At 50.8% G+C, this 137,890-nt stretch overlaps 8 protein-coding genes across 18 annotated transcripts in view; 1 reads left to right on the top strand and 7 right to left on the bottom strand.

The window, feature by feature from the left end:
* Positions 1–21,512, bottom strand: part of EPHA10 (EPH receptor A10) — a 23,139-nt gene extending 1,627 nt beyond the window's left edge. For 2 of the 5 annotated variants that reach the window (XM_058856381.1, XM_058856384.1), the window contains exons 1-12: positions 21,448–21,509; positions 19,525–20,194; positions 12,574–12,729; positions 11,559–11,900; positions 7,002–7,126; positions 4,963–5,125; positions 3,464–3,572; positions 3,318–3,373; positions 2,450–2,575; positions 1,171–1,356; positions 444–505; positions 153–356 (exon numbers count right to left, since the gene is read on the bottom strand). In XM_058856381.1, coding sequence (XP_058712364.1) covers positions 153–356; positions 444–505; positions 1,171–1,356; positions 2,450–2,575; positions 3,318–3,373; positions 3,464–3,572; positions 4,963–5,125; positions 7,002–7,126; positions 11,559–11,900; positions 12,574–12,729; positions 19,525–20,128 — 2,133 coding nt within the window. In that variant the 5' untranslated portion in view covers positions 20,129–20,194; positions 21,448–21,509. Of the gene's footprint in view, positions 1–152; positions 357–443; positions 506–1,170; positions 1,357–2,449; positions 2,576–3,313; positions 3,374–3,463; positions 3,573–4,956; positions 5,126–7,001; positions 7,127–11,558; positions 11,901–12,573; positions 12,730–19,524; positions 20,195–21,447 lie in introns of all 5 variants that reach the window. The other 3 variants (XM_058856383.1, XM_058856385.1, XM_058856382.1) reach the window with 3 other exon arrangements.
* Positions 21,513–44,398: 22,886 nt separating this feature from the next.
* YRDC (yrdC N6-threonylcarbamoyltransferase domain containing) lies at positions 44,399–46,488 on the bottom strand. Its single transcript, XM_058856399.1, has 5 exons — positions 45,893–46,488; positions 45,645–45,759; positions 45,257–45,376; positions 44,945–45,087; positions 44,399–44,609 (listed from the first exon to the last, which is right to left on the bottom strand). Exons 1-5 carry the CDS (start codon positions 46,363–46,365, stop codon positions 44,546–44,548), a joined length of 915 nt encoding a protein of 304 aa, XP_058712382.1. The 5' UTR covers positions 46,366–46,488; the 3' UTR covers positions 44,399–44,545.
* A 6,658-nt stretch (positions 46,489–53,146) lies between these two features.
* Positions 53,147–65,787, bottom strand: MTF1 (metal regulatory transcription factor 1). Of its 2 annotated transcripts, none has more exons than XM_058856367.1 (11): positions 65,686–65,787; positions 64,963–65,427; positions 60,418–60,656; positions 58,439–58,570; positions 57,831–57,904; positions 57,165–57,298; positions 56,558–56,635; positions 55,812–55,914; positions 54,708–55,267; positions 53,848–53,911; positions 53,147–53,747 (listed from the first exon to the last, which is right to left on the bottom strand). In XM_058856367.1, exons 2-11 carry the CDS (start codon positions 65,374–65,376, stop codon positions 53,353–53,355), a joined length of 2,193 nt encoding a protein of 730 aa, XP_058712350.1. In that variant the 5' UTR covers positions 65,377–65,427; positions 65,686–65,787; the 3' UTR covers positions 53,147–53,352. The 2 variants fall into 2 exon arrangements, with proteins under 2 accessions (XP_058712350.1, XP_058712351.1); XM_058856368.1 differs by having other exon boundaries at positions 54,708–55,264.
* Positions 65,788–65,878: 91 nt separating this feature from the next.
* Positions 65,879–80,806, bottom strand: INPP5B (inositol polyphosphate-5-phosphatase B). 3 transcript variants are annotated; one of them, XM_058856578.1, is made up of 22 exons: positions 80,327–80,806; positions 79,518–79,597; positions 79,083–79,180; positions 78,678–78,707; positions 78,081–78,191; positions 75,330–75,423; positions 74,228–74,398; positions 73,434–73,535; positions 72,936–73,050; positions 72,233–72,349; positions 71,734–71,921; positions 71,133–71,244; positions 70,862–70,971; positions 69,864–69,999; positions 69,271–69,381; positions 68,476–68,638; positions 68,092–68,327; positions 67,797–67,910; positions 67,356–67,440; positions 66,929–67,056; positions 66,568–66,679; positions 65,879–66,309 (listed from the first exon to the last, which is right to left on the bottom strand). In XM_058856578.1, the coding sequence occupies exons 1-22, from the start codon at positions 80,381–80,383 to the stop codon at positions 66,185–66,187; spliced, it is 2,595 nt and encodes an 864-aa protein (XP_058712561.1). In that variant the 5' UTR covers positions 80,384–80,806; the 3' UTR covers positions 65,879–66,184. The 3 variants fall into 3 exon arrangements, with proteins under 3 accessions (XP_058712561.1, XP_058712562.1, XP_058712563.1); XM_058856579.1 differs by lacking the exons at positions 78,081–78,191; positions 78,678–78,707; positions 79,083–79,180; positions 79,518–79,597; positions 80,327–80,806 and adding an exon at positions 77,758–77,810; XM_058856580.1 differs by lacking the exons at positions 78,081–78,191; positions 78,678–78,707; positions 79,083–79,180; positions 79,518–79,597; positions 80,327–80,806 and adding an exon at positions 77,758–77,785 and having other exon boundaries at positions 75,330–75,420.
* A 6,771-nt stretch (positions 80,807–87,577) lies between these two features.
* On the bottom strand, positions 87,578–94,147 carry SF3A3 (splicing factor 3a subunit 3). Its single transcript, XM_058856559.1, has 17 exons — positions 93,983–94,147; positions 93,861–93,908; positions 93,690–93,742; positions 93,029–93,134; positions 92,563–92,635; positions 92,111–92,202; positions 91,903–91,985; positions 91,415–91,553; positions 91,020–91,088; positions 90,598–90,665; positions 90,149–90,256; positions 89,876–89,945; positions 89,266–89,430; positions 89,043–89,153; positions 88,558–88,648; positions 88,192–88,247; positions 87,578–87,858 (listed from the first exon to the last, which is right to left on the bottom strand). Exons 1-17 carry the CDS (start codon positions 94,076–94,078, stop codon positions 87,781–87,783), a joined length of 1,506 nt encoding a protein of 501 aa, XP_058712542.1. The 5' UTR covers positions 94,079–94,147; the 3' UTR covers positions 87,578–87,780.
* Positions 94,148–96,839: 2,692 nt separating this feature from the next.
* Positions 96,840–121,948, bottom strand: FHL3 (four and a half LIM domains 3). Of its 4 annotated transcripts, none has more exons than XM_058856427.1 (6): positions 121,795–121,948; positions 101,107–101,291; positions 100,855–101,029; positions 100,049–100,218; positions 99,701–99,887; positions 96,840–98,771 (listed from the first exon to the last, which is right to left on the bottom strand). In XM_058856427.1, the coding sequence occupies exons 2-6, from the start codon at positions 101,260–101,262 to the stop codon at positions 98,620–98,622; spliced, it is 840 nt and encodes a 279-aa protein (XP_058712410.1). In that variant the 5' UTR covers positions 101,263–101,291; positions 121,795–121,948; the 3' UTR covers positions 96,840–98,619. The 4 variants fall into 4 exon arrangements, with proteins under 4 accessions (XP_058712410.1, XP_058712411.1, XP_058712409.1 ...); XM_058856428.1 differs by having other exon boundaries at positions 101,107–101,288; positions 121,795–121,941; XM_058856426.1 differs by lacking the exon at positions 121,795–121,948 and adding an exon at positions 109,960–110,117 and having other exon boundaries at positions 101,107–101,288.
* Positions 121,949–122,278: 330 nt separating this feature from the next.
* UTP11 (UTP11 small subunit processome component) lies at positions 122,279–127,445 on the top strand. The gene is made up of 8 exons (XM_058856429.1): positions 122,279–122,433; positions 122,547–122,608; positions 122,752–122,854; positions 123,099–123,212; positions 124,747–124,840; positions 125,075–125,205; positions 126,492–126,602; positions 127,170–127,445. Exons 1-8 carry the CDS (start codon positions 122,371–122,373, stop codon positions 127,251–127,253), a joined length of 762 nt encoding a protein of 253 aa, XP_058712412.1. The 5' UTR covers positions 122,279–122,370; the 3' UTR covers positions 127,254–127,445.
* A 1,583-nt stretch (positions 127,446–129,028) lies between these two features.
* On the bottom strand, positions 129,029–130,004 carry LOC131588167 (uncharacterized protein DKFZp434B061-like). Its single transcript, XM_058856808.1, has 3 exons — positions 129,999–130,004; positions 129,553–129,940; positions 129,029–129,414 (listed from the first exon to the last, which is right to left on the bottom strand). Exons 1-3 carry the CDS (start codon positions 130,002–130,004, stop codon positions 129,029–129,031), a joined length of 780 nt encoding a protein of 259 aa, XP_058712791.1.
* Positions 130,005–137,890: the final 7,886 nt, after the last annotated feature.

Here is a 137,890-nt window from a genome sequence, read left to right as displayed (position 1 = left end):
GTGCCAGGCCACTGCTCTGCAGCTCCCTGACCAAGAACATTGGATTTCTACCTGAGAAAGAAGTTCAAGGTGCAGAGTCCTTGTTCATACTTGAAGACGGAAATGGGAGCCTAGCAAAAGTGTTGAGAACAGCATGTGGAAATGCAGCTCACCATGGTGGAGAAGATGGTTTCCATCTTGTCTTCCTGTGGCTGTCTGAAGCCTGTGATCTTGCATGCCAGGCTGCTGCTCACCAGGACCTTGTGGGCAGCAAGGCTTTTGTGTACATAGCCCATCTCTGCCAAGTACACCATGCCAGAGGCGATGCCCTGCAGCATGCAGATGAGCTGGGTGCCTGTGAATTGCCCCTCATGTTTCTGTGAAGGCAGAGCAGGAAAAGCCAAAGGTCAGCGATGGGAACATGGCCAGGAGTGCCCAAGCTGGGCAGACACCCCAGTACTCACTCTGAGAAAGGAGTCCAGCAGGCCATTCCCCATGTACTCCATCACGATCATCATGGTGCTCCCTGCACAGACAGACAAGCAGCACAGTGAGTGCCACCATCACTCAGGCAGTTCAGACTCTGCAGGGGTTAAAAATCCAGGTGCCAACCCCTGCACTGCCTGGCTTTTGGGGGAGATAAGGACATTATCTCAGCCAGGCTGTAATGAGCACTAGGTCCAAGGCTTCTCTCTCATTCCTATCTAGGAATGGATTCCAGTATCAGAAGTTCCTTTCATCAGAGCCCTGAAGCACATCACAAAGGACAGCACAGCCCAGTGAAAGCAAAAGCAACCAGCTCAGGCAGAATACTTCCTTTCCTAATAAAAAGCCTAGGTAGAATCAGCTCACATACTCTGGTTTCTTTGGATTTACATGAATATCCATTTAACCATTGCATCCATAGCCTGGTTCCACACACACGCTTATGGGGGATAGCTGGAGCAGTCAGTCTCATCTGTTTTACTGACAGAATATTGCTTCAATTTACTTTTATGAAGAGCCACGTGCTTGGCTGCTAAGCCAGTCCCACTACCTGCATGTATTAATCTAGCTGGAAGCTTTTTATTAATCACCAGCATTCAAACGCAGCCGATGCATGTGGGAACAGCTGCTCCCAGGGAGCCAGCTGCACCTCTAGCACCAATGCAGCAGCTCAAGCCCATTCCTGCAGAGGAGGAACTCACATACCCCTGGTGATGACCCCCTCGAGGCGGATGACATTGGAGTGGTCGAACTGGCCCATGGTGCAGGCCTCGGCCAGGAAGGAGCGCTGCTGCTTCTCGGAGCAGCCGGCCCGCAGCGTCTGGATGGCCACGGGCAGCTCACGCTTGCTGGGCAGCTTCAGGCACCCCCGGCACATCTCCCCAAACTCTCCTGCACAGCAGACAAATGGGTTAAACACATCCCTGGCTGCCACTCACACCAGGCCATCCTGAGCATCATGCCACTCCTCTGACCCTCAGCCATCTCCAGAGCCTCTCAGCTGCTCTCTCCCTGCTCTGCTCCAGTGCATATTGTGTTTTATCCCATGAGAGGAGGATTAACCCCCTGTCACCAAGGTTGTGCTCCGGGCCTGGCTAGTTCTGCCTCCTGGTCTGCTTTCCACAGAGCTGGACAGAGCAGGGCTGGAGGTTTCCTGAAATCCTTGAGTAAGAACATCCCACCGCACAGCCATGCGCTCCACAACATGAGCTACGAAATTCCCAACATAAAAAAACAATATTGGCTTTACAGCAAAAAGTGTGTAGCTATGAACAGCTTTATTGATTTGAAAATCAGGTTCTTGTTAGGTTATTAGTGAGACAATCACACTCCCAAATTCCTTAGATTTAAATGTCTTCCCTTAGTAATTTCTTTCTTGATTTTTCAAACACCAGTTTGCTTATGAAAGGTACATGGGGCTCCTCTGAGCTGCTCCACACTGCAGTTCAGAGACAACCTCATCCCCTCCTCAGTGTCCTCTCCCATTCAACACCGTCCTTCAGCTGCAGGCAAAGCCCTTCCCTCCTCCCTTCCTCCACCTCTGATGCTGCTACAGCTGAATTTATCTTTAGGAAAAGAAATGACAAAGAATGATCACGTTTCCCACGTTCTGGCACACAGTAGCCATTAAGGTTGTAGGGTCCAGTCAGGGGATTTTAATTTGCTTTTAAGTTTTAGGCAGTGAAGTTGATGAAAATCGATAAATCATTAGGTTCACGTGTTTATAAATAGTTTTCATGCTGCTGTCAAACTGCCCAGATGCAGATAATTGCTGATGCTTTCTGGTCCACAAGCACATTTCCTTGGCTGTGCTCAGTGCCTCGGGAAAACACCAGGAATGTGGAACAAAGCTTCTGGATAAGATCCTCACCAGCCCTGCTCCCATCCTCTGCTGTAGGCAGGTTCTCCCAAGACTGGAGCGATGTCATGGCACTGCCATGGCCCAGCCAAAGGGGAGCACACCAACACAGCCCCTGGAACTCACCTGTCCTGATAATCCTCTCAATTTTGATGCTGGCATTATCCAGTTCCTTGGCAAAGAGGTGCACAGCCTGCATGGGGTCTTCGCAGGTGCTGGGGTCAATGTATGTCCTCCTGGTCGGTATTTTAACTGCAGGAAAGGCAGAAAGGGCAGGTGAGAGGGCAGAACTTCCACCATCCTGGGAAACACTATGCCAGTTTATCCCTCTCCTGGTCTGTGGGCAGAACCTACGTGCCACCTTTCTATAAGCAAAGCAAAAGACTCAGTTCTAAGGTTTCTAAGAAGTTCTTTTTTAGAATTAAGTGAATACAACTGCTCTGCTCCACTGCCACAACCCCTGGATAAAGGAGAGAAGCCCTTTGCTCCAGTGAAGCTCCCACCCTCCAAAGCCAAGTGAAATGGTCAAGGCAGGCTCTTCTACTTCTGAGGTGCTTTGGGGAACAGAAATAGACCAGCGTGTGTCCACTCCATGGGCATGTGCCAGGAATCAAATAAACTTATCAGTCCCAACATCTGAATTCCCTCTGACAACTGTTGTCTGTAAAAATATTGCTGCTCAATAATCCAGAGTACCCCTGGAAAACAAGGCTGTTTGCTCATGCTCATGAAAAGCTGGCAGAATAATTTCTACACCCCCTGTAAGCTGCAAGTACCCCCATTTCCTTGGGCAGGCAGAGACCCACACAGACACTGGGACATGGAGCTGTCGAGCCCACAGTCCTCAGAGAGCCCTGCTGTTCCAGCCCCTGCTCTGGGATAACACAGGATGCCATCACCTCAAAAGTGAGGGCTCAGGGCTGCTTTGGTGGGTTGTTAACAATGATAAATCTGGGGATCCCCACAGTCGCGGCGTGGGCTGGGTGCCACTTACAGTGGAAGTACAGCTCTTCATCCCCGTCCTGGCTGGCTTTGCTGTACCCACACTGCCTGCAAAGAGAATGAAGATGCACACCAGCACTCGAGCAGTACCCCTTACCCCAGCTCAAACACCCCTGGAGCGTGGCTGGCCCTGCTCACCTCCTCCAGACCATCAGGCCGACCACCACGGACACCAGCACTGTCAGCCCCACGATGGCCCCCACTGCGATGATGAGGACGGGGCTCTGCTCGCTGGAGGCCACTGTCACTGAGGGAGGAAGCAGAGCCAGTCACCAACGTGCTCTGGGGCAGCTTTGAGGAGAGGAGCTGCTCCCATGGCCAGCCTGTGTCCTCCAGAAGAGCTGTGGGAGTAACCACCTGGCTGCTCTTCATCATCCTCACAAGAATTCATGTTCTGGTTCAGCTTTAAGAGCCCAAGCTGGTGGGATCTGTTGCTATATTTTATATATTAGTAAAGGCCTGTATGCACAAACCAGCCTTTGAACTAAGTCGTGATATTAAGGGCTAAAGTCCTTGAAACCTTCATGCAGAAGAGAGAGTAAAGCAAAACAATATCCCTGTGTGTAAGAGAAAAAATGTAAACTGTGTGTGTTAGCCAATAGTTGCTTGCTCTGCCTGCAGACCCTGTAGAACCCTATAAAAGTGTGCTAAAGATAGAAATAAACTGGCATTCACGATTACTTCTGTGAAGACTGGTGAACAGCTCGGGGGTCGTTCAATAGGGATCAGTCCAACGTGCTGCAGGCAGCACAGACAGAACAACCCAGCACTGCTGCACCAGCTCCTGGTTTTGTTAATCTGAGCTGAGGAAGAATCCTGTTTATCAGAGGAGCATATCAAAATTTATGGCCTTACAAATAGTTTTCTTTCATCACATTAATCCCTTTTCCTCCTGCTTTTGCAAACAAGGGTATTAGATAGCTACATTCTCTATAAAATTTTTATTGGCTTCAATTAATTCTGAAATGTCTTCTGTGTGGCAAATGAAGGCAATTTAAAGCCCTGTTAAACACAATCTGTGGGAGCTGTTCTGAGCCAGCCAGCTCAGCCTTGCACTTCCAGCCAGCGTGGGGGATTGTGCCGAAGCCCAACATCCCTCCAGCCCTCTTTTAGTGAAATAAGATGCTTTTGGACCACAGTTATGAATGGGAATTTAAAAGGAGAAGTCTCAGCAGATAACACTGATGCTGGCTGCCCTGAGCCAGCCAAGGAGTAGACAAGCCAAGTGGCTCCTGAGCCAGGACAGCAGGCGAGGCAGGGAGCAGTCATGAGCTAAGCACATTTTTGGGCAATCTCAGCCAAAGAGCAGAGACTGTCCCAGCCTCCTCAGGAGAAAGCAGCCAGAGAGCAACTGCCCTCACTGACTCTTCACTGAGAAGAGACAGGACAGGCTCCCCCAGGACAGGCAGGGCAGCAGCACCAACCCCATCAAAATCTAATGGGAAAATGCAAGGAAAAGCAAATTCCTGGACAGTAGTGGGACAGAGTGGGTCCCTCCCTTAGACCTGGAGAAGCAGAACCAGAGGAACGGGTGCTGCTCCATGAAACCAGGAGCAGCTGGGGCACGAGCTGTGAGCTCAGCATCCCCAGGGCACAGCTCAGAGCCCTGGCAGGGACACGAGCCCTGCTGCACTTACACTCTGCCAATGTCTCCACTTCAATGCCAGGGTTGTAGTTCCCGTAGTCTGGAGAGGAAGATGTTCGGATTTGGAAAATATAGAGGGTACCAGGCTTCAGGTTATTGACCGTCACGGCTGTTGATGTGGTTTTCACAGTCGAGTAACTCTGATCTCTCTGATCCTGTGAAATAATGAGATAGCTGAGATGGAGCTGGACTGACAGCTGCGCCACAGAGCCGGCATGGCACAGTCGTACCCCGAGCTCTGGGCCCCGTCAGGACAGCCTGCCCAAAGAGCCAGCCTCCAAAAGAAACAAAACATTCACTGGGTGTCTCACGAGCAGAAATGACACGGGAAGGTCACAGGGAATGGCAGATGGGGCTGGATGGCGCTATGAAGACACAAAGGCAGAAGATGGGGTGGTGGGGAGCAGCTGAACCATGAGTTCAGCTCATGAACCTGAACCATGGAGTACCAGAGCAAATCTGTGGGGATTGGGAAACGGCAGGTGGAGCCCCGAGGGGCACCCCAGCCCCACAGTCTGGCATTGTCCCAGCCCCACAGACTGGCACTGTCCCAGCCCCACAGCCTGGCACAGGCACTGTCCCAGCCCCACAGACTGGCACTGGCACTGTCCCAGCCCCACAGACTGGCACTGTCCCAGCCCCACAGACTGGCACTGTCCCAGCCCCACAGACTGGCACTGGCACTGTCCCAGCCCCACAGACTGGCACTGGCACTGTCCCAGCCCCACAGACTGGCACAGGCACTGTCCCAGCCCCACAGACTGGCACTGTCCCAGCCCCACAGCCTGGCACTGGCACTGTCCCAGCCCCACAGCCTGGCACAGGCACTGTCCCAGCCCCACAGACTGGCACAGGCACTGTCCCAGCCCCACAGCCTGGCACAGGCACTGTCCCAGCCCCACAGACTGGCACTGGCACTGTCCCAGCCCCACAGCCTGGCACAGGCACTGTCCCAGCCCCACAGACTGGCACAGGCACTGTCCCAGCCCCACAGACTGGCACTGGCACTGTCCCAGCCCCACAGACTGGCACTGGCACTGTCCCAGCCCCACAGACTGGCACAGGCACTGTCCCAGCCCCACAGACTGGCACTGGCACTGTCCCAGCCCCACAGTCCAGCATGGGCAGCAGCTCTCGCTGCCCTGCTCACATCACTACCCAATGGGTTTTGTTGTGTACCCATTCAACACATTTTCCCCTTTGAATTTCACGGTTAAAACAAAAGCTTTAAAAGCAAAGATTAGGAACTAAGCTGATACTCATGTCAGCATCAAGTGCCTCATTTCAGTGAATAACTGCTAAACTGAATTGAAATTTTCTAGCCAAGGAGGAAGGTTCCTCATTTCATACCCCAAGTATCAGGCTGGTGCAGCCCATTTGCACAGGAATTAACATCTTGGGCTCCCGCATTTGCCCTCCCCCACAGATCCCTCCTCTCAAATCTATCGGATGCTGAAAATCACATTAATATGAATCAGCTTCACGGTGGCTTGTTTCTAAATACAGAACACTGACATGTCACCTGCACAGTGTGCCTGACATGCCGTCAGCTCCATAACGAGCCTGAGCACATGCAGATAAGGTAATTTGCAGAACGGTGTCATAAACTGCATTTATTTTGATTTAGAGCCTTGTCCCTGCTCTGCCCACTGGTATTTCTCCTAAAATTCCCAACCTACTGCACCTGTCAAACAGCAAGAATTTTTAAAATCAAGAAACTAAAAATATTTGCTGGGTCCCCTGCCAGGTAGAAGGGCCACTCACAGCTCACCACAGTCACAGGTTTGTGGCTCTCAGTCCTGAACCAGTGCAGAGCACAAGGTCCAACACTCTCCTAGAGAACAGGCTGGGAATGCAGAGACCCTCTCCTCCAGGATGTAGGAACCCACTGTGGTGTCTCAGCCCCTGGCCAGCTGGAGTCACACAGGGGTTGGGCACACACAGTGCCTGGCACTGCCCCCGAGGGGAGCCAGGGAAGGACAGCAGTCAGCTGGGGCACAAGCAGAGCTCGTGGAGGTGCCCAGAGCCTACCTTCTCAAAGTACTTGACCTCGTACTCGGTGCCATTGGCAGTCAGGAAGCCTGGCTCCTGCCAGGACAAGGAGACGCTCTTCTGCTCCACCTTATCCGTGCGGATGTCAGTGACAGGAGTTGGCGCTGAAAATGCAGAGAGGAAATGGGCAATGAAGGGTGCTGCTTCAGGAAAACTTCAAACAGCTGCAGAGTGTGTGGCTTCTGCAGACACCAGTCCCCTCTCTCTGAATCAGGACTGGAAGAGCTCCCAGCTGGGGAGCATCCAATGGGAGAAGATAGCAGTGAAACAGCTTTGTAATCCATGGCCAGCCTGGAACACACCAATGGAAAACTGGCAAAAATCCTAGGGGCACCCTCACCCTTAGTGCTGCTGGGGGCTCTGAGGATGGGCCCTGGGCTCTGAAACCCTGCTGAGGATGTCTGGGAAAGGCAAAACACAGTGTTTGATCAGGAGGGCTGGTGGGACATACCAAGGCCTCCTGAAGCACCTCACACCAGGTCTACCCCATGTTACTGGAGTGCTGGGAGGATGTGCCCTGCTCTGAGAGCAGTCTGTGCCTCAGGAGCTGCCTGTGTGTTTCTGGTCAGCACAAACTCCCTCCCTGACATGAGTGCATCCATTTAGTTCATCCACTGCAAGATGCACTTGCCAGTATTCCCATTTTAACCAGGTTTGGCTCCAAACAAGTCTCCAGCCTATGTAGGCAGCAGTTCAGAGCCCTCAGGCACAGCAAAAGCTACATGGGGACGTTATTTACAGCTTGCCCTACTTCCCATGAAATCAGGACATTCCCTGGACCCACCTCTGTCCCACCAAGCCTCCTGTGGAGAGGAACAAGTCCCTAGAAAATAAACTTAAGTATCTGTGAAATTTTGTATTTATTACTTAGCTCATTAATCTTTGCTGAAATAAAAGGCCCTCATGATGTTTTATTCATGAGGATTTGCTCCTTGATTCCAAGTCCCTTCCTGTGAGAGGAGTCAGAGGGGCTCCTGTGCAGCTCCCCCTGCTGTGACCCACCCCATGGTGTGGGACACAGTCAAACATTATCCCCCAACACTTGCCATGGGTCCTGCTCCTGTAAGATAGGCTAAGTGCTCCTTACTGTGTATTCCCATCAATAAAATATCACACAGCTGCCCTCCTGTATCTCTGAATCCAGGAAATGGACTGGAGAGACCTGAACGCGTGGTCTTGACTGTTAACAATGTCACCAGGAAAAATCCTGCTCTCTCACAGATGTGCTTTAGAGCAGAGCCCATGGTACACGACAGAAAAGTAGGTGCCAGCCTCAAACATGTTTAAAAAACATTAAAGAAAATCACACAGGCTATAAAGCATTTCACACTGTGAAAAAAAATGTGTTTCCCATCAATATTTTAAGCTCTCCTATCATTGCCTCCATTCGAAAAAGCAAACATTAAATTATTCACCACTCTGCCTGATTTTATAAACTCCATTCTCCTCTACGTGGGTTTTCTCCTCTTGATTAACCAGCATAGCAGCAGAACAGGCATAAAACTACATGTGGCACCTGGTCCCTCCCCAGAACAACTTGCTGCATCCAACAGCTGCACTCAGCAAGGGATGCCCCTGCACCCTGCCCTGCCTGAGCCAGCTCTCCCCTCCCTCACATCCCAACACAGAACATGCCCTGGCCACCATCCCAGGCAGCTCCTGCCTCAAAGATCTCCAATTTGCAGCAGAGAAGCTGCCTCACCAGTCAAAACACATTGGATTTCTACCTAAGAAGTTCAAGGTGCAGAGTCCTTGTTCATACTTGAAGAAGGAAATGGGAGCCTAAGAAAAGCGTTGACAACAGAATGTGGAAATGCTACATGTGGCAGGCAGCCTGTTCAGGGCAAAGACCCCAGGAGCTCAGACATGTGCCCCAGAGCCAGCTCATCCTGTGGCCCCTCTGCCCCGTGCTCACTGAATCAGCCCTGGGCATACACAGGCAAATCTACTTTGGAGGACCAAATCCAGCTCCAACCCCTTCTCCAGCCTCAGGAAGGAGGATGCATTCTGGCACTGGTTGCATTATTAATCAGCAGCAGATTTAAAAGCTCTTTAAGGCAGGAGCCTTGTATTCCTGCCGGGAATACAAATGACATGGGCCTGGAGTGCACATTTACATGGCTAATGCAGCTCCACTCCTGCAGGTGAACAGTTCTGCTCGCTCCTCAAACACTTTTATTTAGTCCCATGCTGGGGACAGATTAGAAAAAACACAGTATTAATTTTGCCACCTGCAGACTAAACTGCATCTCTTCTTTTCACTGCAATTACAAGGAACGACAGACAATTCCCTCTGGTGACTGCTGGAGGGGAAGGACAGCATGGAGCTGCACTTGGAGCTGGATTAGAGGAGCAGGATCTGACAGCTAAATAGGGTCTTGTTTCTTGTTTAATTCTTCCTCTGAACCCGCTTATCAGCAGACAGAGCTCCCCTGCTGCTGCAAACAACTTCGGAGACCACAGCATGACAGCCACCACAGAAGTCACCACTGCCCAGGCATCCCTGGAGTCTCCTTCCTCCTGACCTCTGGCCCCATCCAGCCCTTCTCTGGTGAGCTCTAGTGACAGGGGGCTGCAGAGTCAGGACTCCAAGAAGCGATGTGCTCAGAGGAGAAGCTCTCCACACTGTCCCTGCCAGCTGTGGCTCTGTGTCCTGCCCATGCAGGGTCCCCTCCTCGCAGTGGGGTCTTACAGACAAACTCAGCTGTGAGTTTGTGACCACCTTCTCCCCACCTTCTCCCCTTCTTAGCTGATAGGCATGGGTTAACCATGTTAACCCTGTTAGCCAGTGGTGCAAAAGCAAGAGAACCAGGGCACTGTTGCCTTCTGACAAGGCAGCCCCAGCCTGGCACTGCCCAGGAGGAGACACCCTCAGCAATAAAAACAAACTGTCATTGTTCCAGAAAACTTCCGAGCCTCAGCTGCTTGGGTAATTCTGAGCCACCATCTGCATCTGGAGACTTGACAGCTCAGCAAGAGACATTGATTTTGAACAGATTACAGGATTAATTGTCCACATTCTTTAGGTGCATTTCAGGTCCCTCAGAAGTGCACAGTATCGAGTAAAGGGGAAAAGCTGTTTTCAGCAGCCAAGGCATGGGCTGGCATCACTGGCTTGCTGCTTTGCTCCCTAAGAGAATGGGGCACTCACTGCCCACACCTGGCCTCTTTTGCCCTGGTGGGAGCTCCAGAGCACCAGTCCGTCTGTCTGACCTCTCCGAGCTCACCACACCCCAGACTGTTCTCTGTCCCCCTGGCCTGAGCTCAGGAGGCAAAAGATCTTCCCAGAGCTAAATCCATCCTTGAACAGCAAAGATCCTAACGAGGAATGACACTTCTGCTGAGGAGCAGTCTGCAGCACAGCATCCCCCAATGGAGCCACAGGGATTATGGCATGAGGCAAGAGAAAGCAACAACCTGCACAAAACCATTTGATCAAGCGGTGGGAAAATTATTTATAACAAGATCAAAGTTTAATCTCTTCAGATGAAATTGTTGGCCAATTCCTGCCAAGAGGTACCTGAGGATCATCTGTCTCCATTAACTGTGGCTTGGGAAAGGGTTTTCATGCAAATTAATAATGTAACCGCAGAGAAACGGACAAGGACACAACAAGCCAGAGCCGACTGTCCTTCAGCACAGCAGACAACAGAGGAGGGACCTGACTGTCCTTTGGCACAGACAACAGCTGAGGAGGGACTCCTCAGCCAGCCCCTCTGCTCAGGAACCTGTCCACAGGCATGAGCACTCACTTCCCCCTACCTGAGGGAACAGAAATGCCAAACTGGAAATGGAAGGGGACAATTACAGTAAGAATTGTGTCACAGACCAGCGCAGGATAGAGAGAGGAAATCAATTTTTTTGGTTCTGAAGGATAGCCAACATTTGAATTATCTGTTTTAAAGAGCTTTTTAATGATGAATGGGCTGAAAATGTTGCTTCATCAAAGGGGTTTCCTTTTATGATTTGTAAATTCAAACTGCAGCCAGATCACAGAGCAGACTTGTCCCTTCATGTCACCCTGAAAACTCAGCTTCTGAGCTTGCTGACATGGTTTTCTAAAGACTTTCCCAGGACAGTAACTGTAAACATAGATATGTGTACATTCTTTCTGTTACACGTCTTGTGATGGACATCTCTCATAGCCAGTGCAGTGAGAAAGTGTTATCCTGACCACCCAATCCCTGGCTGTGGTCAGGAGCCTGTAAATCCTGGGGGGAAAAATAAACCTCTCTCTTTCCTTCACCACACCTCGACCTGTGTCCGTGTGATCTATTCATCTTCAGTGGCAACACCTTCACAGCCCAGGCTGTCACCACACTCACTCCTGGATCAAATGGAACCCCCTGAGATTACCACGGGCCAGTCTTCATCAGCCCCTCTGCCACACCTAAGCACCACATCTGTGCCAGCAGCACAAACCCAGCAGAAACGGGGCGCTGCCACGGCACGGGCGTGACCACACCACCCACACACTCTGTGTCCTCCCAGCAGCAAAGCCACCAAAATCCCGGCAGCAGAGCAGAGCTGACCCACCTGCGCGGCCGGTGGACACGGTGACCTCGGCGTACTGCTGGCCGGCCAGCGGGCTCACGGCCGACACGCCATTGAGGGCCACCACGCGGATGGTGTAGTTGACGTGGGGCAGCAGGTTCACCAGGGTGACCGTGCGCTCCACCAGCCCCGTCTGCTGCGGCACGAAGCCCACGCTGCTGCCGCACTGCTCGCAGCGGCCCGCTGGCACCGTGGGACAGCGGCCACACCACAGGCTGTAGGTCAGGTCACTGCGGCCACCCGCGTCCGCTGGGGCGCTCCACTCCAGCACCAGGGATGACTGCCGCAGGCTGTACACCAGGTTCCTCGGGGCAGAGGGTGGACCTGGAAGCAAAAGAGGGGCTGTGAGCAGGTGTTGGGACAAAGAGAAAGGTCTGGGAGCAGCGGCGCGGGCACTGGGGGTGGAGCACAAGAGCACGGTCCCGGGCAGCCAGAGCACAGGGGTGGCACGGGGGGACACGGAGGCACTGGTGCAGCACGCTGGGATGTGGGACAGGGGATCCCAGCTGGAGGGATGCGTGTGCACCACAGGGCACAGCTCACAGTGTGCACGAGAAGCACCTGGCTGGAGCCAGAACTTCCCTGAGCACCAGCGGGGGCCAGGAGCCCGCTCCTGGTCAGACACTGCCCAGCCGTGCTCAGCAGAGACGGAGGGTTCCTCGTGGCTGTGCTGGCAGCTGGACAGCATCCATCACCAGAGCAGCTGGAGTCCAGTCCAGTTAACAAGAGGCCATTTAATTAAAGCCTGTGAACTCCAGTGAGTAAATGACTGTGCCCCAGTTTTACCAGGGAGTCTGCGAGCCTGACTGCGCATCTGTCTCATCAGCCTGCAGCCTGTGAGCTCTGGCTTGTAGGGACAGCCCCTCCATGCCCTCCCCACTGCAGCATCACCCTCAGGACCCCGAGGGGAGCACACAGTGGCAGGGGGAGCTCGGGACAGCCCTGGCTCTGAGCTGCAGGACAAAGTGCAAGGAGCAGCCGTTCCAGCGAGACGTACGTGTGCAGGAGGCAGATGGTGGGTCTGAAGGAGACCTGGAGTAATTGGTCTGGCACAAACAGAACGTGGAGGCTTCCTCATGTGTGAAGCTGTGCTCAGGGCATGGAGAACAGAGAGGGAGACGGAGGGAGAGCTTGTAAAACCCTGGAAGGCAAGCTGAAAGAGAGAAGAGAGGGTGTTAAGGGGAGAGCAGCATAGGACAAATGGGGACACGCCTGATGACTGCATTTCCCTGTTTCCTTGGATCTCCTTTGCTGCCACTGGCCAGCAGACACCACCCTCTAAGCTGCCTTCCCTGAGCACCTGCATGATCCTGGCACCAAGAGAGATGTCCCTTAGTTTTACCCAGAAGAGACATGTGGGTTCTGCAGCTCTGCACTGACTTTCATTGTAAATGCCATTCCCTATCTAGGGTGCTAGATAAACCAGGAAAAAATAGCAAATGTTAAAATTACTCCCAAAACTTCCAGTTCCCTCTTTAGAGCTGAGGAACCAAATCAAAACTAGCAGTATATTCATAGACTGGAGACACGGTTTGCTTTTTCCTTTAGTTAGGCAGCACTGACCACCATACAGGGCAGAAATATCACTGCATCAGACAGGACAGGAAAATCAATCCTGTTTACAAACATGAAGGGATCCAAGCACTAAGCCCAGAGCCCCCATCCCCTGGATGTGCCTGTCACACAAATCTGACATCTCATCGTAGGAAACTGAACATTTCCAATTAGAGGTGTCTTTCAGACTAGTCCACCCTGTTTTCTAACAGCCAGAAGTAAGTTTACAGACGTGCCTGTCATTAATAATGGCACAAAATGCCCCAATCTGCACATCCCAGGAGCAGGCACCACAACCCTGGGTGGTCCCACAAGGAGCCATGGGCTTTACTTGCTAATTTTTTCCCTTAGCTGTCCCAAACTTACCCTTGAGAAGAACAAAAGTGCCCAGCACATGTGATGCATCATATGTGTGTCTCTGTTTCTTTTTTCAGAGAAACTCCCACCTTCTTCTACCTCATCCTACGAGTGTTTTTCTTGGTTTCCAGCTGGTTTAGGTGTCCCTGTGATTTCACAGTGCTTATTTCTGCAGTGGGTATGTGACAGCTCTCAGGAGATCAGGTCTTCAATTTATAGAATGAAATTCTCTTTTTTGTCCATTGCTTTCTATCCTGTTCCTGGTCTTCTGGTGCTACCACAGCTAAATTATTAAACAATAAAATTAAATAATTTATTGCCCCAGAGCCAAAGAGAAGCAGCCAGATGGGTCAGACGGATCAACTGCCTCTCTCCAGCTCCAGCACTGCTGACCACAGAAGCTCCTCAAGCAGGTCTGATCCATGTCACTGACAGAGAGAGCACAGTCCCCTCTCAATGTAACACTGCACACTGCCAAGCCAGCAGCAGAACCAGCTACACTGATTTGTGCAGCAGGCTGGCCCATTACCCAGCATGAATAACCACGGGAAAGGCTTCTCTTACCACCTCATCTGACATGGCTCCTCAGACAGGAGCCGGTGTCTCTGCTCAGAGAGAGCAACGTCCTCTCTCATTCCCAGCCTGTGCCACAGGGAAAGCAGGGGCAATTGAGGATGCAGAGCTAGAAAACGCATGGTTTCCTACTCCAGTGGCACAGGACAGCTTTCAATTTCCCTCCCCAGTGAAGTCCTACCAGCAGCAGTGCCGTGTGTGCCAGCATGAATTAATAACAGCTGCAGCCTCCCTCAGAATGCCTATACAGGCATTTATAATTAGCACTACAACTCAGCTGTCTTCCAAAATCAATTCCTTTCCAGTTTTGGTCATGGAATTGTATTTGACAAAGTTCCTCTGCTTTAATGTGTGTTAATTTTCTCTGTTGAAGCAGACATTCATGAAAATGCTCTTTAGGAAAGCCACAGCTGGGAAAACAGGCAGCCAGCACTGGGGGTGCCACAGAAAGAACCAGGACAGCACCACAGGTTGAGGCACCCCAGCAGCCTGACAGTCCCCCCCAGCAAAGGACAGACTGGAAGCACTGGGCCCCCCCAGCCCTCAGACTTGCATCCAGCCCTCCCTGAGCAACACTCCAACCTGCAATCTCAGCACTGTTCACAATCATCCAGCCTGTTCACAATGCATCCTTTGCACAGCTCCTGCTTGTCCCTCTCTGGACCAGGCTGGCACAGCTGTACTCCAGCTATCTTAATCCCATTATTGAGCTGAGCAAGCCACTGTTTATTATGTTCCAAACATTTCAGCAGTGCTTCAGAGGCCAAGTGCCTCAGGCCAGTGGGAAGGAGGGGGCAGCAGCCCCAAGGAGGGACAGATGCTGCCAGCTGTGCCCATGGACAAGGACATGCAGCCCAAACCAGACAGGGCAACTTGTGTAAATCACTGACAGAACAGAGTTTCAGTGGTGTACTGAGGTGGCCAAAGAGCCTTGCTGACAAACGTTCTCGGGCAGCAGAGAGGCTCCTGCCCCCTCCATGCTGAGTTTGAGATCTCACCTTGTCTTTCCACACCAGCTGTGATCAATAGTGCAGGCAGAGGGAAGGGACAGCAGCTGTGTCCAATCCCTGCGCCAGTGTGAGAGGGACAAAGTCAGCATGAGGAGCAATCAATGCAAGGACTGAGTCAGGCTCCTCTCACCTCGGTTCCATGTCTGCCAGGATGGGAACTTTGGGCTGCAGCACCCCAGAGAATCCAAAAGCACCTTGCCTTCCACACAGTTCAGAGGTTTTAAACAACTGGTTTTCAACAAGCAGCCTATGATCCAACACATTGCCAGTAATTCCGACACCTCTCGACAATGCTACTCTGTAATTTTTGTCCTTGTTAAATAATCTGTGGAGTACTAAGACAAAAACTTGTGTCCAAGGGCAAGATCTTTGCTCATCCCCAACAATGAGCTCTTAACAGCCGAAATTAAATTTACTGATTTACAGAAGAACGACGGTCTTGAAATATCTAACAGAGTGCATTTGATGAATCCAGCCAGGACTGACAGAACCTCATTGCTATTTATGCCAGAATGTTCCTCAAGGACACACTGAAGCAGGCACATCCGCTGAGCCAACTGCAATTCACTCTTGTCTCTCTCAGCTCCTAATGGATCCACCCAAGGGCTCCCGGTGAAGGACTGGCTGACCGGCCTCTCCAGCACCCTGCAGAGCACCTCAGCTCACACAAACCCCCTCAGCTGTGGGCAAAACACATCCCCCTCTGTATTTCAACAGCCCATCCAACACGTTCATCCAGCAGCCAGATATCCGTGACCTTAACCTCACAGGAATTCTGCAAACAACTTGTGGTGCTTGTAATTGTCAGAGTAGTTTGCTCTGAAATTAAAGGTCACGGAGCGATTTGTGTCTGAATCTGTCACGACTTCCATAGCTGTAATTATTTCAGACACACTGTGAAGCAGCAATGTAACGTGCAATCCCGAATGATGAATGTCTCCAAGCCTGGCCATTACTCCAGAGAGGCTGAAATGAGAGCTCGTTTTACACGGCTGTTCCATGTGCGTGGCTGGTGGGCAGCAGTATCCACCACCCAGCTGATCCCACCTCCAGAATTCCTGTGGGATTCCCTCCAATTTCACAGGCACAGGGCCTGGCTGTGGGAAACCTGTGGCTGCATCAGTGATGAAAGCAAAACCTGGTGCTTTGTGCAACTTACAGAGCCCCAGGAAGAAAAATAAACATATGCATAATCCTCCAGCATCAGTCAGCAGATAAAATACACTCCAGGAGCACTTACAGGTTTGTAAGCTAATGTATAAAAGATGAAACAAATCAAAAGCTCCAAGTGCTGTACATTTGGATCCATTTTTTTGGATTTAAACAGAAAGCAGACCTCGAGCTTGAGGAGGTGTCTTTGCAGTAAATGACAAAATATTGTAACTTACTATTTTAAATTTCTCTAACTTTCAACTGAACTGTTTCTTTTCCAGCTAAGGACCCTGCAGTGACACAATGCTGTGGTGGGACATACCCAATGGACAGAAGATCATCTTACTCACCCCACATCCCACTCCCACCCTAAATCTTTGCTTTCTCCCTGAGGTACAATAAATCTTCCTTGTGTCTTGTCCATAGCAGGATGAATTCAACAAGCTGCTCAAAAATCCATCCAGAAATGCAGACAGAGAGGGGGAATTTCTGTTATTCCCCATTCCAAACAGCACCTGTGGACAAGGCTGTTACTGAAGCCACCTCCTGTGCAAGGTTTCCCTCCCCAGAAAAGCAGCAACACTCATCTCTTTAAAAGATCATTTAAAAATCCTGACAAAGCACTAGTAACTCTTTCAACTCTAAAACTCTTTCCAGTGATGTCATTCCCATGTAGACAAGGGACACAGCCACTAATCAGAGCATCACTGAGCAGACTAAGCAGGGCTCCAGGTGCTGGTGAGGGGGAGCAGAGCATGGGACACAGCAGCAGTGCAGAGCTGGCTCCTGCCAGTGCTGTCAGAAGTGGAGGAAAATGAATTGAGGAGGAAACTTCGCCAAGGCACAAATTTACGTTTCTGTCAAAGAAGAGTAGCTATTTTTGGTAACTGGTCTCCATCATATTAATTCAATGTCTGGTTTAAGTTGTCTCATTTGCAGCAAATCTGGCTGGTAAATATTAACCTTGAGCTTTGTTGAAATTCTCCTTGCAGATATTACTAGGGATTGGATAGGAAAGATGAAGCAGGAGACAACTTTGAATGAAAATGTCAGGCAGATCCCCCACATCATGGCTTCATTTACACAAAAGCTATTGCTACACACCACAAAACAAATGACACAAAGGGCTGCAGCTCACACCTGACAAAATTAATGGCAAAAAGATATCAAAGCTGAGAAGCCAAGTGAAAACAAAACAGGGATCATCCACAGAGCACAGGACTGCCCACTTGCCTGCCAGGCATCTTCTGGGAATGGGTTTTATGGCCAGAGTAAGCACAGAGCAGCATCTGGCTACAGAGATACATCAGACAAGACAAGCGGTCTGAATGTATTTTCAGTGACAAACTCTCCTCTCCTTCGTGGGTGGATGTTAAACAGACACTAAAGTTGTGCAGTCCCACCCCAGAGACGGCTGCACTCCACCAAATGCCAAAATGATTCATCAGAAACATGCAAACTTGTCAGGAGTGCTGGGGTGCCTCTGGAGCAGTGGTGCAGGACAGGAGGATGGACATGGAAAGACTCAGCTCTGCTGCAGTCAGAATTAGGAGAGTCATAAGTCCTACTGGCCTTTTTTTCATCTCTCCTAATTTCTGAGCGAGGACACAAAGCTTCTCTTGGTACAGGATGCTTTCAGTAGTTAAATCAGGGTTACAGGGACACCAGCTCTGCCACCAAGTTTTAAACACCTTCACCAGCTCATCTCCTGCATCCTCCACTGTCACCAGCACCACAGTCCTGCTGTCACCACCCCCCTCAAGCACCACCCTGGCCCCCATGCCACCCCACAGGCACCAGCAAAGCTCCCACTACCCCCAGTCCCTTCAGGCCCACAAGAGCTGCAACAGAACCAACAAGTTTTGTAGGCCGGCAGGATTCACACCCTCTGAGCCCTCCAAAGCCACCACCACAGGCTCAGAGTGGTGGAGCCAGGTGTGTTGTGCCATCCCCTGGCTGGTTTAGCACCCCCAAACTCCCAAAGCGTCCACCTGCCTCCAGCTCAAGGGATTTTGTCCACATTGAAGAATTTCCACAGCCTTGGCTGCTTTCATCAGAAATCTTTTAAAGCTATTCATTTAGCACTATGCTAATGCAGGGCTGCAAACAAACCCAAAACTTTCAACCCTTAAAAACTATTTTCTGATATTTGACCAGACATCAGACACTGCTCCACAGAGAATGACTAATGACCTGCTTTCTGTGAGAGGGGAGAGAAACTTAATTACGTCCATTAAATTACTTCAAATATTTTTCCTCAGAGAATATGAATTATTTAAACTCAACACAGAGAAACCTGAAACATTAGCAAAAGCCTTCTGGGACTCACTATGTAAATCCCCACTCCAAACAGATGTGGAAAGCATGGCAAACTGCCACACAGCCACTGAAGCAATCAACAGCACTGAGATTTCAATTTGATAGCTTTAATAAGGTCTTCTTAAGGAGAAGCCACTGCCCAGAGCACTGGGAAGGGCATCCCACCACCTGGAGGCAGGCGGCACCATCAGCACACTGAAAAGCCTGGAGGTGCTCCTGAAGGGCAGATCCAGTTCCACGGAATCTCCTACTGCACCACCTGCCTCCAGCGTGGGGGAACTCTCCCTGCCTGGGACTGTTTAGCTGTGCTCCTCTCAGTCTGGTTTTGAGGGGAAAACGAAGACATCCAAGGTATCATCTGGACACCAGGCATGGGTAGCAAAGGGTCTTTTCAGACGAAGAATGCACCCCCTTGAGGGATTGCCAGCCTGGCAAGAAGGTGCTGGGGTGGCATTAGCCCAGCAATTCTCTCTGTTCAGAGGCTCCCACACTGTGAGGAAGAGCATGACAGCCAGCATCCCACACCTGGCTCTCAGCTGCCTTTGAAAGAGAGATGAAGTGGTCACAGGTTTGTTAGTGGGATGCTTTCTTAAGGCAGAGGGTATGTCCATTTTTGCAGCTGTCCTTAACCATAACCTTGTGAGCTGTAAAGCCACCAAATTATTAAACCGTGTCCAAAGCATATAAATAGGGATATTAATGTTCTAGAGTAATTTTAACATTACAGATAAAGCTGTGGGAAATGCCTGACAGCATCCAGAGCTCTGACACATCTGCCCAACCATGAACAGCAGAGCAGCCCCATGCCCTCCAAATGCCACCCTCCAAACAAACATCTGGGTGTTCACTAGGAAGCTGCCATGATCTAAAGAAACATATTGCTGATAAAAGACAATTCCACTTGTCCAAACTGTGCTCAGGCACCAGACAGATCTGGCAGCAGCATGGACTGACACAGACACTGCCAGGACACCAACTTTTACCTCTGCATCCCCCATCCTTCTCCTCAAAGCCAGGGCTGCACATGCACTTCCCTACAGGGACCAGCCACTCGCCCTCTGCGCTGCAGTGCATCCGAGGGGGATTATCCACATCCAGTTCAGCATGGGACACACAAGTGCCCTTAACTTCCACCAAGGTCACAAAGGCCGTCTCTGCCACCGTGTCGGGGAACATGGCCAAGTTCTGCACGGTGGTGAGACACTTCTTGTAATAGACCCGCACAGAGACCAGCGCCACACAGGCGCCCACGTCCTGGAAGCCCAGGTGGAAGCCTCTCTTGCTCAGGTGCCCAATCTCCCTCAGCTCGGTGTTCAGCTTCATCTTGCGCTCGCCCAGGTCTCCCTGTGTGAAGCTCTCATCAGCAGCAATGGTGTCGATCTTGGTGTGCTTGCTCTCATGGACACTCCGGCCCAGGTCAGAGTCAGACTCGACATAGTACAAGTTGAAAGTCTCCTTGCAAGTGCTGGTCACACCAGGGATGCTGTTGCAGTCCCGCAGGGTGAACTTTAGCTCAATGAAGATCCTCTGGCCGTCACGCCTGGCGATCCACCCTGTCTGCAGCCAGTTGTTCTGGTTCGGTTCCATGACATTGCACACCTGGTACGTGCGTATTGGCTTGTAGGTCTCATCCACGCCACTGATCTCTTCCCACTGGGGACAGAACACAAAGGGCTGTAACACACCAACCTGGATAAATGTCGCTAGCACAAGCCTCCCCACCACAGGCTATTATGTTCTAGGTACTGGAAGTCCTCAGCCCATCAAACCCACCAGCTGCAGTAACCCTGCTCCTGGAGCACCCAACACCTGATCTCTCTGCAGAGGTGCAAATGTGAAGATGCAACCAGTAAGGCAGCACTGGCAGCAGATCTCTGAAAACGAGCCCTGATTCTGGATACATCCTCTGCTGAGGAATCAGAGCCTTCATCTCCCACACACTCCTCAGATTTTCTGTCCCTGGGAAGGTGCATGCACACAGTGTTACCACATGGTGTAATGCTGGATGGAGTTGAGCCACCCAAAGAAATCCAAGATGTCTAAGGAGATGTGACACCAGACACACCATCACACAAGGACATCAAACGCCTTCATGAACAGCAGCAGCTTCTCTGCCAGGAGAAGTTTTAGCTGCAACAGGACAAATCCTCCAACTGCAAGTGAAACAGTGTTTCCCCAAAGCTATCAGCAGAGATTCTGATCAGTGAAATGATGATTCAACCCTCACAGCCTGAATGACAACCTGGCAGTTTCCCAAAGCAATTCCTTCTGGGGGTAAACTTATGCAAAAAAGTCAAAACATACACAGAACAGAGTTTCTTCTGCAAACAAACAGCTGTGTCACACAGGTGACTCCAGGACCTAGCGCTCTTCCCTCTGAGCACTTTGTTTCCACTCAGAAAAATGAACCCAAAGCTCCAAGGAACACAGCTCCAAGCTTACTGAAAGTGGCTTTAGATGGACACCAGCAGCAAAGCGAGGGGCTGATGGAACAAAGGTTACATGACACAGCTCCCAGTGACTTCCCCAGCCACAGCCCTCGGATTCTAAGGGCTTGACTGACCCTTGGTGCGAACCTGTGGTGTGCGAACCACAACACAAAGCCTTACCTAGCCAGTGTTTATTGGCTTGTTTTAGTAGTGTAAAATCCATTTTGAGGAGGGACTCCACGCCAGTTGTGGCGCTCACACAACCTCACCCCTCGCTCTCCTCCCAGGGGCTCCTGGCACTGATCATGCCAAGCTACCCATCGACATTGAACGAGGAGGCTGCCAGCCCCCAGCCCCACTCTGTGGTAAGCAAAGCGCTCATACCACAGGATGTCAGACACTGCTGAGCACCGAGAGGCTGATGGAGCCTTTCACCCTCTCCGGTGGTGCAGAGGGACAGTCCCACCCCGTGCTTACCCCATTCGATGGGTGTGAGGTCCAGCCCAGCTCTGCCTGCGATTCCTTTGAGTCCAGCAGGACAACTGCAGGGAAGACAGCATGTTAGGAAAACCACTGACACAGGAAATGCTGGTAAAACCCACCCAGCCCATGCTCTGGGAAGCTTAGTGCCATGCTGTGCCAGGTCCCAGGGTGTGGGAGCAGCTCCCACCCCGGCTCCACCAGCCATGGCATCGCCGTGTGAGCACCAAGAGCCACCGAGCTCTCGCTGCACACCCAGAACAACCTCACAGATACCTGATCAATGCCCTAACGACTGTGCCAACCCAGGGACGATTCCTCGGACACCACAGACAAACAACACTGCCACTGAACCATGCCAACAGCGTGAGGATGCTGGAACTGAAAGGTACCAACAGCTGCTTTGAAAAAGGGATTTCCCTGGCAAACGACAGCCTTTTCCCACAAACAGCCAATTCTATCTTTGACAGGAAGAGCTATTTCCCTCAGTTCACGATCCTTCCACAACCAGCAAACAGCCACTGCCCCGATCGGCAGGTTGAGCCTCGGGCTCAGACACCGGGAACAAGGGGCGCGGCGGCGCATCCCCGGCGGGCACAGCCCTGACTGTCGTTCTGTCGTTCTGCTCCGGGATCAGCGGGGTCCGTCCGTGACAGCGAACCCTCCGCGAGCACGGACCCCAGGGCTCGAACCGCTCCCTGTCACGGTACGGGCAGCGCGCTGCCCTGCGCCTCCGGTGATCGCGGGGACCGGGACACCCCGGGCTGACCCGGGCACTCCACGGGGACCCGTCTGTCCTCTCCCGCTCCTCCGGCAGGTCTCCGCGCCCCGGAGAGCGGCGGCACACCCGCCCCACAACCCGTCCGGCCAGCCGCGGAGCGACCCCACCGCCGAGCCGAGCCGGCCGCTCCCGGTACCGCAACGCGGGCAACCAAAGTCGGGGTCGATGCGGCGACACCGCGCGCCGAGGCAGCCGGGCACGGGGGACACGGCGGTGCCGGAGCACCGGGGACACGGCGCGGCCGGGGGCGCGGGAGCGCTGAAGAACCGGGAGGCGCCGCCGCCCCGGCCGGCTCACCCTGCTCGGCGGCGGCGCGGGGCAGCACCGGCAGCAGCACCGGTGGCAGCAGCGGCGGCAGCAGCAGCAGCACCGGCAGCAGCAGCAGCAGCAGCGGCAGCGCCGTCTCCATGGCGCCGCGACTCCGCGCCCCGCGCCGCCGCCGCGCTCCCGCGCCGCGCCCCGCCCCCGCCACCGCGCGCCAACCGCCGCCAGCGGGGCGGGGCCTCGGCCCGCGCGGCCAATGGGCGGCAGGGGCGGGGCCAAGGGGGCGGGGCCAGCGCGCGCGGGCGGTCGCTCCACAGCCGGCTGAGGGAGGGCGGCTCCGCTGAGGGCAGCGGGCACCGGGCCGGGATTTGGGCCGCTGGAACTTCTGCCCAGGGCACGGGCAACCCTCGCTGATGCCGAGATGTTGCGGCCGTAATCAGCAGTGCTTTGCCACCCCCGTGCCCAGCTGATGTTTGCTGTTGATAGCAGTGTTGGGTTGGAGCGCTTAGAGCCTCCTTAGCGGGGCAGGTCTCATCCCTGCCCTGGCCTGGCAGCGATGCCCAGGAATGTTGGTTTTGTCGAGCCCCATGTCCTGCCTTTCTGGGTTGAAATTTTACTCCCGGCTTCATGTCGAGGTCCTCCAAGCCCAGCAGCTGCTGTGAAAGCAAAAATGCCCAGACAGAAAGGCCAGGCAAAGGCAGCCCCGGGCAGGGTGAGTCCTGCCAGGCCCGCACCCAGGACAGTGTTGTGGCTTTGGGGGCTGCCTGTGCTGGGGGAAGCAATTCTTCAATTCTTGCCTCATCAAAGCCGAGGTATTTGCCACCAGGCCCACAGCCTTCTGCATCGGGGGAGGAACTCAACAAGGTTTGATTATTACTAATTGTAGGTGTTGCAGGTTGCTGCAAAGTTTAGTCAGGCTGAATGCCCGCCGGTTTCCCCCCCAGTGGCAGATACCGTGATACCAAAGCAAACATTTGTTCCTGTGGGATGTTCCTTTTGCTTTGATTATGTGTCAAATGTAAAATATTGCAGGTGTGAAGTAAAATCATTGAGCCTCCTTCTGGCGAGGCTATGGTAGCCCATGCCAAACCCTTGCTCACAGGAGCTGGTGCTCGGACCTCAGGCCGAGCCCAGCTGGACATTTGGAGCAAGAAAATGTTTCCAGCTCTCCATTTCTCAATTCTTTTGCAAACATGGTCATTTCCTTTCCTCTCTGTGTTAACTGGTGAGGAAGCTCCAATCCATTTATTAATGTTCTTCCCATCTAGGAAAGCTCAGCATGGATCAGTGCTTTGTGTGCTGCTGCATCAGCACTGGAGCCCCTCCTGCCATGCACCTGCAGCCCAGGAGCTCCCGGTGAGACCAGGAACAGCCATGCTGACTGGGGGCATGAGTTCATACAGTCAAAACCCTCCTCCCATCATGTTACAGAGCAGGGAAGCAAAAGACAGGGTTTATTTATAATCTTCCTCAAGTGGAAACCAAAAGAAGTGACCCGTTATTACTTAAGATTTCTCAAGCCACCCAGGAAGAAAAGTGATATTTAGTTGTCGTTAAAGGCTCAGAACTGTATAACAATTTCATGCTATGTTAACTTCTAGGTTTTCTTTCGCATATAAATTTTTAAGGAGCAAAATAGAAAAACCCAGGCACTTGACCTTTAATCACAGTTATTTGTGTGATCAGTCAGGTGTGAGAAAAAGCTAGTTTGTGCTTGAAAGATGCCCTTTAAAGCCAGATTGCTCTAACATGACACACAACTCTCACAGTGTAATATATGGGATCTTCCTTGCCTGCCTCCAGGCACAGCAGCCTCCTTTTCATACTCATGCACTGGGTCTCGCTGCTGGGACAGTGGAAGGTATCAATGTCATGAAGCAAATCAATCCAGACCCCTGGGACAGCTCCATTCACCATCAAGCTCCACAGGCGTGTGCACTTTCCTGTCACAGAGGAGCCAAGCAGGGAAGAGGACTTCGGAAGTATGTGGAGGATTTGATGTTAGATATGTTTTACTAGAAGAAAAGTCTGTCATGTTAAAAGCACACAGCTTTTCCATTTACCTGAAATATTATTCCAAACACTTATAAAATCTTGGTATTAGAAGAGCCAGAGGTATTTTAATTAAGATTTTAAGTATCATGCTTTGGGAAAATGATCTCATGAATTTTGTTTCAGCAACAGCAGATGAAAAGTTACTGCTGGTGTGAAGAAAACGGAGAAACAGAGCAGCCTTTAATGGACGCTAGGATTTCTTCAGGAGCCCAAAGCCATGCCAGGGACAGGCTGGAGGGATGCTGTCCCCAGGATGGCACTGCCCACCGGCTCCTTGAGTGGCACAACAAGGTGCCAGTATCTGCAGGTGAAGGAAGAGGAGTATGCAGGCTGTCTGCTCACCTCTGCTGCTCACATCCAGCTCTGGGGCTGCTGCCCTTCCCCACTCCTGACTGGAACCTCCAGAGACAAGATCAAAGGGAAAGAAAGCAAAGACATCGGGTCAGCCAGGCTCCAGATTGTCAGGGGAACTTGTGCAAAGAGTGGGGCTAGCCCAGAAAAACATGTAATTGGCCAAGCTGAGCTATTACCTGCTGTAAGTGGAGACAGAAAGATAGTTTTGACACCACAGTGAAAATAACCCTCCTGGAAAAAAAAAAAAAAATCAATACAAACACCAAGGAAAGAGAATCAGAAACTGAGACCATCAATTCCTGAGATAAAGAGTTGAAAGTCTCAGTGGGAGGACAGCCAGGTCTGTACTGAAAAACAAAACTTACTTCTTTTGCTGACAAATTACTTTTTATGCTAAAGGACAAAGGAGCCATGAGGATGCAGGCCTTGATGTACAACTGAAAGAGCAATCCTTGACAAAAGATGGAGCGGGCAAAAACTTCGTGGAAGCTTTTGCACTTCTCCTTTCTCTTCCACACTTGCAAGTATTTTTGTACAATGAAAACCAAAGGATTTCTGCAATTTTGTACTGTTTTTGGCATGTTACACAAATGCTCCAGGATTTCTATGTCTTCTGCTGTGACAAGGGCAGAGCCAGAGCAGAGGAAGCAGCAGCAATACAGCACAAGTATTCCTGGCATTAGGGAATATCCCACAGAGGAAAGTGGCTCAGACAATCCAGTCCCAAGGGCACCTCCCCAGTCTGCCACGCCCAGCTGATCCCAGGCCTCAGACACTGCTTCCCATGGGCACAATGCTCCATCACAGCCAGTGCTGGCCCACCCCTATTCATCCCCTCCTGCTAGCTGGCAGAAATCACAGTGAAAATGAAAGTTAATGTAAAGCTCCCCCATAAATTTCATGCTCAAAGCTGCACAGCCCAGCATCTGGGCTGCAAAGGGAAAACCCTTCTGCCTTCTGGGTTGTTTGTCTGCAAATACAAAGCAACCAGAGCTGTGCACTTGTTTTAACAGCTCTGTCTTTCTGTCAGATCTATATTCTTTGCCTCATGATGTCTGCACTGTAAGTGTTCTTTAGCTTTTAAGGTAATCACATAAAAGACCCTTGACTCCATAAACACAGCTAATCTGGGTAAATGCCTTTAAGCATCTTTACATTTCTTGCTAATGGATTTCCAGACAACCCACAGATATCCACGCTCTAGAAAATAATGTAAAATAGAGTGTCTAATTTTTTTAAATGCCTCACATTCATCATATACTGAGAAAATCCAGAGCTCCAGGCAGCATAATACCATCACACTTATGTAAGTCATCCCTCGTTCTGTCATCATCAGCATGAACCCCACCTTTGGCTGGGGCACAGATCCACTCGGTGTCAAGTTCCAATTCAACCAGAGACAAATTACCACACACTGTTAATTAGAGCTAGACAGGAGGGATCCAAGTGTCACAGTCTGGTGTCAGAGACTGAAGGGCACATGGAGGCTCTGAGCACTGAGCTCAGGAGTTGTGTGTGGGATCTGCTGCCCCTGGGAGCAGTGGGAAGGCTCATGGAGGAGGCAGGTCCTGCCCCTGAGACATGCTTTGCTGGTGGTGCTGAGCACAGGGCAGGATGCCAGCACCCCACAGGCTTCTTGCCCCTCAGTCTGCCCCTGTGGCTTCACTTGCTCTGCTTGAAAGGCTGAGGTGCAGAGTGAGAGCTCAAGTGGGTGAACCTCTCAGAACTGAGGGAGAAATGAGGATGTACCTAAAGTATAATGGTGCAAACAACCACTAATGTGATTTTGATACCAATCACAGTAATTTGAACAAAGGAGTTGTCCTACCTTTGATTTGCTCTCCTTCTCCTGGCTGGTTTCATTAAAGCCATTTATAGAGATTTGCAGCAGTCCTGTTTGAAGTGCTGTCGTCAGGATTTTTATTTTCAGTCACATCAGAAATGGTCTTACAGCAGGCTGGTTATGTTTCACAAAAAGATCTGTAACATGTGGCCATCACTCACTGTCAGAGGTGTTTTAGACAGGCTGGTCCTGCTGGTCGTGTGGCTTCTGAACTGAATGTCCAGCACTGAGTGCCAGGGAAGAAGCTCCAGAGTGGCCCCAGCAAGGGCCAGTGCCTGCCCTGGTGCCAGGCTTCCTCCACAGCTTGAGCGCCTCCCAGGCCTCCCTCAGCAGCTCCCAAGCTGCACTGCACTGAATCTGCAACCCAAGTCTTGGTAAATTTGAAGTGTGTGCCAGTCTGGTTCACACTGCTCCTGAGGAGAGCATCCCTGTTCACCCTAAAGGGGACCACAAAGTGCCAGTGCACCTTGAACCCGGATTCCCCAGTTTTATGGTGTTTCCTCTATCAAGAGCTTTTTCATGTTTATATCTATGTGCTGATCACCATTTAAAATGCATTCCCAAGATTTCTAATTTTCCTGGCCCCTCAATAACGTGTCAGTAAATGCCCCTTAACAACAAGGGCACTGAATTGCTGTGGATTTCCATGGAGTGATGCTGCTCTGGCTGTTTCTCATCAGGCAAATCAGAAGTGCAACTTGTATGACACACAGATGAGGACAGACACTTCAGGACTCACTTGGTAACTCAATCACCACAAGACATTCATCAATTATCTCCCGTCACGGGGTGAGGGTGGCAGGGAGGTCATGCCGAGTGAGTCTTTTTCATTTGTCCATGACAGAAGAAGGGAATACACTTTGCAAATTATAATTAGCAATTTAATCCAGCTGTGGCTAATTCATAGCTGCATTTTACACTCCAGGACTCAGCACTTGGGCAGACTCTAAATAAGGCACCAGCATAGTGTGTCCAGCTCCCTGAAAGCTCTCCAGTAATTACAGATTGCTCACTGCTCAGCAGAGAGCAGGACAGCCTTCCATGCCTGCAGGTGCCTCTGCTCCTCCTGCCACCCTGTCAGGGTGAGAAGCAGCCCTAGAGAGAGAGAGAGAAGAGAGAGAAAGAGATTGCCAGCCAGCTGCCAGCCACACCATCCCCCAAGATACCTGCCACAGAGATCCTGCCAGCCCCAGCCTGAGGATGGAGAGAGGGATCCTCACATCCCAGCCCTGCTTCCATCCCGGCTCAGTGGTAGAAGGGGACTGGGGAAAGGGCTCAGGGCAGCAATAAATTCTGCTCCATTCTGATGGGCCACTCTGAGCCCGGAAAAGAAATTGGCATATAGGTTCACAAAAATCCTGCTTGAATAAACAGAAAGGGAGGGAATGCTGGAGAGAGCATCCAATCTGCATCATAATTAGGGAAAAAAATAACAAATGGCAGAAACAACCTGTTCCCATCTGCAGCTGCAGTTTGTTCCTGCTGTATTGAACAGGCAGGCACCAAGCCTACCAGGAACCTTCTCTGGAAATGTATGAGTGTTTCATGCAATAAGAATGGGAAAAGAGCCTCTTTTTATGTGTACTGCAGAATCTGCTGTAATGAAGCATCAGAGAGGATTTTGTTGACCAGACACTTACTGCTGCCTCCAGCCTGGTACCAGAAGTGTGGGGCTCACCCCTGGAAGAGTCTCCTTGAAGAGAGCCCATATGGGGACAACAATTAGGTCACATCAGAAATGGTCTTACAGCAGGCTGGTTATGTTTCACAAAAGGATCTGTAACATGTGGCCATCACTCACTGTCAGAGGTGTTTTAGACAGGCTGGTCCTGCTGGTCGTGTGGCTTCTGAGCTGAGTGTCCAGCACTGAGTGCCAGGGAAGAAGCTCCAGAGTGGCCCCAGCAAGGGCCAGTGCCTGCCCTGGTGCCAGGCTTCCTCCACAGCTTGAGCGCCTCCCAGGCCTCCCTCAGCAGCTCCCAAGCTGCACTGCACTGAATCTGCAACCCAAATCTTGGTAAATTTGAAGTGTGTGCCAGTCTGGTTCACACTGCTCCTGAGGAGAGCATCCCTGTTCACCCTAAAGGGGACCACAAAGTGCCAGTGCACCAGATCTGGGGGTCACCCTGGTGTGGGGCTGGGCTTCTGCCCCGTGCAGTGGCTCAGATCACTGTCACATTTGGCTACCCAGAACAGGAAGGTGCACTTCTCAGTGCATGTATTTCAGGCATTATTCAATCCCAGACTGACTAATTTATCCATAAACCTTCCTAATGAGTCTGATAGTGTAGGAATGAGAGAAAGCAGCATTGTTATCTGTAAACAGCAGCAGCTGACAGCATGTTTAATCACAGGCTGCATAACAGTGACATGGGTGGAGAAGAGGATTAGACACTTCTCCAATTAGTCACACAGCAAAGGCACAGACACCAAGCCTGAGGGTCACTGAACCCAAAATGAAGAGCAACAAATACCGGAGCTGGGGAGTCCCAGTGAAGGCACTTGGAGCCAGGGGTGGGCTGTGCTGGAGCCCTCCCCAAAACCCTGAGGGCAGCCAGCATTCGAGGAGAGCCCTGGCACCGCTGCAGAGCCAAAGCCACCACTAATACCACAGGCTCTGCACTGCCTCGAGATCTGCAGGCTGCCTGTGCCTAACAGGATTTTGCAATCCATGGCGAACATGCTAATGGGATAGAGAGGTAAAGAGTTCATCCTACTCACTTTTCTCTGCTTCTTTTCTTTTTTTCTGAGCATCTCTCTCCTAGTTTTCTCTGGCTCATCTCTTTCTGAGGTCTGCAGATTAAAAGCATTAATATGAGCCAGAAGTTATTATGTGAATCCTACTTATCACAAAGTAAATGGGATCTAGTGGGCTGCAGCCCTGGAAGCCACAGCCATTGGTTAACAAGGAGTGTTGTCAAGGCCTTCAGGATTTTCTTTCCCCAGCCCCCAAGTCTGGAGGATGCGGCTCACAGGACTGGGGGGAGCACAGGGAGAAGGGAGCAGAGCTGTGGGAGCTGCTGCTGATGTGCATGAAAGGGAGCAGTGATGATGTGAAAAGTACACTGGTGGGGACCAGAGGCTCTGCACAAGCTGTGGGGAGGTGCTGGTTGTTCCAGGCACAGGCAGGAGGGAACAGCTCTGGCACCAGCATAGCAGGAGCTACAGCATTGCTGCTGCTGCCACCTCTGCTTCCACAGCAGGCAGGGTTTAGTATGTGCCCTCTGTTCTTCCCGAGTCCAAATCTTGGGTTAAACCCAAGCAGCTGCTCCGTGGTGAAGTCCAGGTGTTTTGATTTATCTCTGAGAGATCTCATTATCAGCCACAGCAGCAGACTCTGACCTTTCATGGCAGGGCCCCTTTGAATTTACTTTCTGCCCCAAGGTACAAGAGGAACCACGAGAAATCAATTTTCTTTCCTCCAAGACCCCCTAGTTTTCAAGAACTTTTAAAGGGCAGATAAACCATAACTGGGACATCTTCTACCTTTAAAAAGGTCCTTCATCATATTAGATTTTGATTAATCAGCCTCCTACTCTCCTGTCACTTTCACAGTGGAGAGCGCTGGAGACCTCCCACCAGCCCCTCTCTGCAGAAGGAGAGGGAGGAAGAGAAAGAGAGGGAAAGGGAGAAGGAGAGGAAGACAGAAACTTCCACAGCCACTTGTGGGGAAGGCTCAGTCCCTGTGCTCAGCTGCCCTTCTGCTCCAGCTCCGTTAGCAGGGAGATGCAGCACTGTGCCGGGTGCTGGACCCTCCCTGGGCACTGCCTGTTGCCAGTTCCTGCTCAGCTGGTGTCACTGGCTGCCCTGTGGCTGCCTCCAAGCTTTGAGATGTTTCCTGGGGCTGCAAACCCTGAGACTACCTGACTTGCCCAACCAGTTGCCAGGCCCTTGGCACAATCACCAGACCCACAGAGGAGCCTGACACTGAAGGAGACAAGGTGCTCATCCCAGCCCAGGCCTCATTCAGCAGGTGTGGGGGCTCTGCAGGCTCTGAGTGGCAGCAGGCAGCCTCCTCTGCCTGCCAGATAACATACATAATTCAGGTGAAATATTCATTTAAGACTGTCTGAGCCATGGCAATAACCTAGACATTATGACAATACAGATCAATAAGCCCAGAGAGGATCCTTCACTGAAACATGCTGCAATTGTTCAAACCAAGTCTTAATTGTGACAAGAATTGATTTCGCTTTTCTAATATTCCTGACTTTTAATTAAAAAGTAGTTAAGTAGACAATGCATTTCCAGGATCATTTAGAGGCAGGGCAATATCAAGGAGCACACACTTAAAATGCAGAAGTGGTGCTTTGTTAATACAATGGGACCAACCACAGCCTGGGGAGTTGCTCTGTGCAAGTCAGAGATGCCCATGGCTGAGTAGGGTCAGGGACACCAGGACCCCCAGACCAGCAACCACAGCCAGTGTTTCATCCTGGCCTCAGCAGAGACATGGGCACGTCCCCACTTGTTCTCTCCTGCTCCCCAGGGTCCTCCAGCCATCTGCATTTCACATCCTCTTGCACACACCAGTGCATCTAATAGCTCTGATTATCCAGCAGACTCCAACGCTTTGCTTTGCCCTTGTTCACAGCACATAGCAGAGGCTGGCAGGGAGGGCAGGTCCAGGCAGGGAGGGCAGGTCCAGGCAGGGAGGGCAGGTCCAGGCAGGGAGGGCAGGGCCAGCCAGGGAGGGCAGGTCCAGGCAGGGATGGCAGGGCCAGGCAGGGATGGCAGGGCCAGGCAGGGAGGGCAGGGCCAGGCAGGGAGGGCAGGGCCAGGCAGGGAGGGCAGGAGCAGGCAGGGAGGGCAGGGCCAGGCAGGGAGGGCAGGGCCAGGCAGGGAGGGCAGGAGCAGGCAGGGAGAGCAGGAGCAGGCAGGGAGGGCAGGAGCAGGCAGGGAGGGCAGGGCCAGGCAGGGAGGGCAGGTCCAGGCAGGGAGGGCAGGTCCAGGCAGGAGAGCAGCACAGCTCCCACTGCATGGGGGGAGGGTGGTCACTGCAGCTCCAGCTGCCCCAGGAGCTCAGTGGGGTGAGCACAGCCCTGGCACAGCCTTCCCCTACTCTCTGTGTGCTTCTTGGGATGGTCCCAGGATGTGCCCAGAGCCCAAAAGGGGCTGGTAACAGGGAGTGCTGAAGCCCCTGTGAAGGGAGGGGGTGAAGTCCTCCAGCCTTTATTTTTTATTTCCTGGCAGTGTCTCAGTGGTAGCAGCACAGCACAATGAGAGTGCAAGGAGCCAGCTGTGAACCAGATATTTCTCAATCATCCTCCATTAGAGTAAAATAGGCCAAAACACCTTAATCTGATTGGAGGGAGACCATTAACATCAGAGACTCCATTAAAAGAAGAAATGGCCTTTTATCTACTAATCAAGAATCATAAAGGAAAACACTTTGGAAGACACCCATAAATGCTCATGAGAAGGAAGGGGCTGCACACCCCCTGGTCTGAGTTGCCCACATACAGCTCCTCCTCTGTATTGATGAACCCACCTGCAGAGTCTTGCCAAAGGCCAGCAGTGGTGGAATTTGGAGCAGCAGCCCCGAGCAGGGAGAGGTCCAAGTTCCAGAGATCTTGTCTCTGCACTGAAAGGGGCTGGAATAGCTTTTGGCCATTCTCACAGAACATGTCTGGTATTTACTCTGCTGGTGGGTATCTAAGTGGTCAGACACTGCGGCAAATCCTGTTTCCCTGGGTCTGATTAGATTAGGGAGCAGCGGTGCTGGAGTGCTTGCTGATATTGCCAGGAAAGGAGAGCAAAGACTGGAGAAGATTCTCAGAAACATCCCTACCCACTGTCCCCCCCACCCCAGCCCTTGCTCATGCCAATCAGAGATGCAGAAGCATCACCCTTGCAAACACAGCCCATTTATTTATATCCCTTGACTCATCAAATAAAAGTCAAACCACAAACAGTGAGAAATGGTATCCTGGCTCTTTGAGCCCCCCAGCAGCCACACAATGCTGCATCCCTGTCAAAAGCCACCATCTGCCTGCCCCTAAAACCCCTTTTCTAGGAAGGGTAAATCCAGCAATCAAGTGCTGAGCAGCCCCAGAGGGAAGGACAGGGCTGGCTGGCAGTGCCACTGTCTCAAGGAGGAGTAGGATAGCCCAGACAAATTCTTTGAAGAATCTGTGGGGCTATAATACCTTTTCATGCTGTTAAGCTTTCAATTCATCCAGCTTTGTTACCTTGGGTTATTTTATTCTCTAAATCAAACAGCCCCCATAATGATAAAACCCTTCATTAACACTGCTGGGTTCTTGCCTAAAACAACAGCCCTTGATCTCCTGCCTGTTAGTTTGATTTTGCTGTCACTTGGGACAGGATTAAAGAGAAATAGCCCTACTAATTCTTCCAATATCCTTCAGCAAACATCAGCTTGGACCAAAGAGGACACAGGATGCCACTGTTAGTAATTCTAAAGCGGCTCTTCCCTTGCAGATGGCTGGGGACCCTTGATGCCCCCCCAGGCTTTGAGATACCACAGGCCTGGAACAGCTGCCAGCTAGCACCACACTCAGGCACTTAAGCAGCCTCTCTTCTTCACAGGGGGTTTTCATCCCTGTTCAAGCCCTTTGCAGAGGTGCTGCATGGAGCACACACAGAGGGGCTGATGTACAATTTGTAACTCTTCTTGCTCAGACAGAAATTAGCATTTTGCCTTTGAAGGGAGGAGGCAGTGCTACCTTGTGCTGCAGGACCTGTCCCCACCACATCAGCAGATGGTCTCTCCTGCCACAATCCCTCCCAGCACCTCTCTCAGCCATGGCCATGGCAGGGAACAGGACTGAGCCCTCGCCACAGCGAGCCTGAAGGCCCTTGAGCTGCCATCCTCACTCTCAGCTCAGCTCACTGTGTTTTGTTTTGGCCAGCTTGTCTCACCTCTGCCTGCCACAGGTGCAGTTCAGATCAATCCTCTCAGAGCTGGCCTGTCTGGATCACTTGCTGAGGAACCCGTGGGACATCTTATCCCACTTCCCTTGCTGGCTTTTTGGAGCTGTTCATCATCCAGCTAGCTCAAGTGTTGAAGCATCACAGTGACCTTTCCCAAACAAGCCAGAATTTTCCAGCCAGACACCTCTGGCTTTGTGTCAAGTTCCAGTTCCCCAGCCAGCAAGTCCCAGTGCCTGGCAGTCAGTACATTCACATCCAGTCATTAAGCTCACATCAGCTGTCAGGCCATTGTTGCAGTGCCAGGATGGCTGTGGGCAGTGCTGACAGCTCCCCAGGGTTACTCCTAGCCTGCAGAAAGGTTTACTTCACCAGACATCTCCAGAAGGGAATGTGCCAGTTGGTGTGCGATGATTTCCCATCCATTCCCGTCTGATAGGAAGGTATGAGGAGCATTGCCTCTGTTTTTGCTGGCACAGACATAACTAACATGGGCCACGTGGAGCCCTGTAGCACCATGACCAGAGCTGAGGAAGCAGCCTGACCCCTGCACTCCCTCTAGGGCTGTGGTCTGGGTTTTTTTCCTCCTGTAACTCTGTTCCTGACCTCACAACTGTTAACTCTCAGAATCCGACCTTAAGCCTTGCTAAATGAATTTCCCCTCTGTGTTACTGTAAGGGCTGTGCAATGCCAGGAATGACGCTCAGTCCAGGCGTGCTGGAGGAGCACGGGGTCTCAGCAGGGCACAGCTACACAGGGCTGGAGACTCTGCCAGCAGCACAGACCCACACCACCTTACACTTCTGCCTCCCTGCAGAACAGAGCCACAGCAGAAACCTCAACGAGTTCTGCGGGCTGGGAAGCAGCGAGGTCCAAAGCTGGAGCCCAGTACTGTGCAGAGGCCACAGGAAGGAGCTGGGCAGAGCTGGGCCACCAGCATGTTCCACAGGCTGTGGCTGGGCCAAGGTGGGCAGGGCAGGCACAGCACAGCACAGCAGCCTCATGAGACTGTTCTGTGGCCCTGGCACATCACAGTACTCATGATGTCACTGGAGGGAAGCATGAGCCTTCAGGTGCCACACACACTTCAGAGAGCAGTGAAGTAATAGAGTATTGACTGAGATGTCCCAGGTGAGCCCTGGATGCACATTACATTCTGCTTAACTCAATAATTACAATTTAGATTATCCCTTCCCACACTCTGTTAAGCTAAAAGTCTGTAATTAGCTACTTGGTTTAAGTGTAAGGTCTTAATTAATTTATATTATGAAGTACAGTTGCTTCTTAAAGATAACGCAACACGTTCTATCACACTGTAATGCTTTAACCAAAATACAAGCTGGTCCCAGTGAGTGAGCAAAGGTCTTACAAATCAGGCACTGGGATGCAAAAATTCCTCTGCAAAGCCAAAAGGAAGCAACAAATGCACAAATGATTCAGTACAACCCCTCTTAGAGCTGTTCCTGCTCTGAGCCCCAGGAGGACATGCCAGGCTGCAGCTTCTACACCATTCCAAGTCCACCAGTAGCACCTCAAATGCACTTAACTGCTGATTTATCTTTGATTCCATTTAATTTAGTTGTTAGAAGAGTTTCAATTTAGGATTTGATGTATTTATGAAAAAGTTTCTGCACAGCACATCAGCCCAGGGTGGTTTCAGACCAGACAAGTTCTCTCACCGTATTATAACAACTCTGAGACACTCACACAAATGCAAAATCCCTAAAGCTTCCCAAACAAACACCAGCCAGACAGAGACTTAGAGAAAAACCTTGCAAAAGGCACAATAAATTACTGAACTTTTGGCATTGGGCTGAATTAAAATGATGAACTGAAGTTTTTGCTTGCCGAAAGCTGTTTCCATGCTGCTGCAGCAGCAGATGGTCTTTCCTGGAGGTGAAGGATTTTGAGGATTTGCCAGTGCAGAGAGAACCAGAATCTTAACATATGTATTGTAAGATGTAAGAGGAGACTGCCTGGAGGTGCTGCTCAGAGGGTAGACTGACCCAATGACCTGCTTATTTGGGATCCTTCTTAATTCCTCAGGAGGAAAACCCCAATAACCACAGCCTTCCCTTCATTCACACCAACAGCCTGTTCTGCCTCTGTTCTATGAGTCATTAATTCCTAATAAGTAGAAAACTGCCTGATGGGCTTTGGACAAGATTATTTACTGTATCAGAGACAAAAAAACAATGTAAATTTCCAGCTATAAACCAGAGTTTGAATGTTGACATATCTTTAATAATGATAAATGAAGAATTTATGGATGCAGCTGAAGTTCATGTGAGAATTTGAGCTCAGGTGGAGCCATCAAGCTCAGACCCAGCATCTTGTGCCAGATTTAGACATCATCACATCCCTTACCTGCACCTTGGTGATGGCCAGCTCCCCTTTCCCTCCCGTGCTGTGGGGCCTGATCCCCTTCCCTGCCAGCCCTAGGAAGCTGTGCCACAGGAAACACTGAGCTTTGTGTCACAGCCAGGGCTGTGACAGCTCCCCAGCCAGCCAGAGAAATGCTAATTGCAAAGCAAGTAATTAGTGGCTATAAAATATGACCAATACAATTACACTGAGGATTTTTTTCCTCTGTCTGTCCAGAGTCTTGGCACGGAACAGTCTTATAATTAGGTGACAAAACTGACAGGCAGCTCCAGTGAAACAGCCTGTCCTCACCCTCTGCAGAGACTCCCAAAGTGTTCTGCACCAATAATTACTAATCAAGTTATTTCTCTCAAGATTAAAAAAGCATTCTGCAGGTAATTTCCCCATAATAGCACAGGCCTGGTGCTGGCAAAGAGCCCCACACCTGCAGAGCCCAGCAGGTCTGGGATGGTTCCAGCATCACAGCCCCTTCCTGAGGGACACCCACCCCAGCTTGGGACCCCCTTTGTTTCCCCACGGGCTGTGAACTGCTGCTCCAACCCTCAAAATTGCCACACAAGGGCACTCAGTGCATCCCACCACCACCCAGGACCTCCTTCATGTGACACCTTCAGGTGTCATGAGGGATTGTTCTGAGGTGACTTAAAGAATCACCAGCAAAGGTGATCCCACCACAGCCAGGATCCCAACACAGCGGGCAACAGGCAGGACAGAGTAAGGAGGCCTCAGTGATCCTGAAATGTTCTGCTCCCTCCAGACTGTCAGTGGGCACAAGGATAAACAATCTGGAGAAGATGAAGGCACACAAGGGCAGCAGTGTGTCTGAGCCACATCTCTGGAGCTCCAGCCTGCTGCCCCACACCAGACTCACCTGGTGACCACCTGCATGGGGACATGGCCTCCTCAACCCTGCTTCATCCCAGGTGTTGCTACTGGTGTGCTCAGTGGCACTGTGATGATGCCATCCAGCTGCATTTTCTAAAACTGTTTGGAAAAAAAGCCCATGAGCCTGTAATTTGTCATTACCATACCGACCTGGAGAGCAGCTGAGCAAACCACTAATATGGAACAAACAATCAAACAAAACCCGTCATGGCTTCTGTCAGGCAGAGACCAATGCTGATGAATCACCTGTAGCAGCATGGGAGAATAATTTGTGAATTACATTGATTTCCAAAATCAAAGCATAAATTTTGCTTCACAATTGAAGTATCATGGGAAGTTTTGTTTTTAGTAGGTGTTTTGTCTCCTTGTGATTTTTGGGGGGGAAATAACACTCACTCCAGCCAAACCCACAGAGTCCTTGTGACACAAACTTGCTAGTTAAACTCAGGCACCTGCTTCTGGGTCTGGCCTGGATCATTGCAGGGAGCCCTCAGAATTCTCTTCAGTGCTGGTGTGGCTCCTGAGTCAACCCTGTGAGCACCACTGGCCACTCACACCAGTGTGGCAGGACGGGTCCCAGTACTTCAGTGTATTTCAGTGCATCAGTATCTCCTGCAGGACTGCCTGCCCGAGGAGAAGCACTGAAAGCTGTCATTTGGACCAACAAGGTGCCCACTGATGCTTTTGGAGAGCCCAACAGCCTCTCTTCCACCACAGCCCCATACGCAGTTCCAACCCACAGCTCCCACCACCTTCTAACTTGGCCCCACTTCGAGGCAGGAGCTCAGCACATCACAGGGAAACCCAAATCCCCAGCACCTGCATTGAGCTGCTCCATCTCTCTACCAGAATATCTGTGAGCCCTCTGTGCTTCTCCTGCCGCTGCCACCACAGCATTGGTCCTGCTGCCACCACAGCATCCAAACCATCAGTCCTGCTGCCACCAATGGAGAGCAGCAGGACTAAGCCTGCAGTCTGCAAGCCTGAGAAGGCACCTCTCTCTGTCCCAGCACACCAGGGCCTCTGAGCAGCCCTGCAGACCCAGCAGCTGGGGACTGCTCTTCCCACAGCAGAAAACACCCTCCATGTTCATGCTCTGCTCTGCTTCCAGCAGCTCCACATCTGCGTTCTCCTTTTGTCATTACCTACCCCATGACAAACCCATTATGATAGTCAAGACTGGAATCATTGTGATCCCAGGCAGATGCCCAGGACTGGCCCAGAGGAGCAGCAGTGTTGTGCACAAGGCAGTAACAAATTACTGAGTGTCACCTCTGATTTATCACTGCCTTGGTTTCCAGACAGTGGTACTGTTCCCCCCAGGGAAGCAGCCTTGTGGGTGCCAGCACATCTGCTCTGATTGAGCCTCTAACAGGGATGATTTTGCTTATTTTATTGGATTGGAAGCATCCCCAATAAGCATCTTGTCTCCTTGTCTGAGTGATGCCTTTGCTATATGACACTGAATTTACATCCCATCCACTGCACACAACTGCTCTGACAGCTGGAAAAGCACCATATGGGGTGGGGACACACTCCAGGAACTCAGTCCCAGCAGGGACGAGTCTTTGCCGTGCTCATGAAGATGCCAGAAACGTCTGCAGGTGACAGGCCCTGCCAGAGATAAGACTACGCAGCACTGTGCCGTGCTTTCATCTTCAAAGGTGTTTTAAAATGCAAAGAAATTAACAGCAGCTTCTCCTGGGCACGGCTCAGACTGCACAGGGGTCTGAGACACCGCAGAGATTGCTGGAGCCTGTCTGCAAGCCTGAGCTGTTCTGATGTTCTGATGAGGAGCAGACAAGAGGACAGAGACACCCCAGAGGGCACAGCTATCGTGGGCACGGGCTCCCACTGCAGCTGCCAGCAGGAATGGCTGAAGTGGCATTTGTGCCAGCGCAGTTCTGCTACTGAGACCTCACCTCACTACACAGAAATGAGGACAGACCCCTCTGAGCCAGCCCTCCCTCATCAGCACTCCCAAAATGGGCTGGGGTACACCAGCAGGGGCAGGGCCACAGTCAGCCAGGGTTTGAAACACACAGCAAACAGCCCTCAGCTCCCTGGCATGACCCCTCCAGCTGCTGAGCCAGGAGCCAGGGCCCTTAGCCACAGCAGCCACCTGGCCTGTGCCTGGCCTCACAGGCACAACAGCCTGGCCTCAGCACCAGCGCCTGGCTTGTCCGTGCCACTGGCTGGTACTGGGGATTGTGGCTTCAGATATCCCTTTCATCTCATCAGAGGCTGCTGGATTTAATTCCCTGCACTTTGGGATAAAGTGAGGGTCCCATCCAGAAAGCAATTTGTGTTTCTCAGAGCAGGCAGTCAGAACATTTCCCATTAAAATGTAAATTTAACCATGTTTTCTGGCATCTCTTTTCCTTCCTTAAGGTAAGAAGAATATGAACTTGTATTATTTTTTCCATCAACGATATCTTCCCCTCTGTTTTCATTTAAGGAAAAAAGCTGCCTGATATACACCTTTAGCAAATTAAATTTGAATTGAGTCTGACAGCACAACAGGGATCCAGATTACAGGGAGATGTCCTGCCCTAATTGGAGTCATTGCCAAGAAGTTATTTGCAGATTTAACCACGGAGGGCACAAGTAGAGCAAACGTGGTCTCTGCACTAAGTGCTCATCCCACCAGCACTCCCAGCTGGCTGCAGGACCAGCCTGGTCCCAACACAAGCAGCACCTTGATGGTGTCCCTCAGGAACATCCTGGATGCTGAGTTTAGTTTCACTGCAATCCCAGCCATCCTCAGCCACGGCTGAGCCCCACTGGCTGTCCCTCTGCCAGCTCTGGGGCTCCCACATCAGCCAGGTGTGGTGGTTCCTGCCCTGCCAGCAATCCCTGTCCCACCACAGATCCCTGCCCCATCACAGATCCCTGCCCCACCACTGTCCCTGACCCTCCATCCATCCCTGCCCCACCACTGTCCCTGACCCTCCATCCATCCCTGCCCCACCACTGTCCCTGACCCTCCATCCATCCCTGTCCCACCACTGATCCCTGTCCCACCACACATCCCTGTCCCACCACTGATCCCTGTCCCACCACTGTCCCTGACCCTCCATCCATCCTTGTCCCACCACTGATCCCTGTCCCACCACACATCCCTATCCCACCACTGTCCCTGACCATCCATCCCTGCCCTGCCTCCATCCCTGCCCCAGCACAGATCCCTGCCCCAGCACAGATCCCTGTCCCACCACTGATCCCTGTCCCACCTCCATCCCTGCCCCACCACTGATCCCTGTCCCAGCACAGATCCCTGCCCCACCACTGATCCCTGTCCCAGCACAGATCCCTGTCCCAGCACTGATCCCTGTCCCAGCACAGATCCCTGTCCCAGCACTCCTCTCACCACACAGCAGAGGGCAATGGCTGTCTGGTAACCAGCAGAGGATTTTGGCCAAACATGCTCCGAATAATGAAACCAACTGTCCCCCTCACTGCAGGTTTTAATAAAACCCCAAATCCGTGTGAACTCACCATTTCTTTCGCTTTCTTACACCTGGAGGCAGGGAGGGCTCCCTCCATACCTGGGGAAGCCTGTCAGCATTTGAAGGGTGTTTAGAGGATACAACTGGATACAAGGAGCAAAACCTGAAAATTCCCCTCTGCCCACATTGGGCAGGTAATTGCCACAAGCTTGGGAGCTCCTTGTTCCCCAGAAATCTCATCCAGTCAAGCTGTGGCTGATGACAACTTGCACCTGACAGAGCTGCAGCCAGGCCACCCCTGGCCCCTGTGGGCAGAGTTAATGTGGAGCCTCACTCCAGAGCCCAGGGAGAGTGGGCTTATCAATAAAAATGAATGGTTTCATTGCAAGGGGGATCTGATCCAGTGCTTTCCCTGTCCTGGGGACCAAAGTGCTCCTTCCCAGGGCCATGCATGGCTTTCCTACAGGACTGGCCCTGGAATCCAGCACATGTTGGGCTGCAATGGAATGTTCTGGCCCACAGCAGCAAGTGAATCAGCAATCTCAGCCAGCATTAATTATGCAGAGAATCGTTTGCTGGTAAGAAAAGAAAAAAAACCAGAAAAAGTTCTAATTTAATCAAAATTAAATTAATAGTTAATTTAACAATTCCACAGCGAAAAGCCCTTGACCTCTGGACTTTTGCCCCCTGCAGGCAGGGACTGCTCCTGGCTCCTGCAGTGGTAGCACCCCATGGCACCCCAGCACTTCCCCACCTCACAGCCTCCTCCCCAGGGACTCCCTGCAGCCATCCCTGGGGTCTCAACACCAGGGTGGATAAACCACAGCATTCTGAAAAAGGGAAAACATGGACAAGAGGTGGATGAACACAGACCATGTTACTTGTAAGCCCCTGAAAAATTCCAGCACAAATATATATATATTTTTTAAGGAACTGGGAAGAAGAGCAGCCAGACAGAAAATCCTCCAGAAAAGGGAGCTGAGAGCAAATCTGGCAAATGAACCTGGGGTGACCTGGAAGAGGGAATGCTATCTGAGGAAACAGATTCTCTAGATGACCTCAAGGTCCCCTCTGTCTATATCATCTACACTTCTACAGACTAATTCCTTAAATCAGTATCCTGTGAAAAACCCTCACTCTGAGCTCCCAGCATCTGGCAGGGCAGGCTGGGCTTCATCTGGAAGCATCTCCCCAAGCAGTGCACTACCTTGTACTCAAGGCATTACAAGAAAATAAATCAGAAGAAGATTAAGAGAAATATTGTTTGAAAGACTTAATCAGCTGCAAATTGCAATTTTGTGTTTCCAGCTTAATTAGCCCGAGTCTGTTTTTCATTGTGTCAGGAAGCAGAACCAGGGCAGTAGCAGCAGCATCACAGATCTCTGGTTGCAGTGATGGAGGAAAACTTCTCCCTGCTTAGGGCTCTTGGATGCCTCAGCCAGCAGCATTCCCAACAGCTCCAACAGGGCTGGAAAGGGTCAGACACCAAGCAGCTTCACCTCCAAAACCAGCCCTGACCTAGGCAGCCTGGCCTGGTGTTGCTCAGTTGAACCATTGCTCCACAAGTTTGAACTGGCTCTGCTGGTGAGGTTCTACGGTTGCATTTTTGTTTGCAGGGCAAGTGCTGATTAAAATGCAAACCATGCATCTCCTGCTCTGACGGCTCATGCCAAAGTGGTTTCCACAAGGGCTGCAAACACAAGGGTCACCCTGGTCTGTGAGTAGGTTTATGGAGGTGTTTATGGAGCAGCAGCATCACAGATCTCTGCTTGCAGTGATGGAGGAAAACCTCTCCCTGCTCAGGGACTCTTTATAATAAATAATAAAATAAATATATATAAGGAATAATAATTTTATAAATACTTAGATAATAAATTTAAAATCATAATTAGAACATCTGCCTCCCATATTTCCAGGGGCACCTCCCCAGCAGAAGCTGTGTCTGATCCCCCTGTCCCAGCTGGGCTGGGGGTGTATTTTCACCATGTCCCAGCAGACAGGTCACCGTGTCCTGGTGACTCCCTGCAGGTCCCATCCCTGCTCACAGGACTCTGCAGTCACTCGGTGGAGCAGCAGGGTCCTGCTCTGGGAGGCACCAAGGACACCTGAACAAGCAACAAATCCCGACTTTGCTCTGTGCTGGATTCGAGGCGCTGACAGCGCCCTGACACTGATACACAGCCCCATCACCTCAGCTGGTGCCAAGCACATCATGCTGACAGCACAGTGCCCCACAGCCAGCCAGGAGCCAGAGGAACAGGGAATTTATAGTGCCTGCAGTCTCTGCACTACCCTTGCACCCCTGCCTGATGCACTGCTCATCCTCTTGGTGCTGGTGGTACAAATCTGTCACTTGCAGGGACACTGAATGCTGCCAGCAGGGAATGAGCCATGAGCAGAGGCACCAGCTGAGATGGTGACACATTTCTCCATTTTCTGCCCACCTGGGCTGTTCACAAATGCCACTCCAGGTTGTGGCCAAGATGAGACTCTGGGCACTCCAGAGCCAGCCCCGTTCAGGGGAGGCAGCTCCTCCTTAGGGCTGTGCCTCACCTGGGGGAGCATCCCTCCCCACGCAGCTGTAGGAAAGGAGCCCTCACCTGCATGTTTCAGAGGCCCCAAGGGAAGGAGGAGGAAGAGCTGCTGCAGCAGAGCTCCCACAGCCAGGGCAGCAGCTCCTGGAGCCCCTCAGGGGCACGGCTCAGTCGGTGACCATGGCTCAGCTGCTCCACTGGTGCAGGGCACAGCCACGTGCCTCTGCCAGCACAGGGCAGGGCCACAGCTGCACCTGGTGCACCATGGCACAAGATCAGCTTGTCTGAGCAGGGAAATACATCACTGGGAAAACAGGAAACATTTGGAAAGTGGATGGCAGGTGTGAGTGATGGATGAGCACTGGAGAAGCCCAGCAAGGATCGATGAACAGCTGATGAGCTGAGGAGAGGCAGGGGCTGCTCACTGTGCAAATCCAGCAGGGAAATTGCTCCCTGTGCTGGGAGGTTACAGTGAGGCCCCAAACAGCCCTGACACCCACAGGTATGGGGCACCACTTCTGGCTCTGGTGTGAGCTGGGGGATGAGGAGAGTCACACAAATATTGTTTGAAAGACTTAATCAGCTGCAAATTGCAATTTTGTGTTTCCAGCTTAATTAGCCTGAGGCTGGTTTTCATTGTATCAGGAAGCAGAACCAGGGCAGAAGCAGCAGCATCAATACAAATTAACGGTTTCATTGCAAGGGGACGCCCAGTGCCCCACTCTGCCCCCTCTAATACAGCAGAGCCTCTGCTCAGAGCAGTTCCTGCCAGCACTGGGGACAGGCAGGCAGGACAAGGGGTCCTGTGCAGGCAAAGGGAAGGGATCCCTCTGATTTCCCTCAGCCCCTCCATCCCCCAGGATACCTGACTGAGAAAGGCAAGAGCAGATATCACACACCCACTCTGCAAATGACAGTAACTCACCCAGCCTGGTGCTTTGGGAATTTTATAGCAGCAGCTCCAGGCAGGCAGTGACTCTGGGGTCAGCTGTGTGTGCAGTGCAATCCATCAGCAGTGCCTGAGACAGCTGCTTGTGAGCAGTAACAACAGAAAACAGCTCCCTGGCCCTCAAGACATCGGGAAAAACCCTCCCAGTGCAGGCTGAATTCTACATTTAAATGAAGGAAGATCATCACACCAAGAGCTTATTTCATTCTCTGCACTAGGAGGAAGCAGGTTGCTCTGAGCAGCTCTAGCCTGGGTTATCTGAATACTGAATTTTCAGAAGCATGGGCTCTTTCAGCTCAGTAGGAGGCTTTGATCACATTTAGAACAAAGAGCAGCCAGAGAGCAGCACAGCTGTGACACCCTCAAAGCCCCTCTGCTCCATGTCCTCTTTCCTTCCAGTGCAGGTGGCACAGGATGAGCACCCAGAAGTGGGTGGGGCACACTGGGCCTTCCCCACACCATCCTGACAACAGTTTAACTTTCATAATCACATAATTCATAATTATTTCAGGATAACAGAACAGACATTTGGGAACAGTACAGCAGCACAGAGAGGTCAGAAAGGGTTTTCCAGTCTTTCTTTTTTAAATCTTTTTTTATTTACCTTGTCATAACCCATCGACCTTATTAAACAAGGCCATGATCACCCACTCCTGAGTGCACAGGCACACAGTGCCCAGCTCCAACAGCTCCCAGTCCCAAGCATTAGGAAGGTTCTGGTACCAAGCCATACTTCTCCTTCAGGATTTCAACTGTGGGCGTTAGTGCACTGCAGGGACAAACAGAGCCATCAGAACAAAGGGTTTGGAGCATTAAAACTGCATTTTCTGGAGAAGAACAATCAGTGAGACACAGGATTGCACTTAGAGCCAAGGAGAGCGTGAACTCCAGACACAACAGCTTCACACAGAAGCTGTGAGAAAGGGGAATCTGAGAGCTCCTGAGGATTTCTGGAAGTGCTCATAATTAAGTTAACATTAATGGGAAGGTGGAAGTGCTGTGGGAAGCGAAGCAGAGCAAAACAAAGCAAAGTAATGGATGAGCCACCCCTACCCAAAAGCTTTGTTTCATTTAAAGCAAAGGAAAAGCCCCAGCTACACTCACCAGCCAGGCCGGATGATGGAGAATTTCCCTGACACAGATAAGTCAACCACAGTTGATCCCAAGCGACACTCTGGGCTCTGGATGTCTCCTATGGGACCTCCATCAATGACCAAGGACAACTGAGGCCACAAATCCTGGAATTCCTGCAAGAGAGCTGTTGGTAACAGTCCTGACAGCCGTTTGTGAGCCTCATTTAAATAAAGTAAAAATATATCAGCAGAGCAGCCCCTGGTTTATTGCTAAAGCTGAGCTCAACTGAGAGAGCCTGGGGCTGTGCCAAAGTGACATCCCTGAGGGATGAAAGAAGCTCACCAGCACGGTCAGGGTGCTGCCCTGGGAGCTGATGTTGGCGCTTGTCAAAGCCAGCGGTCCCGGGCAGGCGCGAGCCAGGTCCCTCATGAAGGGGTGGTTTGGAATGCGAACACCAACCAGCTGCAGGGAAGGAAAGGAGGGCTTTACACACAGGAATTGGTTTTAATCTTGTGTTGTCTAAAGCTCTGAAAGAGCTGTCAGATCTACATCTGCTGAACCAGCAGTAACACAAGACTTAAGTCAGGCCCTAACGCTGGTTTGTGCCATGTCCAGGTCGGTCAGAGGGAGCAGGAGAACACAGGGACCATTTCTGGGGACAGGTAAGGACAAATGTTACAGCAGCCCCTGCCCTCGAAGCCCCGAGATCAATCCTGTAGCCATGACCTACCGATGTGAACGGATTCAGGTCTTTATTCAGCTCTTCTGAACGCTGTAACACCAGGGTCACCGGTCCCGGGAGCAAGTCCCGCAGCAGCTCGTCGGGAACATTGACTCGGCAGTACCTGCAGGGCCGGAGACAGCTGGGTCAGGGGAGCACACGGTGTCACCGGGGCCACGGGAGCTCGGGCAGCTCCGGCACGGCCCGCACGGCCCTTCCTTCCCTGGGGCTCCGCGTCCGCCGGGATCCGCGCTGACCTGTAGAGCCGCTCCACGTCCCCGAGGCAGATGGCGAGCGGCTTGGCTCCGTTCCGCCCCTTCAGGCTGTAGATGCTGCGCACGGCGGCCGAGTCCTGGGCCAGGCAGGCCACGCCGTACACCGTGTCCGTGGGCACCGCCACCAGCCCGCCCGCCTGCAGAGCGCCGGCCGCGGCCGCCACCGCCTCCCTCCAGCCTGCGCCACACCGGGCGTCAGCGGGGCGGCCCGGCTCCTGCCGCCACCGCCCGGGGCCTCCAACCTCCGGTGCGGCCCAGCCCAGCTCCACCGGGGCGCTCCCGCCGCCGGCACAGCCTCCCCCCTCCGCTGGCTCCCCGCGCGCACATCGAGGGCCGGGCCGGGCCCCGCTGCCGGGCGGCAGCAGCACCAGGCGGCCGCGGCCCAGCCCCGGGCCCGGGCCCGCCGCTCCCTCCGCCGCCCGCGCCAGCGCCAGCACCCGCGCCGCCCGCCCCATGCGGCGCCACTTCCGGCGCGGGGGAAGTGACGCAACATCCGGGGCCGGGCCGCCTGAGCCGTTGCCATGGCGACCGGGGGCGCGCAGGAGCCGCGCGTGGGCCGGACGGAGCCGGCGGGAGAGCGGCGGGTGCGGAGAGGGCACCGGGGAACGGGAGGGACATCGGGGAACGGGAGGGGCAGCGGGGAAATGAACAGGGCACGGGGAACGGGAGGGGCACGGGGGAACGGGAGGGGCACGGAGGAATGGACAGGGCACCGGGGAAGGGGAGGGGCACGGAGGAATGGACAGGGCACGGGGAACGGGAGGGTCCAGGGGCATCGGGGGCTCCGGGGGTGCCCCCGGTGGCGGCCGTGACCGCTGTCCCCGCCGTGTCCCCGCAGGTTCCGGAGGAGCCGCGGAGGCTGCGGGAGCTGCTGGAGCTCCGGCAGCGGCAGCTGCGGTCCCGCATCGCCGCCTGTGAGCAGCTGAAGGCGGCGATGGTCGCGTTGCGGGCGGCGCTGAGCCCCGGCCCGGCGGGCGGCGCGGGGCCCTGAGGAGCCCCGGGGGAGGGGATGGAAGCCGCGGAACGCAGCGAGGGCTTTGGGGCTCCGGGGGAACACGGGGAGCGGGGCCCTGCCGGGCTCCCCCGCCCTGGCCTTGGAGCTCGCTCGGTCTCGCCGCGCTCGTGCCTTATCGCATTAAACTGAGTTGACAATAAAGCCAGATGCGCTCGGTGTGTTTCTCCCCAGCCCCCGTGTGTTCCCCGCTGCTCTGCCATGGAGAGACTGCACAGGCAGAGCCCGGCGCCCAGAGCAGCACCCGGGCAGCAGCAGCGGATGGAGCTCTGCCATGCGAGATCCCCCGGCTCTGCCGTGCCAGATCCTCCGGCTCTGCCGTGCCACATCCCCCGGCTCTGCCGTGCCACATCCCCCGGCTCTGCCGTGCCACATCCCCCGGCTCTGCCGTGCCACATCCCCCGGCTCTGCCGTGCGAGATCCCCCGGCTCTGCCGTGCCAGATCCCCCGGCTCTGCCGTGCCAGATCCCCCGGCTCTGCCGTGCCACATCCCCCGGCTCTGCCGTGCCACATCCCCCGGCTCTGCCGTGCCACATCCCCCGGCTCTGCCGTGCCACATCCCCCGGCTCTGCCGTGCCACATCCCCCGGCTCTGCCGTGCCACATCCCCCGGCTCTGCCGTGCCAGATCCCCCGGCTCTGCCGTGCCACATCCCCCGGCTCTGCCGTGCCAGATCCCCCGGCTCTGCCGTGCCACATCCCCCGGCTCTGCCGTGCCACATCCCCCGGCTCTGCCGTGCCACATCCCCCGGCTCTGCCGTGCCACATCCCCCGGCTCTGCCGTGCCACATCCCCCAGCTCTGCCTTCCACCTCCCACCCGCACCGGAGGCACCGGAGTGGCCAAGCTGGGCCAGTGCTGGGACAAGGGTGAAAAGGCAAACGCTGCCTTTCAGGGCTGGAATTCCTCTTCCTAAGGAGATTGTAAGCATCCTGCCCTCTCCTGTCCCACAGAATACTCTCAGGAAAAACTATTATAACACAATGTTTAAATAAGCATTTAATTAGGATTCCATTAGTATTAATATTGCTTTCAATTCCAAAAAGGTAAATTTCCACTTCTTTGCAGATATTTCAAAGTACAATATTAACTTCATACAAAATGAGCAATTAAGCAAACACCATTATTTCACATTCTTCAAAAAATACAAATTCATATTTACTCTTTTGGGTTTTGGAGATGCTCTTCCTTTGGAAGTACTGTACCTGTAACTAACATCTTCACATTGCTCAATGTAAGCACATTTGTTCCCATGTTTCAGAGTTAAATAAATTCCTTTATTACCATACACACATTCTTGAGAAACTGGGGTTTAGTTCAGCTGTCTCCAAAGCCCCAGGCAGTGCAGCCCCCAGCCCCAACAGCTCATCTGGAGCTGGAGCTGCCCCCGGTGTGGAGCCAGGCTGGGGTTTGGGCTGGGTGAGGCAAAACAGAGCAGGGTCAGCCCGAGCAGCGGGAGGACAAGAGTCACAAACCAGGAACACCAGCGACTGCAACTACAGCACTGCAAACACACCCTCCAGTCTGCTGGAAAAGGTCATGTGAAAAAAACCTTTTTTTTAAGAAAAAGTAGAAACTGCATTTATTTGAGAAAGTGTACACTGCATAATGAACCAAATTTTGGCCAGCTTGCACACCACTGCAGCATGGTGTGGGGTTTCACCTAGTCCCAAAAACACACACTTAGACTATGTACACTACTACATAAATATCCAGTTTAATTTGCATTTCTCAGTGCAGACACAGAATCCAACTTCTAGAACATGTGATAGGTATCAAGACAAGACACAAAAAAGTTAAAAGTTCAGCCCTGTCCATGAGAATTGACTACAGGTAACATTTATAAAAACTTGACATTGCTTCCAAAATATGTTACGGAAAAAAATAGTATACAATTAAAAACTCTGCAGTCAGAAATTCATAGGGTTTATTAAAGACGTGCTCCTCTTTTTTGCCTTACAGTCCAAACTGACTCCAACAGCTCTACCCAGCTAGCTCAGCTAACTCCTGCCAAGAACTTTTCACCCACAGATCTCAAATCATTTCACAGCCAACACCCCGTCCTCGTTCCGCGGGGAGGATCCGAGGCAGCGCCAGGTTCTGTGCCTTGCCCGGTGTCTCCCGGCCAGCGGTGGAAGCGAGGACGTGACACCAGAGCTCGCCTGCTCTGTCCCACTGACCCAGCTGCCTCACCTCAGGAACAACCCAGCAACAGCTGCTCATCTCCAGTCCCCTCCAAGGACAGCTACCCTGGGCTCAGCTGCCCCTGTGGCTCCGTGCCAAGGCCGGCTCCAGCTCTGAGCCCAGCCTGTCTCGGAGTAGGAGTGCTGTAAACAGTTCACAGCAGTGATGCACATCAAGGACAACCTTGTGGATGGCTACGGCCATGCCACCCCCAAGAAATAAGGCAGTAACAGGACATCAGAAACCATCTTGACAAATTTCAAAGGTGCAACATGCCTGTTTGAAAGCAGCTTGTCACTTGTGTTCCCACGTGGGTGACAGGATGAGGACAGGGGAAGAAGGACACACATCAAGGGACACAGCAGGTCCAACAGGAGCGACAAGCAGCCCCCAGAAAGCAAGAGAGAAAAGGCTGCTGAAGCACAGTGCTCTCAGAGGGTTATTTGCATAGATTGGACATTTGCTAATGATGCATAATTTGTCTGGGGCACGGGGGAAGGGCAGCACAGCACCCACCACACCTGTTCTGTCAGACAGACACACACGGACCACACGGGACAAGGATCTTTAGCTACAGGTATTGCACCAAGTTAAGTGCTCATCTTTGCACACCCCTGTTAACTTTTACTCAGAGCAAAAATAAACTTTGTGAAAGTATATACAAAAGAAATTGCAGCAATTGGGTTAAAGATAAAATAACCTAAAGTGCATTTTAGATACCAGTATGAGGTTCTGCGAACTTGTCTTCCTGGGCACACGCAGCATTACACAAGTGTCCAATTCGTACTTTATTCCATGTAATTCAGTACCAGCATTCAATCACTGCTGATTTTCCACCCCACCCCCCCCACCCCCCACCCACAAGCACAAAAAGCAATTTCTCCAACCTTTAGTTGCACACCAAGTCTACTCACTTGGCTCCTTGCTTGGTGACCAAAGCTACCAAAGTCAGTAACTTGACCCCCTCTACATATTTAAGCTTCTGCACCCATCTAGAAACTATGAGTGGCCAAGGAAACCCCCACTAGCACAAAACAGGTGACCTAGAGCAGTGCAGTTTTGCTCTGTGATAATTAAAGGGGTTCATGCAGGCTTTGTAGAGGCAGGCACGCTGTTCCCAGAAGCTCCAGTACATCAACCCTTTTCTGGGAATCCAATGTCTCATCTATAAGGGCAGAAACTCTCCCTTTCATTAACCATGTAATAGTGAATATGCTAAATGCTGGGGCAGAAAGGAGAGGACAGGAAAAATCTCTGGCCTTGCAGAATCTCAGGGCTTTGCTGCAGCTGCCCTTGGATCTCCTCCCACCCCAGCATGGCATAGCCTGCCCTGGAGCACAGTCTGATCACACAGTACTGGGGATGATGCAAATGTGAAAACATCTCAGACACACGCAGCACAAACACTCTGGAAAGCAGATGGACAGCAAACAACAAAAGCACACACCTGTAAAACGCAGTGGATGCACAGCTCCTGTGCTCACAGAATCACATGCTCCTGCCTCACTACAAGCTCTTAACCAGTTCCACCTGAATTGCAGCCTGCCCAATGCACATATAAGAGGGCAAACACAATGCACCAAAGAATCAGCAGGACATAGTGTTTTTCCTGGAACACAACAAAAAAACCCAGTAGCTGTGAAGAGAAACAGCAGAGATTGACCCTGGGCACTGCTGCCCATCACTGCAGCTCCACATTGAGCTTCCCAGTTCAGAGACTTTGGTAGCTTCTTCTACTCACTTCAGTCACAGAAGAGTTTCTGAAGATGCTCTCTGGTCCAACCAGAAGCATGTTTTAGGTTGACTAAGTCATAAGTAATAAAAGTAAAAAAAAGCCTCCCTGAAGGCTGCAAAGGCTCAGAAGTGGTTGCTAAATTGCCCAGCTGTCACAGTGCAGGCCACATCTGGGACCCCTGTCCCTCATCAGAGGTAACCCCCACAACGCCAGGGGAATCTTCACACTCCTGCATCAGCAGTCTCCCACAGGCACACATCCACACCCACTCACCCTCAAACACCACAGCTGGCCAAAGGAAATGCCTGAGGCCACAGTGAGAGGCACCAGAGGCACCCCCAGGCAGCACTCACCCCCCTCCCAAGTGGAGTTCTGTGCAGAGTAGCTGGCAGGAGACTCCTCTGCAAGGACACTCCCAACCATGCAGGCTTGGGAATGTTTTTTGTGTTCAAAGCAGTTCTTGCTTCCATGCAACCCAACTGCAGCACAAAATGAAGCTGTAGGAGAAAAGCACAGGGGCCACCACCTCGCTGCCCTCCAAGGATTGCCATTACAGGAACAAAACAAGAAATGCTTTGTTAACCCCCTTTGTGGATGCCAAACCTTGTCACTGCAGGACTCGTAGCCCCACTGCAACAGTCCTGCCACACCCCCAGAGGAAACACCAGCAGCATGATGTGTGATGCCCTGGAGCTTATCCCTGCAACTGCCAACACCGAGCTCTGTGCCCTGGCGCAGGCACACAGCGCGCCCCAGGCACACCCGTCTGCCCTCACGGACACAGCGCCTTCCCTTCTCACCTCACCACAAACAAGCTGTCCAGGAGGGGAAGGCCAGCTCCCTTCAGTCCCTTTCCACCCAAGCTGGGCAGTGCATTCCCAGGGGAACAGCACGAGAGGCTGCTGAAGGCAGTCCCAGCGTGGGTCAGGCCACACTGGGCATGTCACAGGAGGGTTGAACACCTGCTGATCACCAGGCAGCATTCACAGGGTTCTCCCCTCCCTGGAGGTACAGAGAGCAGCTCTGATCAAACACAGAGAGTGAAAGATCTCTATCCACTACAGTTTGCATTCCTAAACTGAGTGCAGGGACACTCCCCACTAATTGGCTTACAGTCATTATCTTTGTATCTCACTAATGACAACACTGTAAACTGAATAAAGACTATTTAATATTCTTTCTTTTAACACAAGAAGACTGACAGCCAAAGCCAGAAAGATGGATTAAAACTATAAAATTACATATTTTAAAATAATGCAGCATAAATAAACCATTTAGAATGAGACTGCATTTATTGCAACATTACAGGCTTTTTGGTGGAAGGGGGGTTTGGATTTGATTTACCCTGAGTAGGTTAGAATATAGACTCTCAGTTTGATATGAAAAACTATTCTGTTGTGTAACATCTTTTAGTCAAGAAATAGCCCCGTGCACAAAAAGCTGGCATTGCAGTAGGCTGGAGGCAGAGTCAGGCAGAAATTATATAGCTCACTGGAAAAAAAAAGAAGCATGTATGGACAACTGAAGAACAGACTCACTGAACTGAAACTGAATTTATGTTGAATCTTTCTCAGAATTTTCTTAAGGGTTGTTCCTCACAAAAGATGAGAGTAACCAGCAAAGGCACCGTGCTCCTGATTCAACAGTCCCAGGGTTAGGATGATGATTTGTTGCTGAACAGAGCCTAAGAAATCAAAAGAGCAGCAGGCACCAACCTGAGCACACCTGGGACTCACTGTACCCTTCGGAGAGGCCAAGAAAACAGACTCAGGAGCCGGAGCCAGCAGCGGCTCCGACTGTGCTTCCATGTTGTGACACAGTGTCTGCAACACACTTGAGTCCTAGTGGAATTAAATGAACAGATCTCTTAGGGGCACAAGATACTTGTGCCCTGATGAAATAAACTTCCCCAAAGCTCCTGGAGGCTTTAGTAAGAGCAAAACCAGGCACCAGCTCCTCATCAGGTATGTGACAATCGCATTCAAATCACACTGCAGATAAATCCTCTCCCCCAGCTATGCCATTTCCTCCCCCCGCAGCCTCCCTTCCTGGGCTCCCCTTTAGTGCATGGTTAGTAGAGACAAGAGAGACAGGAGAAAATTAGAAACCCAAGAAGTTGTAACAAAGACCCACTTGCTGCCCGTACCTTAATCCCAAACCTAAGTGATGTGCAACTGGAGACAAAGTAACCCCCCCTTTTCCTTTTAGAAATCTTTTTGCACACGAGTAACCTTAACTTCTGTGTTCACATATGACAAGCAAAAGTGACAGACAGTGCAGCCAAAACAGTTCATATATAACTTAGCTATTTCTTTTTTTTTTTTTTTACCTTTTCTTTTTTTTAGATAGAATCTCAAAGGTGGATGTACCTGGGACGTGACTAAGATGACATCCGTGAAGCAGAAATAAGCCACAAAACTTCCAAAGAGGAAGAAATAGGAATCGATCCTTCAGTTTCTGCTTCTAAGGAGAAGGGTTTTACCCTCCAGGTGCAAAGGAAAATCTGGAACATCTTCACTTAGAGAAGTTGCTATTCATACCAATTTCTTCCTCACCCTGCAGTAGTGCTTCAATTGGAATTATATTAGATGGGGTTTCAGGGCTTTGGAGGGACAGGAAGTCCGATACATCCATGGCACTTAACGTTTCAGTCTGGGAGTCTGAAGGGTTAACTATCTGACTGCTCTGCCCACAAGAAGGAGGAGCAGAGGAGGAAGGAAAGGTCTTAGGCTGCAGCTGGGAAGCTGGCTGCTCCAAAGCTTTTGAATCCGGTGAGGAACATTCCTTCTTAACGGTGGAGGTGGCTTTGTCCTTGGCAGAGTCTCGGCAGGCACACTGGCACTGGCAGGCCTCCTCCTGCTTTATAATAATAACAGGAACGCTGAGACCAATCTGCTGAACAGGGTTTCCTGAAGGTGAAACAAAGACAAAACACAATGGAACTACAAAATTTCACAGCAGGGAGAGAGAAATCAGCTTTGTTATAAATTAGCTCAGTGTCACGCTTACCTGTGTTACTAGCTACTGGTAATGCAGTGGTAAAAAACACCTTTTCTACTTTTGGAACTTGTGGCTTTAAAGGAAAAAAAAAACAAGAAAAAAGTGTTAATTGACTCAAATCAAATTTCTATTGTTCAAATTCTAAACAGCTATATACATATTCCAAAGAGACACAGGAAAACTGGGCTCCAAGTCTTGTTTCAGTGGTCCTAAAGACTGGGCATAACATCCCCCCCATTATTTGCTGGCAAACTCAGCTTTAGGGTTTTGAGAATTTAATGACTGAATTCTTAAACACTGTTCTGTGTGTTCCCACTGCCTGTACCTGCAGCCACTCACTCATGTCCACCTACAGCTGAGAGCCCAAAGTGGCACCAATATTGTCAGAGAGAAAACTCCTGAAGTCTCAGCTACCCAGATTTACTGGAAAACCACAAACACTCTCTTTTCAGAAGAATTCTTTTCATTGTCAATCAAAATTAGGTAGAGACAGAGATTACAAAATGCCTAAACACAACCTTTACAGAGTCTTTTGTGCTTCTATGCATTAAAAGTAATACATTAAGGCTCATGTATATCCTCAGGCCTGGTGGTGCCGTGTCCTGGATAAACACACTGATACCTGCTGGAAGAAGTCCACCACGAGGAGAAAGAGGAAAGCAAGACCTTTCTGAACCATGGATTTTTCTGTCTATTTTCTCTGTCTGTTCTAGGGGTTGCATTGGTGACATGTATACACATTAACATGACAAGCATTATACACTGCATCCTAGGGTTTATCTTACAGGCTTGACCCTCTCCCTTTTCAAAAGTAAAGGCTCTGGTAGGAATGGCTGAAGCTGTTCCAAAGCCCTGCTGGATGTACTAACCATTTGTTCTTGGCTTTGTGGGGAACCAGTGGCACCATTTAAGATCCATTGTAAGTTCTGCTCTCCCATGACAATGCTGGACTGCAGAATGGCGGTGCTTGGAGAAGGAGTAATGGTTATAGTGGGGTTACTGGTCAAAACAGGGTTTGCACCAACAGGCACAGTCTGAACTACAGCTGGCAGGGGCTCAGTGGCACTCGGGGCTGGAGGGGCAGGAGCCCCAGCAACCACTGACAGTCCCTGCACCATGGGCTGCGGCGGAGGCTGGGTGCGCTGCAGGAAGTCTTGGTGACTGGCTGCAAACGGTGTGCTGTGAGGAACAGGCACTTCTGGGGATTGTAAAACAGTTGCAGGATTCCCAAACGCAGCTGGCTGTGAGCTGGGTGCTATGGAGGAGGGAGCAGAGGGCGCTGCCGAGGCTTGCAGCGCTGCCTGTGCGGGCTCAGGGAGGCCGAGCTGCAGGACCAGCGGGAGGGACAACGAGGCTGCGTCTCCTGCTGGGGGCGGCACCGCAGCGGCCGACTCTGAGTCACCGTTAAACCTTTCAATCAAGGACGCTGCTGAAAGAGAAACAGAAAAAATATAAATACATCCCTCCTCATTACGTCTGAATGACATGCTTTTTTAATGAACTTATCAGCTAGCTGATGGATTTTTTCCAAGTGAAGCATTACCACGTTCCTAACTTCACACTAGTGCTCAGAAACAACCCTAGACAGTGAAATCTAAAAGTAGTTGCAAATTCAGGAAGTTGGTAACTTTGGGCCTACACTGAGCCTGCTCAGGCTCATCAGCTCTCACTAATAAGCCTTTTATCAGCCAGGTTGTGCAGCAACTTCAAGAGGGAACCTTGAAAACAGGATGACGTGGAGTGCTGGAGAGTTCCAGTGCCAGACATGTTCTGGGTCACCTCCCCTGTCACCGAGTGTCACACCATCTGTGCACACCATGCATCCCAACACAAGTGAATTTCAACACTGAAGATCTTTTTGCTTCATAGAGTTATGTTGGGCATTAAGCTTCAGACTGAAATGCTGAATTCAGTGCATGCATGCAGAGCTGTCAAAAAGTTCTCTTTAACAGCAGTGCAGATACAACTGGTACCTGTCTGCCGAGAGTCATCCTGATTTGCAGTGTGGTCTGGGCTCTGAAACATAGACTCAAAGATGCTTGCTGGTGAAATTGTGCTGAGGTCCTGTCCCTGTGTCTGACAAATAGAAAACAAAGAGGAAGACATCACACAATGCAGTATCTCACATCTCCACAAACCCCATGTGCATGTCAGAAACATTCCGCCAATGAACCAGCCACTCTCAGGAAAGGCAACATATATAAATCTTACATGCTGTAAATTTACACCTAGGTTTTATTACCTATAATCAAATTTACCAACATAATGAGCAAACCCCTACAAAAATAAGTAACTTCTTCAAAAGTGAAATATATTCCTCCGCACTTTAACCCTTATTTCTTGCAGTACTCCATCAGAAACAGACATTAATTGGCTGCTTGCAGAACCTTTTCTGGAGCAGAAAAAAATAGCTCCATTTAGATTGTATCCTGGATTATGCAATTCTAGTCACCCACACTGCTCAAGGAGCAGAATATACACAAGAGCTGCACCCTCCTCCCACACCACAGCACAAAGAACAACACAGTCTCCTCAGCATCTCATTTTCCTCTATGGAAAACCTAAGCTCAGTCAACACTTATCAAGAAGCAAGAATACTGTTATGGTAAAATCAGATGCAGAGCTCCATACAGCAGGAAACTAAACTAAGCACTGCACATTTTGGAGGACAAAATCAAAACGCAAATGAGAATGAGGCAATTCCAGGACAATAACTCACTTGATTAGAGTTCTCCCGCAATTCTGAATCTGTTGATATGAGGCTTAAATCACTCAGACAAAGTGAGTGACTTGTATCCTGTGAAAAAGAAAACCAATCTGAATTATATTAGAGTAATTATGTCAGAAATGTTTTAAATTACTTTTGAGAGTCCATACTCTGCTTATATGGGACCCAGGTCTCAGTTCTAAAATCAAAGGAGAAAGACTTTTAAGCAAAGGATATTTAGCAGCTATCAAGGATTGTTAACATCTCTGTCAAAGTACTTCCAAAAAGTCATATAACCCAGAATTTTAAATTAGCAGAGGAACAAATCAACTTTTAGAAAATAAAAAAATTAAACCAGTGAGTATTTTTAGTTAGTATCTCTTTTACTTGACATGTTTACCCCACAGTATTGATTCCAACTGAAGCACAGTTGGAAAGCAGCCTGATGGATACAACTGCCCACATGCACATGTGGCAAAGGGAGCACTTACAACTCCCTTTGAAAATTCCAGTCTTAAATGTTACACCTTAAGAACAAGCTGCAGACCAAATGATTTCTTCTCCAAGGTATGGTTTATACGCACCTAACACAGAAACATTAAACAGAAGTGCTACTAACCTCAGACACGTTGTTATTGGGAAGTGCATTATAGGTATGGCCCTTCTCATGACCTTTCATGTGACTCTTGAGACTGTACTGGGTACTGAAAGTCTTCTCACAACCATTACTGGGACAGAAGAAGGGTTTCTCCCCTAGAGGCATCACAGAACACGTTTAACAGACTTAAAAACATCCTATCAGACACACACTTATAAAGCATCAGGGAGAGCAGTATTTCATACAAACAAGATGTTTAATGCTCCTTTACACATTCAGTATTCCTGGGAGTCCTGCAGGTGAGTGCTTCCATTTCACCATGGAAACTGACACACAACACAGTATTTAATTGTTATGCATCATTACTGATACATTTGTGAAAACACATTAATAGAATTCAAGACCTGTCAAGCATAACTGGAAAATCTGAATTGGCCTGACTCAGGTGCAGGAGTTTGCATTTGGCCTTTTTAAACTTGTGAGGTTCACATGGGAACACTCCTCCAGCCTGCAAAGGTCTCTCTGGATGCCATCCCCTCCCTCACACATGTCACCTGAGCCACTCAGCTTGGTGTCACTCCTATGTTATATGTAACCATTAATTCATATTAGAATTCTGAGAGTTAATATAAACTGAATAAGCTCAATTAAAGAAAATTTAAAAAAAAACCAAAACACAGAACTTACCAGTATGTGTTCTAACGTGTGTTTTGAGGTGGTGGCTTGCAGCAAAAGCCTTCCCACAGCCATCATGCTCACACCTGAATGAGGCACCACAGGGGAGTCAGCATCAGCTCCCTTCAATGCACTAGCTACAGCCTTAAATCACGCTTTGCTATAGTCCCAGGACTCTAAAAAGCAGGCCCAAATCTAAGCTCTGTCAGCAACCAGGTATCTCCCAGCACCTGCTGTACATGCTACACACATCATAGCAGGGCTCTGAGTAGGACTTTAAAATCCAAGCATGAAGGCAGTATTTGGGAGGGGTCTCCTTCATGGAATACACATTGCATCCCCACAGAGAACAGCAATGTGTTTTAAAAGATGCTCATCATGGCATAGGTTTATGTTTAAAAAACTACCTTAACTGTTCTTGTCTTTTAGGACAATCACTGCACCCACTGTTGAAGGCAGCTGTGGGAGCTGGAGAACAAACATGCTCCAGTGCCAGCCTGCCACCTTCACTTATTTCTCAGGAGAACACCATTCCATTGAGAGCAGAAACAGCTGCTTTTTTGGCACAGGTGCCTCATTCCCTGAGCCACAGAAGCCAGAAGTGCCATCCAGCTACTCACCGAAATGGCTTTTCTCCTGTGTGTGTTCGAATGTGCTTCCTCAGGTCACTGTGCGTTGTGAAGTATTTGCTGCAGCCTTCTGATTCACAGTTAAATGTTTTCCCTGTGTGAAGCCTTTGATGTGCTTTCAACCTAAAAAACATGTCAAAAAAAACCCTCTTAGGACTGGTAGGATAAGACAGCTCTGGCCTGAGGCAAGCAAGCCATTCTTTCAAATGTGCAGGACAGGATCAAAGGCTTAACATATCCTGAGCAGAAGGTAAAGAGCTCATGGAAGAGACTGCTATCAGTTCCAAAGTCATCCAACAAATCTGAGAGACCCTTGTGTTCATGCACCACCTCCAATGCTATTGGAATATTAAGAAGTCACCACAGTCCTGTCATCCTACCCTTTGGACAATATTGCCAAACTTGAGGGGTTTATATTCATACCTGTACATGGAAGAAGCAGAATAATTGTATTCAAACACAAACACAAAGTAGATGCAACTTGCAGAGCATCAACAGCCAAACCTACAAGAAAACTTGCCAGAGCCTTCCCACCTGTATTGTTGAATACCTTCTCACCTGTACAGTGTTAAACTTCCTCTCACCTGTACACAGTGCTGAACCCCCTCTCACCTGTAGAGTGAATCCCCTCTCACCTGTACACAGTGCTGAACCCCCTCTCACCTGTACAGTGCTGAACTCCTTCTCACCTGTACAGTGCTGAACCCCCTCTCACCTGTGTACAGTGCTGAACCCCCTCTCACCTGTGTACAGTGCTGAACCCCCTCTCACCTGTACAGTGCTGAACCCCCTCTCACCTGTACACAGTGCTGAACCCCCCCTCACCTGTACACAGTGCTGAACCCCCTCTCACCTGTACACAGTGCTGAACTCCCTCACCTGTACAGTGCTGAACCCCCTCACCTGTACACAGTGCTGAACCCCCTCTCACCTGTACAGTGCTGAACCCCCTCACCTGTACAGTGCTGAACCCCCTCTCACCTGTACACAGTGCTGAACTCCCTCTCACCTGTACACAGTGCTGAACCCCCTCTCACCTGTACAGTGCTGAACCCCCTCACCTGTACAGTGCTGAACCCCCTCACCTGTACACAGTGCTGAACTCCTTCTCACCTGTACATTGCTGAACCCCCTCACCTGTACAGTGCTGAACCCCCCTCACCTGTACACAGTGCTGAACCCCCTCTCACCTGTACAGTGCTGAACCCCCTCTCACCTGTACAGTGCTGAACTCCCTCTCACCTGTACAGTGCTGAACCCCCTCTCACCTGTACAGTGCTGAACCCCCTCACCTGTACAGTGCTGAACCCCCTCTCACCTGTAGACAGTGCTGAACCCCCTCACCTGTACACAGTGCTGAACCCCCTCTCACCTGTACAGTGCTCAACCCCCTCTCACCTGTACACAGTGCTGAACCCCCTCTCACCTGTACAGTGCTGAACCCCCTCTCACCTGTACAGTGCTGAACCCCCTCTCACCTGTACAGTGCTGAACCCCCTCACCTGTACAGTGCTGAACCCTCTCACCTGTACAGTGCTGAACCCCCTCTCACCTGTACACAGTGCTGAACCCCCTCTCACCTGTACAGTGTTGAACCCCCTCTCACCTGTACAGTGCTGAACCCCCTCTCACCTGTACAGTGCTGAACCCCCTCTCACCTGTACAGTGTTGAACCCCCTCACCTGTACAGTGCTGAACCCCCTCTCACCTGTACAGTGCTGAACCCCCTCACCTGTACACAGTGCTGAACCCCCTCACCTGTACACAGTGCTGAACCCCCTCTCACCTGTACAGTGCTGAACCCCCTCTCACCTGTACAGTGCTGAACCCCCTCACCTGTACAGTGCTGAACCCCCTCTCACCTGTACAGTGCTGAACCCCCTCTCACCTGTACACAGTGCTGAACCCCCTCTCACCTGTGTACAGTGCTGAACCCCCTCTCACCTGTACAGTGCTGAACCCCCTCTCACCTGTACAGTGTGTTGAACGCTTTCTCACAGCCCTGCACGTCGCACTCGAAGGGTTTCTCCTTGGTGTGCACCCTGACGTGGATTTTGAGGCTGTAGGAGGTGAGGAAGGCCTTGCCACAGCCCTCCTGGTTGCAGACGAAGGTGTACTCCCCCCGGTGTGTTTTCTGGTGCGTGCGCAGGTTGCCAGCGGTGCTGTAGGTGCGGGGACAGCCCTCAAAGGTGCACTGGTAGCGTTTAACCTGAAGGACAAAACGCTGCATGCTTAATCATTTTTAATAATTTCTGGAATCCAGACATGGATGTAGTCCTTTGATGCAGTCAGACGTCAAAGAAAATGCAACAGATTTTGATCCCAATGCCCCCACCAAAAATTTACTGCTGCTTAGTTCTCTGACAACAACATTTCTGCTGTGCTCTGTGAGGAAGGAGTGGCACATGGGAAAACAGCTGGCCTTGCAGAACAGGAATCTAACAGAAGGAGGAAAAGGAAAAACATAATCCAAAATTTTTCTAGCTAAAAATCTGATAGAACAGTTGGAAAGAACATTGAGGAGCCATCAAATCTGTCCACCACCTGCATTTTGGTCTGATGCTTCCAGCAGAGACAGGGAGACAAAGGAAAATGCACTGTCACAATCTCAAACCCACCGCCCTGGGGGCTGAATTCCCATCAAATTCAGTTGCCACTGAGCCTGAGCAAAACAGTTTTTACCATCTCCCATGGTCTAACCACCAGTCCATTCATTAATTCACTTTATCCCAAAACAGCCTTCATTGAGCCTTGTTCTTTCCTTCTGTGGCTACTGGAGCAGTCAGTGCCTGAAGGGGAATGGATCACATCAGGTCACAAGGACACTCAAATACAGGTGTCACAGATTTCTCAGTAAGCTATGGAGATCCCTAGGACAATTTCACATGGAACTAGATTTGGTACCTTCCCCACTTCTGCAACAGGCACAAGGGATCATTTAGAATCTTACAGTGAGCAAGTGGTAACACCTAATGAAATCTCATCCTCTCTTGTGAAGCAGAAGGAATGCAGTCCCAATCTGCCTGAATAAAGTTATCTTCCACCATTAACTACCAGACTGATGGCTTTCATTTGACTGTTAAAGTTCAGAAACCTCAACACCTGAAGGTGACTGAGGAGCCCAGGAGAGAACTTGGCAAGTCCCACCAGCTATAAATCACGTTCTCCATAACAAAAGAGAAATAGCTTCTTGATTACTTCCAACCTGTTTTGCAGGGGACAAAACTGCCAGAAAGACTCCTTTAAGAAAATTTTATAAAGCTGAGTGATCTTTTGTGTATCTCAATCCATGGTCTCTTGTTGTTCCCACAACAGGCTGGCATTCACCCTCACCTTACCTCAATAACACCTTTGTATTTGGAGAATGTTAAACCCTCCTGTGAGACATACAAGAGACCTTTACACAGAGCACAGAAATACCAGAACTGCTGGGTTTGGCTGTGATAGAGTTCATTTTCTTCACTTGTATAGAGCATGTTCTGGATTTGTGTTCAACACAGAGCTGATGATATAGAGATGGATTGTTCTTAGTGCTTCTCATCCCACCCTGCCAGCAAGGGGCTGGGGGTACACAGGGAGTGGGGAGGGGATGCAGCCAGGACAGATCCAGGAATATCCCAGACCATGTGATGTCATGCTCAATATAGAAAGCTGTGGGAGGAGGAAGGGGAAAGATTTTGTGTTCCCCAGCCCCTGTGAAGAAGCTGGAACCCAGCTTTCCTGGGCATGGCTGAGCTCCCACCTGCCAGGGGAAGCAAGGAATTCATCCCTTCACATTCTCAACTAGTCGCTCAGCATTCTCAGAGAAGGAAACAGTAATTTCACTCTAAGCAATTTGCCCTTAGCTTACACAGGCAGAAGTCACCACTAAATGCCCAAGAACTGCAGCATGGTAACAATGCAGTTAGGAAGTCTGGTTGTGCTGAGGCAGCCACAACACGGGAGCACAGAGCAGTAACACACCAACATCAGAACACAAATTTTATTACTTGAGGAGGGCACATCATCCTTCCTCAGGATCACCAGATCCAGTACAATTTGTGTATCAGTGCTGAAGTAAATGCTCCCTGTTACAGCTTTAAGGCAGCTGGAAATGAACACTTTATAGAACATTCCCCACAGTACTTCCCATGGTACACAAGGGATCTGACACAGGCAGGAACTACCTGAAAATCAAGAGAGGGTTCTGCTAAGCTTCCTAGGTGTTTTCATTTAGGTCTAGAAGAAAAAGGACAGTACTAATTACAGATTAAGCTGTTTGGTTCCCAACTGTCACTGCCAGTGTGTAAGGGAAGGTAGCAGCAGCAACATCAGTTCAATGGCCTGAACTCTGACAACGGCCTTGCAGAGCTCCCCCTCCCTCAAAGGCCAAATCTTTATTTCACAAAACCTTCTGAGCACACCACAGGCAGCAGCAATATCACCACCACGTTCTGAGCAAAATCAACCTTTCTGTGAAGCACCACAGCATTTAAATCTTTTCACATTAGCACATTAACACACTGCACACTGCTTATACACACAAAACCATCAGAGATTGGATTGAAAGCTTCACAGAGACAGCAGCAAGAGCTCCAGGCTGCCACAGCACCCAAGCACAACAGAAAACAAACAAGGCAGCAGAGGCCAAGCCCTGGACAGGCAGAACAGGGCCCAGGGACTTTGAGGCCAAAGGCTGTGGCTTTTGGCCAGGGACAGTGAGCTGCTGCCTCTACCAGGGGACACTGGAAGAGACGTGATCCAGCACTTACCTCAGAAATGGGAACTCGTTGTGCAGTAGCCACCAGGGCTGGAGGAAGCAGAGCCTCACACCCTGGTTCAAAGTCTACAGTAACTGCTCTGTTTGCCTTTAACTCTTCCTGAGCTTGCCATATTCCCCCTACATGGCTACATTTTCTGTGTCATCGCTGAACAGAGAAAAACTGAATTTGAAATACAAAACTGTAATCATGTTTGTTCTTACCAACACAATTACAGTGAGAGATGTATAACAAAATAAAGAAAAGCCAAAGGTAACTAAAGTGTAAAACCCCCTTTTTACCTTCCTAAATGTCTAAGGCTGACCTGAAAATCTAAGACTTTAAAACAATTATCTCAAGTGTTAAAACTGTTATGGACATTTTTGAAGTACCAAAGAATAGAGCTGCTGATTTTCAGAGATGACCCAGATACTTGGGAGCTTTAGAGGTTTCCTTTCCTCACCTCCAGACAACTTATCAGACCTTTGAAACTGCAGGAAGAAAGGCCTTTCACACGTGCTCAGGGTTCAGTGCCACTGCTTTCACATTATGGTATCACTGCCCTCTGTTCTGGGAAATTAATTCCAGAAACGTAAAATAAATTCATATAAAGCACTTGACCAGGAAATTCCACACCTTACAAGCTTTCTCTAAAATGCAGGATTGAAAAAATGAAGTCAGTTTAATTGCACATGCAGCCATTGACCCTGTTTAGCTTCTACCCCCTGCTGAGAGCAGCTCAGGGCCCCATAAAGAGAAAGTGAAATACTTGAGCAGCTCTGGGCTGCAGCAGCTGCTGACTTGAGTAACTGACAGAAGGAGACTCAAACAGGCTCACTGAACACACCTCAGTCCAGAAAGTTCCCCAGCTGCAGAGCTGACCCCCCCAGCCCCTCTTCCCCAGCAGTAAGCCACGATGGTGACAGCTCTGTGCTGATGGCCAGGACTCAGTGTCACAGCCAGGGCTGACATTGCCACCTGGACTCCTCACTCCTCACATAACTTGGGCAGGCCAAAAAAAGGAGTGCTAAACTGTCCCTGAGCTGGTGTTCCAGTCAACTTCCCTCGGCTCTTGCATCCAAAGAGTCCCAGGACAAGCCCTCCCCACTGTGCATCAAGATGGAATTCATTAGGGAAACAGAATTAAGTGTAAACTTCATTTTAACTATGCAGGCTGACCTGAGCTTTCAAAATACATCAGATGGCAGTTTGAAGCTTCCTCTTCTTGTCACAGTCTCCCTGTGACACAGTAAAACTAGAAATAATTTAAAATTTGGCATCTCACATTTGGTACTCCAGCTCCCAGCAATGGCCTGGCTCTTAACTGTGACCCGAATGTGCTTTTCTTGAGAATGTGGCCAGTCCCAGAGTAACAGCTCAGGTCGTTTCAGCTACTTCTGAACTCCCAAAGTAATCACTGACCACAAGAAAACCTGAAGATCACTAAAATTACACACAACACTGACACCACCGTGTCAGTGCCACACCCTCCTGCCAGCCAGTGTGACAAAGTGCCTTCTGGCAGGTTCCTAGAGCAGCAGGTGGTGTCACAGGGAAGAGGGATGGCCCTGGCGGCTCTGCTGGGTTCTCCCCAGACCACTGCAAAGCTGGGGGTGACAATGAGAGCAGATTTAGTGGAGGACAGTTCACTCCATTACACAAAACCCCTCAAAAACGAACAGAACTCCTGCCCCTCTCCTGAAAAACAGCCTTGGGAAAGCCCATTTTCAAAGCCTTTAAGGTGTACAAGACCCAGAATCACATTTAGCTACTCACTTCTTTACGCTTGGTTTCTGGGCACTCCGACTGCAAAGTGAGTGTTGCTCCTTCGATGTTTCTTGGCATGGGAGTTGAACCAGGATTTATTGTTAGATGAATCTGATCTGGAGAAATAATATGTTGCACATAACCCTGTGACATCCCTTCATGATCTGGTAATAAATGAAATCCTTCTTCGTGACCCTCGGGTAAAAAAGGCAAGTGATCACCACACTGTCCTTCATCCTCCTCATCTTCCAGCACACTGTGGTCCTGCTCTATGAGCACGGTTGTCCTGTCATACACCGTCCCGGACGAGGAGGACACCAGCCCATTTTTGTCAGCAAACTTCATCATGTTTTCATCTTGGGCTAAGTCGTCTTCCTCCCCTTCATAGTAGATGGCGTTGCCCTCGGGACTGTTCTCGCCCATGGCTCCGCGCCTCTCACCGCGCTACCGGGAGCTCCGGCCGGAACAGCTCATCTGCAACACAAGGACGGCCGGGGGGTCAGGCGGTCCGGCCGGCCCGGGCCCCGTTCCGCTCGCGGCCACAGCCCCAGGGCCGGTGCTGGCGGGGCCGGGCCGGGCCGGGCCGAGCGCCGCGGTCCCGCCCCGAGCCCGGCGCTACCCCCACCCGGCCCGGTCCCGCGAAGAGCCACTAGGGGTGTCTGCGCGAGCCGCGCCGCTGCGGCTCGGCCCGTCCTTCCTCCCTTCCCCTGTCCCGTTCCCCCCCCCGCTCACCGGGTGCCGGCGGCGGCTCCTTCCCCGCCCCAGCGGCACCATGATCGCCGCGACCCCGCTTCCGCTTCCGCCCGCGCGGGGCACGCCGGGAGCGCCGCGCCCGCCGCGGGGGCTGACGGGAGGGGCGGGGCGGGAGGAGCACAGCGCCCCCTGGCGGCCCGCGCGCGCCTCACGGCCCTCAGCGACACCGGGCACAGGCGCGAAAAGATCTTTTTATTTAAATAGCAGGGACTTAAAAACTCTCGGTGTTTTAACAAGTTAAATAAAATACAGTGTAAATATCAGCTCTCTTATTTTTTAACTTGCCTACATACAGCTAATTGGGAAACTTTACGGTCTTTACAGCATCATCAGGTGTCAAATTGCCTGATCTCTGGCTTCAAAAGCAACAGATTGTATAAAATACTGTGATATCAAAAAAAAAAGCGCCGGTATAATGTACAAAAAATATTTTTACATTAATTCAATGTCTAAAAGTCAGATTAACTGCATCTGATATTCATTGTAAATAATCTTCTCTGACGAGGAACTGGTGGATAAATTGCTGAGCTTTCCTCTTCTCAGCGATGTCAGGCGTGGGATGTCCAGGAGGAGGTCGGAGTAACAAGCCACCAAACACGCTGGCTGCAGGGAAAAGCCACACGGCCACACAGTGAGAGCACAACAGCGAGGGCCATGCCACCAACCCCAGGGAAGAGTGCCCGCCTTGGGAATGGGGCAGGATAAAGCTGGGGATCCCCACACCTCCTGCTCTTCTATGGACTATTCACTTAAAATAAAAGGTTCAAAGCACTACAAGCCGTGACTGCACCCGGGTATGAAGTGTTTTGTTGCTCTAACTGTGCAGCCCCTCTGAACAGAGGGTTATTTTGCTTGCCTTACCAAGAATATTCACATCCAAATGGTTTTTCCCTGAATTCTTCAGTAGGTCTTGTAGAAATGCCATCAGATATTTAAACACATTTTTGTGGCACTCTGGTAGATTGGAGATAATCTGAGGAGGGAAAAACACCAACATTTATATTGCAGACACAGCAATGCCTTCCAGCTGCACCCGCCTGCAAAATCCCCCTGTCTGCAAGTGCCAACACCTCCTTACAACCCAGAAGCACCAGCTCCAGATCATTTCCATTAACAGAGGATTAAGTTACTGAGAGCAAAACCTGGTGACTGGTGTACCAGAGAGCAGTTTGCCTCTCCGCCTCTGGAATCGGAGCTGGTCCCTCAGGGAATCCAGCAGTACCTGGCAGCTCAGCCCGTAGTTGCTGGCACTCTCCAGACAGGAGCTGTAGAACCTGCAGCAGATGACAGGCTCGGGCAGACTCTCCAGGAAAAGCAGCAGCGCCTCTGCCACTGAGTGGTTGCTGCCCACTGATCCAAACATGGTTAAGGAACAGTTCTGAATGAACTTTTGGTTAGGTGTCCCAGAACTCTGCCTACAGCTCGCAGCTTTGGGTTAATCCCCTGGTCTTCACATGAGCTGCTGCTGGTAGCAGTTGGGCACTTGTTTAATTCATTGGCATCACCAGGACTCAGCAGAGGAAGACACAGAGCCATGAGGAAATGCAGAGCTCAGTTACACCAGGAGGAGAGACAGCAGCATAAAAACCTCTTCCAGTTTTGGCACTCTGGCATAGTGAGCCTTCCCGGGCATCAGTCTAAAAGGATACGGAAAGTATCGTCCATTCCCTTGTCCAAACAGTCTCGGATTTGCTCAAATTCACATCTGAGGCCTGGCTGCTGAAACAGGTCCTCCTGCAAAGACAACTCTTTATCAGTCCAAGGAAAATAGAAGAATTTTGGGTAAATGGAACAATGTTGTTATAATCTGCCTGGAAAGTCCCTCCAAATTGCTGGTTATCATCCAAATATCAGCACAAACAGCTCTAGGAAGGCTGTGGCACTGCAGTAAGAGCAGTGCAGGAGGGCATTGCTGATGCCTGAACATGTAGACAAGGTCACTAGCACCAAACAGTACAACCTGGGGCATCAGGACCACTTATCTCCCATGGCCTTTGGCCAAACACCAGCTTGTGGTGATTGCCATTACCAGCATCTCCTTCAAAACTTAACCTAATGCAAACATCTCATTTTGTATTTCCAGTGCCAACCTGCTGGGAAGCGTTCCGATTCAAGTGTTCCACCATCATCCACAGCTCTTTTGGGATGCACATGGGCTTTTCAGCTTGGGCAGAGTCATCACTCATGTCTACTGGCATCAAGGTCTGAGGGAGGGCAGTGTGGGCAGGAGGGAGACAAACAAAAGGTAGTTCTTATTCAGCTCAGCAAAAATACTTCACAAAGGTTATACCTGAGAATTGAGACTTCTTAATAAAAACAGACAGTCCTTAGCATCTAGTTTTAATGCTCTTGTGTGTTTGGAAGGGAATCTTGTCTTTAACTCACAAGTCTCCGAATGGATTCTGCTGACATGTCCTGGATTGGTTCCCTCATGTAACACAGTGTATGGATGGGAGACCCAAAGCAACTTGGCAAATAGTTGCCTGTTACGGATAGAAAATAATCCTTCCCTCTGACAAGATGCAGGACTAAGATATCTTCAAGTTTTTCCTCTCCAGAGTTTAAGCGAGTAGCTGTTGATTTATTAACAAACACCTCCAGCTCAACTGTGATCTCATCATCTGCCAGAAGATGATAAAAAACCCAGACTCAGTTACAACCAGCATTAAGCCTGCAAACAGGCACAACACTCTCAGAAGTGTAGAGGGAGCTATGCCAGAAGGGGACAATATCAGCTTATTAACATGAGACAAACAAGGAGGAGCTCACCTGAGGGCAAGAAGCCGTTAGTGGGATTAGCAGTCAGCCACCTCTTACAGTAGGTTACCTCATCTGGTTTGCTGATAAATTCAAACTGGCAGGGCACTTGGCCATTGCGGATCGTGAACCTCTCTACCTGCAGCTGCATGTATTTAACATCCTTAAAACAGATCTAGAAACAAATGACAGTCAACATCATCAGCCAGTTCTACCTTGCTGAGCAGCAATTCTTGTCCTATGGTTTAATTATTAAGCAGCAAGACAACTAGATTAACCCCTTGCTCCCACTCTCATCTCTTCCAGGATTGCATAGGATCACATTTGCTTACTCTGAATGTCAAAATCCTTTGTGTCAGGGGGCCCTTTAAAACAAATGCTGCCCTCAAATAACTACAATAAAATTAAGAATGAGATAGCTGTAGCCTCAAATGTCCCCTGGGCTTATCTTTATAGTCCCAACGCACAAAGCAAATGCTGGTTTGTGACCTTCTCCAGATCCTTGCAATTTTACATTTTATGTTTGAAAGCACAAATCAGAGCAAGGGTCACAAACCACCGTTTTACTTTCTCTCCTCCCACCTCAGGGAAGGACACACCCTGTGTTTCAGCCTTGGACTGTGAATGGAAATCACCAGCATCTAAATAGGAACAGAGATTCCTCGGGCTTGTAAACAGAGAGCAGCTGGAAGTCAAAATACTCTACTTTTTGGAACCAGACCCAAGGGTCTAGGATGCATCTTCTACTGCTGGGGTCTAGGGCTGCTCAGTTCCTTCAGGGAGTGCTGGCACATGATCATGCCCTACCTCTCTGCGGGACAGTGTGACCGAGGGAATGTTGGCATTCTCCAGCTTATCCAGGGAGCGGACTATTTCCTCAAAGGCTTTTCGATAGAGCTCTTCATTCACAACCTTCACCTGAAAAGGACACACATTGGACCAGCTAGCATTGACTGTGCCTCTGCAAGACAGCTGGAACACAGCTGGAAACATGGGAAGGAATTTGATTTTAGCAGCACGCTAGAGTATACAACACAGGGAATGGGCAGAGCTGCTTGGATTACTAATCTCCAAGATCTTCTCATGGTCCAACAGTAAAGGACCTTGCCATAACTAACAAGAGTCACTCAGTCAGTACTAGATCAACCATTTTTTTCCCCCTCAGAAAAAAATAAGAAGTTTGACAACACACTATGCAAAAGAACACCGACAGATACTCAGGTTAACTGCAGTATCATTTACACAGCCCTTGCCTACTATGATCAACAATCCAATCTCCATATCTGACCAGCCCACCTTTCAAACCATTGTTCTCTGGATGCCACAAAAGCAGGAGAGAGAAATCAGCACCCAGGGGATGAGGTCAGCAGAGTTACTTCATCCAGCACTGACATACCTACCCCAATATCAAACACAGAGCTCACTGGCTTGTGGTCACTGAGCTTCAGAGCCATGTGGCTGCGATAGCTCAGCTGGGCAATGTTCTGTCCTTTCCAGAGTATCCGATCACACCACGCTGGAACGCGACACTTCTCACTAAAACAGAGGGGAAAATCACCATTTCCAGGCACAGTGCAGATGCAGTAACAACACAGGGCAGAACATTGCTCACCCAGAGATCAGGGTTTCCTGCCATGGCCTGGAGCTCATTCTCTATCAAAGTGGTAATTTTAACAGTTTCTTTGCATAGATGTAAAAAGTTTGAGTGTCTACTGTAAGGTATCTGTGGCTCATGCTTTACTTCCTGCTTCTTCAAAGGTGCAAGAAACAATTAACATCCAAAGCAATTTTCAGGTATTTTTGACTATGAGAGCCATGAAAAATAAAAAGTCAGGCTCTACATTTAAAGTTTGCATTTATTGTTTTCACTGACAGCTGCACAGATTTAATTTCTGCACTTGCAGCTGAAGTTCCTGGTTTGCTAAGACTAGAGGAGCTGCTCTATGTATAGAGCATTACAGGAAGGATGGTTCTTGCAGGCTTTTGAAGAACAGCACAGTTGACTCCATGTCAACCCTGGCTGGTCTGACCTGAGCAGGTACAGGAGAGATCAGCAAAAATGAGATCCTAAAAATTTTGCTTGAGGAAAAAAACAATGAACCAGACAAAAAAAGAATCAAACTAGCTAAAAGGATTCATTAACTTTGTACACCTCTAAGAGGAAACCTGATAGGATTATTACTGGGGAAAAAAATAGCAGGAGTATCTGACAAATAGCTGTGGGAGAAAAACAATGCAAATAGTTGTAAACAGGAGATGAATTTTGGAGAGAAGGGAGAGAACCAGAAATAATCTCAGAATTGTTCTTATTTACAGCCATTAGACCTGCAATATTTTTTAGCCTTGTTTTTATTATCATCAACCATTTGTAGCATCACATCTGAGACAATCACTGTACCTTGTGTCCCAGTCATCACAGCCAGTATCATACTTGTATGTTGGCTGGAAAGAGATCTCTCCTTCTGTGAAGCCTTCAAAGGCTGCATTTGCCTTCATTTGCCTCTTCAGCTACAAAAGAAGAAAAGATGAAAACTTTAATTTTAGATAATGCCAAGCACAATTTCCATGTGGAGTAAGAGGGAGACATTGAGCACAGAAAAGGCCAAGGAGTCTTGTGGTTTGTACTGAGCACCCTCAGCACCACGTGCAGGTAGGTGAGACATCAGTACCTGGTCATACTGGCAAAGCTCTAGAAATGCTTTCTCCTCTACAAGCTGCTTCACTTTTGCCACATCCAGTTCCTCCAGACGATAGTTGAGGTCCCCCAACCATAGGATCACACTGAAAGAGAACATACAGCACAATGTGCAGAGGCCTGGAGCTGCCCAGAGTGCAGCCAGCCATGGACAACAGCTCCATTCTGCAGCTCTGGGCTCTCCCCATCACAATCCTTCTGATGAGCTGCTCTCATCAAGAATAACAACAGTGAAAACTTAAGAGAGCAGCTACCTTTTCTATTTTTGCCATTATTAATCACTGTTCTGCATGCTTGTCACTGTCCCTTAATGACTAGTGCTGTTACTATCCCACAGCTGGGGAAGTCAGTGCTTATTCCTGCCCCATCCTCACTCCAGGCTTGAGAATAAAACAAGGCTTGGGAGAGCACAAAGTGACAGAACAGTGTGGATGAGCCCTGTGCAAACCAGGGAAAGCTTTTCTGGCCCCTCAGCTGATGTTTATGCCACTGAGCCCCCCTCCTCACCCCCCAGCACATTCCCAGAGCTCTCCTTTGCACATGCCATGATTCCCACAGCCAGATGGGAAGCGTACTCGTGTTTGCCAATAGTGAGAGGGGGCAAATTTGGATCTGACTGGCAGAACTGCATCCGAGAGCAGATGTCTTTGAAGTCCTGGTTCCTCCGCTCGTATTCCTCCGTGTGAGCTGCGAGGTGAGAATTCACAATGCACATGCTGGTGTTATGGAATTTAAACCTGATGGCAACGCCACCTTTGTTACCCTGAAAGAGAAAGACAAAGACATTGGTCAGAAGCTTCTACACTGCAGATGAGTTACTAGCAGTGGACAAGCCAGAAGACTTTGACACAGATTGTTTCATTCCAGAGAAAAAGAATCCTAATTAGTGATTGCTGCTTTGAACATTGGTGAGCACCTGGCAGTTCCCTCTTGCTATGCCCTGAGCTGGCATGGGGACAGGACTATCTGCTTCTAGAGGCAGCCACAGCCCTTAGCTGGAGGAATAACCATTGCATCCAAGGAGGGTAGCTCTTCCAAATCTCACCCCTTCTCATGCATGGTTGCCATTCTTACCATCCTCCCCATGATTCCAGTTCCCACAGTCTCAACTTCCACCTCAGAGATGTTCAAAGCAAGTTCTGCCTTCACATACAACAGGAGCATGATCCCCACCAGGCGCACAAGTTTCACCTGGAAAACAGACCCTGGTCCATTCAATGCTGTAATGGAAGAGGTTTGCTGAGAGAAGGCACATCCATCTATAACATGAGTCACCAAAAAGAAAGTTTCAGGATCATTCAGTGCACCAGCAGGGCTCACAGTGCACAGGCCCCCAGCAGCACAGCCCAGGAAGGAGCTGGGGGCAACATCAGTAAACTAAGTTGAAGCCCAAAGCAAGAGCTACAGCACAGACATAAGCTCATGAAAGGAGATTTCCTTCAACAACAGAGACAAGAGATGAAGCAGACCTATGGAGCAAGAACTACAACATAAGCAGTATTCCTACCAAAATACCATCATAATTAATTCCACCATACATTGTAGGCAGACAGGGAAGAAGGTACAAAACTTCCTATTCTCCTTCCCCAGGACAGCAGGAGCTCCCTTTAAATGGGGAAGCCTGGCTCTGTTTCCATCCTGCCCCTGCCTCAGCACACTGCCTACAGAACCTGCACAGCCTCTGAAGACACAGCTATTGAGAACAAGAGAAAGCAAAGGGAAAAGAGCCAAGTGGAAAATGATTCCACACTCAAACCTCCTCAAAAGCCACATTTACCTTTGCATATTTGGCATCTGGGTGAAGACTATCAGTTACAGCTTTAAACCATTCTTCTTCCTTCGGTGTGTCATTGAAAAAGAAGGCTTCTTTAGTCAGATCAAGCTCCTGGAAACTGTGTTAGAGGAAGGAACCCATGCACTTGTTTATAACTCTCCAACCCCCTCTCTGGGAAAGAACTAAATCAGCTAATACTCATTAAATTAATAACTGAAATTTATAACTGAAAACTCAATTTCAGTGTTCATAGATGTATGTTAAATGTAAAGCTAAATTACTGTCATTGTTACATCAAATGGCATTAAGGATTTTGTCAGACTGAGAGGCCAAACCCTACCAGACCAACAACCCTTACCGGCTGTGGACACACCCACCCTGGAGCTGTGCAATGCACTACACCAGTGCCAACATTCCTGTGGTGTCCTGGCTGAACTCCTCTGCTGATAGATCCACCAGCACAGCCCAGCTTTGTGAGGATGGGCAGGGACAGGCACTCACCCCACGCAGTAAATGTCTGGAGGCTCAGCATCACACCTCAGCCAAGGCTGGAGGCTCTCTGTGGGAGACTGACCGTTCACGTTGTATGTCCCAACAAAAACCCTGCAAAGACAGTGACAGAATCCCTGAGCTGCCAACTGCAGAGCCCAGGAAATAGCACTGCTATTAACCAGGGAAATAATGGTCCATACAACTGACATGTTGCCACGGAAAACAAAGTTTAAATCCCTAAAATGATTTAACTACAGCTGCACCTTTACAGACACATTTTTATGGAAGGACAGATACAAAGTGTTAAAAAACAAAAATAAGGCTGTGCAGTAGCAGGTTGAAATGATAAAACCACAGAATGAGATGCATAAAACTCTACTGTGTTTCAAACACAGTAAAGTTTTGGTCCTAATTATATATTTCACTCAAGCTCTTTCTTATGAGCTTATTGGAACAACTACATGGATAAGCAGTGGACAGAAATGGAGAGGGAGAAGACTGGAGTGCACAGAGCTGGTGCATTTCCAGACACTGCCTAAAATAAGCACAGAAAAAAAGTGATTTCAAAAAGGCCATTTCCTCCACAAGAACCATGAGGTAAGTCTTGATAGAGACATGAATGAAATTCTGCTTTGCTTGTGCCTAAACATGGAAAGAAAATTGTTCTGGAAAGTATGGATCATACTTTTCTACAGAATTTACTGTTTGTGGGGATGAAAGATGAAATAATAGATGAGTTATTCTGACAACCTGTGCCAAGTTACAACCCACAACAGAAAGTTCTTCTCAGGAGTGATCATTACCTGTAGTTCTGGATGTTTGTGTAGGAGTCCTCCCTTTGTACAAGCTGAGATTTAACAATGGTATCTCTGAGCCCAAACTTTGGTTCTGATAACATTGAGGCCTTGTTCGAAGCCATGACACGAGAGGCCCGAACCTGTTCAGATCTCACTTCAGACTTGAGTTTGTTTTGCCTGCAAATGAAAGCAAAAGTGCAGATGAAGCCCAGGCTATCCCCACACCCTAACTAGCATATTTCTGCCACCAAGGCCTTAATTCACATTTTTCTGTCTGTTCACTAAAGACAGGTAACATTTGGGATAAGCCAAGAAGACTGAAAAGAGCATTTCTTAGCAGGGTTGAGATCTCCAGATAAAACCAGTTTAAGTAACTAAAATAACAAATGGTTTTCACCATCCTGGTGCAGCCTATTGATGCAGAGCAGGCCTTACTCACACCTGGAAAATGACACAAAACCTGCACATCTTCCCTGCTTACTGGAGCAAGGAGAGGGAAATCTCATCTCCCTCTGCCTCTGCTCAGCCCTTCTGACCTCAGCCAGAGAATGAAGAACTGTGTTTGTTTATAAACCCTTCTGGTGGAAATCTTCCAGCTCTGCCCACAGTGGGTGGAGGTAAAGGTGGCTTTACTTTGTGTCTCCTGGCTCTGCAGACTCCTTTTGCAAAGGAACAATGCCACAGCTTGGGAATTCCCACCAGCAATTGGATGGTATAAATTTAAGGTCAGCAACCTGCATACCAGTGCCAAGGACAGCACATGGACAGACTCAGAATGCTTTGCATCAGGGTCCACAAAGTCCTGGGAACTGGAAAATGAAACTGTAACATTTTAAGAGTGTATCTATGAGAGACACAGTGGCTCTAAGCCAAAACTCTCTGAATTCAAAATAAACTACCTTAGCAAGTCCTGTCCCACTAAACAGCCAAAATATGCCCAAACAGGGGACTGGAAGGATTGTCTCTGAGGGAGTGGGATGAAATTTCTGTTAATGTTTTGACAACATGCTTATGCTGAACTTTGTTTTCTCTTAATTAGAACCTCCAGATTCTCATCTCAAAAAATTGCCAGCTTCTGCTCTAGACCCCCCCACCTCTATGCACTGACCTGGGAGTGCTTCTATCAGTGCTGTCATGGCTACAGCTCTGACTAACTGCAGCTTTTTTTCCATTTTGTTCGACCCCTTCAGAGCCAACTGCTTCTGGAAAAGAAAAAAAAAACAACAAACCAACAACAAAAAGTTTCACTTTAAATACAAAGTGTTCTTCAATTTATCAACATGCTTATGTAAACACTGGCAAAAATCTGTGGGCAGAAAATAATTTAGATTTGTGTGGAAAAACAAAGTACCCCACAGTCTCTCTTTCAGCTATCTGACAGATTCAGCTTACTCTGACCCAACTGTTCTGTGATGCTGCAGCTTCCCCTGCAGAAGAAGAAATGACAGGAGCCACAGAGAGCAGCAGAATTCTGTCCTCTGTGGGAGCACCTGCTGCTGGCTCTCCTTTACAGCTAAGCTGAAGCAGGACTTAGCAGCACAAAATCCAGGGCTTTACCCCAGGAATCTGAAACATTTATGTTAATAGCTGATTTTTCCTTTCTGAAGCAAGACAGGAAGTACAAAGGGGAGGGGGGGGGGAGGGGAAAACAAACAAACCCCACAGTACCATTTAAAGGGTTTCTACCTACCTGCAAATACCCAGCAAGGCACCTCGAGGGCCATAAAGAGTCACAGACCCACTGAACCCCAGCAGAAACATCTGCCTCAATGCAAGCTGCACATTCCTAAAACACTAACAGGGCTGCTACAAATCAAACTAACCACAGGACTGACACTAAACACATCACACTGCCTTAGCAAAATTTGACCAGTCTTTCAGCATTTTGTTTCAGTTACAATATTCTGCTCCTACAAGTTGCAAAATAACAGTTAAAAAAGAGGATTCTGGGGGAGGTTCCTGTGTTTAAGATGCAAAACCAGAAATTTTAAAATCATGATCCTTAGCACACAAATCTAATGATGATGATGTAGAAATATTAAGACTGTTGGGTTCTAGGCATTCAGCTGAGCCTCTCCTCCAGTGAACACAACCCAGAAAAAATTAAGTTGTTATTGCTGTCACAGAACATTCTGCAGAACAAGAGCACAAAACAGAAATAGAACTTGCAGCGCTTCACCCAGGCCCTCAGGATACAAACCAGATAGCAAGAAGTGGCCAAATTCTCAGCCTGGAAAACCTCCTCTGCCCAAGAGCCTTCTGAGAATAGACAGTGTAAGAGGATTTATCAGAGCTTGGATGCAGAAGAGCACATGACTGCAGATCACACAGCTCAAGTGAAGCAGAATTGACCAGGAGCACACAGAGATGCAATGGGAAGTGTGGGCCTAGGGACCTGGGACACAGCAGTTTCTCCATTTAGAACTTAATTACTACTCCTTGGATCTCTGCAAGCTCTCCCAATAACAACCATGCAACATCCCTTGAGAGTGAGTGATGGGAACCAACCTGAACCTTTGCCTCAATGGACAATGGTTACTTTTGTGCCAAGAAAAAAGCAGATTTCCAGGCTTTATTACCAACATGGGCCCATACCACTCGCCAGTATGCACAAGGCGTTATTGCAGAATGCAAAGATGTGTGAGCCTGCTGCTGGCACAACTGCTACCTGATCCACAGATCACTCCCTGCATTCTAACCTCATGGGCAGAAATCAGTTTTAGGTAGGATTCTCCTAAGAAAGAGATTAGCTTTGGAAAAGGGCTGTTTCCTTTAGATAAATTTATATCTAGCCACAGATTTCTGTAGTCAGAGGGATCTATATGGTAGCACTGTGAAGTGCAATAATGACCCTGTCTGATAATTGAACTGAGCACAGAAATACAGAGCAACATGCAGAGATTACAGGAGATCTCAATTGCACAGGATTTCCAGTTAAATGAGATTCAAGCAGTAATAAAGGCATCAATGTTAAAAATGTGCAGTGACATTGTAGCGCAGCAGGAAAATGTATCATATCTCCTGGATAAAACAGGATTCATGCTTAGCGTCCAAAGGGGAGAATTAAATTAGGTTTCATGCAACGAGAGCATGATATCCGGCCTAAAGGATACAGCAAAATGCCATCAGTCAGGTTTTGAACCCCACACTGACTTCCAGGAATCGCTTTAGCTCTGAATCTTCTCACACTTTTGCACTCTGCCAAGCGGGGAACGCCACCGAGCGCCGGCAGCGGCGGAGCCAGCGGAGGAGGCACCGGGAGAGCGCGACCCGGGCACTCGGGACGGGCAGCGGCACCGGAGCGGCGGCGACCAGAGCCCGGCAGCGGCTCCGCGCCCGCCGCCCGCCCCGGAGCGGCCCCGAAGCGCCGCGGGAGCAGCGGAAGCCGCGACGGAGCTGCCCCTCCGCCTCCCGGCCCCGGCCGAGCCGCGGAGCTCCGGGCGGGCGCTCAGCCCTGCCCCGGCCTCGCCTCCCCGGACAGGCTCCGGCCGGGCAGCGCGGCCCCCCCGCCCACCCCGGCGGGTCCCCGCGCTCACCTCGGCGGGACATCGCCGCAGCTCGGCCACCCCGGCCCCGGCCCGGCCCCAGCGCCCGCCCCGGCCCGCCCCGGCCCGCCCCCGGGAGCCGCACCCCGCGCCCGGCCGGCCTCGGGCCCGCCGAGCAGCCGCTGCCTGCGGCACGGAGCAGCCGCCTCTGCCCCCGGAACGCGGGCGGTCGCTGCCGAGCTGCCTGGCGGGGGGGAATCGCGACCCCCGACAGCGCTGGGCGAGTTCGGGCAGGAGACGCCAAGGCGGGACAGACGAGCGGACGCAGCGCCGGAGCCGAAGGCGCCGCCACATCCGCACCGTGGAGCTCCTACCTGGGCTGCACCTGCTGACCTCCTGCAGGAACGTGCGCGTGTGGGAGCCGAAGGGCAGCTGCACTGTCAGTCGATCCTCCGCTGAGCTGATCTGGACGGTCACGTCCGAGCCTGAGGACATCGGGAGAAAGAGCTAAGAAAGAGCTCCTGTGGGCTGTGGTGACAAGCCGTCACAAACTGAGCGTTTCTCCGCTCTACAGAGGCGGGTGTGCACATGCACGCAGCCTTTGGCAACATCTCCCCATGCCTTCTTACCATGTTTCTTTCCAAAATTTTACATGAGAATGCCGCTTAAAATATAAAAATCATCTTTTATAAAAAAATTTATTCTGCTCGTGCAGGGACAATAATCTTCCAGTAGCAGTTTAAAAACATATGGCAAATTAGTTCCCTCGGTTGAGTGGGGCTGGCGATGCTCATTAGCAGCAGCTAACAATGGCCAGCAGCATGGCAACTTCCCCAGGAGCCGCAGGGCACAACTCCTCCCCAGTCAGCTCCCCCGGGGCCAAGAACCCCCCACTCCTGCCCCACTGCACGCAGCTGGCCCAGGGCCCAGAGCATCTCTAATGCAAGCACCAAAGCAACCTCAGAACTCACCAATGACGTGAAGGTCACTGTCGAGTACAACTGCAAAGGTAAGACAAAGTTCAGTTAAAAGTTAAGCAACAGATTTGCAGATCACACTGATATTTTGAGATTAGTGAGCTTGGCAACTTCTCCATTCTCCGAACATTCCCTGCAGGAACAGAGGCAGGCAGAAAAAACCTGCTGGGCAGGGGCAGTGGCTGGGGCCTGATGGGACATGGGTACTCTGGTCCTCACATGGCCCTGCCAGAGATGCCGTGTGATGCACAGATTTCACCAAGAATAACAAACAGTTGAAAAAATGTGAAGGCAGAATAGATTGCAAATTTCAGGAAGCAGAAGAGCAGAATATGGACTCCAAACCCCTTCATCCCGTTCTTTGGAACTGGCCACTGAGCCACCACAGTGCGTCAGTACCTTCTTCCACTGCAAACCCATCTGTGATGGGGATGACTCTCTCCAGCCAGACATCCTCTGCTGTGATAGCCATCCGCCGGTGAGTGTACACATAGATCCTGCAAGCACAGAGCAGACATGGAGGCAGCTCCTCAGTTCTGGCACACAGACCCCATCCCAGCCAGCAGCACCTCATGCAAATCCCAAAGTAACTCCTCAGCCCACCCACCTGCTCACCCCATCACCTAAACAAGTGTTCACAGTACTGCCAGAGCAGAGCAGCTCACGGGCCTGGGGCTCCTCACTGAGCACCCATCACACCACGGCCCTACAGCACCCCGGTGGAAAGCCCTTGCCATGGGAGGGGGTTCCCGGGTGGCCGTCGAGGCTCGTGAGGGACCCGCAGAGTTCTCTGGGGCTCTCCCCGCCCGCCCCGCGCTGCGGTCCGGCACCCACGCGTGCTGCCCGCGGCTCTCCACCAGGCCCAGCAGCCGGCTCTCCACAGTGTCCCCCGACGCCAGGAGGCCCTGCACCGCCTGCAGCCGCGGTCAAGGAACCGCACCAGCGGAGGGGAGAGCGGAGCGAGGATCGGTGTGGGGATCGACGGGAGGGAGCAGCGGGAACAAACCGCAGGGGACGGGGACATCCCAGAGCCGGGAGTGACGGGGACAGCCCGGAGCCGGGAGTGACGGGGACATCCCGGAGCCGGGAGTGACGGGGACAGCCCGGAGCTGGGAACGACGGGGACATCCCGGAGCCGGGAGTGACGGGGACAGCCCGGAGCTGGGAACGACGGGGACATCCCGGAGCCGGGAGTGACGGGGACATCCCGGAGCTGGGAACGACGGGGACAGCCCGGAGCTGGGAGTGACGGGGACAGCCCGGAGCCGGGAGTGACGGGGACATCCCGGAGCTGGGAACGACGGGGACATCCCGGAGCTGGGAACGACTGGGACAGCCAGGAGCTGGGAACGACGGAAACAGCCCGGAGCTAGGAACGATGAAAACAGCCCGGAGCTGGGAACGACGGAAACAGCCCGGAGCTGGGAACGACGGAAACAGCCCGGAGCTGGGAGTGACGGGGACAGCCAGGAGCTGGGAGTGACGGGGACAGCCCGGAGCTGGGAACGACGGAAACAGCCCGGAGCCGGGAACGACGGAAACAGCCCGGAGCTGGGAACGACGGAAACAGCCCGGAGCTGGGAGTGACGGGGACATCCCGGGGCTGGGAACGCGGCAGCACCGAGACACCGATCAAAGGATACGATCCGGCAGGTCGCCCCCGCCGCTAGGCTCTCCTGGATGGCGACCGACTGGTCCATCTCCGCCCCGCTGCCCGGGACCCGGAGGCTCTCCCGGCGGCGGCTGCGCTCTCAGCGCGGCTCCCCCCACCGGGGCCGCTCCGTTATCGCCCCGCTCCGGGAGCCGCCGGAAATAACGGGGCTGCTCCGGGATGCGGCGGTGGGAGCGCTGTGGCCCGGCACGGCCCAGCGGATAATGCACGCAGGGATGAGAAGGACGGGGGAGGCACGGCACGGCCCTGCCAGAACCCCGCGCCTCCGGCCGGCCCCTCCCGGAAGGAAGGGGAGACTGAGAGGGGGAACCTCTCGGGTCGGCAGATACGGAAAAGGATCATTTCCATGGAAAATCGCGAGATGCTCTTATTTTCAGTAGCGCCTTGAATTATTTTTTTGGTTGAATTTCAAGATGACCCAGCGCAGGAGCCGGGCTATTCTTCAAATAAATGAATGCGAAGTGTGGGAGTGAATGCTGTAAAATATCACCAGAGCCTTCTGCACTGTAGAGACGGGGTTTGGGCTAAATCAGCTACTTCCACAGATATACGAGATATAGGTCGAAAGACAGGGAAAACTCGAGTGGTTTTGGTCAGGGACAGCTCTGAAACACTTCCCAGTTCCTCTCTGCTCACCAATGGGCAAGAGAACAGTCTGAAAACGCTACTCTAAGCACCAAACCTTACAAGAATTGTGCTTCTGGGCTGTGTTCTTGAGACAGAAGAACCCTTGACGTGAATACACTGACACTGGCCTGAGACAAACACACCCCCCAAAGGCTGAGCTGCGGTTTGGCTGGAGCAGAACAGGCACTGCAGCGTGGCAAGGGCCGCTGGGGTAGAATGACGTGTTTTTCATGCAGCCCCACATCCACCCCGTTAGGGCTGGCAATGCTCCAGGAGGCCCAGCTCCGCCTTCTTGCTGGGAAAGTACTCGAGGATCCAAGGGCTCAAACCCACCCAACCCAGCTCTCTCGCCCTCCCACAGGTCACATTGTGTTCAGCCACACTCAAAACACCAGCACCAAAGGGGGCTGACACAAAGGTTTTAATATTTTGCGGTCTTTTCTCTAAGGAGCTGGTGGCAGCAGAGGGCAGCGGTGGCAGGGAACAGCTCCGTGCATGTGTGAGTGGCAGTGCATGGTCTGCAGGTAATTGTGCCTGGCCAGCTCCATGCTCTGTGTGCTCACCTCTGGGCTCTGCCTGTAGCAGTAGAGAACCACAGATGTGAAACAGAATCATCTGAAACGTGAGATGCTTTTAGATTAATCCCACTTCCCTGCCTAAGACTGGGAGATGAAACATAAAGTTACTATTTTAGTACACAGGCAAGAAGCATTTCACTGCCAGAGCACTTTGGAACTAACGGGTCAGAGGGGGTGCAGGGAGACAGTGCCACAAGCAGGTCATTGATTAGAGCAGCCCCTGTGCCTCAGTCAATGCAGAATTTTCTGGGTTTTAAGGAGCCATAATAATCTCTTGTTCCAACTCCTGAGGTCCCCCATTCCAGCAGCCCAGAGGCCAAGAATGCACCACTCCCAGGATCCACAAATAGCTTGCAGGTCTCTCAGATCTACAGGGTTTGGGCAGAGTACGGTAGAATCCCTTGATGTAGCTTTCTAAGTGCACAGATTAACTGTGTTTCCTCTGGGAAACAGGGGAATCTTGTTTTCAAGTACTTAAAATTTATTGACATGCCAGGACTCACCCATCCTGGGATGGTGTGGGATTCAGAGTGCAGCTTAAGGGGGCTTTAGGATCAACAGCAGGGTCCTGTGCAGGGCAAGCAGAGTGACCCCCAAGGGTGTGCAGCTGCCCATGAGCAGATGCAGAGGGCCCCAGATGCCTTGTTGAAGGGACAGGGACAGCACAGAGGGCATTTGCTAGCAACCTTGGCTGAAGTCAGAGAGCAGCGGGATCCTACTGATCCTACAGGAGAGGCTGTGAAGCCACCTGATCATCTAACCCCAGAGGGAAGTGGAGACCCAGTAATTCAGGAGAAGGACCACCCCACATGCCATGACCTCCAGGAGCGGGGCCAGTGTCACCTGCCCAGCACTATTGATGTGAACTTTGCCGTCCAGTCTCAGACAGCTGGCTTTTGGGGTGGCTGGGCAGCACTCCAGGTAGCAGGCAGCCTTCATCCCACCAGCACAGACTGGTTTGGGAGACTTGCAGGCTTTGCTACATCCTGCCATGTAATTCAAGCCCATCTTCTTCATCTGGAAGGAGAGAGACATTAGCCTGAGGGTCATGCCGAGCCTTTAGTATTGGCATTACAGGAACACAATGCTCTGCAGCCCCAGGCCATACCTCACAGAAGTCCTGCCCCAAAATGCACCTAGTGGAGGTCTTCCTGCCTTTGAAACACTCGTCCCCGTGACAGGAAAATGCTGCACACACTTTGCCCTGTGAGAGAAAGGACCGGGGAGACACCATCTGTCCATCAGACTCGTTGGACAAAAACTGCATTTCAGACAGCCCTTCAGTCCCGAGGGCACCTCTCCACCCCCCTCTGCTCTGCTGGTATTTGTGCTCTCAGGCTTTTTAGATCCAGAGATAAAGGAGTATTCTGAAACTGCAAGAAACTACTGAAAGACCAGCACAACAAGCAAGTTTCAAGCCTCTTCTTCCTTCCTCTTAAGAGGGCTCTGCAAAGATAAGCATCTTCCCCTCCACTAGACCCAGGAAAGGGCTGCAGAGCCCGATGGGTCCTGCACCCTCCGTGCAGCTGCAGGAAGGCTCATCCCATGGTCAGGTCAAACTGCCTGAGCTGCTGCAAGCACTGGTCTGGGGAACAGGCCTGAGGGACAGGGATAAGGCCCACTGGACGGGGCTCCTTATGGACTTCCAGTGCTCCTTCAGGACTTGTTGCCCTTCTAGAGTCAGCTTTTTACCCCATAAGGGAAGTGGAGGAGGGACCTTTCCCTGTCCCCTGCTCAGGTGGGAGCTCAGCCATCCCAGCAGCCACAGACCCCAGAACCCACAGATGCTCCTGCAGTACCTACATTTTGGGGGGGAGGCCGGGGGGTTGTGGTGGTGGTGGTTGTCAGTGGCACGGTGGTGGTGGTGGGTGGCAGGTCACCTGCAGACACACCAGGAGCCCTGTGAGGCTGGCCACAGCCCACACGGGACCCTCCACAGCCACACAGGGCCAGATTCACCAGCACTGCTCACACAGCAGTCAGAGCTGCCACCCTGCCCCTCACCCAGCTCCAAGGACAGAGCAGAAGAGGTGCAGCCACAGCCCCTCCACGATTCTCCCCACCCATCTCCCATCCCCACCGCAGAACCAAGCTGGGCGATACCGTAGGCGCTGGCGTTGAGCTGCAGGCAGAGAGGGCCAGCACAGCACTCCAGGGCACACTGCTGCCTGCTCACGCTGCCCTTGGTGCTGCACAGCTCCACGCTGCACCCACCGCTGCACCTGGCTGTGTAGTTCGTGCTGGAGAAACGATAAAGCTGCAACAGGCAAAGGAGAAAACGAGTGTGAAGAGGTGCTGTCATAAAGGAGCAAAAATAACTGTCAGACTGTCAGATAGGAAAGGGAGATGGACACAGACTTGTTAGAGCACTGTGGATTCCTGAGAAAAAGAGAAGGCTTCCCCTGTTGGAGCCCCCTTGCATCTCCATACCTCGCAGTAGGTGTCATTATGGCAGGTGGTTGTTCTGTTGGCATGGGCTGCATCCTGGTAACACCTCTCTCCGGAGCACTGGAAGCTCTGGCACGTTTGCTGCAGAGACACCAGGGTGTTACCTTGCAGCAAAGCCTCCTAACCGACCCAACCACAGCCTCACCTGGCCACCCACTGTGCTCCCTTCCACCACAGGAGATGTTCCCATGGCATTCCTGGATCTTGTGAGTGGCCAGCTGGGCAAGTCACACTGTCCCTGGGGCTGCAACAGCCCAGCAATGGCCCTCTTTCCATTCCTTGCCTTACCATTGTCTCTTCTGCTCCCTTCACAGAGGTGTTGGTGGCCACCAGAGAGGCATTGTTGGTGACCACCACCACTGAGGTGTTCCTGGTGGCCGCTGAGGCCTCCTTGGTAGATGCCACCACCACCAAGCCATTCTTGGTGGCTGCTGAGGCGTTCTTGGTGGCCATGGCCATCACTGGGGTGTTCTTGGTAGCTGCCAATGCATTCTCGGTGGCCTTGACTACCACTGAGGTGTTCTTGGTGGCCACTGAGATGTTCTTAGTGGCCATGGCCATCACTGAGGTGTTCTTGGTGGCTGCTGAGGTGTTCTTGGTGGCCATGGCTACCACCGAGTTGTTCTTGGTGACCACCACCACTGCAGTATTCTGCGTGGCCACTGAAGTGTTCTTGGTGGTCACAGCCACCAATGAGGCTTTCTTGGTGGTCACCACCAAGGTGTTCTTGGTGGCTGCTGAGGTGTTCTTGGTGGCCGTCACCGTGGTACTGGCAGCTGTGTTGTGCACTGAAAAACAAAAAGCTCCTGCTTGGTGAAGAAAACACCAAGGAAGAACATGCTCAGTGAGCTCTGTGTCCCTTCCTGAGCCATGGCACAGTCCAGAGGGACCTGTGGGAAGCATCTGTCACACTGTGGCTGGGAGGTGAAATGCAGTCAGTGACAGGATGTGTCCAACAGGGTCCACTTGCAGCCACCATTTGGGCACCCAGATCAGGGCAGAGCCAACAGCCCAGCACAGCAGCAGCCTCTCCCTCCCACTTCCAGACATATTGCCTGGAAAAAACAGGACTTTATGGGGGCCAAACCATGAGGAAAGGTTCCTCACATGTCCTGCAGCTCTGTCCTACAGAGCACAGCCTGGAGAGGACAGACACAAAGTTCCTGGTGCACCACACTGCCTTTGCCCCTCTCCCCACAGGCCTCCAGATTTCCCTTTGGGATACAGAGCTCACCTGCTGTGGCAAGAGAGTCCTGAAGACAGAGTTGCAGAGCCAAGATGCAGAGCAGCAAGCCTGGAATGGAGTGGGAATGGCTGAGAGCACCACACCTGCTGTCTGCTTTACCCACAGCCCAGAGAGCCTCCAGCAGCACAGGCATCTCATCCTTGAAACAGATGAACAGGGACACTCCTCCACCTTCCCAAAGCCCCAGGTGATGAGCAGCCATCCCTCACCCCAGGGACAGCTCTGGCACAGCCCCCAACAGCTGGAGCAGAGATGGATGTAGGATGGGGTCAGACAGACAGACAGACAGACAGACAGACAGACAGACACTGCTCTCTGTGCTGCACCAGAGCCCCAGTACCTCGAGTTGGGGGGATGAGCCATCGGTGTCCAGCCATCCTCATCCACCAGCAGCTGCAGATGGACCTGGCAGGAGGAGGGACGGTCAGAGCTGCTCCCCCACGGGTGGACACCCCCGTCCAGCTCTGTGCTCTACTCCAGTGCTCAGCCCCAGGACAACCTGTCAGCCCCTCCTGAGAGACTCCCCAAATCCACCGAGGCTGCTGTGGCTGCTGATGGGGAGCAGGAGCCCTGGGGAGCTGTGTGTGCTGTTGGTGTGGCAACAACCCTCCCTGGAGCTCGGAGACAGCACAGCCCTGCCACGAGCAGGAGCCAGGGTGACACAGTGAAAAGTGCCACCAAGGTGCTGCTGCTGCTGCAAACAAAGATGAGACCTGGCTCTCCATCCTCTATTTGCATTCCAAATGTTTACCTGTTTTGCTAAGGAAATGGTGGAGATGTGACTCCAAACAGTCTCCAAAGCCAAATTCTCCAAGGAGAATGGTAATGCTCCCCTCCTGTTTTATGATTTAGGCTGAGTCACCATTCCCCCAGGACCTGGAGGGGCTGAAGCTCATTCAGAGACCTCCAAGGCTGTTCCCTCAGTGACTGAAAAGACGGAGCCAGCTGGCACCTCACCCTGCCAACCAGCCCAGCCAGCACCCAGAACAGCTCTGGACATCCTTACTGAGCCCAGTGCCAGCCCAGCCCCAGGGCAGGCAAGGAACCAACATCTGCCTGACATGGCCTCATCCCAGAACAACCTTCCCCCCAGGCAGGGTAAGAGCCCACAGCACTGACTCACCTGTCTGCCTATCCCTGAAGCCCCAGCGCTCCTGCAGTCACTGCCAGCACTGCGGGAGTGAGTGCAGGAGCAGCTCTGAGCAGCTGCTGTGGCACCTGCCCCACAGCCCAGCCCCACCCCTGCCAGCCAAGCCCCAGGGAAGCGTCACAAGCGGCTCCACAGCAGCAGAGACACAAACGGTCCTGAACAGCAATGGAGAAAGGGCATGTGAGGATGGACACATCACACAAACCACCAGTGCACTCAGGGGACTGGGGGGCACAACTGCCACTGCCACACGTGATGTGAGTGGCCTCTGCACAATGGACCTGCAATTCTTGAGGCATCATGAATCCATGGGGTAGGAACAGACCTCTGAGCTGTTCAGGAGCCAAGGGTGCTCCTGGAGCCACACCAGGCACCTCTAAACACAGTAAGTGTTCCTATGGAGGCTAGCTTTGGAGCAGGCTGTAGGCCCATGGCCTGCCAGCCCTGCCTGAGAAGCTAGCCTGGGAAATTCATGGGAGGATTCAAAACAATCCTCAAAGACACAAAACAGCCTGCAGGTGCTGTTTGTCTGTTCCCATGTTTTCCTTGCAGGAGAAAGTCAGGGGGTGGTGAACCCCACTGACCAATGATGGTAATGTAGCACTTTACTAACCAATAAGAGTTTCTTTTCTGTACTCTTCACGAACTAGTCTATATAACATGACTGTAGCAATAAACTAGAGATTTTCTCCTGTTCTGACTCCCTTGAGAGTCCGTGTCGTTCTTCCTGCCGTTCCCAATTAGAACGACATGTTCCCATCTCCATCCTCCTGCACCTCAGAAGGATCTGCACATGAACCACCTACCAGGTCATTCAAGCCAAGAGCAGTACCACAGAAATCACCCCAGAGCTGAACCTGGAGCTCATTTGGTAATTCCCTGAAAAAAACAACAGCCAAAGCTCCCCAGGGAGACAGACCCAAGGTAAAAACAGTTCTGTAAGGCAGGTGAGCTCATTTTGTGAAGAAAACCACAAGTTCACACCCAGATCTCGAAACAGAACCAGTACCTGTCAGTGTCCATGTGCTTCAGAGGATAAACCTTCACCATAAACATTTCCAGCAGAGTGGAAATGAGAGAAGGAATTGTTTCTGACAGCTGTGTGAAAAGTATTTTAAACACACTGTAATCAAAACTCTTCCAGCATACAAAAGAAGACAAGTCTCTTGGCACTTCCTAAATTACAACGACTTTATTTTTCAATGTATTTTTTAATATAAAACAATGTCACAAGTCTAAGGGGCTTACTAGAAAGTGACTCTATAAAGTATTCTTGAAATCTATATCCATGCACATACAAAATCCAGACAATGAAGAAGTTAGAGCTGCTGCCAGATCCACTCTCTGCAATTGTGAGGTCCTTCATCTGGGGACAGCTACAGCAGCCCTTGGCGCTTCAGGTCTTCGTAGGTCTTTTTATTCACCACGTTCCCACTGGAATCCTCATATTCCTCCTGGAACAGAACCAACAGTTTAGAAACAGCACTCAAATGTTAGCTCCAAGAGCAGCCACTGAACATGAGCACCCAGCCAGAACCTCTGGGCAGGAAGGCAGGCAGTGGATCTGCCAGCAGGTCCTGGGAGAAGAGCTCAGCCAGGGCCAGAGTCATTACAGGTTTTACAACAGATTTTACTTCCCACTCTTGCCCTACACACTGCTGAAAAATGGCTTTGGAACAGAAGTTTAGGAAAAGGCACCAGTGTAAGTGAGGACACTGCTCACACCCAGGAGCAAGGGGTTCCCATCAACACAGGAGTGGAGACACTGAATGCCTCTTACTGCTCACCTCTGTATCAGGCTGCCACCTCTCTGAAGCCTTCTGCTGCTTCAGCTTTGCCCACACTGCAAACACAAAACCAAACAGGATCTATGCCACTTTCCTCGAGATACTGTTTTTTAATCCAGTAAAATATACACATGAATTTTTTCCCCCTCCCTTTTAAAACAGGGTCACTTCAGCAGTCCAGGAATGTATCTAACATCCATTACAAAGTTATCATTTCATTGTGTAGTTACTGAAAGGCACTGAACTGCAGCAAACAAGCCTTTATATGGATTGTTCAGGATGGGACACAAGACCAAGGTCCAAAGCCACTCCTTCAGAAAAGGTGGTGCTCTTTCACATGCTCCCTGTTGTGCCATCACTACTTACACGAGACTGCATCCTCAATCTGTGTGACATTGGCAAAGTGTGCTGTGTTGGGAATGCCCAGGCACCGCATTCCGTGGGCATGTCTCCACTCCTGGGGGAGAGATGAGATCAGTGGGAGAGGGAACACCACATCCTCCACAAGGAGCACAAAACACAGTGACATCTGAACAGGGTGCAAAATACACAGGCCTCTATAAAAACATTATTTTCTTGTCCTGCAGACAGTAACACCAGTAGCCATCAACAGCCACGCTGCACCCATCAGACCTGAGCATGGGAATGGGTGTTCAAGCAGGGATGGTACAGCATGAGCAACAGAGATCTCTGTATGCTAACACGATCTCTGGGTCCTGCTGCATGGCCCTGCAGCACAAGCTCAGGCCCACATGGCAGAAGTGCTGCTCAGGGACCCCAGGGACTCAGCAGTGACATTCCAATGACTGAATGAATGCAGCAGGGCTGCTCCTGCAGTGAATGCCACTTACTGCAAAGTGCCGCTGGAACGCCTTGGGCCCTCGGTAGGTGTAGTTACCACAAATCTCACAGTTGTAGTTGATGTTCAAACCATGGAGTTTGTACAACCAGTAAGGGATGGGCTGCAAGCAAGGAGACATGAGGATTAGGCTGTGTGGCAAAGAAACTCAAAGAGAAAAGCAGCATGGAGTCAGTGACCTCTCCCACTTCTCAAGGCCTGATAGTCTGGGTTACCTTCCCATCCCAACCAAGAGGCAGATTTTTAGGGTTATAAATGATTTCATTTTCTTCATCTTCACTCTCGCTCTCACTGATCTGCTCTTCCTCCTCCTCCTCTCTCTCCTCCCCTGTCCGTGCCTGCTTACGCTGCACGTTCTCGTGGGTGAGGTGTCTTTGTTCCTGGAGTGAGAGAAAGGAAAGGATTATCCACACACCACGACAGCAAAAATGTCAGGGCAAACTCTAGTAGCAAAAAATTTCCTCAGTGTAGAGGGAGAAAACAGAAGACCAGTGTGAAGCAGAGAACTCCCACCTTACTCAGCTATATAATTACAGTTTTTAGTACCCTGACATTTCCTCCTTGCAAAGAATGAAACCTTCTATCACCTACTACCCCTTCCAAAAAGCAGCAGCCATCCTCCTGAAAACAATCCCCCAAAACTGAAGGCAAGGGGCAAGGCAGATCAAGTAAAGGTTTGTAATACTGTGTGACTTTTGCACAAAACAATGTGGTGCAGCACACTTATGTGATGCTGTTTATAAAAGCACTATGTAAATATGAGGACAACATTCCAGTCACTATTTGACAGCTCTGAAAGAAAAAGCTTAAAAACAAAATTCTTACCCCAAGAACTTCCACGTACTCATATATCTGAGCTTCCAGGAATGCAAGATCTTTATTTCTCTCAGTGTCTCTGAAACAGAGGAGGAATCTTCATTAAATGCACATGCCCAGCTCTGATACCTTCTGTTTGGTTCAGAACTCTTTGGTCCAACATGAAACTCTTCTAATACTGCAGGATCTCTGTCGTAGCTACACAAGAGTGGTGACTATAGAATACTCCTCATCCAAGAGGACAGAACATTGCCAGCCTCAGAATGGCCTCTAAGAACTCACCTTTTGCTTCCTTTTGTCTTTGGATTCTTGGCAAACAAGGAAGGATCAAGAGCTTCCAGGGATTTGCCTTTAGTGCTAAAAAGCCTCTGAGCACGCTCCTCCAGAGTCCTGCAGAGGCAGGGAAGGGATTAGTCTTGACTGCAGTTTTACCTTTCCTGAGAACTATCTGAATTCATGCAATAAAATTCTAAATGTAGCTTTTAAGAAACCATGAGATTCCTTTTATCTTTGTCCTCACTCCTCAAGTCAAAGTCTGCTGTACCAGAGACTCCCATACAGGACCGGTTTACAGCAGCAGATCTCACTGCTTGGCTCTTAATGTTTTATCTTTCAAACATCATTAAGGTAATTTTAGTACAACAGAGATAATCATACAAGTATCCCAGAAAGAAATGTGATACAGGAACAGCTCAGAAACTGAAAGGAACTCTACAAAGACTGCACCTTACCCGCCACACTTCAGCCCCAGAGCCAGCAAAGCTGATTTTAACCTGTCCAGCCCCAGGGAGGCCAATTCCTGTTCAATTAAACAAATCACTGTAAGAGACAAGCTGTTCAACACATACAATGTGGATAAAGTCCACTTTAGCTTATTAATGAAAAAAAATCCTCTGATGAACAGTATTCAAGAAAGGACTGTCAACAGTGTACCCCTCCTCCTGGGAAAATGAGGAATGTGACAAATCTAACCAGGTCTTCCAAGTTACATCCCACAATGGGAGAAATGAAATTATCAGCACCATCAAAGTTTTTCCCAGAAAGCACAGAGCCAGGGAAAAAACCAGAGCACTAAAATTACACAAAAGCCCCAAATGACTGAACTTCCACCTGCTCAAAATGTGGCAGTAAGTGCAGAGCACTGGGAACATACCTCCCAGGAAGAGAAGGCCGAGAGGTCCAGGTGGGCACCAGCATGGGTGAGGGCACTGCTGGTCTCTTTCTGCCAGAAAAAAACACATGCAAGAGCTGCAAGACATACTACAACACTTCTGGCCACAGAATATTTTAACTTCAAGAAAAACAGTTCATTTCACAGAGAAAAATTCTCTTACTAAACTGAAAATGGTGCAATAGTAAAGATACAAAATAAGCCAACCTGAAACAATACTCATTTTAAATCAGTTATGCTGGGTTTTGAATTCAGGTCAGTGTCACCCTGCACCCTGGTGACACAGAGCTGCAGCCCTCACTGCCATGGTCACCCCCAGGTGACCCACACAACCCCCTCACAAACACAGGAGCATCACCCAGGCTCAGGCTGCTCACCGGCCAGCCCGGGAATGTGCCGTTCTCCCACTTCTTCTCAAACTCCGTCTGAATTTTCCCGAAAAGTTCATTCTGGTCCAGTAATGGTTTCACACGATCTGTGTAATCCTGCAGGTACTCAAGGAGCATTTCAAGATACCTGGCAGGGGAATCATGAGCACAGGTAATTCATTATCACTCTGTAACCACATCTTTGGACAGTCACTTCCCTCCCGTGCTGCAGAGGGACGTGACCAAGGTCAGGTCAGTTTTCTACACAGGATTTTCTTCACACAGTAGTTCCAAGGCTACATTAAAGCTTGTCCTCTGAGCCGAATCTCTGCTGCACTGCAAGTTTGCTTGGGGCTCAGACGCATAACTGAGCTCAGGGACCCAATTTATGCGAGTTAAGTTTGGCTATTAATTATAATCTCTGCAGCTGAAGACTTCAGAACCAAATTCTTTCTCACCAAGTGCCATAAAGAGAGCAGGCAGGCAGACAGGCTCACCTCTTATATTCAGCATTTTTTCTCTCCTTGGGAATATCGAAGAGTTGGTCAAATGTGGATAAGTAAGTGATATAATCCAATTTCTAAGAACAGAAAGTCTGAGTCAGAGTTCATACACAGCCAAATTAACATCCAGTTCCCAGAAAAGAGAAGCCCCAGGCTGTGCAGGGCCTGGAGATCCCTGGGCCCACACACTGCAGCCACTCACCTCTGATGATTTCAGGTTAATGTATTTGAGGTAACAATCATGCAAATCCAAGTATCGTCCATACCCTTCCTCATCTGTGAACTCCACCAGATCTGTAGGAAAGATCATGAAAAACTTTATTATGAACTTAATATTCCCTACTTATATAACTATTTTTGAACTGGAAAAGGATTAGCCTTTTCCTAGAAGCCTCATTTATGCTTAAAGAAGGTGCTGTGATGCTCTGACACTCCTTGAGCAGCCCCAACTGCTGCTCTGTGCAAGCACCAGAACATTCCTCAGGAATGCATCCTCACTGGCAAACATTCCAGGGACTGCAGTTCAGGAGCATTTAGATGACAGGAGAATTTTCAGAATTCATTTAGTAAAAGGGAGGTCAGGCCCTGAAACATTAAAACCAGATCAAACAACCTATTAAATAATGCCAAAGCTCGAGCAAACTACAAACTTACTCTGAGCTTCTTCACTCGGGTTGTCTCTGGCCTTCAGCAGCTCCTCAAACTCCACTGACATAGGAACACAGATCTGCATGGGCAGATAAAAGCCACACAGTGATTTACTTCTGCTCCTGTCACAGAATAACTAATACAAAATGACACAAGGTGGCAAATAACAAAACTGCAAACAGAAAAGAGATTCAGAGCTTTGTCACCTTTCTTCCTGCACAAAGGCAAAAGCGTGGTTTTAGCCAACACAAGAAAGGTGAGACCCCAGCTCAGCTGAACATCCCTGCTGTAGCAGGGAACAGGGTGAGTGTCCTGCACTGCTCCCTCACATGCTGCCTGACCCTCAGCAGCTGTGCTGCGTGTCCTCAGTACTTGTATTTAATGCCATAAAACCGGGGAAACAAAAGCTCTGTTTCCTTTAGGGATGGGACCCAACAGAGCACAGCTCACCTGTTCCTATGTAAGTACTCACCTCATTTGGGTGCTTCCGGTGAAATTCCTTAATTTGCTTCAGTCTGTTGTAAAACTCCGCAAATTCATTTGGTCCGGAAATGGCACTTAGCTCTTCCTTACGTAGGCTACGAGTTCATGGGCAGCAACAGAGGGAAGGGAAGGGAAGGGAAGGGAAGGGAAGGGAAGGGAAGGGAAGGGAAGGGAAGGGAAGGGAAGGGAAGGGAAGGGAAGGGAAGGGAAGGGAAGGGGAAGGGAAGGGGAAGGGAAGGGAAGGGGAAGGGAAGGGAAGGGGAGGGAAGGGAAGGGGAGGGAAGGGAAAACAAGTGTGACACTGACACAGCCTTAGTCCCGGTCTATGCTGCAGTTTCTGACTGCAAACCTCCGAGCCACGGGGGACCTCCCAGCCCACCGGGCTCGGAGCCACATCCTCCACACATCCCGACAAACCCCCAGAGTAGCCAGAGCCTCCCCATGACACAACATAACACAACATAGCACAACATAGCACAACATAACACAACATAACAAAACGTGTCCATCCAACACGGCTTCTTCCCGCGTGCACTCGGCTCCTGCCCTGCATTTAGTCACCGCATCTCGATTCGCACGTTATTCTTTCGATATTTACATTCAAACAGCGGGGCACGCTCAGGCCATACGAGGGCCCCGGGCACACTCACCCGTCCTTGTCGTCGTACAGGTCGCGCAGGTTGCCGCTCACCTCCATGTACCTCTGCGGAACAAAGGAGAGGCCCGAGCGCCGCAGAGCCCGTTACCGGGACGGGCCCCGCTCGCTCCGGGCAGCCCGGCCCGGGCCCAGCCCGCTCCCTCCCCGGCCCCGGAGCACTCACGTCCTGCATGGCCCGGGTGCGATGGTCCGAGTTGATCTGATCGCGGAGCTGCGGGGAGAGCCGAGGCGGTGAGCGCGGGCCCGGGACGCGGTCTCCCGCACCCCCCAAGGCCCCGGGCGCACCGTGGACTTCTTGGTGAGCATCTCCTTCACCATCACGTCCATGAGCCGCTCCCGCTCCTCATGGTACCGCCGCTGCTGCTCCAGGATCGTCTCCATCCCGCGCACGACTCCCACTCCCGCCGGAAGGCCCCGGCAAGGCCCGGCTGTGTGTGCGGGAAGGTTCCGGTTCCGGGGCGCTGCGCGGGGCTCCGGGGCCGCCGGCAGGAGGCGGCTGCGGCCCGGCCGTGCCCCTCAGCGGCGCTGCGGCGGGGCCGAGCCCGGGAGCGGGATCGAGAGCGGGGCCGAGCCCGAGAGCGGGGCCGAGCCCGAGAGCGGGGCCGAGCCCGAGAGCGGGGCCGAGCCCGAGAGCGGGGCCGAGCCCGAGAGCGGGGCCGAGCCCGAGAGCGGGGCCGAGCCCGAGAGCGGGGCCGAGCCCGAGAGCGGGGCCGAGCCCGAGCTCAGTGTCCGGGCTCGTGTCCGGGCTCAGTGTCCGGGCTCGTGTCCGAGCGCGGTGTCCGGGCCCAGGGCCGTGTCCGAGCGCGGTGTCCGAGCGCGGTGTCCGGGCCCAGGGCCGTGTCCGAGCGCGGTGCTCGGTGGCCCGCAGTGGCCCGAGGTGCCGGTTTGCATTTGGGGCCAGGCCCTGGCGGCCTCCCGGGGGTGCCCAGCCCGGCCGAGCCGTGCGGGACGCGGCCGCAGCTCCCCGGGGCCGCTGCCCCCGTGTCCGGCAGCGCAGGCTTTGCTTTCAGCGACACGATCGCGGTGCACGTCCTCCCACAGACACCCCGGCTGCGGCATTCCACTTGGGTTTCAACTGCCTTCAGATCCACCCTAAATCCAAGGACGGATCACACCCGTGCCTTGCCCCCACACTGACAAATGAAAGCTGTAATTATATTTTAACTCACTGTATATGAATCAATTATTCATATTTTCCTGCCATGCACGAGAAATTGCCCTAAGCCAAAAACAAGAAAAAAAAAGTCTTAATGACAGACAAAGATGATCCTTCACTGAGGAGAGGATGATGCTGCAGGTAAGAATATTGTCTTTAATTAATCCGTTGCATTATAGGCTGTCCCAAAGTACATCACTTTTCTTGATAAATGGCTGTCTGAAAACAGAATTAAGATTCTGAACTTAGTGTTCTTCCATTTCTCTTTGCATGAAACTTCATCTCTGGAAAGAGGAGTTGAAATCCAGCAATGTCCCATTCAGCCACATGGCCTCCTTGCATTATTTTGGGCTGCTGGCATCAGGAGGATCGAGGTGGGACAAGACCAGCCATTGCATGACCACCCTCCTCCTCACCCCACAGATGGCAGTGCACACGGGAGGAGGTGGGAGGAAGCTGGCCCAGGAGATGCCATTTCATTTCAGGGAGCTGAAATGCATAGAATCACAGAATATCCTGAACTGGAAGGGACCCGTGAGGGTCATCAAAGTCCAGCTCCTGGCCCTGCACAGGACTCCCCCGGCAGTGGTTTCAATCTGGCTCTGCCCATCAGGGCTGCAAATGCTGTCCCTGATCCACAGTGGTGTGGGAGGGCACAGCTTGGGCAGATTTGGTCAATGCCAGGGTCTCTGTACCCCTGCAGTGCTGCCTCATGTCCACAGCAGCTTCCCCACTCCCACCTCACAAGCCCTGGCCTGACCCCCCTCACACTGCCTCTGGTGCTTAATAAAATTTCCATGACTGTTTCAGACCCACACTCCAGAGTCCCAGGGGATGTTTGTGCATGACATCACCCTCCCCCTCCTGTAAATCAGGCACTGGGCCATGTACAGCCATGACCCATTCATGACAGGGATAAAATCCAGATGTTCCAGTGCTACGTGCAGCTGGGTCATTTCCTTTTTTGGCTAAAAACGTGAGGCTCTGGAGGCTGACTGAAAGAGGAGCCTGGGGGCCCTTTGTACAGAAACCTTTTGCGGTTAATCCCTGGAAACAGCAGTGCAGAAAGCCTGGCTTGTGCTGCTGCTGCTGGAGGACAGGCTCAGCTGGGAACCTCTGGGCTGGAGCTGCTCACTCACCCTGCAGGGCCCAGCACAGCACCAGAGCCCAGCCCAGGACACAGGACAGCAACAGCAACAAAAATCGTGCTAGAACTCCATCAGCCACCAGAGCAGGAGCCTTTGCAGTCAGGAGTGTGCACACAGCAGTGCCATGGTCCTGCAGAGGCACCCCATGGGCTGTGCCTGTCCTGCACCAGAGCAGCACCCACGGGAGCCCAGCCATGGCTGGAGCAGGCAAGTGCAGAGGAAGTCACGGCAGCTGCTGGGAAATGTAAAGTGGAAACTGTGGAAAACAGTTTCATATCTTAGGGAATAAATGGCTCCCCGACTGATAAACATGAGTAAAGAGTGTGCAGCACGTCAGGGAAGGCTGCCAAGAGGGGACCACGGATATCCTGGCTGAAGGCTGCAGCAAGATGGAGTCCCCTTGGAATGTCCTCTTGGAATGTTGTGGCACAGCCAGGAGTGCATACTGCAGGGCAGGGAGGCTGCTCTGCACAGCAGGGTTACTTTGGTGCTGCAGCAATCTGGTCCCACAGCCAGCCTGGAAACATGGAGCCTCCTGCTGGGGCCTGTCCTGCAGAACTGCCTGCCTGTACAGACAGCAAGCACGGACAGATGGACACCCCCAGCCCCAGAAACCCACTGCAGCCACCCAGTAGGAGGAGGGAGATGCTGTTGCTCTGCCACAGCCACAGGGCCAGCGTGGCTGATGCTGGTCTGTGGTTTGGGAAGGCAGGCATGAGCACTGTGGAGGTTGCCCGTCCCCAGAATGGGATTAGGGGCGAGGCAAGACTGAGCAGAGCTCAGCACCAACTCAGCGCTCTGCCCTGTGCCTGCAGTTCAAGAGACTCAGAAGAGCAAGTGTCACGAAAACAGTTTATTGTATAAAGCTGTAGGGAATACAGAGGATGCTGAGGTTTAGGACAATTCCTTCTGGAAATGGCTCCAAGCTCCTCTCATAATAGCAAACACACAAATTCTGATTTGCTGTCGTCAAAGCTTCCAAACAAGGATTCAACAAGGATCTGAACACAGAGTAGTAACACTTCAACATGCATTACATTTTCTGTTCCTAAGTGAAGCCTGAGTGGGGGGCTAGCCCCTTTCATCCTGTAGTTGTGTACAAAATGATGGATATTCATGACAAATGAGTACAAGAGGGAAAAAGCCCACAAGAACAGGTTAACAGAAAAGCATGTGGCTGACTAAGCAGGAAAGCAGGGTTGGTGAAAGTGCCCCAGCGAGACAGAAGCAGAAGGATGCAGAGACCAGGCAGGCATGAGCATCCCACTGAGACCAGCCTTAGCCCAGGGCCAGCTCAGCCATTGGGCATGGATTGCTTAAGGCCTCATGTGAGTCTGGGATGGTTCAAAACACCCTGTTTTGCACTTAGGGCCAACTGGGACCTGGGCAATGCAAAGTCCCCTCCCCACAGATGCCATCTTTGCTTTACTTCTTGTTTGGGACACAGGGAAGGATGAGTGTGGCTGGAAGGAGCCACCACTCCCTGCATACCACTGGGGACACAGGCAGCCCTGGAGGAGCAGCTTGTGGACATCCTGCTGCCCCCTCAGCTGCTCTCTGTGCTGGAGCCCTGTGCTACTGCAGACCCTCCCAGCAGCTACTAATCACAGGCACAGTCTGTGGGCAGTGCTCCCTTCCCTGAATTAACAGAGGTCTCTGGTGTTCCAGTGCTGCTGGCAGCTGGGCTCTATAGCAGTGCCTGTCCCAATGATCCTCATGAGAGGGATGGAGAAGGAATAAAGCCCTGAGTGCTCCCAGCGTGCAGCATGCCCTTCTCTAGGGCTCAGCCAGATGCATCTGAGCATCAGCAGGCCAGCACTCCCAGCTCCAGCTCAGCCACCCCAGCCATGGGAGGTCACAGCACAGGTGGACAGGAATGGGGTAGGTGTGGGTGGGCAGAATGCCCCGTACCTACAAGTGACATGAGCTCCTCATTCACAGCTGAGACAGCACCCCCATGCTGTGCTGAGCAAAGGGTCTGGCCTGCAAAGGGTGCGGTGCTACAAAATTCCAGATGTGGATCCCATCTGACAGGTTGTATGCTCTTCTCCTGGCCACACTCCAGCCTGGTGTCCCCAAACCTCCAGACCAGAAGAGAGTGCCCTTCATGCCCGGGCCAGCTGTGCATATGGGAAGGCTGTGCAAAGCCAGCTGTGACACAGGCCAGCATGGCCAAGCTGCATGGCCTCTTGACACACTGCCTTGTGTCACCTAGAGCGAGGGAAGCACATGGAGAAAGAAGAGAAGTCAGCGCTGTGCCAAGGAGTGAATACATGCTTGCCAGCGTGCACATCCAGCAGCCCAGTGCTGAAGCCACTCCTGCCCTTTGCTCAGCTGGGCTCGTGCCTGGTTAGACTGGAAGCGAAAAGAAAGAGTAAATAATGGGGGGGTCTTGAAGCTCCTTTTTCAGCTTTATTTAGCTTTGACTGCACAGAGCCATAGCACAGCATACTCTAGCCTTCAGGGAGGGGGTACAGGAACCCCCTGAACACACCGTGGTTTGGGGTCAGCCCCCATCTCGCGTGCCTTGTGCTCTGCCCCTGAAATGCTGCTGGGGAATCTGGCACAAAGGCCCTGAAGAGGAGAGGAAGCCCCTGCCCCACGGTGTCCTCTGGGGCTCATAGGTCGCTGCTGCAGTCACGGCACAGGATCTCATCATTGTCGGGGATGAAGCCTTTCCCCACCAGCGAGGTGCTGCAGCGGGCACAGTTGAAGCAGTTGTGGTGCCAGTGACGGTCCTCAAAGGAGACGTATTTGCCGCCGCCAAAGCCTGTGGGAAGGACAGAGGACAGTGTCAGAGTCTCTGGGGAAACTGGGATGAGCTTCCTGAACAGACCAAGCCCTGGCCTGCTCATCTCCAGGTCAGGTCTTCACACATGGCACTGGTGGTGGCACCCAAAACACACCCCGGGATCAAATAGATCTGAAATGCGAATCTCCACTCTGCTGGGGGAAAAACACTAAAACTGCTTCAGAGCAGACTTTGCAGATTTGGACCAGAATCACAATTTTCTCCCCTAGGAAGAGCAGGGAGAGGAGCTGCACCATTACAGTGGATGAAGGCAGACAGAACTACTCAAATCCTGGGAAAAGACATCCTGCCACCAGCTCAGGCCCAGGCTCCTGCAGAGGCTCCACAGGAGCTTCCTTTCTCTGCTGGCAGTTGTTGGACTAGTGGGCTGTGACCCTCTTCTCCCCAGGACTGCAAGAAACTCATAAGGACCAGAGGGGAAGTAGGTGCCTGGGAGCTGTCCTCAGCCAGAATCATCCTCTGAATCACCAGCTGATTCACAGCTTCTCCTGCCTTCCCAGCAGCAAGAACCTGCGAGTTGCAAGGGGGAAGGTCAAGTAGGGGACGGCAGGAAGGAAGCCAGACGCTCTTAGGGGGTTCTGCAGAAGAGGATCCCTTACTTCCCCTGCCTTAGGCAGGTACAGCAGGTCCAGACTCCCCTGCACCAGCTGCTACTCTAGGCTTTCCCTGTCTGTGAACGACCTTTTCACAGGACATGGCAATCAGTATCAAAAAAGGCAAGCTAGAGACATGAGATCATGCTTTGAGGGGTCACTTTGGAGCCTTTACCTGTGGGTAGAGGGAATTCCTCCCACAGAACACAGTTCACCACTTTGAAAGACACAGACAAAGGGACAGAAGTAGCCGCAGGCCCACTGTACCACAAGGTTCCTTGGAGAGCTGCTCACCTGTGATGGGCTTTGTGCAGGCACTGCACTTCTTGGCATAGAGGTTCCCAAAGCACTTGATGCAGTATGGGTTGTCATCCTGGGAGGTGAACTGCTGCCCAGCCAAGGGGGTCTTGCAGCCCGTGCAGACAAAGCACTCCTTGTGCCAGGGCTCATCCCGGTAGGTCACTCCTCCCTTGGTGAGGGTCTGCAGGAAGAGAGCACATGCTGGTGACACACAGGCAAAGGGAAACAGCCCAGCCGGGGTGCTGGCACCTGAACCCTCCTCTGACAGGGCTCAGGCAGCAGCAGGGAGCTCCCTGCCCCTGCATCAGAGCTGGGGGCTCTGGGCTCTCAGGCCACATGTACCTTTTTGCATCTAGTGCAGCGAGGAGCGAACTTGCTCTCGTAACAGGGGACACAGTAATAATCCTTCTTGTCTGGGATGAAAGACCGTGACCCAATGGGCTGCTGGCAGCTGCTGCATATGAAGCAATGCTCGTGCCAGGTCTGTCCATTGTACTCCAGCTTACGGGAGCCTGCAAAGAGAGCCCTGCGGTGACACAAGGGAGTGGCACACGTGCACACAGGGACATGGGGGGCTGGACAGGGTGAACTGTGGTCCTGCACACTTGGCTCTATGCTTCCCCTCCCCATGGCAGCTCACCACCATGGGCAGCTGGAGAGGGGGCCTCAGGCCCACAGCACAGCCACAAGGGGAGGGCTGCAGGAACATGTCCCCAGCACTGGCACAAAGGCCGTGGCAGAGATGTCTGACGTAACCTACATCTAAAGATGGTGCCAAAATAGCCAAGTAAAGACACACGCCTTTGCCTCAGGCCTTCTCCAGAGACACTCATACGTTTTCAGTCATTCTGTCTCTTCTTGTCAGCACACAGCAGAAAATGCCCAGGAAACCCTTTGTTATCTCCTCCCTCATTCATTTCCCCATGAAAAAGTGGAACAGATAGATAGGGCTGCTGTGGTGATCACAGCTTGGGATCATGCTGTCTTGCTGGACAAGCAAAGGGCCCAGCCCTATCCATACAGTGACAGGAAGGCAGGAAAACAGAGATCCAGCTCTCTTCCACGCTGCTCTCATGCTGGACCTGCAGCTCCAATTGACACTAAACGAGCAGGAACAAACTGCAATGCTCAAGTCTGCCTGCTCCTACCTGGCATGACGGTCTTCTCACAGGCGACACATTTGGAGGAGAACTCGCTGCAGTAGCAGTCGTTGCACAGCAGCTCCTTGCCCTGGCAGGTGAACGGCTCATCAGCCAGAGAGCGGTCGCAGCGGAAGCAACGGAAGCAGTGCTCGTGGTAATGGCGGTCCTCGTAGTACAGCTCCTGGGAGTACAGCCAGCATGAGGAGGGGACCAAACAGGTCAGGAACTGACTTGCTTGTCTGCAGGGCCTCTACTCACCCTGCAGTCGTGGCCGATCAGCTCCTTGCACTCGTCGCAGGTGTTGGCGAAGTGCGCGTCATAGCAGGGGATGCAGTAGGGGCCATTGTCCATCTGGATGTACTTGCGCCCATACAAGGACTCCTTGCAGTTGTCACAGTCGAAGCACTCTGTCATGGTGCTGGTCTGAGGCCCTCCTTCACCTGCTGAGATCAGGGCAGCTGTAGGTCAGTAGCAGCTTAGGGTGTCTGAGATGTCCCTGCACAACCCTGCCACCTCCAGAGTCCCTGTACTGAGCCAACAGCTGCTGTAGCACAGGGGACAGACCCACACTGTGCTCCTGCTCTGGGGCTGCATGCACTGCCCTAAGAGCCTGCAGACATCAGGGCCTGCAATGAACCCTGCTTCAGGCTTATACTCCAGCTCACAGCTGGAGAACTTTGGCACCACTCAGAAAACCTGGACATGTCAGCATGCAGCTATGTTCCTCACTCTTTGCTACCTTCCTGGGAAGTCAAGTATAAAATAAAAAGGGAGAGATTTCCTACATGAAAAGTTTTCATTTGGCACAAAAAGCATGCACATGCCACGTGGTTGTGTGTCCACTGTGATATCTGAGAGCCAGGCACCCTAAGGGAGATCTGTCTGCCCAGCTGCCCTTCAGAGACCCACGCTCAGCCCTGCATGGTCTGTAGCAGGATTCCTCACAATGCCTGAAAGCTCTGCCTGAGGGGCTGCTAGCAGCTCAAACCCTGGAACTTCTCCAGAGGTTTAAAGCAGCTGCTCCATAGGGAAGCAGGAATCAGGCATTCTGCACTGTGCCTTGGCTGTGGAGCCTCGTCCCAGCAAACTGTTCTGCATGTGTTGCTCCATCTACAAACATTCTCCAGGGAGAAGCTATAGGGGCAGATGGGTGTTCCACAGCACCTGTTGAAGGAGACCTGACGTCTCTCCTTGCTCCTTATCTCCCACACAGACAGCAGGTTTGTGGAACTATTTTGCTTTCTTTGGAGCATTACCTCCAGAACAAGACTATCTTCCTCCTGTTTAGCTTAGTCTGGTTATTCCTAAACATGGAGTTTTCCAGTTGCAAAATCACACCCCTCTTTAACCCAGGCTGCTGTCAAGTGTAGACAAGCCCACTGAGTTACACGGGAACTGTCAGCTGCAGAGCACCTCCACTGCAGTGTTCTTCACTAACCCACCCACTTCACAAAGAGCAATCACAGCTCAATCTGCAGTTAAGCATTTAATGGTCAGGGAGCTCCCTACCAGCCCCTGCACCCCCTCCCCACGGCCGGCTGTAGGTTGAAGGAGGCAGCCTCCAGGGCAGGAGCTGATCCAGACAGCTCTGACTCACAGCCCAGAGTTCCCCAGGGCTATTCTTGGCTAAGCCACACAGCTCCCAGCTGTTGTCAAGCTTGGTATGTGCCGATAGGACTGATGGAGAATAAATCCAGTGCTCCCACATGGCTACGTGACCAACCGAGGGGAAACAAAGTCCCTTTTCAGACACTCGTTACCAGCTGCCACCCAGGCCACTGCCTGCTCCGTGCCCTCCAGCGTGGCAGTCCTGTGTGGCTGTGGCCACGGGAGCTGCTCCATGGCATGTCCCTGCCAGCACCATGGGCTGGGGCCAGTGTCCAGCAAGCCTCCCCCAGAGCTCCAGCCAGCAGCTCTGTGCGCTGCCTCAGAACAAGGCAATGTCCAGTCTGTTACTGGACACGAGGCAGGCACATGCTGGTTTGCTGCAAGGTGCTGGACTGGACCTGCTGCTCCAGCTCTGCTCCAGCCTGCACTGCCCCCACAGTGTCCCTCCCCTCTGGGGCGGCCTCGAGATGCTCCCGTGACTGGGCAGCAGCTCCCCTGACCCCCACACAGCCCCTGGCTGTTTCTCACCCATGGCTGCCTTCTCTGCCACCCCACTTGCCTTTGCTCCCTGAAGCTACCTGGGACGTTTCTCTCTGGCAAATCAAATGAAATTTCCAACTCTCCTCCTTCCCCCTCCCAGCCCTGGTGAAGGGAACTTTCCAAGGTGTGTCTGTAGTAAGAGGACCTCTGATGAGCACTCCTGGCCTGGGAGCTAAGGCACCGCCAGAGCAGGGAACTTCCATGCTTCTCAATGGGCTGCACTTCAGCTCTGTGGTCCAGTAATAGAGGCTCACACAAACAAAGAAAAAACAACCTGAATGAAGATTTACCAGTGATGAGGAATAAGCCTGCTGAGCACCGCTACCCTGACCCTGACGCTGTCAGAAGAGGAAGTGAAAAACAAACCCTCTAAGGAATGATATACCAAGGAGGACCCTAAAGTGGGCCAGGCTTGCCTCCCCTTGGAGTAGCTTCTCCCCAAAGTCTGTGTGTGCCTGCTGCACACTGTGAGCTGGGTGCTGCTCCCCGGGCTGTGGGTGCAGCACAGCCATGCAGGGAGCCTCACGTGGCCAAGGCTGCAGTCAGCACACACGGGAACAGACTTTGCGCTGCCTTTTCAACAGAACAAGAACAGGCCCAGGAAGTTTGCTCAGGGTTATTTGTGTTAGATAAGCTGTTTGCTCCCTTTGTTCTGCTCTCACATGCAGAGCTGGGCAGGGGCATCGAAGCCTGGGCAGCACCAAAGCAAACGCAGCATCTTCGTCCCTGAGATGTTGTGCTGTGAGACAAAACACACTGGGAAGAGGAAGGTGGGACAAAAGAAATGGAGTAAAAGAAATAGTAGAAAAGCCCAGAATTCTTATTCTTCTGTGAAATCAATTCTTCTGTGATTGTAATGATGAATCTGGGAATTGTCTTCCTTATGAAAGAAAGAGGTAGTTTTAAAATGCATTAAAAACCCCTTTAATCGAGGCTCAGACATAGAAGGTACAATATAGGCAATCACTCTTGTGCCAGGAAGCATGTGCTCATTCTTTGCACCACCCTGTAAACATTAGCTGTGTGTTGGGTGTGCTGGGCTGATGTCAGGAACGCCTTCAAATGCTAACCAAGGTGTTACCCTATAATGATGGGATTGCAGTTGCAAATAGAGCCGTTTGCCCATTGCCAGATGGCTCTGGTCCGGGGGACAAGGCTTGCTGAAGCAGGTCCCTTGTACAGGGTGATGGTGGAGCTGCATGTGGGATATTGCTCAGCTGTCTCACTAGCTGTTGGAGGGCAAAAATAAACACAGATATATGCCTGCCAGCTGTCTGCCTCCTCTTTCACTCTGAAAGATGTAGTTGTGTTCATGGAGCAAAGGAAGTTCAGCTCCTCTCCTGTGCCCATGAACAAACAGGTTTAAGAACAAGAGCTCCACTCACAAACAACATCCAAAATGCTCCACGATGCAAATCTGATCAGTCTGGAGCAGAGCTCAGAATAGCCTCATGTATGGGAAAGGTCAGCAATTTGTCAAGGAAGCACAGCAAAGTCCACTTTCTAATTAGAGAGTAACATGCACCCAACACCATCCTGGTGTCATTGTCCAAAGCCGATGGCTTAGCAACAGCCCCAGGGGATCATTACATTAATTTTAGCACTAATAAACCGGGGATTTGTTATGCAAAGGAGGCAATATAGACAGAGTAGGGCCTGATCCACACAATCACTGAAGAGTTTAACTGGCCTTTTGAGATGGTTCCTCCTACAATGAACTCCTTAGATGCGAGTCTTGTGTGTGTGGTGAACCTGTAACCCCATGTAACTTCACACCAGTTTGTTTGTTGTCAGCTCACAACCAGCTGCTCCACAGAGTCACCCTAGAGTAATCCATGGGGCTATTCCTAGGGAAACACTTAATCTTTCCAGGACATAGGAAAAGACCTGCTTTTGACTGTCTGTCAGGTCCCTGCCTATTCTCACCTCCCCAGGGCTGAGCATAAATATAAGCAGTTGTAGTTCACACCTAAACAGACACACAGAAGAGAAAGCACGACCTCACTGGAGCAGGCAAGTATTCCCCATGTAAGGATGAAACTGTCCAGGGACATGGCTTTGAAAGACAGTCCTCAAAGCACTCCAAGGTCAGCAGAGGAGAAGAACACTTTTTGTTCCTCCTAGCTTTCCAGAACCATTATGTGTCCTGGAATCTGCATGAAATTGTTCCTGCCTGCTGCCGACCCTAAAAGGCAAACCAGCTGCTTGCTCTGAGGAGCAGCTCCAGCCCCTCTGTTATGCTGGGACTGCTTTCATTCCACGTTTCCTGACACCACTTCTGGGGATCTGCACAGGGTCACTGTGCACCCTGGCCCCAGGCTGAGTTTTTGAGGGGTAGGGACAGCTCCCTGGGGTGCTGTGGGGCTTTCTGCACACTGCTCATGCTGCTGCCCACCTGTACCCTGTCACTCTGCTCCAGAGCCCACCAGCACTGCAGACCTGCTGCATCCCTGGGGCTGTTAGAGGAGAGCTCGAGGCAGCTGGGGAGAGGTCCCAGTGCTCCCTCAGGGTGAGCCAGCCTGCATGGGGCACCCTTGGGAGCAGAGTTGCATCAAACCTTCACCCGCCTGCTTGCAGCACCAGTGAGTCACTTCCTGCCCTCAGCTCTCTCCTCCAAGCTGCCTTTCAGCCTCAGCCCTCCCTGGGACAGCTCTGGAATCTTAAGTGGGAAGGAGGGCTCCAGCATGGCAAGGAGTAGAGTCTTTCAATGACCACAGGCCCCACACGACAGCTTCCCCATCACCAGCACAACTAGAGGATGCTGCAGGTCATTTCTCCAACACACGGGGAAAATTTGGTTCTTCCAGGCAGCCTCGGAGATGAGCAGATCAGCTGGGTGTATGGCCACAGCCTCCCTGCAGCAGCAGGGTGTTGTGCTCATGCATGTGCGTGCACCGAGCTCTGCTGAGCCAGCTGTACCTCAGCCTTTCCCCCAAGCATGGGCAGGACACCCTCCTGCCCACAGCAGTCACGGCTTCCTCCAGGCTCTGCAACAGATTGAGTAAAACGGCTGGCAGCACTGTAAAGAAACACCTTGCATTTCAAATAAAATAACTTGCTGTCAGCAAGGAAAGCAGCTTCCTGAAAATGTCCGCAACTTTGTGAGGAAGAAGCAGCAGAATCCGTTAAAACTGAAGTAGCAGAATCTGACAAGCCACAAGACCTAAACTCAAGCATGATTTTAATACAGGTTTAGAACGACAAAATAAGGGTTTCCCATTGTTCAGAGGGGATCTCTGAGGTGCCCCTTCCAAAGAACAAAGCTGTATCACAGACTCCTAACAGCTCTGCACAGAGATAAAGGACAGTGCCAAAACCACACCTATCCCACAAATGTCTGATTGTACTCTTAAACAGAATACAATCAGTAAGAAAATCACACCTGCCTCCAGCCCCCAGCCTGCCCGGAGGTGCCTGTGGGAAATGCTGAGCTGTTTGCACAGTCCTGATGGAGACATCACACCTGGTCCAAGGTGAGCAAGGCCAAGCTGCCACCACTGCTGAGCTCCTGAGGTACCAGCAGCACAGGCAGGGACACAAGAGACAATTCAGCCCTTGCTCTGGACTCTCTTTAAGGAAAGCTAATTCTACCAGAGTCTGAGAAAGAAGCTGAAGAGTCCCTACCATGCAACCATAAAATTAAAAACTCTGCCTAGGAAAAAAGGAGGGAATGGTTTCAGAGTTAAAAATTTGGAACTAAACATCTGTAGGGGTTAACTATTTTAGGTTCTGAACAAAATCCTGGCCCTTCAGAGGTGTAGCTAACAGCAGTAAAACTGTTTGGGACCACGCAGAGCAGGCAGTCTATGTCATTCTGCTGACATTAAAATGGAATGTTTGCTCAAGAGATCAACTGTTAATCTTATTCAAAATGAGCACAAAGTAAGCAAATTCTGTGCACTCAACAGGAAGTGAGGAATTGAAATCATTTGGGCACTTTGGATCCATCACATTCAAACAGACCATTAATTGATGGAGGAAGCCTGAGAGCAGAGGAGCAAGATAGGAACACACCAGAAACTTCTGCCCAGCTCAACATTGACCCTTCTGTCAGGCAGTTAAGAAACCCATGGCTTAAAAAACATGCCAGGAGAGATTCTGGCTTGTCCCTGAGGAAAATGCAGAGAAAAGAGAGACAGCCTGGCCGAAACTCCTCGTGACAGGTACCTTTCCTGCCATGTGCCAGTGACAAGCAGGGGATGCTGGCAGCCAGGCACAGCTACCACTGAGGTGGGGGGTTGGCTGAGGGCAGCAGCTGCACACATGGTCACAGTGGCCATAAGAGGAAGAAAGATGCTGAAGCCAAGTTTCAGGGAATGTGACTGATCACAGGAGCTTTGGTGTGATCGGAGGAGCAAGAGCTGCAGTCCAGGGAAAGGGCTGCTCCCGTCAGTTCTTAAAAAGGAGCAAGGGACAGGTGTGCAATTACTCTCAATAAACATATTGTGAGCATGTTACAAGCTAGCACTGAAAGTTTAATTGGTTTATGCCCATGTAACCCACAGCCATATAAATGCCTCGCTGTTTATCCAATTTAACAATGCCAGGACTCCTAGCAATGGTGTTTTCAAGATCTCTTTGCCCCACAAAATAAAGGTCATATGCAGTACAACAGAATTCAAACATGAAAGCATGACAGGAAATGACTAACTGCACACTGAGGCCAATGTACCTTCATCTTGGATCAGCTCAGCACACAAGAATCTTCCAACTCAAACAGACATCACAGCCTATATGCAGAAAAAATAATCTGACTGCTCCAGTTGCTAGTTCTTGGGGCCTGTGCATCTCAGTATAGATATTACTGCAAAATAATGTAATTCCGCTCTATTTCCCTGAAGTTCTATCACAACTGAATCCTTACGCTGTAGTTTGCACTTTTCCTTCCCTTAGAGACAGCTGCTTTTAAATCGAGGATGAAGCCATTCTTATTTCTGAGTTGATACATAAATCAAGTTAGTATTTACAAAGCTTTTTGCAGTCCTTAATAAAAGATACTTACGAGATCATACCTCTGTTTTGCCCAAAAAGGCAATCAAGGGACTGCCTCAAGCACTGGATGCAGCCCCAGTGATTGTGGTTTTTGCTCATGTGCTGAAAAGCAACCTGTACAATCTGAGCCCAGTCCCCCTATTCCCTGTCTCCCCTTTTCAGCAAGCCTGACAGTTCTTTTCCTGATTAACGCTCTGCTCAGCTTCATGCTTGTTTTCAACAAACAAAGCAACTTTGACTTCCAGTAGCAGGAAAAGACACATATCCCAGACATGCTTTATTTTATGCATGCCTGTTACTTAAAGGGCAAAGTGAATTTTTTCACCAAATTTGGTCAAAATAATCCCTCTTCCGATTTGATGCTTTGTCTCCCAAACACAAGCTGGTTTCTTGCATATAAGCAGATGGATGGATGGAGAGAGGTGATGTGCATTTGAGCCCCGGCAGTTTTGTGCCTTTTGGGGCTCTCCAAAATCCGCAGAGGGATGAGGAAGGTGACAGGGGATGTGGCAGTGACATTTGTGTGCTCCCTCTGCCACAGATCACTGCGGGCCTCTCCACCTGCGCTGGCTCTTAGCCCAAGGAACACGGACAGTCCCTATAAAGCGCTTTTTACAGCTGCTGGTGTCCCTTGCGAGCAAAGGCAATGCCAGCCCTGCAGCACGAAGCATGCGAGCAGCTTCTAAATCTGGGGAAGGACTGAATGCTGGCAAAGACGAATTGTCTCATGTTACCACCCCGGGAAGGGCTTGACGGTTCTCTGAAACAAAACCTCGGATCATTTGTTGCCCGGGAGATGCTGTGTGTGCCAGCTGCAAGCCTCCCGAAACAGGGCAGCGCTCTCAAGGGCAGCACAGCGGAGGAAAACGAGGAAAAGGGACAGATGGGATCGCTGAGAGGAGAGAACACCTTCTAGTCACTGCCTTGCCAGCGTAGAAGTGAAATAAGGTCCACTCTGTGACTGAAGACTTCTCTGCCAGGTGATCTGGTCAGCACGTGTCATTTACTTTCACACTACACAGCTGGTTATCTTCAAACCATTCTCACTGACACCTTTAAAATTACCCTTAAGTACTGCAAAAGTTAAATAATAGAAGCCATCAGTTGCAACTGTCACGTATTTCACGTAGAATCTCTACAAAATAACTCCTTGCAAGTACTAAAAAAAAAAATTTGTGAGATGCAACATGCGCTCCTGGTTCTGCTGAGATGGTCTTTGGTGGGAACCATGAAAGGGAAAAGTGTGCCACATCCAAGTGACTGTGTGGGAACAGCTATTTTAAGGGACACACGCTCACAAAATGTAGAATGTCTTTATATCACGCAGCTACACATGGAGTTTCCAGCCCCATGCCCCTGCCCACCGGACATGTCTATCTCAGAGCTGGAGCTGCTGCTGGCAGGCAGCTCAGTAAACATGTGGACTGACTGTGCCTAAAAACTCAGAGAGGAAAAGCTGTTCCTTTACAGAAAAGAATCCCACATGAACAGAAAAGAAGTAACAACATCAAGAGTCCCTGATCCAGGTCTGTGGCTCCTTTACAGAGCCTCATTCTCTCATTCCCATCTGAGATTTACACATCTCTCACAGGTTAAAAAGGATCAGAAAGACCAGAATTTTCACTAACAGAGGCTCCTCTCTTGGCAGCTTTCAGCTGAAGACCAAGAACAACTGCTGTCTCAGCCCTTGAAGCAGCAGATGTGAAGCAATGTCTCAATTCTTTGCTGCAGGGAAGGAGCTCCACACTCACTGATGCTGATGGAAGCAGCAGCAACGTGCACTCTGACTACAGGAAAAAAGTTCCCAGAGCTGTTCACATGCTCAAGCAGCCCGAGGATCAAGGGCTTCAATGCAATGCCAACAACCCTCCCTCTGTTCTCCAGCTGATCAGAGCAAAAGTGCTCCATTTTCAAGCCATTTGTCCCAAACTGGCAAACCCTGGAAATAAAAGCTCAGCCCGATTCTGTTACCTTGCATTGCTGAAAGCGAAGGAGCAGCACGAACCCAGCTGTGCCAAGGTGGCTCCCCTGGTTCCCCACCTCAAGTCAGCTACAGCAGGTGCCACCAGCCAGACACTCTCATGAGTAAATCATCACTTCACTAGCAAACACTCAAGTGCTTGTCCAGCAACAAAAGCAGTCACATCATAAACCAAGGCTGACATCAGCACACGGATTGTATTTCCAAAAGGGTTTAAATGTCATTACTTGTGACTAGAAATTGGACACTTGCAATAAAAGTTACTCTAAATTTTCACAAGAGACATGATTCCAGTTTTGTGTAGACATATTTCACTTCCAAAGCCTTTCTATTGCTCAATGTCCTGATGACAGAAAAAAAAATAATTAAGCAAAACTCCTAACATAAAGGGAAAAACTCATGACCATCATTATTAGCCTGACTTACCAAGTCAGGTGCTAACAAGGTGAGCAGCAGAACCTGGATTGTCACTTGAAAGGGTCAGTGTGGTTCAAACAGCATGATCTACTCAGGGTCCCATTATTCAAGGTCTCTGCCTTCATCTTCCATTCTTATTCTAAGTTCTGCTCTACATATTTTTCTAAAATTAAAACTGAAAGCTATCAAGGACCTGAAAGCATTATTTCATCATCCTGTAGTTGTTGCTGTTTCACACAGCATGAAGCACGACACAATCTGTGCACCTTCACCAACCTGATGTGCACTTATGATTTCCCACACTCAGCTCTGGGCTCTCCAAAAGCAACACATCCAAGACTTCTACACATGCACTTGGGCCAGATTTAATCTTTCTGTGAGTTATATGATGTTTTCATAGGGTTGAGAAATAGCAGAAACAAAACTTCTCTTGGCTGAGACAGATGCAAAACATGCTGTGCACTTTTTACTTTTAATGACTCTCGGTGAGCACCACTACTAATCTATGTATTCCAGAATGTTCTGAGGTAGGCACACAGCAATTTTCTTGATGTGCACTGTTCACTGAGTTAAAAGGAACCACTGAAATGCCTTTAGATTTAAATATTGACTTTTCTTTTTGAAAATGTCCATGTGCCAAGGAAAGAGGAAGATGAGAATAAATAATCCAAATTTAAGGACACAAACTAAAGATTTACCTGGGAAGCAGTTTAGCTCCCTGACTCTCTACTGACAGCAACACAAATGTATGTGATGATCCAGTGCAAGATCATTAATGCAAAATGTCCTCAGTTTCCACAGAGCTGACATCCCACACCTATCATTGGATTGTGGCTTCCTCAATTCCCTAACAGCTGTCAGCAGCAAAAACATTATTTACCCTTGTAATACCTGCAGGTCAGGGAGTAATGCTATCTCCCTCCTGGGATTTGCACCTCAGAGGGTTCTGGCACTAGGCAAGGCCTGTAGAACTAAAAATGGAACCAAGATCCAAGTTCCATCTTTCTTCTCCTTCCGAGATGCAGCACATACCCCTGTCAGTGGAAAGTGTGACACCCCCTGCCACATGTTACAGACCTGCATGGAGAGATTACACAACCCTAGCTCAGTGAGGAGCAGGAGGAGAAGCAAGAGAGGGACGTGGTCTTTAAGGTCCCTTCCAGCCCTGTAACAGATAGACAGAGTGCTGTGCTGTTACAGAGCACAGCTAATCCACAGATCTCTCAACCAACACCATGCCTCTGCTAGCTGCTCTTGCTATTTAAACTTGGGGGTTTTGCAGTGAGCAGGCTGAGCTGGCAGGCAGAACTGGAATAGGGCAGCACCAGGAACTTAGGCACCAGTTCGAAAAGGGTTAGTTCTTAGGAAAAAGCCAAGTTTTCCTTAAATGAGGGTAGTGGAATTCAAAGGTGAGGTCAAAAGCCCGGCAAAAGTCGGGAGTTGAGGCTGGTACTGGGGCTCATGATGCTACAGACACAGTCCTTGCACTCAGGGACAGCTTAGGACCCATGGTTTTTGTTGTTACTGGTTTTTTGTTGTCTTCCCATCCTGAGCAATATCCAGGAAAACTGCCATCAGGTGTGGACCTCAGAGAGGAATTTTTGTCTTCAGCTGTTAGGCCTTTCATATACATATTTTCTATGATTCCCTTTCTTTTGTTTCATTAGAAGAACTACAAAAAGACATTTTTTACAAGAAGCCTGAGTGTACACGCAGGCTGTGTGTGATCTGCAGCCACACAGACCTGAACCACAACAGAAATTACCTCTGACACACTCACATGAGGGAAATCTTGTGGGCTTGGATCATTCAAGAAATAAGGTTGCTTTACAACTACAGGAACAGCACATGGCCAGAATGCATTCTAAATGGGTAAGATACAGCCTGAAAATCAACTGCTAATTGTTTTTACAATTTGTATTTTATATTAAAAAACCTCCTTAAGACCTTAAGAGGCAGAGCTGAGCCTAGAAAGGATTTTTGTGGCTAAATCTGAAAGCAGGGATCTAGAACAGAACTAGTCCATTACATCTCAAACCTTGATCCTGGGTTCTCCCTCAAGCAGCTGGGATCATTTCTCCAGTTAAGCAAATTCCTGTTTCTAGAACCCACTCTGATATTTAAACAAATTTGGAGAAGATGCTGAGTAGTCACTCTGCTTCACAGATAACAAGATCAGAACTGTATTGTTTGATGGCTTTCTAAGAGAACACTTGAAATTTCGACAAACAAATTGAAAATATCAAGATCATATTTACATTCCAGGGTAATAATTAAATACTTAATATCTTGTGGTTCCACTATTCTAGGTTTTTCTACACACCAAAATATTTAGTCATGTGAAAACCATCTGTAGCAGCTGGAAGACATTAATTTGCCTGCCAAGATTAATTAGTTTAAAAATACATAAATAAAATGTTCATTTTATTTCCAAAAAGCTGCTGCTCTTGGTTCTCTTAGGGTGCTGGTGATTAATGCTTATGGAAGGTCCTCAGAAAGAGGTATCAGATGCCAGTTTCACAAATATCTGTTAAGTAAAACAAGGCCTGTGTTTAGGTTAAATGCTCTTCTGGACTAACTCAAGTCATTATTCACAGCAATATGAAAACTAGCTTGCAAACACTTCAATCCCTATTTTTAATCTTTTTCCTATGCTCTCAAATCCACAATGCTGAAATCTGCTTTTAAAAACAGATGAAAAGAAATTTCTCTTCAGGATTTGGGTTCAAATACCCCTGTTTAAGAATGACAAAATCTAAGTTTCTAAACATGTCTTTTCTCTCCAAGAAGTTCCTGCATAATCTTCATAGAGCTTTTCAAAGTCAAGCAAACAAGACACACAGCTGAAACTGTAAAAAGGGTTGAATTTGGCTTAGTATCCATAGGGATCACTTCTCTGGCCACCAGCTTGCAAAGGGTTATTTCTTGGCTCATCATTTTTGTTTTGCTGGAAGATGTCGAGGTTTTAGTGAAGTTTCTGCAGAGCATGCAACAGCATTCAACATTTTTTTGCTCAGCTAACGAGTTAAGTCATCGCAGCTCTCCAATGGCTCGAAGATTATGGGTGTAGGAAAAGGGAATGCTCAGAGAGGGGAACTTTTGAGCAGTCACCACTAAACTGCGGTTAAAACAGACACCAATGACTCTATTCAGCTCCCAAACCTCAGACAGTTTCCATTTTCTCAATAACAAAGCATTTTTGTGGAATGAGGTAACAGCCTCCATCTGCCAGGTCGACATCTCCACTAAGATTTCTCAAGAGTGTGGCTGACGAGGGCTGGCCAGCAGAGCCAGCCATGGAGCGAGAGGCAGAGAGTCCCTTTTGCCTGGGCAGCACAGGGACAAACTGCCACGGGACAGACATGGAGAGGAGCCTCTGTGGCACCAGCACACAAACTCTCCCCGGAGTTTGATTCACAAGCAGCCTGGAGCAAGCCCCACACGCTGCACAGCTGGAGAGTCAAAAGGTCAGGAAAAGGGTTGAGGCTTGTCACCATGGATGGCCAGGGCCAGGCAGGAGGGAGCAGAATGGGTGCCACAGGTCCAACAGCCCATGGTGGGTGGGTCATGAGCAGAGTGTGTGGTTCAGAAGCAAACAGGGCTCTGCAGGCACACACTGCCACATGCATGGTGCAAGGGGCAGGGCAGACATCCTGATCCCTGAGGACAGCCCTGCCCCTGGGACCGGCCACTCAAGCTGCCATACACTCCCCACACCTGAAATGCTAAATATCTGAGGCAGAGCAGTTACAGCCTCAGAACACAGCTTGGAGAGGGTTTGGTTTTGTTCTTTCCTTATTTCTTGAATTTGGCAGCCTATATTTTGACCTCTCAGTTCCAGGGATGCTGAGCACCCAATCATTCTTTTGATTTCAGGCAAAGCCAGCTCAGTTCCTCATTCAGAAAAGCAGACATTAATTTAGATCCAGATGAAGATTCCAGCTCCTACCAGGACCCCCTCATCTGACTCTTGTCTCCCTGTGAGTGGCCAGTCACTCAGCTCCCTGCAATTTTGAGGCTCTCAGCTCCAGATTCAACCTCTCCACATCTGGTTCTCCCATCTAAAGCAAGGCAGTTTTCCAGTTGGTTTTCTGATGGCCCTTGCATTCCTGTAACACTTCCTCCTGAAGTTTAGAAAACATTAACACTAACCTCCTCACTCTCTTGTGTAATTCCAGCTGTGTGCCCATGTGGATACCTGGTGAGTGGCACCTTCCTTCCTGGCCAGGAAAAAGCATTTCCCAAGCCCATTTTCTTCCTGTGAGGAATGTCGCTGTCAAATCTCAAAATTCCACCCTGCTAATACTACCCTGCCACAAGGTCAGCCAAAGAGGACTTCCATCAAGGATGAGCTTTGCTGGAGAAGGCTCCCTGGGGATTATCAGAATAGTACAGTCAAGCCCAGATGGCCACAATGTGCTGAGCACATTTCCCGCAAATACAGCAGCAAGGCAGAGGCCCCTACAAATCAAAGTCCACCCTGATTTCTGCCATCTGCTGAACACTGAGGGCCAGGCTGAGGCCTTTGGGAAAGGTCAGGATAGTCTTACAGGCTCTCAAGATATTGCTTTTGTTCTCACTATTTGCTTCTCAATTCCTTCGTTAGAAGATACTAATCTCTCTGTAAGGCAGTTTCTTGGAGCCAAGACTTTAGATACTATTGCAAAACATATGCTTAAAAGAGACTGGAAATTATGTTGGCAGTGTTACAGAGGGGAGCAAAGCACAGCTTTGGGTCAAAACAAACAAAAAAAATGTAAGCTAGTAAGCAATTCCCATGCAATAGTTTAGGAGAGCCAGCAAAAGCTTCTTCTAGAAAGAAAACAATGCTGTGAGAACGAAGCTAATGAGAGCTGGCTCTTGGAAAAATAAAACAGCTAGTAATGAGCCAACAGCACATATCCAAGAGAATCTTTCTGGGAAACCAACCCAAGCTGGAAAGCCCTGAGGGACTAGGGACCTTGAGGCTAAAAGCTGGCAAATTGATTCATCAGTTAAGGTTGGTCTCAATGTTTCCTACTGTGTAAAAATAATTTGTTTTAGCCTACAGGTCTCTACAGAGCACTGGGTAAATTCAGGCTACTTCCTTTGGGAAGGGAAACGGAGCATCTGGCAGAGCCCTGCCCAGTGGGATATTTTCAGGGGGTTCCCACCACCAGCCCTCCAGCCCAAGGCTGGCCCAGCACACTCAGGCCAATGGCTCTGCTGAATTCCATCGGAGCTTCTGTAGTGCACTGGGCACCACACACCCACTACTGGGATGGGAACAGCCCCTGAGCTGCTCTGGTCAATGTTACAACATGATGAACATGCCTCTGTAAAACCACCTTCTGGAGCCTCACTCACCCAAAATGGATGCAGTCAGGCCAATGATCCTGATACACCTGGTTTTCCAGAGTGATGAGGAAGAGACCTTTTTCTCTCTCTTTCAGAGATTAGCTCATACAGCCACCAGGATCTAGGTGCTGATACAGAGTGGCAAAGGCAAGCTTTGTCTTTGCAGCCCACTGGTTCATTGCCAGTCCAGCTCCCCAGCCACAGGACCATACCAAGAGCACAGGACAACAAATGCGTGCTCCAGCCAGGCTTCTGCGTCAGCAGAGAAAATCCCCACACTGGCAGGGGATGTCAAGGTGCTGTCTAATGACTTTCTTTTTCTTCCAACTCCTCTGATTCACATTGCCATCTTCCTTGCAACTGACCTAAATAACATGTTCAGGCAGCACTGGAAGTCTTTCCATGTCCTACTGCAATAACAGGGAGATCTTTGCATCTGGAAAGGGAATTTCACAGGGAAGTCACACCACAGATGAATTAACAGCGTCCTTCTCAAGAAAGGAACAGAAGCACCCTGTCTTATCCCATCAGGGAGACTTCCTGGCTGCAGGAGAACAAAGGTTGCCCAGGAGCAGGGAAAACACATACTAAGTCTGTGCCCAAGCCCCAGCAGATCTGAACAATGTGGGCAGATTACTCAGTTACCTCATTTCCAGGTGTGCTGTCAGCATGAGCCATGACTGGCTTGGAATGAAAGCGGTAAAACTGTTCCTAGATCTGGACTTAGTCTGCATAATTTATGGTAATTATTGCTCAGTTGCCATTAATCCTTTAATGCCATATCACACACTCAGCCCTCAGTTCTCTCTAACCTTCTCTTCATCACAGATCACTCCACTGCAGAAGGGGCTGAAGGACAGGGTGCAGGACCACACTGTCCCTCCAGAGCCAAAGCCCTCAGGAAGGGAAAAGCAAAAAAAGCCACTGTAGAAGGACTTCAGTAGGTCAGCCCTCTCCAGACACACAGTGAGTATGTGTGCTGGTAACATAGGCATTTAAACCAGCCTTATCCCCAGACAATTACAGATCTCTCCTGCTCTTCACTACAGCACCATCTGTAACTCAGGTGTCCAACAGCATCGTACCACAGGGACAATCCCATCCCTGTCACTCCACAGTGATACTCTCCCAATCTCATTCTTCCCTTTACTGTATGCTGGGGTACTTCCAAGAGCCACATAAATATCTCCTATCCTTCCAACCCCTTGCAGACTATGGATCTCAGTGTTACCTTACAGCAGTGGCCCTCACAGGCTATGTGCTGAGGAACTGAAAAAGTCAGTTGAAAATGCATTTGTTGCCAACAAGGAAAGTGACTGTGGGGAAGTACAGAAGGGTATTCTGGAGCTGCATGGCCTGCCACAGCATCTTAAGCTGTCAGGTGAGGAAGTGCTTACCTGGGGCTGATGCACTATACCTTGCAAGGCAGGCACTAGAGCCTCAGCAGCATAACAGATGCCTTTCTTATTCCAAACATACACATGAATACAGATACAGCTCCCCTATTGCAATAGAAAGGAAGTTATACTTGATCCATACCAACTCTTCTGCAGGTAACTGAGCTTCAAAACTTCAGCAGAAAAGCTGCCAGCAAAACTTGTGCCTCTTTGTGCTACAGTTAGTCCGTAACAACTAGTATGCATGTGTTATCTCTAGTTTTTATTAGCTCATATTTACTTTGGCTGCACATCCAAGCAGTCTTTTAAACAGGGTGAGAGAGGAAAATCTTGGACTCGCAACAATGGCCAAGCAGTTTAATCTACCACTGGGGACAAAGACTTGACTCCTATTGGCATGTAGTGCTGGCAGGGTCAAGTGTAACATGTGCTGAAGGAAGCACTAGGGAAGCAGATCTCTGACTGTTCAAACAACACCAAGCATTTCCTTGAGCTATTCAGAGTTCTCTTTGCCCCTCCTGTGTAGAGAAAATAGCTCCAGCTGTCCAGTCACCTGCGCTGGCTTCTCCACTCACTGGATTCATGACATCGGTGGCCGCCAACAGCTCCAGGTTAGATGCAGCACATTCCTCATTCCTCACAGCTCAGATGTTCAAAGCTAAGTTAGGAAGCAGTCAAGATCATGTCCTTGGCATCAGCACCAAGTTGGTGCTGGAAGATAATTTATATTCCTGAGCAGAACTGGCACTGGGCAGATTGGCCATAAACATCAACAAACTGTTGTTCCAACCATGACACAAATCTGAAGGGTCCAGAATTAATATCTATCCATGCTGCTGATTTAATAATTTATATTTTTTTTTATATTTATATTTATATTTGGGAAGTTTAAAATACTTCACATAAAAGAATCTGCAGTTTGCAAGTGTGGGATGATCTACAGTAACATATTCAGAGGCAAATAAAAAATGAAATGTATTAATAGTAACAATCAGATGACCACAGGACAAATCAAGTCAAAGTGAGACTACACTAAGAACAAGACTGTAAATTTCAGAATTTTTATTCCATTGCTCTTTGGATTCTGTGTTAAGACATTACTAAATAATTCATAACTATTAATTTAGCCCTAATGGATGTGTCTTCCTGATTCCTCCCAGAGTAATATTATTCTCTTGGTGGGCCTCTGTGAGTAAGGGCAGAATCATTTGTTAAAATCGTTCCATTTAGCAAGTATCAACAAAGTAGTCACTCAGCAGAGGCAGTTTTGCTGGGGTGAAATACAGGAAGATGGAAGCCATGTGGCATTCTTCTATTTCCCCTTTCCTTTCACAATCAGACCCTTGATATTTTCTTCAACAGGAAAACTGACATTCCCCTTCCATGTAAACAGCTGACAATTGTATTTTACACCTGGTGAAACCAGAACAAAACGGAAGGAAGAGAAGAAACAAAGACCCAGGACTTTTCTCAGCAACTACATCTCCACAGAATGAAGTATTTCCCTTTGCTCACTTCAGAGCAGACAGAGTCCAGCAAACACAGCCTTGCTGGGAAATGCCCCCTCCTCACTGGTGAGTGGCTGCAGGACAGTGCTCACAGCAGCAGCTTCCCTGAGAGCAGCCACAAAACCAAACCAGCTCATGAAGCTTGGCCCTTCTGCACACAACCTCACTTTAAAAATGACCGTAAAGCTCTTGGTAGTCGTAATCTGAAGATTAAATGCTACTGGTAAAGCTTCTGTGTCCCCTAACAACTGATCTCCCTTTCCTAGATACAGGTGGTATTTAGGGTTATAGCTATCCCCTCCTTTTGGAAAAAACCCACTTGAGTAAAATGCTTAAATTGATTTTGATGATATCACCAAGGCAAAACACTATGAAGTCCTCTCTGAATTTTTCCAGTTTGGCCATAGAAATTGTACCACTTTCAGCAGAAGCAGTCAAAGTCTCCTAAGGAATGAGCCACTTGCACTCTGAGCAAAGCTGCAAAGATCACTGGCAGCACCTTCCTGCCAGAGCACCTGGACACTGTGGTGGGCACGGGCAATCCGATAACAGCACATGTTAACCAGGGATACTGAACTCCAGAGGAGAAATGATTTCTTATTTGAGCAATTAAAAGGAATTATGAAGCTGTTTGTCCAGTTAAGTGGTTTGGATTTTATTCAGAGTAGCCAGACCCCAGTTTTCTGGGTACCTTTATCACATAAAAGGTGAAGCAGAGCAACAAGGTTTAACTCCTGCCTCTCTCCTGAGGTTACTGCTGCAAATGTGGCTCATCAAGCACAGCCTCATGTAAGCCACGGGCAGCAAAAATCCTACAGACATCAATGAGGATCCTGGTACACCAAGAAAATCTCATGCATCAGTGCTGCAATCACCATAAAAGTCCTTTCTAAGGGAGAGGGCGTTGGAAACACTTTGAGCATTGAGAGTAATCAATTTTTTCCACCTTTCTGCTGGCATTTCAAACACCAGCCAAGCATGTAACAGCCGCAATTAGGAACACAGCAGAAAGCATCTTACCTCATCAGGCAAGCAATAGAGCAAGCAAGTCCTGGCTGGGAACAGAACCCAGTGCTTCCAAAGTTGGTGCACTGGGAATTTTGGTAACCTGCCTGCAGGGAATATTTTTCTGGCTCCATCAGTTAAGAGTTCACCTCAGTCTTGAAGCTGCTATGTCCAAAACCAGAAAAGAACATGGCTAAACTCATACCCCTCAGGAATCAATTGACAACCAGTGAATACTGCCTACAGTCACACAGGACTGGTACACTACAGACAAAATCCCGTGTGTCATCAGGGACACCCTGATGACACCAACCAGGAAAGAGACTCCTGCCTTGCCTTCCCAGGATAGGATGACCAGGGAAAGCTGAGCTATCCTGCTACCAGCTGTGTTCTGGGACAGCAGGGCTGTTCCAGCACCTGCTGCAGAAGAAACCACAGTGCAAACCAGGAGCTGAGCTCAGGGCAGATGTTCTGCTGGAACAACAGCGACCTCCTGTCCTCCCAAAGACTGGGAACACAGTGACCTTCAGCACCCTACCCACCCCTCCTTCTTCAGATGATGTTCTGCAGGCAGGGGAAAAGCATGGATTTTACCCCAGAAAATCCAAGACACGGATGCTCCAGAAGCTGAGATCATGGAACAGTTCACAAGGCCTCCTCTTAGGGAATTCTGGCTGTTCCTAAACACTGCCCTGCCTTCAGTGTGTCCCACTATTCCTGTGCACAGGTTTATGGAGTTCATTCCAAAACATACCTTTTGCTGTAGAGGATCTGCTATAATTAGTGCCCACAACTAACCATATCACCTATATTTTTGTCTCCTGTGCTATGCCACCATATTTAAAAGTGTACAAAATTACAGACCAAGCTGGGAAAGAATGAAACTACTGCAGACAATTCTATGCCTCAAAGGAAGTGGTCAGCAAGAAAAGCTAGGGAACAATACAGTCTCCATGTTAGGAAAAGGAAAGAATATGGCACAAAAATAAGATAGAAGAAATGTCAGACTTCCTTTTTCCTCTTTGCCTATCATGAAGTTAAACCACGTATTGACAAAGCAAATCGGGGAAATAAGGCAGTTGCAACACCTAGGCAGCCAGAAGAGTCACAGATTTCTAATGCTTGGTAGAAGAGTCAGAAAAGTAAAAGGAATGTCCCTACACTCTTCCCTAGAGGCCTTTGCTGCCACCAGGATGCTGTATCCACCAGAATTTCATCCTTTCTTCTGCTCCTAGGAATAGGTTTTCTTCTTTGGAACAACTCCTTTACAATTTTCAAAACTGGGAAACACTGAACACAGCAAATTCAGATTTAAATAAAGAGACCTCAGTGTCAAATCCTGCCCTGTGAAGATACGTAATCCCTGGCACATGCCATCCGTTTGTGCTGCAAGTCTGTGGAGAGAAATTCCTACCACCACGCTTCACCCAGGCTAACTGGAAAGTGTATCCAGCGTCCCCATGAGTTCTCATCAAAGTGTCAGTGGTTAATGTAACCACAGGTACAGAACTGGAAACGGATAAAGAAAACAGTAAAAAGTTACCTGTAAGAAAACAAAATCCGAAATATAACTGTTGAGGAAAAAAAAAAAAAAAAAAAAGCAAAGATCCTGAGCTACTTTTTCATGTGAGATCCAAACTGTGACTTCCGAGTCTTTGTCTAAAACACACACACACAAAGCAAGGCTTAGAGTCTTTTCCCCTCGCTACCCTATGATTCTCTGGGAAATAGCAATCACTCCAGATGTGTTGAAAATTTTTCTGTGCTATATTTGAGTATTTGGTTACAGTTTACTCCCGGGTCTCTTGGTCGAGTGAAGTCTCAGTAGTCTCTTCATAAAACACTGCTCAAGCTCTCAACTTCGCAGCCTGGCAAAGGGGCACGGCCCGAAGTCTGTGGTTTTCTCCTTTCGCAAAGCGGTGTGCAGCGTGCTGCCGGAGCCCAGCTCTCCGGCGAGCGACACCGCAGGACCGCCAGGGTCACCGCGCCGGAATCCCGGGGGATGCCCCGACCCCGGACGGCACCGGGGACGCGGCGCCTTCCCTGCAGCCCCCCGGGGCACCCCCGCCACCGCCCGACCCACCCGGGGTTGTGGGGCCACAGCGGGTGGCGCTTCCCGCCCCCGGCCCGGTCCGGTCCGGCCCGGCCCGGCCCTGCCCACCTGGTCGGCGTCCCGGGGCCGCGCTGCCGCTGCCGCTGCTCCGGCGCTGGGCAGACCCGGCTCAGCTCGGCGCTGCTCCTCAGCCGCGAGCGCGGAGCCCGGCCCGGGGCGGGGCCGGGGGCGGCCCGGGGCCGGCCCGGCGGTGCCCGCCCAGCACAGCAGGGGGAGCGGGCCGGGCCCGCCCGCGATGCTCGCCGTGCGGCCGACAGCGGGATGAACCCCGGCTCGAGGCGGCGGCTCCGGCACTTCGCCTCCCGCGGGCGGGAACGGGAGCTCCGCGGGAAGGCTCCGGGCGGCGGCGGAGGGAGCGGCGGCGCTCGCCCCGTGGGGCTGTCCCGGCGGCGGCGGCGGCCGGTCCCTCCCATGCCCGGGGGTCCCCGCGGGGTCGGGCGGGGCCGCGCTCGGGGCCGCGCGCGCGTTCCCGCCGTCGCCATGGACACGGCGCCTCGTGGCGGGGGCGCGCGCGGGCTGTGACCGCCGGCCCCAGGCCCCGCCTGTTCCGGCGCGCGCCCCGCCTGTGGACGCGCGTTCCCGCGCCCGGCGCTCGCCGCCGCCATCGCCGCCGCCATCGCAGCCATGTCGGCCGCCTTCAGGAAAGCCGCCAAGGCGCGGCAGCGCCCGCACCGCGAGCGGGCCCAGGTCAGTGCGCCGAGCCGGGTCCCCAGCGGAGCTCCCCGCGCTCCCTCCCCGCGGAGCCCTGCGCTCTCCCTCCCCGCGCTCTCTCCCCCTCACGCTCCCCGTCTCTCCCGTAGCCCGCCGCCCGGACGAAGCTGGGCTTGCTGGAGAAGAAGAAAGATTACCGGCTCCGAGCCCGGTGAGTGCGGCCGCGGGAGGCGGGCGGCGCTGGCTGGGTCTCCCCGGGCTGCCTTCCGGCTCCGAGCCTCTCCGCCACACGCTCGGCGGTGAGCACGGGGAGGCTGCCGGACAGCTCGTGATTGTTGCTTTTATCCTCCCCAGCGACTACCACAAGAAGCAAAATGCTCTCAGGGCGATGCAGAAGAAAGCTCTGGACAAGAACCCCGATGAGTTCTACTTCAAAATGATACGTGCAGAGGTCAAGGTGAGAACCTTTATTGCCTTCAAGCAGGATTACACTTTGTTGCTCTAAGTAACGTTTTTATCCCCCTACCTTCTTTTGATTTAAATTTATGAATTATTAGATAAATGAGAAAAATTGATTTGATGCCTGTAGGAGGCTTTGAAGAAAATGAGGGACAAGGGACAAAGTTCTGCTGTTAGCAGGCTCTGCAGTGCTCTCCAGGTGGCATGGGCTGTCTGTAAGTACTGTGTTTGTCTGGTTGTAGGATGGAGTCCATGTAATAAAGCAGCCAAAGGATGAAATTACCCCGGAGCAGGTGAAGCTTATGAGGACACAGGATATTAAATACATAGAAATGAAAAGAGTTGCGGAAGCCAAGGTAATAACTCACATTCTTAGTGTTTTCTTGTTTGCTCAGAATTGGTTTTTTTACTGTGTTGTTCTTACTGTTGCTGCTAGTTATTGTGTTTGTTCAGTGAAGTCTGAACAAACAGTGCTTGAAAGGACAATGGAAGTCTCAGTGGAGTGCTGGATATAGAGCCTAAAGGTGTGGTTGTTATCAAAAATGGCACTGTGCATTGTTACAAAACAGTGATTTTTACATAAATGTCAAGATTTTAAAAATGTATTTCTGCTTAGCATGTTCATAGAGAAATCATGAGATCCCTAAGGTTGGAAGAGCACTCTCAGATCATGAAGTCCAGCTGTTCCCCCAGCCACCATGTGGTCACCTCTGAGTCCCCAGCTGCCACAGCCACACGCCTTTTGAACACTTCCAGGGATAGTGATTCCACCATTTCTCTGGGCAGCCTGTTCCAATGCCTGACAGCCCTTTCAGGGAAGATTTTTTTCTTAATACCAAACCTGAACCTCCCCCAGCATAGCTTGAGGCTCTTGCCTGTTGTCCTGTCACAGAATCACAGAATTAACTATGTTGGAAAAGACCTTTGAGATCATCAAGTTCAACCTATGATCTAACACCACCTTGTCAACCAGACCATGGAAGTGAGCATCACATCCAGTATTTTTTTAAACACTTCCCTGGGTAGCTCATTACAGTGCCCAGAGATTTTTTCCTAGTGTCCAGCCTAAACTTCCCCTGGTTCAGCTTAAGGCTGTGGTCCTCATTTTGCCAGTGGCTGGCTAGGAGAAGAGACTGACTCCCACCTGGCTACACCCTCCTTTCAGGTAGCTGTAGAGAGTGATCAGATCTCCCCTGAGCCTCCTTTTCTCCAGGCTTAACAGCTCCCTCAGCTGTCCTTCATATTGTTTATGTTCCAGAGCCTTGCTGCTCTTCTCTGGACACATCTGAGCATCTCAATGTCCTTCCTAAACTGAGTGGCCCAGATCTGGACACAGCACTCAGGGTGCAGCCTCACCAGTGCTGAGTATGGGAGACAACACTTGTTCCTTGGGAGAAGTGACTGTCTCCTGCCTGCACTCTGTCAGGGAGTTACAGAGGATGGGAGAGTCTCCCAGCTGAGGAGAATAATCTGAAGTGGGTTGTTGGATTATGGTAGGCTGGCAATCCACAAAAACACGATGCTCTTCTGAATGCTCTGATGTTGATTTGCAAAACAGAATCAAATTCTCACTGGGGATAAAAAAATCAAAGCCAGCTTTAAACTTTCCTTCATGCTTTTGCTGGTGGTTCCAAGGCAGTCATTTCCCTTTGGCAAACAGAAGACTCGGTTTTGCAGGTGGATGTGTGCACTTTGCCCGGGTAACAGCATCACTCTGACCCTCTGTCTGGAAAAGTTGTGAAGAAATGTTATCAGTATAGACTAGATGTGTTTTCAGAGATGAAAAGGAGGAGTTCAGCTATTTTTAACCCCGAGGAACAGACAGAAATGCGCTCGGGGGAGATTTGATTTTACTCGCTCTGAATTTGGCCAAACTTAAATTTTCCGCAGAAAATCGAGCGCTTGAAGGCAGAGCTCCACCTGCTGGACGCCGCGGGGAGTGGCCAGGGCCGGCATCTCTTCTTCGTGGACACGAAGCGGGAAGGTGAGGCTGGAACCCAGTGACAGAGCTTGTTCTATCACCTGGTAATGTGGGCTGTCATAAAAGAAAGACACTTTTTTTTAGTTGTTCTAGAAATCCCTTTTGGTTGCTAGCTGAGACATCATTTCTGCAGGAGCTGTGTTGCTGGGGCTCCTGTTGCTCTTCCAACATGTTTGGAAGGTTTGCTTATCAAAGGAGCTCATGGGAGTTTATGCCTAATTTTCTTTTTATGTCTAGTTCAGGAGTTTGATATTGCTGCTCGCCTGGACACCGTTCCTGAGCTCGTAGATAGAGTGTACAACCGACCAACCATTGCAACGCTGCAGAGAGAGACAGTGAAGGGACCTACTGATCCTGCCCACCTCAAGGTACTGCTGCTGATTGTCCTACAGAGTTCTTCATGTTTTATGTCTTCTAAATGACAAGCACTAAAAAGGATTAATTGCATCGTTGTGGAGGTGAACAAATTGTTTTCTTAAAACTTCTATTGGTGACACAAGGGAGTAGTGGATGTCACTCAGTCACCAAGTGACTGCCTGGAACCTGCAGTCACATCTCCTGGACTAATACAGAGTACTCTTTCAGTGCATCCCATTCCACTGTGGGTGGGCCACCATAAGTTGTGATGTACAGGGCAGAAAAGAGTGGTGTGGATCTCATTATGCAATGTCCCTGAAAATCTGAGATATTTCTTTTCTATAAATGAACATATAACTATGGGACTGTCTTTTCATTAGACTGCTGCAGTTTCAGGTGTAATTCTTTTCAGCATCCACACATTTCCCCAAAACCCCTTGCCACCCCCAAGTTAGGTCTATAGGAAGAAGCTTATTCCAACACAGATGTCTCGGTTGCAGTGTTCCTGACCTTACAGTATTTTTCAGTTTGGTTCTGAGCCCAAAGTGGCTTGAGATGTGTCTCCTTGCTTTCCTTCCTAATGCCATTTAAGCTGTAGTCTCACTTCCTGGCTTTCCTAATTTGAATTGTTTCTCGATTCTTCAGCATGAATTGTTTATGCAGCTTTGATTCTGATGTTTTAGTATCACAGAAGTAGTTACACTTGGCTTTACTGCTGTAGATTCTTCTTGGGTAATTCAGATCTGTTGGACAGTCCTCTGAGTATGAGTTGGTTGTAAGGTAGAAATAGTTGTCTTAAAATTGCCGACTGGTAAATTTTTAACCTGTTTTTTCTGACTCAGATAATAAACACCCTGTGGTCCCTTTCCTCCTACCAGCTGTCTCAGTTTGACTTGTCAGTAAAGCAGTTGGACGAGTCGTAGACTGACTAGTTTTCTCCTAAATGTCTGAGTCATATTTTAAGCATGTTGGGATCTGTTCTCCTTAATTTAATTACTTAAATCACACCTGCAGTAATACTGTTCCTGTGCTGGGAAAGCTATCCACTCTCATTAGGCAAACTTGACACAACAAGTTGCATTTTGAGGGGCCTCTGCAGGCTCTGAACACTTCAGGAATTGGTTTCTGCTCTGTCCTTTTTTTTTGTTTGTTTTCCCTCCGCTGGATAAAGTGGATTTTCATTAGGGAGCATTTGACTTTGAAATTCTGAGGATTTAGACCATAGTATCTTATTCATAAGACATGATTCTTCATATCAATCTCTGTCTTAAAACAGCTGTCTTTTTCTTGTTGCCAGAAATTAGCCCAGAAGAGGAAGAACCGGTATGACCTCCTGAGGCAGCGCATCGAGAGAGAGAAGGCCATGTTTGTCATCTCACAGAAAATCCAGACACGGAAAGATCTTCTGGTGAGTGATTTGGTTCTGGTTCTCCAAGTCTGTTCTGCTCAGGTCATTAGGTCTGGCATTGTGTGTGTTGTATATGTTAGATTTGTTTCTTCGTTCTGGTTTTATACTGACACCTCCAGATAACTCCTAAAGATAAGCAATCCTCTTTTAATATGGAAAAAGGAAGGAGATGAAGCATTCCAGTAAATTATATCTGCTAGTCCAAGTCTCACCTTGTCAGCAAGGACAAAGACTCAGATGGTGCTCACAAGGAGTCCAAAAGAGTGTCACTAGGAGTCAGAAGCAGGGAACCATTTCTGTAAGTTAGGAGAAGGTCTTAAAACTCCAGATGACCACAGAAATTACTTGTCTCAATGGGACTCCCATCCTCTGATGCTTGTGAGCAAAGCAGATTGTGCCTGAGAGCCTGAAGGGGAAAAGAGCAGATAAAATTATAATCCCCTCCTAAACAGTGCAGTGACCATTTTTCTTGTATGGTCGGATTCAGATAGACACTCTCTGATTTATTTGGGTGTGGGTTTTTCTACTTGCATGGCAGCAAATATTTGTACTTGTTCTTTTTTCCAGGACAAAACTCATAAAGTAAAGGTGAAGAAAGAAACAACGACTGGTCCAGCTATTTACAAATTCAAGTTTCAGCGGAAACGTTAGCCATTTCATTGAATAATTGTTACAGTCTTTGCTCAGAAAGGAGGAGCCATATCCCTTGGAGAAGGGCTGGTGCCAGCCTGCTTTTGACTGCAGCTCATCACTTTGTTAAAAACAAATCACTGTGGGCCTGTGGTAGCCATCAGCATGTTTCCTCTAATTAATTGATTAATAAATCAGAGTTTGTTCTCTTGATATTTACAGTGGGAAGCCATGAGATTTGCCTAAGTGTCCTGCTAAGATGCACCATAAACAATCAGTGAACAGTCAAGGTCATGGTGGAATGTTAGGGAGGTGGGTTAAGCCCAGGGACAGGGAAGATCCTTGGGGACTGTCAGCTCTGGGGCTGAGCAGGACCTGTCCAAACCCATGAGAGTGCAGCTTCAGCTGTCTTTTCAAGCAGGTTAAAGGTGAATTACTCTAGTCATTTCCCCAACATCCCTCAATCCCTCTGATATTTGCACTATTCCACTGTGTGTTTTTCCTTCAGTTCAAACTGAGGCAGAGCCAAAATTCTGTGTAAGGACAGTTCAGCAGCCAAGTGTGGGACAGGAGTTTGTCTTCTGAGTTTTCCTTGGGCTGGTTGCATTGCCAGGGATGGGGGATGTGCAGACACATCCTGAGTGTCCTGGAGCGGCCCAGGCACGTTCAGAGAAGCCTCCGTGTGAACATTCCTTTTCTTATCTCTCTCCATCGTCCTGTCGCTGCCAGCAATAAGCACATGGTCTGCAAGGGGGGAAGAAAAAAAAGATGCTCTTCTCAGGCCTTACCTACTTTGGAGCTCTTCCAGCAGCTCGGTGATGAAACGTGATGTTTTTACGTGCTTAAGTGCAGTTTCAGACCTTGTTCCTGCCATCACAGAGAGAACTGTGGGGAGAATTTTTCAGGGGAGCATCCACGGAGTCTGCAGAACCTGGAGTCTGCGGATTCTGTAATGGCTGTAAAGCACTGCAGGAGCGGGAGGGGGAAACAAAGCCCTGTGTGTGAGACCAGTTTGGTTCGCTTGAGCAAAAGGAAAACAAAGCCCCGCATGTGAGAATGGTCTGGTTCGGCTCAGCGCGGTCCAGTTTGGCTCGGTCTGGCTCAGCTCAGTCTGGTTTGATCCAGTTTGGTCTGGCTTGGCTTGGTCCAGCTTGGCTTGGTCTGGTTCAGCTTGGTTAAGTCTGGTTGGGCTCGGTTTGGTCCAGTTCAGGTTGGCTCGGTCCGGTCCAGCTCAGTCTGGTCCTGTTTGGCTCAGTCTGCCTTGGTTCAGTCTGGTTTGGCTCGGCTCAGATTGGTTCAGCTTAGTCTGGTCCGTCTTGGCTTGGTCTGGCTCGGCTCGGTCTGGCTCGGCTCGGTCCAGTCTGGCTCAGCTCGGCTCAGTCCGGCTCTGTCCGGTCCGGTTCTGCTCGGTCTGGCTTGGCTCAGTCTGGTCCAGCTCGGTCCAGCTCGGCTCAGTCCGGTCCGGCTCGGCTCGGTCCGGCTCGGCTCAGTCCAGTCCGGCTCGGTCCGGTCCGGCTCAGCTCAGTCTGGTCCGGCTCGGCTCGGTCCGGTCCGGCTCGGCTCGGTTTGGCTCGGTCCGGCTCGGCTCGGTTCGGCTCTGTTCGGCTCGGTCCGGCTCGGCCCGGCTCGGCTCACTCCGGTCCGGCTCGGTCCGGCTCGGCTCGGTCCGGCTCAGCTCAGTCCGGTCCGGCTCAGCTCGGTTCAGCTTGGTCCGGCTTGGCTCGGTCCAGTCCGGCTCGACTCGGCTCGGTCCTGCTCGGTCCGGCTCGGCTCTGCTCGGTCCGGCTCGGTTCGGCTCAGTCCGGTCCGGTCCGGCTCGGTCTGGCTCGGTTCGGCTCAGTCCGGCTCGGCTCGGTCCGGCTCGGCTCGGTTCGGCCCGGCTCGGCTCGGTCCGGCTCGGCTCGGTCCGGCTCGGCCCGGCTCACTCCGGCTCGGTCCGGCTCGGTCCGGCTCGGTCCGGCTCGGCTCGGTTCGGCTCTGTTCGGCTCGGTCCGGCTCGGCCCGGCTCGGCTCACTCCGGTCCGGCTCGGTCCTGCTCGGTCTGGCTCGGCTCGGTCCGGCTCACTCCGGTCCGGCTCGGTCCGGCTCGGCTCGGTCTGGCTCGGTCCGGTCCGGCTCGGCTCACTCTGGTCCTGCTCGGCCCGGCTCGGCTCGGTCCTGCTTGGTCCGGCTCGGCTCGGTCCTGTTCGGCCCGGCTCGGCTCGGTCCTGCTCGGTCCGGCTCGGCTCGGTCCTGTCCTGTTCGGCTCGGCTCGGCTCGGTCCTGCTCGGCCCGGCTCGGCTCGGCTCGGTCCTGCTCGGCCCGGCTCGGCTCGGCTCACTCCGGTCCTGCTCGGCCCGGCTCGGCTCGGCTCGGCCCGGCTCGGTCCTGCTCGGCTCGGCTCGGCTCACTCCGGTCCGGCTCGGTCCTGCTCGGTCCGGCTCGGCTCGGCTCGGTCCGGTCCGGCTCGGTCCGGCTCGGCTCGGCTCACTCCGGTCCTGCTCGGTCCCGCTCGGCTCGGCTCGGTCCTGCTCGGCCCGGCTCGGCTCACTCCGGTCCGGCTCCCGGGAGCCAAGGCCTGTCCCCTCGGCAGCCGCAGTCCCGGCCGTGGCCCGCAGGGGGCAGCAGCGCCGCGCGGCGGGGCCGGAGCGGGGCCGGGTCCCCGGCGGGGACGCTCCCGTGGTGTCACCGCGCTCCGCGGGGTCCCCGCGCTCCGCCAAGGGAAATCTCTTCAAGACTGAGGTTGAAATAGATGAATATTTAATCCTTGCCCTTGATTAATTTTACCGGCATCGAGAGCGTTGCTGTAAAGGAGGGGAAAGAAAAGCAGCGGTTCTGCTGGGAGACGCTCAAGGAATCCTGTAGCAGGAATTGAAAAGCGGCAACCTGGGCACGCCTTGTCCACCTCCATCCTACTGCAGAGCAAGTGCTGGAATGGGCACAAGTGCTCTGTTCCCTTGGAGTGAGATGTAGTGTGAGCTGTGAGGTTCTCTTTGAACAGTCGCTGCTCGAGGGACACACTCCTTGTCCTGGGGGCGGTGGTGGCCACTGGCACCTGGGAGCTGAGGTACCAGCCAGGACACACAATCTCCTGATCACAATATGGGCTTTGTGAGCAGAAGTTGTGCCTGTTGTGATTTACTTTTCCCTGGGAAAGCATGAAGGTTTTAACAAAGGGAAGCCAGAGCACCGTGGTGTCATATTGAGCAGGCTTCTCTGACCCTGGCCTCCAAAGCCTGGGTACAAATCCTGTGGAGTGGTTTATCATCTTGTGGCTGTAACACACTAAAAGGAGGTGCAAGCTCCTGTGCACAAACATTTTTGACCTATTCCTGCCTGCAGTGGTGAAGGATTTGGTGGGTGCTGATCTCTGAACTTCTACATTAGCAGACAGCGCTGACTCACACCTGCTGCTCTGCAGAGGCTTCCAGGAAAAAGACCTTGTTCTTTGACTCTCAAAGCCTTTAGCTTGGTATCCTCATACTAAAGCACTGAAATGTTTCTGCAAAGATCTGGAAAGAGCCAATACCTTATAACTGGATAAAAAACCCATCCCACTGGGCCACAGTACAGGATTTAAAGTGAAACATGGGTGGGATCTGCCATCCTGTAGCTGGGCCCTCATGGGGAAGGACAGCGAGAAATTGCCCACAGCTGTTTTTTGTTTGTGATAATTATAGCATCAAAAGCTGAACCAACAGGTTCTTTAGCAAGGAGATTCCCTGCAGCTTGAAAGATACAGATATCAAAATTCCCCACAGATTCACAGCTCAGGTTTTAGGTGACTCAATAATATTGTGCCATATAATAATTTTGTGTAATTCCTTGTTCCAGTCCTGAAGAACTCAGAATTGATAATGACTATCTATAAACGTTAATAGCAGACTACACTTGCAGGATTATCTCTAGGCAGCTGCAACAATATATTTTACTAGCAGAACCATCAGCAGCCCTTAGGCTTCTCAGCTTCTTTCCTGTAGGCCCCATTTTCCAAGCCTGATCCAGACTGCAGAGCACAGTGGGGTCCCTGGGGCATGGCAACAGAAGCTGCCTTGCCTGGGGAGGCTCTGGATCCTGTCAGGACAGCCACTGTAGGGTCTCCATCAGTGGCCATGAGCTGTGGCAGCCAGAGGGACCCCCCAGAGCCTCCAGAGGCCCCCAGGCTGTGTTCTTCCAACAAAGGAGAGCAGGAAGGCTTGATCCCACCCATCCCAGTGCTCACAGTGCTGCCCTGTGCGTTACCATCTGCTTTCCCCGCTCGCTCTGCATCATCCCACTGCTCACCCTGTGCTGCCATTCCAGGGTCACCAGTGGCTCTGTGGACTGGGCACAGGGTGCAGGTGTCTGCAGCTGCAGGACTGGCTGTCCCAGCCCTGCTGTTCCCCAGGACCCTACAGCCAGGTTCAGCTGAGGTATCTTGCCCAAGGGCACCAAGGAGAAAAGGGTGGTGAAGTTCCTCCACTCAAGCCTGAGCAGCTTCACAGCAGGGAGTTGAAAGAGCAGAATGTAAATCAGGAATGACTAATTGCTGCGCAGCATGGCTGCCCTAAACCTCTCTGTTCCACAGCTCCTTGGCCACCTGGACCTTTCCCCACCTGATTAGGAGCAACACGGGGCTGCTGATGTTTGGGAAGAGCCTGGGCACAGGTTACTGTCCCCATTCATGCTGCCACACTTGGACACAGCCACCCATTTCCCTCCAAACAAAACATTCCCCTCCAAATTCCATTTCAGGTTTCAAATAAAGAAATACCTGCTGCTGCTTGTGTTGCGAGATGCGAGGCATCAAGAGCGGACCCAGGGCTGGGCAAGGTGAAAGCAGCAAATATTTGCTTTGTGGCCTCACAGTTCTGTACCTGAAGCCGTTAGTGCCTTGAGAGAAGCCAGGTGAGCAGCACTGCTTCAGGCAGGCAGGAGCCCATTATTTAGTGAGAATCTATTCCCAGGATGTCCCTGGCTTGGCAGACCTAAAGACTGCAATAGTGAATTAGTGCATACAGATCATCATTTACTGAAACGCAAGCCCCGATGCACCTTTCTAGGGAAGCACTAATTTATTATGCATTGTTATTAGCTGCAGCAGGGCCTTCATTAGAGCTAGAGTTAAGGTCTGTTTTGGCTGCCTCATCAGCATCAGTGAACTGCGTCCCTGCGAGGTTTGATACAATTTAATTAACCTAATTAAAAGCTCTGATTGCAGAGATGATTGGGGTAGAGCCAGCAGCAACTGCATATTTATAACGAGCTAGAAGGTGTGGGACTGGAGCCAAATGATATGCATCTCTAATGAGCTGGTGCTATTGAAGTGTGGATTTGGAACACTAACATTTATTTTTGGCAACAATGGCCAGTTTATCTTCATGATAGAAACGATCCCGGCTTGATTGGGTGTAGCAGGGAGCTGAGCACTCTGCTCCCTGGCCTTTTGCAGACCACTGGCAGGCACACACCAGCACCCACAGCCTATTTGCTCCCCACTGCTCTGCCCCCCACACTGCCAACACCTTCCCCTGCAGGCACGGCACCCACGGCTCGCCCTGCACACACAGCCCTGCGGGGCACACGGTGTGGGCAGCGTGCCCCAGCCCCAGAGAAACCCTGGAAGATGCCAGCAAGTTTCCCTTCCCCAGCCACCACTTCCTCCAGCCCTCCCATAGCACCCTCACTCTCCCCCAGACCTCCTGCCCCACAGCCAGGCTGGGCTCCTGGTGCAGGTAACCCACCTCTGTTACTCCTCCAGGTAGCAAAAACTTCATGTCCTGATCTGCTGGGCACCAGGCACAGTGCCCAGCTAGCACAAAGCAGCCTGGAGCAGAGATCAGCCCCAGCACTGGGGCTTCAGGGCTGCTGCTGCCTGTGCTGCACCAGCACCTGCTCCTGGCTGAGCCACTGCAGCCAGAACCTCGTGCCCTCCTGTTTAGAGACAGAGAGGCTGCCAGCCCCTCAGTCCCCAGCAGCTGTGTCAGAACATGGGGGTTCCTGGCAGCCCAGAGCAGGGAACCCCCATTTCTGGGCTTCAGCAGCTGTCATCTCAGTAGTGCCCTTCTCTCTCCACGTTTAAAGGCTACATGGTGCTAAGAGGGGTCAGGGGTCCAGTGCACCCAGCAGCAGCAGTGGGACGTCCCAGGCATTCTCAGCAGCCAAGGAACAGTAGCAAGTCTGCCGAGCCACTTGGAAAATTTGATCCATGCTAATTATGCTGAAAAAAGCTCTTCTGATAATGAGTATGAAATGGAAGCGTAGCTAATACTCATCTCTGAGTGCCATTAATCTTTAAAACTGGAACAATAAGTGAAAACACTGCAGGGCATATGAAGCAAGGTGTGATTCACATCTGCTCCTCCATGGCTGCCTGATTTATTGGCACAAGGCAACTTTCCTGCACTGTTTCAACAGAACTGCATTACATAACACCATGGACTGCTTCACTTTGCTTGCCTTTCCAATCAAAGTATCTCCTCAGAGTTTTAAGAGATCTTCTGTCCTTTTCTGGAATGTCTCAGGAGCACAGGAGATGACTCTCTCCCAGGTCTTGGCTTCTCCAGAGATGATGCTTTCCTCCTGGCCATGACAGCTGCAGTGGCAGCAGGGACACGGTTCTCCAGCCCAGGTATGCTGGGTAAACTGATGGGGCAGGGCAGGGGACACTCCCAGGTCTCTGGCTGCTCTGTGCAGCAGGGGATGGAGGCTCCCTTTCCATTCCTGCTGTGCCAGCTGCTGCAGGTGCACCTCTCAGAAGCACCTGGGGTACCTGTCCTCTCCCTGCACTGCACAGACACTGTCACCAAGCCAAAGCTCTCCAGGACCTCTGCCACTCAGATTAATGCATCTATCTCACTTTTGATGTCTTTTATTTTCAAATAGCTCTCTCTGGGACTTACTATCTTTTATTTAAATTGTGGATTTGCTGAAGTGACCTTTTAGCTGACTCTGAGGAGGGATGGGTAGCTGCTTCCCACTGCAGTCCCAGAAAGACTGCCGACCCTGTGGCTTTGAACAAGTTCAAAGCATCGCCTGCCTTTTGGCCATAACCCTCAATAGTGCCTTTGCATGGATTTTTCTCCCACACTCCTGAAAAGACATCATCAGAGACATTTCCCCTCATGGGCTCTTTAATATTTACAATGACTTTGTGAATAGATAATATATTCCACCTTTTTTTTTTAGCCTTTTAAAAGCACATGCTCCTTGTGCAGCTGAAGGAAGCAGTGGATGCTCTGGCTGCCTTTGAGGCTGGGAGGACAAACAGATCTGGGGGAGATGAGGATTGCTCTGAGCCACGCTCGCTGCCTGCCCACAGCTCCTGGCAGTGTCCTGGGGCAGCCACAGACCTGGGGTGGCCCTGCCGAGGCTCCTACTGCCAAAATCCTTAGAACCTTCCTCCCACTTCTGACTAAGCCCAAAGCTGATCATCTTGGTAGCTGGAAGACAATCCAAATGCAAAACAAAATGCTTCTAAAAACTGTCCCACAGATTGCCAGGCATCTTATAAAGCCTGGCCATGGGCTTAAGCTTATCAAAATCATATGGATGTTTTTTGTCAAAATCCTTCTAAAGCAGGAAGGCAGCAAGCAGCTTACAACCCAGAAGTGTCATAGATGTACTTGGGAATGCTTGTCCATAATTTTGTTTATTCCAGTCTGCAAGTCCAGGAGGGACTGTCAGATCCTGTGTTCTGATGGTCTCTGTGCTGCCATCCACTGCACTTCACTCACAGAGCCAAGACCAAGTCCAGCAGCTCTAGCTGGGTTTTGGTTTGTCAGTGCTGAGGAGGTTGAGCCACAGCCTGAGGAAGGAGGGCTCCTGATGGCAGAGAAGTGCTGAGGGGAAAGATGTCTTGGTGCTCTCAAGAGCTGGACTGTGATCTCTGGGGCAGGGGAAGGCAAGAACTCTATGATCCTTGGCATTTTCACTTGGACATAAACTTCTTCCTTGCCTCAGACCTTGTGAACGTATAAACTACAGACACACATGAGGAGAGCAGAGCCAGAGGTGTCAGTGGAGGCTTCATGCAGTACTGCATGTTGGGTGAGAGCACCCTGAGCCAGGTGCAACCTTCTGCTGCAACAAAACACACCAGGCCAAGTGTTCTTTAGGGCAACAATCCTTTTTGGCCTGCAGAGGTGACAGGGCTGGTGTTGAGGCTGAGGCTCAGGGGCTCTCCTCAGGGTGCTGCCAGGCTGGGGGACTGGCCTGAGGTAGCCCCTGAGGTGGGCTAGCCATGGTGAGGCTGGTGAGGCACACAACTGTGCAGAGGGGCACATTTTTTTCAGTCCGTGTTGCCCTAACAAACAAATGTCCTGGGATAGACAATAATGTTTTTATGAGACTCTAAATTCTAAACTGAAATGCTCTTTGTAGTGGACTAATAGCCAACACGTGTCCCTTCATCTCATGCTGAACTTTTGTGGTCCTACATGGGTAAAAAAGGCCCTGGTGAACATTTACACTGAGCACTTTGTTCTCAAAGATTTGTAGAGCAAAGAGAATAATGTATTGAGACTCTCAACCCGTGCCAGTTTGGCTTCATTTGTCCTTCTGAACTTGCCCTGAGAGATAATGTTTCCTTCTAATCTGCTGCCGTCCACCTACAGCAGGGACCAAGTGAATAATTCTCCCAAACAAGCCTTTATTCTTAAAACTCTGCCTGGCCCTAACCCTTTCTCCCCCTTACAGAGTAATTGTTGTGTTCATTACATGCTAATAGCCTGTGCTGTGTTCCAGCCCACACTGGCTGTGGCCACACAAACGGGGCTCAGGCGCTGCTGCTTTTGGATAATGCTGCTCTTTTGGCATTATTTGAAAGAATGTGCCAGGCCTCTGAGCTCCAGGCATGCTCGCTCCCAGCCTGCCCGCCCCAGAGCACAAGGCAGGTGCAGAGGCTTCACAGAAATCGGCACATCCTCCAAGGAGTGAGGCTTTTCTCTCCACACGTGATAATAAATGACTGCTGCCCTCCCATAGGAGAAAGGCATGAGGAAGAGGAAACAAGACATCTAAGTCTCTGGTTAATGAGACAAATATTTTCTATTCTTTTCTGTTCAGGTGCTTATGTCACCCTTTCACAATGATATTTTAATAAGCTTTTGTAAGCTCTACAAATTGCCCTTTATATCTGCAGGAGAAGGGAAGCTCCAGGGGATGAGCAATGTATACACTGAACACACAAGAAATGCCTTATCCAGCCTGCTCCTGGAAATCACTCTCTAGAGACATCTGGAATGGGTGCCCCTCTGAAAACACCCAAGGGAGAGAGGTATTAGTAATTTTAGTGGTGGCTTCATGGTGCCTTTCAAACGGGACAAAGCTAAGCTGAGGTCAGACCCCATGGTCAGGGACTGACAGGCAGCTTTGTTCCTTTGTTCCTAACCCCGCTCCTGAGCTTAAGAAACGGCCAAGGGTCACTCTCTGATACCTCCCAGAAGGCTGCAGAGACAAAAGCCTTCAGCCTGTACTGGTTTAAACCTTGGAGTTGGCTGACACGCTGTTCCTGTGCGAAGGGGAGGCTGCAGCCTCTGTTACTTGGTGCCAAGGGCTGGGGGTGTTTGGAGTGACACCTGTCTGGCGTGTGGGTATCTGCTATATTTTATATATCCCTGCCTCTCTATAGCCACATTCCACCCCTCTGTAGCCAGGGAGGCAGGGAAGATATTACAGCATGGACCAGAGGAACTAAAACAAGGCTCTCTTCCTTGCTGAGACGGTGTTCCAGCTTTATTCCAGGGATTGCGTGGGGAAAGAGAGAGAAAATGTATAATGCACTCCTTTTTGAAGTCAGGGGAAGGGTTACATTCTTACAACCAATAAGGAGGATAAGGGGGGAAGCTAACATTCTGTATTTCAGGGGTACATCTTGGGTTATAGCACTTTTCTAAATGCATTACAACAGGTGTCACTCGGCACATGGCACGCTCAGGTGTGGGACAGGGAGCACACCCGCAGGTGCAGGTGAGCTCATGCGTGTGCATGTGAGCCTTTAGCAGCTAAATGTGTGCTAAATGCAATCTGTGTGGGCTGCTCCCAAACTAGTCCATGCATGGCAGGGGGGGTTTCTCTCCAGGAAATGTAAGAAAAAACCCCTTTCACATGCAGGTTCACACACGAGCGTGTATATGCAAAACCAGGCAAGTATCTGCTGTACACGCTCACCCCCAGTGTGGGGACAAACCCCATACAGCTCAAAGCAGCAGAAAAACCAAAAAGGCACCAAGAGAGGCTTGGCTTCTCCAGCCTGCGCTCAGGGCCATGCACTGCAGCCCCTGCACAGCCCTCCCTGCCCCAAACCCTTCTCCCCAACCTCATGGCTTAGCCCCTGCCCTCTTCCCAGAGCTCAGCACAGCCAGAGCACAGATTCCCCCACGGGATAGTGTGTTCTGAGAGAGCAGAGGCTCAGAAAACCTAAGCAGGAACGGCAGTATCCTTTGTGTATCATGAGCCTGGGCTCCTGCCAAATTCCTCTGCACCCACTGCCTCTATTAAATGCGTCAATCATTTCTTGGCAATCCAAGCCCCAGAGAAGAGTTGAGAGGCAACTTCAGGCAGTTCAGTCGCTTTCATTAAAAGGTAAAAATACACACTGAGCAGGAGCTGGGAGCAGGACTGAGCTCTGTCTGCACAGAGAGCAGGGCTGCCAGACCCTCCCTGCTGGGGAAGCGTAAGAGGCAGCAAACAACAGAGCT

Source organism: Poecile atricapillus, chromosome 24 (assembly GCF_030490865.1).
Source record: "Poecile atricapillus isolate bPoeAtr1 chromosome 24, bPoeAtr1.hap1, whole genome shotgun sequence".
Taxonomy (NCBI): domain Eukaryota; kingdom Metazoa; phylum Chordata; class Aves; order Passeriformes; family Paridae; genus Poecile; species Poecile atricapillus.
The sequence above is the reverse complement of the archived record's forward strand: the minus strand, read 5'-3'. Positions and strand labels throughout refer to the sequence as shown.

Excerpts from the sequence above, each read along its gene's own strand:
- MTF1 (XM_058856367.1), bottom strand. The coding sequence starts at position 65,376 with ATGGGCGAGAACAGTCCCGAGGGCAACGCCATCTACTATGAAGGGGAG. Across the intron at positions 58,571-60,417 it reads GCGTTCAACACACTGTACAG|GTTGAAAGCACATCAAAGGC; the intron begins GTGAGAGGGGGT and ends CATGTTTTTTAG. Across the intron at positions 56,636-57,164 it reads CCAATAACAACGTGTCTGAG|GATACAAGTCACTCACTTTG; the intron begins GTTAGTAGCACT and ends TCTTTTTCACAG.
- YRDC (XM_058856399.1), bottom strand. The coding sequence starts at position 46,365 with ATGGGGCGGGCGGCGCGGGTGCTGGCGCTGGCGCGGGCGGCGGAGGGA. Across the intron at positions 45,088-45,256 it reads GCAGCACCCTGACCGTGCTG|GAATTCCAGGATTTGTGGCC; the intron begins GTGAGCTTCTTT and ends GCTCTCTTGCAG. Across the intron at positions 44,610-44,944 it reads TCCATCATCCGGCCTGGCTG|TGCACTAACGCCCACAGTTG; the intron begins GTGAGTGTAGCT and ends TTGTCCCTGCAG.
- FHL3 (XM_058856425.1), bottom strand. Across the intron at positions 101,030-101,106 it reads TGATCGGCCACGACTGCAGG|GAGCTGTACTACGAGGACCG; the intron begins GTGAGTAGAGGC and ends CTGTACTCCCAG. Across the intron at positions 98,772-99,700 it reads CTGCACAAAGCCCATCACAG|GCTTTGGCGGCGGCAAATAC; the intron begins GTGAGCAGCTCT and ends TCCTTCCCACAG.
- INPP5B (XM_058856578.1), bottom strand. The coding sequence starts at position 80,383 with ATGGACCAGTCGGTCGCCATCCAGGAGAGCCTAGCGGCGGGGGCGACC. Across the intron at positions 79,181-79,517 it reads GAGAGCCGCGGGCAGCACGC|GATCTATGTGTACACTCACC; the intron begins GTGGGTGCCGGA and ends CTGTGCTTGCAG. Across the intron at positions 70,000-70,861 it reads TGTGATGACTGGGACACAAG|TGAGAAGTGTCGCGTTCCAG; the intron begins GTACAGTGATTG and ends CCTCTGTTTTAG.
- LOC131588167 (XM_058856808.1), bottom strand. Across the intron at positions 129,415-129,552 it reads CCGGGCCGAGCAGGACCGGA|GACCGAGCCGAGCCGGACCA; the intron begins GTGAGCCGAGCC and ends CGGGCCGAACAG.
- SF3A3 (XM_058856559.1), bottom strand. The coding sequence starts at position 94,078 with ATGGAGACGATCCTGGAGCAGCAGCGGCGGTACCATGAGGAGCGGGAG. Across the intron at positions 89,946-90,148 it reads AAGACAAAAGGAAGCAAAAG|AGACACTGAGAGAAATAAAG; the intron begins GTGAGTTCTTAG and ends CCTCTGTTTCAG. Across the intron at positions 87,859-88,191 it reads GGTGGCAGCCTGATACAGAG|GAGGAATATGAGGATTCCAG; the intron begins GTGAGCAGTAAG and ends GTTCTGTTCCAG.
- UTP11 (XM_058856429.1), top strand. The coding sequence starts at position 122,371 with ATGTCGGCCGCCTTCAGGAAAGCCGCCAAGGCGCGGCAGCGCCCGCAC. Across the intron at positions 123,213-124,746 it reads AAAGAGTTGCGGAAGCCAAG|AAAATCGAGCGCTTGAAGGC; the intron begins GTAATAACTCAC and ends AATTTTCCGCAG. Across the intron at positions 126,603-127,169 it reads AGACACGGAAAGATCTTCTG|GACAAAACTCATAAAGTAAA; the intron begins GTGAGTGATTTG and ends TCTTTTTTCCAG.